General features: G+C 35.7%; 4 protein-coding genes and 2 pseudogenes across 4 annotated transcripts; 3 read left to right on the forward strand and 3 right to left on the reverse strand.

Moving 5' to 3' along the window:
- Window positions 1–40845: 40845 nt before the first annotated feature.
- Window positions 40846–44320, reverse strand: LOC145008718 (F-box/FBD/LRR-repeat protein At1g13570-like). Its single transcript, XM_078967320.1, has 4 exons — window positions 44242–44320; window positions 41491–42323; window positions 41219–41410; window positions 40846–41121 (listed from the first exon to the last, which is right to left on the reverse strand). The coding sequence occupies exons 1-4, from the start codon at window positions 44318–44320 to the stop codon at window positions 40846–40848; spliced, it is 1380 nt and encodes a 459-aa protein (XP_078823446.1).
- Window positions 44321–56207: 11887 nt separating this feature from the next.
- Window positions 56208–57701, reverse strand: LOC145008726 (F-box/FBD/LRR-repeat protein At1g13570-like). The gene is made up of 3 exons (XM_078967331.1): window positions 56868–57701; window positions 56596–56769; window positions 56208–56498 (listed from the first exon to the last, which is right to left on the reverse strand). Exons 1-3 carry the CDS (start codon window positions 57699–57701, stop codon window positions 56208–56210), a joined length of 1299 nt encoding a protein of 432 aa, XP_078823457.1.
- Window positions 57702–61779: 4078 nt separating this feature from the next.
- LOC145008734 (F-box protein SKIP2 pseudogene) lies at window positions 61780–63972 on the reverse strand (annotated as a pseudogene).
- A 12443-nt stretch (window positions 63973–76415) lies between these two features.
- On the forward strand, window positions 76416–78711 carry LOC145008742 (F-box/FBD/LRR-repeat protein At1g13570-like). Its single transcript, XM_078967355.1, has 3 exons — window positions 76416–77252; window positions 78185–78349; window positions 78421–78711. The coding sequence occupies exons 1-3, from the start codon at window positions 76416–76418 to the stop codon at window positions 78709–78711; spliced, it is 1293 nt and encodes a 430-aa protein (XP_078823481.1).
- Window positions 78712–85007: 6296 nt separating this feature from the next.
- On the forward strand, window positions 85008–87879 carry LOC144999706 (F-box/FBD/LRR-repeat protein At1g13570-like). The gene is made up of 4 exons (XM_078958853.1): window positions 85008–85068; window positions 85427–86256; window positions 87206–87370; window positions 87445–87879. The coding sequence occupies exons 2-4, from the start codon at window positions 85582–85584 to the stop codon at window positions 87733–87735; spliced, it is 1131 nt and encodes a 376-aa protein (XP_078814979.1). The 5' UTR covers window positions 85008–85068; window positions 85427–85581; the 3' UTR covers window positions 87736–87879.
- A 13504-nt stretch (window positions 87880–101383) lies between these two features.
- On the forward strand, window positions 101384–102112 carry LOC145008750 (secreted RxLR effector protein 161 pseudogene; annotated as a pseudogene).
- The last annotated feature ends 42067 nt before the right edge of the window (window positions 102113–144179 follow it).

A 144179-nucleotide genomic window follows, 5' to 3' on the forward strand; every position in this document is an offset into this window, starting at 1 on the left:
CATGATCTTGGTCCCATTATGGCTAGATAGACTTTTGGGCTTGACTAGTGGGCCAAATATTTTGATTTTGGGCCCTTAGTTGAATCGTGTCATAAATTTAATTATGGAGGGCATCATGGAGATCATGGAGGAATGACTCAGGTCTTTTGGAGCCGAGATTATTGTTGGCTAGGTGAAGGCCTGAACTCCTTGTTTCGTGAGTTCAAGGTGTGTGGTGCGCCCGAGTTCTTTGGGGTCAGGGATCCCATCACTAGTTGATGCTGGGTGGCAGACATGGAGAATGCCTAGCACATGAGCTTTTTCCCCAAGGTGGCAAAGGTGGGATTCAGATCCTCTATGTTGAGGGACCGAGCATGTGACTGGTGGGAGGAGGTGACCCAAAAGGTGGGATCATCAAGAGTAACTGAGATGACTTAGGAGGAGTATTTTATTTGTAGTTTGTACTATCCATTAAAGTGCAATGATTGGTGAGAGAGTTCCAATATTTGGAGCTGACTACCGAAACTGTGGTGGAGATCACTACCAAGTTTTGGGAACCAACACTATTGGTTCAGCAGCATGTTGTGGATGAGGAGATGAAGTGGGCAGGGTATCATTCCATGCTGAGAGATGACATTCATGAGTTTTGTGACCTTTTCGGGGTGCAAGAGACCCTGAATGACATGGTGGGGAAGGCCCGGGAACAGGAATTTGAGTTGGATCTCCAGAACAAGCAAAAGCCGGAGCAGGTTTAGGTAGCACTGGGTCAGGCCAAGAAGCCTAAGACCTCTAATCTTGCCATTAGGGTCGTGGCTGATGTGCCAAGTACGGTAAGCTACACAGCGTTGCTTGCCGAGTGACTGGTGCGGTATGTTTTACATGTGGTCAGCCGGGCCACGTGAGCAGGGATTTCCCCAGGAAGGGCTTGATTTGTTTCCACTACAACCATGTCGGTCATAAAAAGGCAGACTATCCGCAATTGGCTAGAGGAGGAGGAGTAGTGGGGGCATCAACTCCCGCCACAATGAGGATTAATGATTGCTGACCGATTAAGGTGGAAGCCCCTATGGTAAAAAGCCACATTTCAGTTGACTACAGAGGAGGCCTGAACAACACCAGACTTCATGACTGGTACGTGATCTAGTTATGTCTTGTTATTTTATTGTTATGCTTATGGTATAATGATTTAATATTGGGACCTTCTTGGTTAATGGCTTTTTGGCTCACGTTCTTTTTGATTCGGGGGCTACCCAATCATTTGTATCCCTTGCGCCCAACAAGAAGTTTCAGGATGCTCCGAGGACCATGGATTCCTCACTTAAGGTGGAGATTGTGGATGACTGCACCGTGAGTGTTGCAAGGGTATTTTAGAGGAGTGTTCTGAATGTACTCAGGGAGAGGTTTTTTGTTGATTTGCTCCCGATTCCTTTGCGGGGGTTGAAGGTGATCATCAGAATGGATTGTTTGGGGCACAATAGGGCTATGATAGACTACGAGCATCAGCTGGTGAGAGTTCGAACCCCAAGTAGGGGAGAACTGGCTATTCATGGGGAGAGAGCCTCACATGGATCGGCTCTTTGTACTGTTACGAGGGCTAGGAGGCTCCTTCAGTAGGGTTGTTCTGGGTTCTTGGCTTATGTTTCAGACTCGAGGGTAGGAGCAGTGCCAGAGTTGAGCAGTGATCTGATTGTGCAAGATTTCCCTGACATATTTCCGGAGGAGTTGCCAGGGATGCCTCCGGAGAGGCAAGTGGAGTTCCGTATTGATTTAGTTCCTGGAGTGGCTCTGATAACCAAGGCACTGTATCGGCTACCTCCGCCTAAGATGCAGGAGTTGGCTATGCATCTTCAAGAGCTGCTGGACCGAGGATTCATTCGTCCGAGTAGTTCTCCATCGGGAGCACCGATCCTGTTTGTGAAAAAGAAGGAAGGGTCACACAGGATGTGTAATGATTATCAGGATCTGAACAAGATAACAGTGAACAAAACATTATCCACTTCTACGGATTGATGAATTGTTTGACCAAATTTAGGATGCATCTTGGTTTTCCAAGATTAATCTTTGGTCGGGGTATCATCAGATGAGGATTAGAGATGAGGATACACCTAAGACTGCTTTCAGGTCTCATTACGGTCACTATGAGTTTCTGGTGATGCCATTTGGGCTCACCAATGCTCCAGCGGCATTCATGGATCCCATGAACCGAGTTTGTAGACCGATGTTGGATCAGCTGTGATCATTTTCATTGATGATATTTTGGTTTATTCGAAGACTAAGGAGCATCACGAAAAACATTTGATGGAAGTGTTGGAAATCTTGAGGATGGAGAGGCTTTATGCCAAATTCTCCAAATGTGATTTTTGGTTGTGTGAGGTCCAGTTTTTTGGGCGCATCATCAATCAAGAGGGTATTTTGGTTGATCAAGCCAAAATTGAGGTTGTGAGGCATTGGGAGGTTCCGAAGAACACGTTCGAGATTCGAAGTTTCTTGGGTTTAGTAGGGTATTATCGGAGATTTATTCAGGATTTCTCCAAGATCGCGATACCTTTGACCCGGTTGACCAAGAAGAGTGCGATTTTTACGTGGTGCCCCGATCACTAGTTGGTTTTCGAGACTTTCAGACAAAAATTATGCGAGGCCCCGATTCTAGCGCTACTCGAGGGATTGGATGAATTACTAGTGTATTGTGATGCTTCTATTTTGGGATTTGGATTTGTTCTTGTTGGATTAGTGTCTATGTCCATAACTATAATTGGTATGTACTTGACCCGACTCGACATTGTCCATTTGGGTTGCATGACATCAGAACATTTGGATAGACCGTTTGTGAGAAAAAGACATTTGTGACATATTAATATATTATAAGTTCTAATATATTAATATGAAATCATGTTATTTAAATAGTATTGATCAAGAATTAATTTTGACTTAATTTAGTGATCAAAAGAAACTAATTAAATATATGGGGATTGATTGTGTAAATCATTCATTCTTATATATGCGGGCTTATGATCCATGATTCCTTATGTTGGGTTTAACCTATTTGGTGACTCACGGATACTCCATGGTGGTTAAAACCCATAGAGCATAAGGAATGGGAAAAGTTATGGGTTACATGGTGTAACCCTAATGTGCACACTATATAAGGACCCTTTAGCTCAAGAAATTGGCACTAGTAATACATATATGAGGGTTAGCCGATTTGAGCATGTAGTATCTTCTTTTCATGGTTATTCCAAATGTTGATGATGTTGTGTGAACCATTTGAGGTGTCACACTTGGGGCACTAGGTTCTCGAGCTTCATGGAGTCAAGCTACATCAAGAGGTATGTATTCTATCTATTTTATTACCCAAGTATCAAAGTTTGTATGCTAGTTAGGGTAATACCTTGGAATATTCATATTTGCATGTATAATAGAAAAAATATAGATCCAAGGTATTTAGGGTCGCATGTACACAATAGGAGTGTTAGAATGCTCAAAACCCAATAATGGTTTTAAGGCCATGGGTTGTTTTCTGTTATATTGATGCAAATGTTTTATTTTCAAAGTTGAAAAAAAAGGAAAAAAAACATGACGTTTGTAAAATTTTAAGATAATTACTTGTTTTTGTGGAAAACTAATTATTTGTAAAATTTGAATCATATGCTATATGAGTTGAATTAAGTCAAATTTAGTAAAAGATAAAATGATATGATTATTTTATTAGTTTTAGAAGTTTGATCTTAAGTTTTTTTTTTGAAACCTCCATAAGTTATGGATATGAAAAGGTTTTAAAAAAATGATTCAAAGTTTTTTATGAAGTTACAAACTTTGGTGTTAATGTTTTAAAGAATTCTATAACTTATTCTTAAATTATGGAACATGAAAAGTTTCATCATAAAACAAGTATTTAACTCCATAAGTTATGGATTACCAAAAGTTTTATGTTTCCTTGATTTACGAGTTAGTTTAGATTAATGGAAAAAAAATGTGTTTTAGTTGTTTTCAATCCTAATTAATCTAGAGGTAGTTCATAAAATGTGTTTTTGTAACTTATCCTCAAGTTACATAAAAGGTCAGATTTTGAATCTTAAAGCTTATAAAAGTGTCATATGTCATATAAAAAATGAAGAGTCTTTTTCATTAAATAGTATTATGACTCCATAACTTGTCCTCAAGTTATGGATGTTTAAGAGTTACTTCTTTAAAGGTGTTATTAAAGAATAAGAGGTTACATAAAAAATGAAGGCCCTTCATTTTAATGAACTATTAAACTCATAAGTTATGAAATGAAAAGTTTTGATTAGTTTCGAAAACTTGCCCTCAAGTTTTGGAATTTGTAAAATTTTCTAATGAATACTTTAATTCCAAGTTAAGCCCTTAGAATTCTAAAAGTTAAAATTCAACACTTATACTTTATAATCTTATAAGTTAATAATATTTATATATAGGTATAAGAACAAGTCGTCTTACCATTAGTAGGCCTCATTCACGAAGTCGGTCTATAAGGGGGGGGGGGGGTACAAGGTTACTGCCTATAAAATGGCAGTTTAATGGGTGTCCACTCTCACCCACCGCTTCCTTGACTGGTGGAGGGTCATTAACCAAACGAGTAGGACAAAGACTATTATTCTCCCTTCATTAAAAGTATTAATGATAAACATAAAGTAAATAAATGTGTTTTATAATTCCTAATCTTAGTTACTTTAGGAAAATGTGAATAAGGTGCTAATCCATGAAATTACACTTTGTACTTTGTTTAAGTCAGTTAGTGGAGCGTGTGTGGTTAACCATCACACTAACTCGTATTTAACATGGTAGGAAAAGGGTAACTTAATGTTTATCATAGTATCGATGCAGCGTGTGTGGTTAACTGGCACATCGATTGAGGGGTAAACACTTAAGAGTACGAAGTAATTTTCATGGTTACTTCACACCTTGTTTTGTGATCCTCGGCATCCCAGTCACAAAACTTGAAGCACACACTCGAGATTGAAACATGCCATTGAACATTTCAATGAATCTCAAAAGATCTAGGAGTTTTCAAATAAAAACATAATAAATTAATTCGTTTTTCATGGTGGCAATTGGTGAATCGTCATTCACCTACCTTCAAATATTTTATAGCTTGGATTACGGCATCCCTCTTCCAAGTTATAAAATATTGTGTTATGTCCTAGCCTTAATATTTCATATTGGGTGTTATATTAAGGACTTCTTATTAACTATCTTGAATATCTCCCAAAAGATGTCTAATTCAGACATCTATGATCTTCCCAAATCTCTTGGAACTTCACTTTCTCTATCTCCTCCAATTATTCTCCCTAACCCACAAGTTCAAGGTCACTCAAGCCCTATTGGCAAGAAAAGTCTATTTGTGCTCACATTTTGAAGATAAAGTCACATATTGACAAGCTGAGAGAGTTAGGGGTCAAAGTCTTGAGAAAGTTGGATGTTCAATCACTTTCTATGTCACATAGTGAGTTCCTTTGGGATTACTATGGAACAGACTATGACATGACCCTTAATGATCTTATATATTTGATTGGTGCTTCTAAATCAGCAATTATTAGGAGGACTAGTAAAGAAAATATGATTAGAAGATTAACTTCCCAAACTTCCATGGACATTGACAATGGTACATGGTAAGGGAATTGGTTATGAAGCTGCCAAATTTACCTGAAAGATCTTCAGGTAAAGTCCACTATTAAACTCTATTAAGTTTCTTTTATGAGATTCTCATTAGATGATGTGACTGGGTCACATATAGATTGTAATATCCCAAGTTCAGGAGTACAAGTTCGGGGCTCAAACTGTAAATGTGAAAGAGAAACTCGACGAGCGCATGGGTGGACTCGGCGAGTAGGGTCGCGATTCTGGTCGCGTGTTAAGTGGCCAACTTGGCGAGTCGGCTGCTGGACTCGGCGAGTTGGTTCTGTGTGGAGAGAACCCTAATTTCGGAGGATGAGCACTATATAAAGGACATTATACCCTCTCCCCAGCCTCTTTACCCTCTCTTGAAATCCAGAAAACCCTAATGCGCGTTTGTGAGTGATTTGAGAGCATTTGAACATTGGAGAAGAGATTTTGGAAGAGATCTTGGAGAGTTAAGAGGCTTGGAGCAAGGGGATTTACTAGGATTCAGATTTCTCTTCTGTTGGAGCTTCCTTTTGAGGTATTATTTTCGTTGCGTGGGCTGTTATTCATCTAGATTCATCATTTTGTAGTATTTGGAAAGTATAGCTTATGATATTTCGAGTTTGGAGGTTAGATCTGGGGTTGCTACCTCAGATATGGAATGGAGAAGGTCTTGAGTACATTAAAGTCCCTGTTCTTGAGTGATTGGTGAAGCCATCTTGTCCCAAACCGTAACCCTAGAGTGTTATATGCTTAGATCTCCTTGGTTTCACGTAAAATTTGACACTTTACATGATGGATGGGTTGTAGAAGGGTACATCTATAGTTTGGATCATCTGCATGGCCTGGAAAGCTTCTGTATGGATTAAGATCTAGGGGTACTCAACGAGTCACAAGGGTGTACTCGGCAAGTTGCTTGAAGGTGGGCAGGAACTCGATGAGTTGGAAGAACAACTCAGCGAGTTGGTTGAAGATAGCTTTGGACTCGACAAGTCTGTTCTTGGACTCAGCGAGTCTGGTCGTGAGGTCCTAACCTTCTTCTGGTTGAGCCGTGAATTGATGAGCCAGGGGAGGACTCGGTGAGTTGAGTGCGAGGGGACTCAGAGTTGTTGGACTCGACGAGTCTTGGGGTGACTCGGCGAGTTGATTCACGGATTGGGGGAGTTCTGAGCTTGGGGACTCGACGAGTCATCGGGTTGACTCGACGAGTAGAGTTAGTGAGGAGGTTGACTTTGACTTTGACTTTGACCGAGGGTTGACCAGTTGACTTCCAGGGGCTTTTTTGTAATTGTTGGCATTTGTTTTTACTTTAGTGTTGGTGTTGGCTAATGGTGGAGATCGTGTTAGTGGTTGGAGCATCTCGATCTTATCTTTTTAGTCGGCAGTTGCAAGGTGAGTTATCCTCACTATATCAATAGGGTTTAAGGCACCAAGGCCGACCCTTTATCGGATTGTAATCTGGGTATCCTTGTTATGTTGTTGCTTTGCTATGTTGCATCCTGGTAGTTAGGATGGTATATGTTAGAGACCTGGTTAAGGTCGGTATCCTGGTATATAGGATGATGCTATGCTAGTGACCTGTTAGGTCGGTATCCTGTTTAGAGTATGTTATGATATGTGATCTGCTAGATCGGTGTGATTGGATGTGAATTGTTATATGATTGTATGGTTATGTGCACATGGTTGTTGGACTGGGGTTGGGTTGAGGCGGGTCCTGCTTTGTGTTGTAGGCCAACATACCCAGGGCGGACCGGTTATCCCGAAGGCCCAACGAGCGGTCAGGATAGGTTGTAGGTTCCGCGAGGGCGGACCAGACATGCCGAAGCTCGGAGAGTGGACCAGGCCGACTGAAGGCCCAGTGCGGGTGGACCAGTCATACTGTAGACTCAGAGAGTGGACCAGGTGGATTTAAGGCCCGGTGCGGGCGGACCAATCACACTGTAGACTCGATGTATATGGCTAGACTCGGAGGGTGGACCAGGTGGACTGAAGGCCAGTGCGGCGGAGCAGTCACACAGTAGACCCGAAGTGCATGGCTGTTCTGTGTTATGTTATGATATGGCATGTTATGCGTGTATGGTATATGTGGTTGGTATTTTGGGGGTATCTCACTAAGCTTTCGGGCTTACAGTTGTGGTTTAATGTTTTTCCGGTTCTTCAGGAGACCGTGGCAAGGCAAAGGCGTGATCGTACCGCTCCTTATGATTATGTTTTATGATGTGGTTCTGGGAAGACTCTGATAATAATTGTATTGAAAACCTTTTTGTAATAACTTTATTAAACCGGGTTGTTTTTGAAAAGTTTAAATTGTGTGAAATTTTTAGAGTGTTACAAGTTGGTATCAGAGCCTTGGTTTGAGTGAATTGGAGGAACATTCGTGTGAATCCAGTCTCAAATCAAGAGAGTTTTCAAAAAGAGAATTTAAAACGGTTTTCAAAATGAGTAAAGGAGGATGTGGAGGTACGATCAGTCGGAGCCAGAAAGTAACCCCAAAATACCATACATGATATATATATATATATATATATATATATATATATATTAGTTATGATAGAATAGCATGCTAGTACTAGGATAGGGATCTTCAGTATTTCATGATAATGTTGGCTGATTTATGATGCCTACTAGCCTAGGGTTTCTTCTGTGGGAGATTTCCAGTGTTCCTCTAGGAGTGAGGGTTGAGTGCTTGTTATGTATGTTCTTCACTAGGGTGTTGTGGTGATAATTGATATAAATATGGGTACGTGTGGAAGGTAGTATTGGCCCGTACTACTGAAAGCACAGGACCCATACGCGTATCAAATAAGCCACAACCTCTAGGGTTGGGTTGGGTGTTGGTTCGCAGGATAGTGGGAAGTATATGAGATCTTGGGATGTTTTTCAGTATGGTGGTTACGAGGCATGCTGGGAGTGGATCCGAGTCAGGATCGGGATTAGGAGAGGGCGGTCAGGGCGGGTCAACACCGCCCGAGGTTATTGGTCAGATGAGCACAGGCGAGTTGGATGCTAGGATTCATGAGATCCTGCATGATGAGGTTGCTGCGTTGTTCTGGGTTGAGTTGTCGGACTGTTTGGGTCGATCAAGACTGCCATGGTTGAGTATTTTGATGAGCGCTATGCGGCTCTCACAGAGACGGCTTCCGTGGCAGCTACAACGACTGTAGCAGCAGAAGGGGAAGGAGCCGGTAGAGGTTTTCAGTATCGGGACTTCGATAATACGAAGCCCCCTACCTTTGATGGAGTTCAGGACCCGATTGTTACTATGAGATGGTTGTCTGATGCGGATGGGTGTTTCTTCACGTGTTCATGCCCTGCTGATCAGAGGGTGAGGTGTGCTGTGAACCTGTTGAAGCTTGGGGCGAAGGATTGGTGGAAATTAACCACGGGGTCATATTCGGATGCGCAGAGGGCTGCGGTTTCTTGGGATCAGTTCTGGGAGATGTTTAGCACTCATTATGTTCCGCGGGTTGAGAGAAAGAGGTTGGCTCAGGAGTTCCTGGAGCTGAAGCAGGATTTGGAGTCGGTGACGGAGATCACCAGGATGTTCATTGAGAGGGCAATGTTTTGCCCTGAGTTCGCTTCGGAGCAGGCTCAAATGTCCCGATATCTGAGTATGCTCAAGAGGGATATTAGGCAGTTTGTGTCTACGCAGAGGTGTGAGACCTTGTTAGAGTTGCAAGTGGCTGCCAGGCGGCGTGAGTTGGAGATTGAGTTGCAGTTGAGAGAGCAGAGGCAGGCCCCGACACAGTCGTAGCCGGCACTGAAATGGTCCAAGACCGTTGATTCTGGATTGGGAGATCAGAGCATCCGCACTTGTGGAAGGTGTGGGAAGGGTCACACCGGAGTTTGTAGGTCCGGTGGTGCATGCCGCAAGTGCGGAAAGGAGGGGCACTATGCGAGGGATTGTCGACAGACTGCACCGGTTCGGGATTTGAGGATTTGTTATCATTGTCATCAGGTTGGACACTTGAGGGTCAACTGTCCACAACTTGCTGCAGGACCGGTGCAGGCTCTAGCACCGGCCACCTTGAGGATTACAGGTGGAGGTCAGGGTAGAGCAGAGCCCCCAAGGGCTCAGGGTCGTGCTTTTCAGCTTACAGTAGAGGAGGTCAGGGCAGTGCCGGATACAGCTACGGGTATGTTTCTTTCTTGATGTCTTGTTATATTTTTTTGATTATTATGGAATATTGTTTATTTGCTAGTCTCGTTGTGTGATTTTTGGTGTTTTTTTCATTGTTCCTTGAGGGTTGTGGTATGGTTATGGGTGTGGTGTTGGGAATTTCGTTGGTTATTATCCATGAGGATTATTAGTAGGAAATCTGGATTTTGGTCTGAATATTGGGTAGCATATGCAGTCTGAGGAGTGGTTAGCAGAAGGTCGGGTTTCTTTCGAGCCCGAGATGATCAGTGTTGTTATGTAATTTTGGGAAGGGTGCTCGTTCTAGTGGGAATCAGTTCACGTGTAAGGGTTTGTGTTGTGTAGGGTTGTCAAGGGAGGCCGGTGATGGCGACCGGTGGTTGATAGTCAGTGCTCTAAGTGGGGGAGAATTGGAAAATTCTCCGGAAGATTGATAAGCATGAGAGGGTGTTTAGATGTTGGGATTCAACAGTGGTTCTGTTAGCCGAGCGTAGGCTGGTATGAGCAAGTGTCAGACAGATGGGGCGTGATGCAGACCAAGGGTGATTGATTGTGGAAGGCCTGAGATCAGGCCGGGATTGAGTATGTAGGATGGAGATAGAGTTCGGAACCCCTAGAGGGCTAGAACAGTATGCATGGGAGAGTTTTCCTGGAGGGATAATGAGGGATGATGAATGCTAGTTGAGCGGTTCGGATAGACTGAAGGCCAGTGGGCGTACCAGTCAGGCCGAAGGCTCGAAGAACGGTCCAGTCAGGCTGAAGTCCCTGGAGGGCGGTCCAGACCTGCTAAAGGTTCTGAGAGTGGTCCAGTTGGGTTGAAGGTCGGGTAAGGTGGTCCAGTCATGCTGAAGACTCTGCATGTGTTGATAGATCGGTATGAGGGAATGGAATGGGTGTGTCGCGATGTGATAGCATCAGAAGGTCTGGCCCTGGGTATTAATCGTGATTAGTAGAAGGTAGTGCATGGACTCGAGAGTCCCTGCGAGCGGATTCAGAGCATGTGTGGTGCATGAGATACCGGATATGCTATAAGAGAATGGTGCAGTAATGAGTGAGCACCGTAGCACTTGTGGTAGTGTCAAGGCAGCCAAGTGGATCTCCTTGGTAAGGAAAGGGAAAGGAATGTAGCTCTGAGAGGGAATGTAAGTTCACGGAAGTGAAATAAGTAGTGCGGAGTTATGATTGGGGTGTTCCAATTATGTTTATTGCACAGTGTGTGCGATGGTGGTATGGAATCACATCCGGGTTGGATGTCTGCTGAGGTCGCGGAAGGAATTCCGCAGGTATAGGGCCACGAGGCTCGGAAGGGATGCAGGGATGGAATCTTTGACTTCCAGTTTGATTTTGATCAAGGAATTATGTATGTTGTGGAAATTCATCCTGGGGGATGTTTGGAGGTGTCGTCAGTGTATCTGGTTTTCCCAACCCGAGGATGCTAGAGCCAGTTCAACATGGGTATGAGATTGCGAAAGAGAACTCATGGGAGTTACTCTGAGACTGAGGCATGTGTCATCCTGTCAGCATGGAGTGGATAAAGTTGGACTCAGATCAGGATTCCGATGGTTCAGGGTTATTTCTAGCTCGTATGACTCAAGTGATTGTTGTGATTTGGAGCGAGTGAAGTATCATGGAGTGGTACTCGGTTGACAAGTGTGGTTATTAGAGGAAGGCTAGTGGCCGGTTTGAAGTGGTGGCCAGGACACCATAAGAGGGATGGTTGGGTTTTAGGTTTCGATGGTTGTTTTTTGTGGAACCTGGTCTGGTTAATGCCAGGAGGTGCATTGCGAGAGTAGTTCTGGAGTTGTGTTGTCGCAGGCTTCGAGGATGAAGCCTAATTTAAGTGGGGGAGAATTGTAACATCCCGAGTTGAGGAGTGCAAGTTCGGGGTTCAAAGTGTAAATGTGAAAGATCAACTCGGCGAGTCCATGGGTGGACTCGGCGAGTAGGGTCGTGATTTTGGTCGCATGTTAAGTGGCCAACTCGGCGAGTCAGCGGCTGGACTCGGTGAGTTGGTGCTGTGTGGAGAAAACCCTAATTTCGGAGGATGAGCCCTATATAAAGGACACTATACCCTCTCCGCAGCCTCTTTAGACTCTCTTGAAGTCCAGAAAACCCTAATGCGCGTTTGTGAGTGATTTGAGAGCATTTGAACCTTGGAGAAGAGATTTTGGAAGAGATCTTGGAGAGTTAAGAGGCTTGGAGCAAGGGGATTTACTAGGATTCAGATTTCTCTTCTGTTGGAGCTTCCTTTTGAGGTATTATTTTCGTTGCTTGGGCTGTCATTCATCTAGATTCATCATTTTGGAGTATTTGGAAAGTATAGCTTGTGATATTTCGAGTTTGGAGGTTAGATCTGGGGTTGCTACCTCAGATCTAGAATGGAGAAGGTCTTGAGTGCATTAATGTCCCTGTTATTGAGTGATTGGTGAAGCCATCTTGTCCCAAACCCTAACCCTAGAGTGTTATATGCTTAGAACTCCTTGGATTCACGTAAAGTTTGCCACTTTACGTAATCGATGGGTTGTAGAAGGGTAGATCTATGGTTTGGATGATCTGCATGGCCTGGAAAGCTTCTGTATGGATTAAGATCTAGGGTTACTCGGCGAGTCACAAGGGTGTACTCGGCAAGTTGCTTGAAGGAGGGCAAGAACTCGACGAGTTGGAAGAACAACTCGGCGAGTTGGTTGAAGATAGCCTTGGACTTGGTGAGTCTGTTCTTGGACTCGGCGAGTCTGGTCGTGAGGTCCTAACCTTCTTCTGGTTGAGCCGTGAATCGATGAGCCAGGGGAGGACCCGGTGAGTTGAGTGCGAGGGGACTCAGAGTTGTTGGATTCAGCGAGTCTCGGGGTGACTTGGCAAGTTGAGTCACGGATTGGGGGAGTTCTGAGCTTGGGGCTCGACGAGTCATCAGGTTGACTCGGCGAGTAGAGTCAATCAGGAGGTTGACTTTGACTTTGACCGAGGGTTGACCAGTTGACTTCCAGGGGCATTTTTGTAATTGTTGGCATTTGTTTTGAGTTCAGTGTTGGTGTTGGCCGGTGGTGGAGATCATGTTAGTGGTCGGAGCATCTCGGTCTTATATTTTCAGTCGGCAGTGGTGAGGTGACTTATCCTCTTTATATCAACAGGGTCTAAGGCACCAAGGCCGTCCCTTTATCGGATTGTAATCCGGGTATCGTTTTTATGTTGTTGCTTTGCTATGTTGTAATCCCAGTGCGGGCGGACCAGTCATACTGTAGACTCAGAGAGTGGACCAGGTGGATTGAAGGCCCGATGCGGGCGGACCAATCACACTGTAGACTCGATGTATATGTCTAGACTCAGAGGGTGGAACAGGTGGATTAAAGGCCGATGCAACGGACCAGTCACACAGTAGAGCCGAAGTGCATGGGTGTTCTGTGTTCTGTTATGATATGGCATGTTATGCGTGTATGGTATATGTGGTTGGTATTTTGGAGGTATCTCACTAAGCTTTCGGGCTTATAGTTGTGGTTTAATGTTTTTCAGGTTCTTCAGGAGACCGTGGCAAGGGAAATGCGTGATCGTACCGCTCCTCATGATTATGTTTTATGATGTCGTTGTGGGAAGACTCTGATAATAATTGTATTGAAAACCTTTTTGTAATAACTTTATGAAACCGGGTTGTTTTTGAAAAGTTTAAATTGTGTGAAATTTTTAGTGTGTTACATAGATGTTTTAAGAATCAAAGAAAAAGTGAAGAAGGAAGTAAATGCTGATTATGATCGTGAAGATGGATTTCGATCGCATGGTTCGGTGATCAGAATTTTGAGCTGTTACTTAGGAGTTATGTAATATTGCTTAGGAATAGATAACAACAAGTTTTTCATATGGTTTTGCATTGTAAGGATAAGTTTTCCGCAAAGTTTTAAAATAAAATTTTTGGTTTTATTTATTCTAAGTATCCTTACAATGGCATTTTTGAAAAAATTTTGTTTATATGATTCCATTGATAGCAATATTGGAAAGTGGATTTGATTCTTTCATTTGTGGTAGTGTCTAAATTTACCAAACATGGAAAAATTCTTATCATACAAGTTTCAGTTGGATAGAAACTTGGAATCATGCAAGTTGTATGATAAATGAGAATTTTCATCTTTGGAAAATTAATACTAATTCCGTGTTCACATTTTTAAGTGAATCAAGTGAAGGAATAAGGGATCAAGTACACATTCTTGTGCACTAGTCAAAGTCCACCACAAAAGGATCGATAAGACTATTCATCATGATTTACTAATGTTTAGTAAATATGGTTATACTTACAAGCTTAAGTATAATTTTGAGATATTGGAAAAGTTCCAAATGTAAGGCAGAGCGAATAAGAAGAATCAAATTAGGCAGAAGGATTAAAGTTTCTCAAATCTGAAAAGATGGGAGAGTACTATAGTATCATGTTAGATGGTCATCTAAATTATTAAGATGCCTTATCACAATTCATCATGTAAGTACATTCTGATACTTAAGAAGAGGAGCTATGAATTGTTGAAGTGGTCAAATCTAGAAGATGATTCATACTTCGTTCCAAAACAATTCTTAGAGTCATACTCCAAGATTGTAACTTGAGTGACATATCTTAAAGAAAGGTTTATTAACACTAGTCAAATATCAGAATAAAAGTATCCTACACTTGTACATTTGTAATTAGTATGTTTTGATGTTTTGGATAAAACAAAGACCAACTAAGAAGAATTGTGTGAAGTGTTTGTCTTGATAAAGAATCCAAATTATCTCTTGAATGTTTGGCAAGATAGTCTTATATGTTAAGAGGACAATTGGATTCTTAAAGATCTTGGAAGAATTCCAAGCTCTAATCAAGAATAAAAACCTATAGTTTAACACTAGCACACGACATGAGGTTTATAACCTACCGTGTTGACATATTTCTATTTCTGTGCCTATTCCAGTTAAAATTGGCTTTGCATATGAGTTCTTAGATTTCTCAATTGGTTGCATAACAACTTGGAAGCGATGGAAAGCCCTTGTGCGGCCAGGTGGCAAGAAATTAAGATTGAGTTCAGTCCATATGAGTTTGGATTTGTCATTATCCTTGTCTTGTGATTATAGTTTTGACAAATTCATGTGGATAAGAACACATACACCATAAAATATAAGGGTCATAAGGTTTCTCTCCGATTCATGAAAATGATGGTGAGGAAACACTTCCACCAAGTAGATTTGAAGCAGATAAAAAAGATCTAAAAAACTGAGACTATGATTACGGCATCCATTTTCATAGTTCTAAAATTTTTTAGACACATCTATGAGCTATCTAAGATAACGTGTATGATTTTGATGTCTTATCAATGCAATCTCGTATCAGAAATCTGAACTTTGGTAAGAAAGTTAGTAAAGTATTGACTTCTGTAAGTCCCGTTTATTTATGAGTACATGTCAAAGCTAGTGGGAACATAAGTGTTATGCTAATAATCATCATGTTAGTGGGAGCATGATAATTATGATAAAGGTTGCAAGTTAGCAATGTTAATTATAGAAAATAAAAGTTCAGTTCGTGGAGTTGTAGGGGTTGAAAAGTTGTTTTGCTATAATTAAGGGAGAGGAAATTATACTTTATTTCAATTCTAAAAGCTTATATTGAGGTTTTAATCATCTTTAGTCAATGATATATATGGATTTTGTGTTGGAATGGCTCAACATAAGTAAATTCTATATATGGTTACATATTTTCATTTTAAAATTCGATTATGATTACGGTATCCCTTTTCATAATCTGAATTATGAGAACTTAGCAAATAGAAATATTGTAGCAAAAGGCCTGGTCTAGTATCATGTCTATATGTGATACATCATGAATTGTGTCCCATATGCTTCAGATATAGGATTGATTGCATGTGTTATAATAATCATCCTTTCTAAAATTTTCCAAATGTCTGGGGCATTTAGTAGGGAAAAGGTCTAGAATTGGATATGACTAAAATGATTGAGCAATTGTCGAGGACAATATAAGGTTTACTAAAGATTGGTTGCTTAGGGACAGTTGGAAGTATAGTGTTAATTTTTGGAAGGACCTTATTGATATATTCTAAAAAAGACAACTCTTGTTCAGAAGTGATAGTCAAAATGGGAATATGGAAATGATTCCATAGGTGGAAGTTGTACAATTTGTGTAAGATTAGGAAAACTTAATGCAAGAAGGATGTTTCCATGGAGTTGATCTCCATTGGAACACTTTTTAATGTCTGTTGACAAGTCTTTGTGACTTTGTGCATAATCATTACAAGAGGATCAATGCATATAAGTTTAAAATCTAACAGATTCCGATAAATGATAGGAATTTGGAATTCTTACATTTTCGATAAGGATTTGGGAGTGTGAAAAGAGAATCATTGAATTTATGTTCAATCGATCTAGTTCACAAAGTAAGGATCATAGACGAACAAAGAGTGCATACTTGGTGTATGGCAAAGCTATTGTTTAGAAAAACATAGTGTACATTCTTGGTGCATGGGACAACTAGTGTTTTTAATTCAAGTATAAAGTTGATAGTTTGAAATAGTATACAATGAATAATGTGTAATCAATATGGTGATAAATAAAAGGTTTTTTTTATTTATGTTCATAAGTTCTGAGACCATATGGGATTCGATTATTATTGTGTTTCATTTTGCATGCTTTGACTTCCAGAATAAACAAGATCATTATTCCCGAATGACTAAGTTATTCAAACCATCCACAGTCGGTCATATGTTGGAAGTAGTTACGATTCAAGACTGTCATGGGTTGGCTTGTAGAGGTCTAAGATGTTGAACAAAGTGGTGCTACAACACTCATGTGATCTTATAAGTTACGAGTATTGATTCAACCCACGCTCATTTATATCACTTCATTGATTTTATCACGAGTGATCATGAGACAATAATATTGTATATTCTTCAAACCTAGATATATGAGTTGTTACTATGAGTTGGTTATACATTGATTGCATGAAAACGCATTGGTAACTCGATATGTTATAAAACGTGCTTTTGTGTATGATTCAACAAGTAGTAGAACAAGACATATGAGTCGAAGTTTATCCATTCCTTTTACCTTCGGGTTAAAAGCGATATCTTTGGGCCCCTCGATGGTTTAATGATGATACATGTGAGTGCTTGGCCAAGCAGGACTGATTTGATATGTTCAATCAGTCAGTCATCATTAATTGAAAATAGGGAAACAACAAATAGACAGAGAGAATGATTTATATTCCATGTCTTAGTCCATATGATATCTAGAATGGAGGAATATATGATCCCTTATCTATTGGATAAGTCATCAACAAAGTCAGAGTTCGACAACGGCTTTTGAGAGCTACGATTTCCAGTTGGTTCTTGAAGTCATACTCAATAATAGTTTTAGACTTATCCAAGTGGGAGACTATTGGATTTGTGTCTAAGTCCATAACTATAATTGGTATGTACTTGACCCGACTCGACATGGTCCATTTGGGTTGCATGGCATCGAAACATTTGGATAGACCGTTTGGGAGAAAAAGACATTTGTGACATATTAATATATTATAAGTTCTAATGTATTAATACGAAATCATGTTATTTAATTAGTATTGATCAAGAATTAATTTGGACTTAATTTAATGATCAAATGAAACTAATTAAATATATGGGGATTGATTGTGTAAATCATTCATTCTTATATATGTGGGCTTATGATCCATGATTCCTTATGTTGGGTTTAACCTATTTGGTGACCCATGGATACTCCATGGAGGTTAAAACCCATGAAGCATAAGGAATGGGAAAAGTCATGGGTTACATGGTGTAACCCTAATGTGCACATTATATAAGGACCCCTTTAGCTCAAGAAATTGGCACTAGTAATACATATATGAGGGCTAGCCGATTTGAGCATGTAGTGTCTTGTTTTCATGGTTATTCCAAATGTTGATGATGTTGTGTGAACCATTTGAGGTATCACACGTAGGGAACTAGGCTCTCGAGCTTCATGGAGTCAAGCTACATCAAGAGGTATGTATTCTATCTATTTTATTACCCAAGTATCAAAGATTGTATGCTTGTTAGGGTAATACCTTTGAATATTCATATTTGCATGTATAATAAAGAAAATATAGATCCAAGGTATTTAGGGTTGGATGTACACAATTGGAGTGTTAGAATGCTCATAACCCAACAGTCTGATGTAGAGGGGGCATGTGATTGCTTATGCTTAGAGGAAGTTGAAGACTCATGAGGTGAATTATCCAAATCATGACTTGGAATTGGGAGCGGTGGTATTTGCCCTCAAAATTTAGAGACATTATCTATATGTAGTCCGTTGCACCATTTTCACTGACCATAAGAGTTTGAAGTATTTGATGGCTCAGTAGAATCTAAATATGCAAAAGAGGAGATGGCTTGATGTGGTAAAAGATTATGACTGCGAGTTTTTGTACCATCCCGGGAAGGCCAATGTGGTGGCTGATGCCTTGAGTTGTAAGGCTGCAAGTGCTCCAATCCGAGATGTTTGCTTGAGGATGACGGTGATTTCACCTTTATTGGATATGATCAAAGGGGATCAGGTGTAAGGATTAAAAAAGGAGAACTAGAAGGTTGAGTGGATTCAAGGGTCGATTCCACTATTTTGTTTGAGATAGTCATGGCTTGTTAAGTAAGTGCGACAAAATTTGGGTTCCGACATTTGGAGGAGTGAGACAGAAGATCTTGGAGGAGGCACACAAGTCCAAGTTTTCTATCCATCCAGGAGAGAAAAAGATGTCTCGAGACCTGAGATTGAGTTACTGGTGGGCATGCATGAAGCGAGAGGTTGCATGGTTTGTTGAGTGGTGTTTGACCTATAGGAAGGTCGAAGACGAACATCAGAGGCCCCACATCAAGGATCAACCGCCACCTATCCCCATGTGGAAATGGTAAGAGGTTACTATGGGTTTTATCACGAAATTTCCTAGGATGGTGCGGGGTGTGGATTCTATTTGGGTTATTGTGGACAAATTGACCAAGAGTGCACATTTTATTCCGATTTCCAAGAGTATCTCAGCTGAGAAATTGGCAGATATTTATGTGCAAGAGGTGGTGGTTTGACACGCTATGCTAGTGTCTGTGGTCTGGGACTGTGATGTTCGTTTTACCTCCAGGTTATGGAGGACGTTTCATGAGGAGTTGGGAACTCAATTGCATTCTAGCACTGCTTACCACCCGCAGACTGATGGACAGAGTGAGTGGACGATTCAGATGCTCGAGGATATGCTTTGGGACTATGTATTATATTTTGGAGGGAGTTGGGATACTTACCTACCATTGGAAGAGTTCTCATACAACAATAGTTATCATGCTAGTAGTCACCGACCCCTGTTTCAGATGTTGTATCATCGCAGATGTAGGACACCAGTTTGTTGGGGGGAGGTTTAGCACCAAGTTATGGGAAGCACCGAGGTGGTGCATAAGACCATCGAGTTGATTCAGAAGGTTCCCAACAGACAGTAAGTCATGCAGAGTCTTTAGAAAAGCTATACTGACCGGCATCGATTGGATCTCCAGTTTCAGGTGGGAGACTTTCTTTTTGTTGAAGCTGTCACCTTGGAAGGGTGTCATTCGGTTTTGGAAGAGGGGTAAGCTAGGGCCCTGATTTATTGGTCCGTTCAAGATTTCTGCTCGGGTAGGTAGAGTTGCTTACCGATTTGATCTTCCAGATGAGTTGGGTCAGATACATAACACCTTCCATTTGTATCAGCTTCGGAAGTGTGTTTCATATGAGGCTGCAATTATTTCTTTGGAGGACATTCAGGTGGATGAGAGTCTAAATTATGTTGAGAAACCTATTGGAGTTTTGGACAGGCAGACTAAGGCTCTTCTTAACAAAGAGGTGAAGCTAGTAAAGATGCAATGGTAGCACTGAAAGGGTTCGGAATGGACATGGTAGTTGGAGGATGAGATTCGAGAGCATTATCCAGATCTACTTATGTCAGCAGACTTCAAGGACAATGTCTAGTTCAAGTGGGGGAGACTTGTAACACCCAAATCTAGGTTATCGCCTTTCGTTCCCTTAAATCAATTTATTTTGAAAAAATGGTCCCTTTTTGTATGTTGGGAATACATAATTTTACGCTTAGCATACTATTAAGGAAGAATCGCAAAGGAGCATTGCGTACGTGGGGCGTGTGTGAAGGTACGCTGGGCTTACGTGGCTGATGGCCGAACCCTAAATTTCGGACTTGTGACCTATTTAAGGACTCTGAAGCCATTTGGACATCACCATAACCAGCCTCCATCATACTCTAATGTCCCTAATACCCTAGAATCAGTAGTGTGTGTTTATTGAACTTGTGAGTGCCTCAAACATCATATTCTTTGTGTGTTAGCTAAAGGGAACAAGTGGGAGCTAGCTTGATCGAGGAAAATGCTAATGGGCCTTGCATTATGAATAGCCTAAGAAGCTTGTGAAGGTAAAAAGCTTTCTCCTTGGTTTTCATTGTTATTTATAGAGCTAGGATTTTCTATGTAGTCCCCTTTTGAGTTCATGAATCATTTCTTGTGAGTTTGAGCAACTCCAGGGATTAGGAATGGTAGATATAAAGTCCTTTAGCTCGTTCATGTCATAAAAATGTAGACTTGTTGGTTATTTTGCCTCCATGCATGAACTAAAACCCTTGAAAAGGACTTAATGGGTTAGAAAGGGTTGTTGGAGCATATGGGACATGTAAAGGCATGAAGTTGCAAACTTTATGCCTCATGACTCTTTTAATAACCTATATTTGAGTTTCGAACGTAAGGACTTCACGCGTCAAGTACTTAATGGAGACTGTGCTTATGTTGTTTATATGATGGGCGTACCAATCTATACATCACACGTATAGTGAAAAGAACTAGTACGCTTAGTGTACTTCTATTAAACATTGGGCGTATGCTCAGCTGGGTTAGTTGGGACTTGGTGGACTTTGCGGACCATGTGGATTTCTCTGAGCCTTGGGTCTAGGTTGTTAGGTTAGTGTTGGGCCTTGGGAATTTCTTTAGATTTTTGGTGTGTTGATTGGGCCTTATTGTACCATGTGGCCCATTATATTTTGGACTTGATCTTGGGCCCATTATGGCCAGATAGACTTTTGGGCTTGACTATTAGGACAATGATTTTGATGTTGGGCCCTTATCTGATTACGTCATAAATCTAATTAGGTTAATTGGTATAGTCATAATGTTAGAGACTTGGTGTAGTAATTGCGCAACTATCGTGTTTAGTAGACTAAGGTGAGCCTCCTCACCATATTTATGGGTCGAAGGCACAAAGGTTGGCCCATGTTATTTAGCTATAGCAGTTATTTCTGAATGTGCTTTCAATGTGTTATGTATTATTATGAAGACCATGTGGGAGGTTCCCACTGCAGATAATCAAGACCATGTGGGGATTCCCCTGGCAGTAACTCAAGACCATGTGGGGGATCCCATGGCATTTGGTGTAAGACCATGGAGGGTTTCCATGGCATCTTTATATGTTTGTATGCATGACTTATGTGTGGTTTATATGGGTTAAAGTAGTATATGTTATGGGGAGCTCACTAGGCATTAGCTTAGAGTTTGTTTATTGTCACAGATACTTCTGGATTAAAGGGTAAGTGCTCGGCATGATGGTGCAGCGTGCACTCTCCAACATTTTGTCATGGACACTCTGATCTTTTGAATAATTATTCGATGTATTGGATTTTTAGGAAAAAATTTATGTTGAAATTTATAATTAATGAGCATGAGTTTGAATAATTAAATGAAAAAATTTTTATTCAAAAGTTGGGTTGTTACGCAACTAGATCTTATTTTTCATAAATAAAAGATTTGTTAATGTTGTCATACTTGATTTTGTGATAGTTTTATGTTTTCCAACATGGTATCAAAAACATTGTTGGCTATCTAGGGTTGTGTTCTTGCTCTCGTTGTATCTCCTAACTGCTCTCGTGTTTATTATCTAGATTATCACTTAATCATTTTCATTCCTCTTAGTAGTAGACAATTGGTTAAGAGTAAACAGTAGGGCTAACTTTTGGTTATCTTTCTAGTGGCCAACATTAACTCAGTTGGTCAATTCTAAGGGTTGTGCAAATGGTGGTTAGGTATGTGTGGAGGTACTGGCAATTGAATGCCTTTTCTATGTTAGGGTCAGACTCTATCTTTGTTGATAGATCTAACGGTTAACTATATGGCTGCTTTACATAGCATTTTTTGAGGAAGTTTGTAAGTTTTGCACACTCAATTTTCTTTGTTTGCCAGGTTGTATTTCTTGGAAACTTTTGTTTTTTATTTGGTATTATGTTATCTTTTTTTATTATCTATTTGATTTCTACAATTTATTGATAATTGAGGAATGGTGGTCTTGTGTTTGTACTAGCTTGTCTTGACCTAGAAAGTGGTTTAGAGTATGGTCTAGTATGAACACCGGTTTAGCCAAGAGAACACAGTCTATTTGTCATATAGATTGTACTAATCATGGTTGGAAAAACTCCTTCTAGACTTGGAACTAAAAATTTAGATCACTATGATTTTGATGATTTTTTTTCTCTTACATCATTCTGATAATGGTGTGGTTTCTATTATTAGTTTTAAATTGTTTGGAATTGGGAATTTTAGGATCTAGTGAAGTTCTATGGTTAGATATTTGAAATGTAGAAATAAGCTAGGGTTTGTAGGCAAAACCTATACTAAACCCACTCAGGATGATGTTAAAATCCGAAAGTGAGAACGTGTTAATGATGTTGTATGTTCGTGGATTCTAGGATCTAATGTTGAGTCAATGTATGGTAATCACACATGTTCTGAAATTACTTCTGAAATATGGTCTAAATTGTATGATACATATCCCAAAGCTGATGGGTAAGCATGATACCTGGTCTAATGGTTTGAAATTGCTTCTGAAATCTGGGTCTGTTGTTTTTAATGTTCACCAAAAGAACAATTTTCTTACTAAAAAATGGTTCACCTGTTTCTTAGTATTTTAGTAAGCTTGTTTCATTGTGGAAGGAGTTTGATGGGCTTCTTAATTTGGCTGAATGTATTTATGAAGCTGATACTCAATTTGAGATTCACTCAAAATCAATGAAGCTTATGCAGTTTTTATAGGGTTTAGATGATACATTTAGCCAAGTTAAAAGTCACATTTTGCTTATGGAACCACTTCCAGATGTTAAAGTTGTTTCTTCTGTTGTATCGTGTGAGGAATCACATCAAAAAGGTGGTTTCTTTACTCAGACTTCCATAAAGTCTCAAGCTACTACTTTTTTTTTAGTAAATTTAATGATCAGAAAAGAAATAAAACATGTGGTAATACAAATTTGCAATTTAAACATTGTGGTTTGAAGGGACATGTCATTAAGAGATGTTTTAAACGCAATGGGTACCCTAAGGATTTTAAGTTTACAAATAAAGCTTAATGTTTTTGTAAATCAATTTCTTGGAATAATACTATTACTTATGATGCTGATTCTTCTGTTAATGATGTAAAGTCTAAAAATGCTTTTGATAAGTTTTTTCTTACAAGTGAACAATATTCAATGATTTTGAGAATCTTAAATGAGAAACTAGGTACAAGTGAGGTGTCAACAGATATGGAAAATATTTGTTGAAACTCATCTATATCTAACAAATGGTGGGTTATAGATTTAGGGGAAAATCATTATCTGACTAAAAATGAATAACGTTTAATTAATGTTATTGATGTTTCAAAACTTGATCTAAAGGGTAGATCACCTTATGGTTCTTCTGTAAAAAGTGATAAAATTAGGAACATAAATTTGTCTGAATTTGAAACCTTGTTTGATGTCTTTGTTGTACCAATTTTTAATGTGAATTTACTATCTGCTCATAAATTGTGTAAAGACAATAAATTTCAAGTTGTTTTTGATGAATCTAACTGTGTTGTTCGGGCTTCACAGTCCAAGGGGACTATGGGGACTAATAATGAGTCAGAAGGGTTATATTACCTTGAAGGTTCCTATACTTCAGGTAATACACCTTCTTTAAATAGGAATTCTTGTTGTGTATCTCAATTTACTTGGCATATTAGACTGGGATATCAACCTATTTAATCTTTAAATGTTCTTAAGGACTTCATTTCCTTTAGTTCTGAGTCTCTTCCTCTTTGTGATGTTTTTTATAAAGCTAAGCAGTCAATGGACTCCTTTAAGTTGAGTAGACATAAGCATGTGATAACTGACAACAACAAAATTTACAAAGACAGAGTTTACCAATACCACTTGAATGAACAAAAGAAAGCATAAAAACATAATTCAAAAAAACCTAAGTAAATCGAGAGAAGAGTAAAAGTATACCATATAGAATGTAATTTCTAAAACTAAGTTGCAATTTCCACTACTACAAAATCAAAAGTAAAATACGGACACTAAATTGTATTCTAATAGTATGTGTTATATTTGAAGAAGCAATAAATTATGGTTGTAGAATCGTATTCTATTTAGAAGATATAGTATGGTAAACTACACATATAGTACATTTGTAGAACCATAATCTATATGAAGATACACTATGGTAATCTAAGTAACAAAATACAATTGTAGAACCGTAATACATAAGAAGATATTATATGCCAATCTATGGAATATAATACGGTTGTATAAGAACCATAATGTATGCATCTATTAATTAAAAAATCAAATATAAACCATTCTGGAAAACGATTACGCTAGACTTTCAATTGATACATGGATATACGTGTTTATAGAGTTTGGAAATTTAGTCATGTGAAATTATAAAATTGAAAATTACAATAAAGAATAAACATAAAATATCAGCTTTTATGAACGATAAAAGCTAGTCATTCTTAATAATAGAAAGTAACAATTACAAAATAGCAGTTAAATATAAAGTACTAAGATACAATCATGCTAGACTGAAATGACAAAAAAGATCATTATTTTCATTACAAAGAGAAATGGGTATAGGGATAGGTATAGTGGGGATTGTGCCCGTAACCGAATTCTCGTACCCATCCGCATACCTGACCCATCCTCGTCAGTGATTAAAAATCCATCCCCATACCCATGCCTAATCGGGAACGAGGATCCCCAACAGGTAATCGGGGATTTACCCCATTACAAGGTTTTCGAACTTCAATAAGAAATAACTAATAGTTGTATATTAACAAATAAAAGAAAAGGTTATGAAATAATATAAAGTACTTCAATCACTGAATGCCATCAAACACGAACAATAACATTCAAGTTTACAAATTAAACCACTTTTTTGAAAGAAAAAAAACATAAGCATAGTCTTCCAAAAAATTGCCAAACATCATCTATCATCGAATCAATAACTATCAAGTTCACCAAATTTCAATTCCAACTTTTGCATCGAACCATAAAGTATCACCTATTCACGTACCAACAGAACAAAGACAAAGTAAAAGAAATGCATAAAAACTATAATTCTGTCGATTATAATCATGAAAAAAATGTTTTCATAGTCAGCATCAAGTTTCATTTTCACTATCTGTGTCTTAATCATAAAAAATAGTTGTGTGGTTATCTGAGGTAAATTGCACACCTTCATCTAAATAGAATAAAAAAAGTTAATAGTAATTAGTAAATTAGAAACAAATAGAAATAATAGTAAAATAGATTATTACCTTTGTTAACAATTTCCCACAACCAACTTTGTGCGCACATTAGAGCTTCGGTTGTGTTTTATTTAAATCGACTTCAATGTGGGCTTATCAATCTTCCACTAGTACTAAATGTGGATTCAGAGACAATGGTAGAGATGGGATTAACCAGTATATCTCTAGCCATTTCTTAAAATATAAGATATTTCATTGCCCTTAATTTCCATCACATCAAAACATCAAAGTCTTGAGATTGAGGCTCAATCCCTTCTTCTAAATAACGATCAAACTCAGTTTTCAAAATTGATAGAGGAACTCTATTCTTGGACTTCACATACTTATCCCATGCCGAACATTTTTCATCACCATCCGTTTCATGTGTGAAAGTAGACCACATATAATCACCACTCCTATGTGAACTTTCCATACGTTTTTCTTTATATTCCTTAAGCAAATCATCACAAAATTTTTTGACTCTACTAACTTGATTTGCTTAATCTTTCGTGTAGAGTAGTTGGAAATAAAATTCTATCATTTTCGTATTATAATGTGGATAAAAAACAACAACAACACCAATTAACTCATGAATAGTACCCCAATAATGATTGAACTTCACAATCATTTGCGTGCATTTTTTGCACAATTATATTAGAACAAGAATTCCATTTACATACTTCAAGTCTAATCTCACATATTTTAGGAAAATATAAGTTGGTTATGGGGCACTTTGTTCCTAGAAAAGATTGAAGTGACATTATAAATACAATTCCAATCTTCCACATATTTCTTGTGCATTCTTCCAATCTAATGAACTAGGCAATGTTTTGTATTGACTATCACATTATTTTAAACACCCAAAAACGTCTTTATACATTAATGCTATTTTCAACATAAAGTTAGTTGAATTCCATCTTGTGGGTAAACCTAACTTCTTCGACTAAGGTATTTTGAGCTGTCGACACGAGTTCTCAAATGCATCAACTCTTTTAGGGGTCGTTGTCCAATAAGCTACACTTTCACATACACTTTCAATTTCTCCTTTAATAACCCCTAACCCAATTTTGACAACAAGATTAAGAATATCGGTTGTACATCTCATGTGAATGGCGTGCCATCATTTATCAACTTGTTTACTTGCAAGTTTTCTTTAATCTTACCGATTAATGCATCATTCATAGTACAATTGTTTATTGTGATAGTAGACAATTTGATGTCTGCATTCCACTCCATCAATGCATCGATCTGTGATAACTTCACTCGTGTGTGGGCAAGGCACATAAATAAAATTGTCAAAAATAATAATCAGTTAAGAAAAAAAATAGAAATTCATATAACATACAAAAAATTGAAAAAAAGTAGTACTTTAATATTTTATTCTGAAGACACCAATCATTAATATAATGACATGTTTGTTTTATTGGTCGAAGTCCACATATCAATTGTAATGGCAATTCTACCTTGCAATTTTTCAATATTTTGAATAAACTTACTTTTCTCCATCACATACACATTTTTAATGTCACTTTTCAATGTATTCCAACAAAGGGATTTGAATAAAGGTTGAACGGTCCTTGTAAATTTCTTAAAACCAATACGCTCAACAATAGAAAGAGGATACTCGTGTAATATGACCATTTTATCCAATGCATCTCTACTATCTTTTTCATTGTAGACATATGTAGAGAATTCAGTTTTCAAGTTCGATACCAAACATATTTTCTGAATATCGGTTTGGCCCTTAGCTAAGCATTTCTCCATATGAACTAACAAATGTGTGGTTCCATTTTTTTGATTTTGCTCCTAATAACGCGTTACAAGTTTTATATTGTGCCTTCGGTTTCCCGTTAATAGTAATTTTGACAAATTGTTCCCAGGCAATGCTTTTTTGTCTTTTGTTTGGAGGTTTTGCCACATTTGATTAAAATCTCTCTTCAACGGAAGGAACATGTGGACTTGTATTATTGTGTTCAACGTCAACATTTGTAGAACCAATTAGTGTTGAAGGATGTTGTTTTTCACTCGCCGAGGCAATCTCTTCCATTTTTCTACCCAAAACAAATTAATCTCACAACAATTCAACATATAAACATTCACCACAAAAATTAATTTAAAATTTGACTTGACAAATGGTTAATTCAAACTCATTCCATGTCGTCTGCCAGTGTTGCTCATATTCTTACAGAAGCCTTTTTAAAGGTGCATTATTTATTATTATTATTATTATTGTTATTATTATTATTATTATTATTATTATTATTATTATTATTATTATTATTATATAAGTTTGGCATGTGGATGTTTATTGTGTGTTCAATTCGGAGATTATTAGCTGCACTTCATGTTGTATATGTGGATTCTCAAAAGGAAGAAGGCCCTGCTCCTTTGTTATGGAGATTTTCAAAAAATTTTAAATGGACTGATACACTCATACACACAATACAAATTTATTATTCGATGAAATCGACTGAACAGGGGTAGGGATGCAACAACATCGACCAGACTCGAGTAAGTAATAAGTACAAACGGACAAACCTGGATCGACAAATGGCTTCGATTGACCACCGATGTCATCGATTGACCCATCATCTGATCACTAATGATTAATAATCCCTAAATTAAGAGAGAGCGAGCGAGCGAGCGAGCGAGCGAGAGAGAGAGAGAGAGAGAGAGAGAGAGAGAGAGAGAGAGAGAGATTACATCAGCAATCGTCCATTTCATTGTATTTGATGTTTCGAAATATTCATTAAACAACTCAACAACCCTAAAACAAAAATAAGTAAGATTGTTATAATTTATAGAAAGAAACGATCATCCAAACACACACAATCACACACACACACACATATATATATATATATATACACGCACACACACACTTTTCGACATGTTTTATGACTTTGTAGGAATCAGTTGGATTTCCTAACTTCTTGGTTGAATAAAATATGTAACTAGTGTATTGATAAGGGAAAATCACAAGCAACAACCAATGTCAACTAGAATGTTTAAAGTTCTAAGGATAAAAGTTAGTGAGCCAAAAAACATATAACAATGAATATAGTAGAACATGGTACCTTTGCCAATTTGGCACAAGAAAAACAATCTTTTTTTCTTGATGGAACATTGTTTCAGTGATCTCAGTTGCAACACAATTGTTGTGTTGGTTCGTCTTGTCTTGCTCGTCATGGTTACATTCTATTTCAGTGATCGACGATGGGTTTATAAAAGCGCATCCATTAACCCAATCTGTTGCAAGAATCAAATGTAGAACCCTGAACAAAATAGAATATATTATAAAATTAAATATTGTAAAAGTGTAATACAATGAAAATTAATATACTTACATTTGATACCAAAGTATACAGCTAATTTCAAGCTCTTTACAATTGAACATCTCTAAAATCACATCATGCCTAATGTACCACGTTCTTATTCAACATGAAATTCTTCAACAAATTTGTGGCTTGTAAAACTACTATACCATGATTGGATGATCGGTCTACCTTGTAGTTTATTTGGAACATAATTTTTTGTGACGTCTTCTTCGCAATTGTTGCCAACTGCTCGATTACTTGCTTTTTCTGGTATTATTGGACCATCATTAAAATTAACAAACGATTTCACTGTTACATAAGCTTCAAGATTTTCAAGGGAATAATAGTAGTTTTGAGCGATTACTTGGTCATCCAAAACATGGACAACTTGTTTGATGGGAGGACTTGTATCTTTTTCCATAGATTAAGGCGAGTGAGAGGTCTAGTGGATAGTCAAAGAAAGTGATTAAGATAATTAGGGATGTAATACTATAATATTAGAAAGAAATAAAGGATATGGATCTATAGCTTAGTAAGAAGAATAAGATGTCTTGGCCACTGAATAAAAATATAAAGCGCTTGCCCTAGATTATCAACATCATTGGTCGGTACAGGAGTATGGAAAATGATAATCACCACAGATTATATCTAGCGATGACATCATGTGATCTTTTTTCAAAGGTATCGAATGTACTATCAAATTTCCAAATGGATGGACGCGTCCCTTCATACATCTTCTTTTCACCATGTCGTAAGGTAGCAGCAACTCACACTCTGTAGGAACCTGAACATACATCATGTAGTATGTAGTTAATGCCTTTCTATAAGTAATTATGTATGTTATACATTGGTTAGAAAATATGTAATGATATTTTATCTAATGCATCCAGTACTGGTGCTGATTCAAGACTAATTAATTTTTCTCACCATTGGGCTTGTAACAGTGTCATCTTTATTCTTAATAACCTCACATCGTAATGTAGTGATCTCATCTTCCATGTTAGCAATCGATTTGTCATGTTTCTTTTGCTTAACCTTCATCACTTTCAAATCTAATATATCATGTTTTTTTTTCTTCATATTTTTCTCTTTAATCTAAAGTATATATTGTTTCAAGCCAACATTGTACCCAATTTCCCTCATATGACCAGGATGCTATGGTCCTAAAACCTCAACAAATACATAAGTTCTAGGTCTAATCTCAATGTCTCCTTGAGATATTGGCTTTTCTTTCTCTTCATGTATATGTAAAAAACATAATCTTGAGGGCAAATATATCATAACAAACTTTTAGTTGAAATCATAGTAACAATAAAATCAATGGATTATCATTGTACAATATTATCCTCTAAGGCTTCCATATCTGTTGTTACACTCAATTCCCTTGAGGAATCATGTTTTAACCAAGAAAATATGTAATTCCTTGCACGTTCTTTTGATATATGGTGGTCTTTTGTTAATATAATAGACTCCATCTCTTTCTCCCATCGAGGTATCATACCACGATACCCTTGTGGGCCTAACATGGGCGTGTTCTTGTTCATCAACACACTTGTTGTTGCTTTCACTCTTATTTCCTCCATATATGTGGAACGCAATTACAAACATTATAACATAAATAACATCACCAATAACAAACTGAATGTAGCACTTTTTCTGAGCTAATGGAGATAATTTAGTAAATAGTTATCAAGAGTTTCATACCTTAAATTTGGGCTTGGACTTTTGCTTTATGAAATCATTCCACGTGTCTTTGTCTAGGTAGGGGTACATTCTAACGGATCAATGCGTTTCTCCTGAACTTAACAAGCTTGGACTTGTAGCTCCTCCATTGTTGATCGCAATCTTCATGATTGCAATGTTCAAGTATCTGAGCTTTGTAACCATCATTTGGTATGTTCCATCGTTTAGTTTTCTAGTAATGTTCAACAATAATCCTATCAAAATTTCACAAACATTTTTCACTATATGCATAGGATCAATACAATGTCGAGCATCTAACTTTACTCAATATGCTAATTCCCAAAAAATTGACCTCATTTTCCAATAATCTAGACAATTGTTTTCAACGCCTTTTCCAAACACAATGTTCAGATTTTGAACCCAAGAAAACATAGTTCTTTCGTTGAGTCATTTTACCATTCTCTTCTTTACCATCAAACAAATTTCTTTATTTATGATATTCGTGATCCATTTAAAGTGATCGTTGGTGTCTCATGTATACATTTTTCTTACAAATTTCCAATTATAATGAGTGTGTATTATTTTCACAAATTGAACATGCTTTTTTTTGCTTTCGTTGTATAACCTGAAAATTTTGCGTAAGCTGGAAAATCACTTATAGTAAAAAAAAAATCATTGCTCGTAGTTGGAAATAGTCCTTCTTATACACATCATACAGTTCAACACTTAAATTCCACAGTTTTTTCATGTCTTCAACTACCGGAGACAACACATCAGTGTCTTTACAACTACTAGAAAACAGACCTTTAATGACACGAAATTTATGACACACCAGGATTTATAATACACAAAAGTTTGTGACGTAAAAATATTGTCATCTCTCATAAAATTTAAAGGATTTAGGACACGTATTTTTGCGTGTCCTAAAATTTAATACCTAATAAAAAAGCATCAAGGGCACCTTAAATAAAATGTGTGTCATGTAACCATGTCGTTTTATAAATTTTAATGAAACGTGCGTTTCATCCCAAGGGGGGAAATGAAATCCCAAAAATTAAAAACACCGATTTGTTTCAACCGGCTAAAAACCTTAGCTCGTCCCCGCCGAAAACCCCCTTTCTTTCTTTCTTCTCTCTCGATTCTCAAACCTCCACCACTTCACTTCTCCATATCTGCTCTCCAACTATGTATCTCTAGTGCGATCCTCCCACAGCTTCTCATCTTCGTCGCTTGTTCCGATAACTTCTCCACATCTGCTCTCCAACTTCTGCTCAGCTTTCTCTGTATGTCCGACTCTTTTTTGAAGACCGGAGATTGAGACACTGTTGGTAGACCGAGCAAGGATATCCACCATTGGGTAGATCCTCACACAAACCCACCTCGGACCACAAATCCTTCTTCTATTCTTTATGTCCTCTATGATGAACCTCCCCAACCTGCAATGTGGGAGAAATGGTGGGTACTAAATCGACATGGTCACAATCGAGAAGCAAACTCGGAACAGCGTTGCTGGTGGCTACCAGATCGACCATGGTCAATCAGCCCAGTCTATGTCTAAGGTTCGTATTCTTTTTTTAGGTTACTCTTGACCTTTCTTTTTAGTTTATTACATCTAAACCATCGGTTCATCTGGAATCAAAAACCATCGTCAATCTAGTATGGTTTCGTTCAATTTTTGCAGAAGGTTTTGGAGATGCTGGTGTGTGGCGGTGGTTCCTTTGTCCAATAATACTAGATAAGAACCCTAATTCTATTTCTTAATGAGCTATATATATATATATATATATATATATATATATATATATATATATATATATATATATATATATAATTGCTTCACAAAAACACTCTTTAACATGGTTTTTGTTCTTCATTATATTTCTTATGTTCTTATTGTTTTTTATTTTCTTATTATTAGGTGCATAAATTTCGAAAAAAAGAGGATGAAGACTTGAGGGAAAGATGCTTGTCATTTCTTATAGAGCAATTAAAGGCTGAAGACTATTGGGATCTGACTTACCTGTTGAAAGCGATGAATGAATGCGGTTTGCTTAGTCTAATGGCATCCTGTTATAGGTAAAAACAATTACTACTAAACCTTAAGCCCTAAAGAATATTTTATCCATTTCCTTGATTTTTCTAGATTTTATAACCAACTTTGTGAGTTTGATACAAGCTTCGAAGAATGGATCTTGGGTTTTGCCGGATGAACTCGTATCTCGCTCCTCAATCTGTTCTAGAGGTTTGACTTCGACTTATATCCTATTAAATTTCCTGTTGAGTTTTAAAATTTTCTAATATCTATACTAACATATTTGTTGAAATAGGGTTTGAATGATATTTTAGATCACCGAGCAGAAGTTTTTATACCCTTCATCTTTCATAGTTTATGCTTGTTGTTGGCCCCACAATTGAGTTTATAGAACTTTGAGAATAAAGTAGACATAGAACAACAAGAACTAACTGCGAGACCTGATTTATCACATGACATGAACCCTGAGATGTATTTTGAAGCTTGTTCCAAACTTGAGGACTTAAAATTGGAGGCCAGAAAAACTTCTCTTCACAAGGTAAAAGAGAATCTTGATGGAGACTCTTTTAGAAGGTATTGTATATATGAGATATCTTGTGTATACATTCTCTTCCTCATAATGTGATGGGAAGTAGAAAAGTTTTCAACTTTCTTATGAAGTGAATAAGTTGACATCTGATGAATGTTTTGCAGGCAGGATGATATCCATGTGTGTATTCATGAAGTGATATTTTCAGCTGTTGATAAGGTACTTTTGTTTTCTTGGCACTGTTGAATTAATTTGGTTTCACTGGTTTGTCTGTCAATTCCCTAATTACATTGGCACATATACAATAGAATCTAAGGGGCATTTTGGTTTGCTGGATTCCTTAGGAATCAACAAGGATTGGAATGTTGTTCCATTCCATTCTATTATGGAATTGGGCTGGAAATGACGAATGAGTTTAAGTCCATCTAAATTCATAAAATCCAACAACTGAATGCAACTTGCCTTCTATAAACTCATGGAATTTAATTCCATTCCTTCTAATTTGTATAAATAGTTGAAATACCAATTCTAAACCCTATTATTAACATTGTAGTATGTTGATTTCTTTATTTTATGATTAATTTTTGTATTATATTGTTTAATATTAGACTTTTTTTTTCATGTGACGATAAGTTCATGTTGATAATATGCATAAATAATATTCTAGATAGAAATAGTTTTAATTTTTTCATGAACAAGAAATCAACAAAGGGCAATTATGTTATTGCCATTATTTTCATTCCAAATCCTTTAACAGGTTTACAAACCAAACAAATATATACAATCGAATGGAATTGAATTTCATTCCATTTCCAGTTAATATCTTCAAATTCCAATTCCAGTTAATGATCACCTAAGAACCTTAAACAATTAAAAGAATAAATAACAACCATATATTTTTTTGATATGATGTTAGTAATTTGCAGTATTTTTTTATTTTTTTGTTTTTATTTATTATTAGTTTTTTGCCAAAGGTCGCCATCTTTGCAGTGTGTTTGTGAAATATGATTGTTTTCAATTTACTGGAATTTTGCAATTGATAGACTCAAATGGTCATTTTGTTTCAAAATTTGGTCATTTTGTGATCATCCCATATTTTGTTCATTACGTAATACAAATTTACTTTTAACTTAAACAAAAATCATGCAACATGCACCTGAGATGCACAAGATGAGGAAAAGGCAAGGTGAAGTTGGTCTAGTTGAGCCGATATTGGCTAGAGAATCGTGTGCCTCTTCTTCAATTGTTAAGGTTATTATGATAATAATTTATTTATTTATTGTTTTCATTATATACTTCTATATGTACAAGTTTGCTTAATTATTGCACATTAATTCATTTCTCTAAGTTTTGACCATTATATATAAATGTGTCTGTTGTGTGTTGTGTGTTGTGTGTTGTAGGGCACTTATGATTTAAAGTGTGAGTTACTTGGGGGCGTAATTCTTAGAAGGCAGCTGTAACCCAGTGTCCACTTCACAAGAAACACTGCATTTTAATGTAGGGGAACTTTTGTACATGATTTTCACATCTTGCTATCAAAATTTGGTAAGCATAGCAAATAATATGCACCTAAATATTTAACATAAAATCAATCTTCAACAAGCTAAAATTATATCACTTGATTTTGTATTTAGTTCTTACAGTGGCTTTTAGTAGCTCCAATGGATAATATGGACACACCTACATGTATTGCCAGCCCATCAAATGTTGAGTAAGAATACAATTTTTTTTGTGGTTTTTAATATCTTTTTTACAATGGTTCTCTGTTCATTGTATTTTTATCTTACCTTTTCTAGCTTTCTCCCTTAAGGGGACGAAAAGCACCATGGTAAACATACTTCTAATAATGGAAAGGAAAACCATTTTTAATTTCTATAAATTATGTTATAGAAATATACCATGAATTTAAGCACCAAAAAGCACATGTAATATGTGTATTACACCCATCCTATGTGACTAAAATAATAAAGCATAGAGTAAAATTACTACTAGTTCTTGGGGTCTTATATGGTATGCTTACATTTTTTTTCTAAAACAAGTTGGTTTGTTATACAAATTCAGGACAATATATTACTGCAGTGGCTTTTATGAATTTGAATCCATCTCCTAATTTCCCTCCATTGAAAGATTGTTTCCACACAATTTCTAGTTTAGTTTACTTTAGTAAGTCAATCTTTCAAACATATTTTATATATTATAATATCGTTTTTTTTTTTTTTTTTTTTTTTTTTTTTTTTTTTTTTTTTTTGCTTTCAAAAATATGATTCAGCTAGCATATTTCTTACCTTCCGTATATCAGATTGCAATGTTATTGGGACTTCATCACTGATTTCACTTGACTTTGCCCCATTAGGTAAGTTAGATGCCCCCACTTTCTTTTTCTTACTTATCTTTGTTAATTTGGTTGTTAGTAAAGTTTCATGATTATGTAGAAATTTAATATAAAGATAAGGAACAAAGTTTTTTGTAGTATAATAATTGAAAAAGAAAAAAAATATTAGTGTCTTTGGAAACTTGGAATACATAGTCATAGTTTGACTTAATTAGTTGCTTATTTAGTTTATTAGTTGCTTGTTTTCTAGTTTATTATAGTCACTGGTTGGTTTCCAGTTATGCTTAAATATTAACAGCTATCATGGCAACCTTCAATAGTAGTTTTGGATCGACACCTTCTAGCAAAAGATATCGTGTACATGTTCTTGTGTTGCTATTATGGATTCGGGAACATCCTTGATTATTGGTCCAACTATATGTATCTCATGTGAAGCTTCTATTAGAACTATTAATCTCAGGGATTTCAAGTTTTTCATATTTCTTGTATCTAATTAGTTTGTAAATTTCTATTACAACTTCTATTGATTTGTTTTATCTTTCCATGGAACAATTATTTGTATGACATTAAATTTTATGCAATGGATTGTATTTATTGTATATGATATTTTATTTTCTATTATGAGACATTAAATGCAAATTTAATTTGGAAATTAGTAAATCTATAAATAATATATTTTTTTAAACATTTAAAATTACGATATGCAAAAATGTATGTCATCTTCATTTATGACATGACCTTTCTTGATAGGGGCTTTAATGATACGCAATGTGAGTCGTAAATGCGCGTCGTAAGGTTACGACACACAAATACGTGTTGTCTTCCTTTATGACGGGGCCTTCCTTGACACGCCTTGCGTGTCGTATATGAGTGTCATAAACGTGTGTCCTAAATAGGCAACGCACAAAAGCGTGTCACCTTTCGTTATGGCAGGGCTTTCCATGACACGCATTTGTGTGACGGTTGAGCGTTTTACGACGCGCATAGCGGGTCGTAAAAGCTGTTTTTCTTGTAGTGTATCGGCTTGTTTTCGAACCTTGAATTAGCAATGACATCATGATGTATTTTCACTTCATGCATAGCCATGGTGGAAGATTGTGTATACATAGTAGCACCAGCCATGCTACGTTGACTAGTTATGTTTCCGAATGGATTAATACCATTTGTACTAAGTCTGAATCGAATATTTCTAATCTCAACAGCAAATTCCTTAAACTCATAATCAATATTTCTCTATTGAGGAGAATTAGCCACATGTCTCTCCTTTTTTTTTTTTTTTTTTTTTTTTTTTTTTTTTTTTTTGCTTCTCAAAATGCCAACGCAACAGCTTTGCATCTTTAGCGTTTGCAAATAATCATTTTAGTCTTTATATGATGAGAAAATATCACAATACTTTAGTAGTGGGTGCATGCTTTTTCACATTGTCGTCTTCTTCCATATTATTTGTTTGTTTATACTGCGATTTACCACATGTTATATATTTATCTAAATATGCATATTGATCTTTATAAATCATGCAATCATTTAGCCATGAATGAATTCTCTCGATTTCCAAACGCATTGAACACATCAACTTTTTTCGCTTGATATAGTGAACCATGTAGCTCATTATCTTTGGGAAGCATTTCATGCAAAATCTCTAGCAAATTTGTGAAAATTTTATCACTCCAATCATTATTCGCTTTTAAGTTAAATAATTTTAGCATAGTAGAAAGTTTGGTAAATTTTGTGCAACGAACATATAACGGTTTTTCTACATCGACAAACAGTTGTTGAAATTTTTTGAAATCTTTGTCAGGAGTATCATCTTGAATATCATGTAACACATCATCTATTTGATCATAATTGTCATCAAGCCATCGGTCTCATCGTCATTAGATTCGGTATTAATAATATTACAATTAATAACTCACCATGTTGTGACCAACGAGTATACCCATTCATAAACCCATGACATATAAGGTGTTCTTCTATTAACTTTGAATCCGGAAACATTTTACCAATTTGACACTTTTTAAAAAGACATTAAATTTGACTTTCTCGTTTATTTACTCAATTATCCTCATCAACTTTAATAAAATCTTTCAACCTAATTAAGTACTATTTGTCATGACATTGTAATCCATATATCGAAGTATCACGATCCATCTATAATTCAAGAAATTTAGTTATTAGTAGGATACATGCACTATAAATATACATCAAATTTGGTAGTAAGTTATCACTCCAAATCACTTTTTAAATAACTTGTCTCATATTTAAACATTTATTAACAAATTAAGTATTTAAGCTAAACAACCAATATTTCTTTAACCATTTAGAAGTAACTATACCTTATAGTTGGACAAACGAACTTGAACAAGATCGTTTTAAAGTTTGTTGACGGCTAACTACCCTATAAAATTAAAAAAAAAAAAAAACAAGAATAAATTATAACCAAATTCAATTAACAAAGCTAAGAACATATATACAATTTAATCTATAATTAAAAAAAATGGCACAATATTAGGTGTATTTTGTAGGATTTTTAACATAAAATATTGCATCCAATTTTTTAAATTATATTAATAATAATTATTATTATTTATATAAATAAATTTACAATTCTAACAAAATAGATAAATAATGATTTTACATATAAATATGTTTAACGAAATGCTCCAATGATATGCGGTGTTGTCATTCTCCTTGAAATCGAGGGTTCAAGTCCTGTTGTATCAACATACAGGTGGATTTAAAGGTAGTTTAAAAGTATAATAGATTTGCTGTTAAAAAAATATAATAAACAAATAAGTTTGTTAATTATTAATGATGAGTGTTGATTTGTACACAATAATTTTTCTTCATACACAACAGTTGATACTTTAAAATGGTGTATTGTAAAAATTCTATAATGCATAAATTATCACTTATGCATGATGTGGAAAATATTAAAACAACTAAATGAGTTTTATTAGAGAAAACAAACACTAAATATAATAAAAAACTAATAATGGTCCAATTCTACATTTCTTTTGTGCATGGTTTATCAACAACATAGGAGTCAGAGAGGAGAAAGGCAGTTTGATGGATCGAGACAATTAGAGAAAGTAAAAAAGACGTCCGTGTAGCAGAGACGACATCAAGAAGGCAATGTCAAACCTTACTTCTGGTGTGATTTCTTGTTGTGATCTTTTACAGAAACCTGAATTAAATCTTGATGTTTACCCAACGATCGGGGTTGAAGAGTATATTGTTAACGCTTGGATGTAGAAGATCGAACAACAACCAAGAGTCAATGTCCATGATTAACAGTGGAAGATGTTCAATCCAAATTGAGGTAGAGTTTACGGTTGGATTTCAGGGGAAATTGAAATCGCAGATGAAGCTTAGTAATTGGGGATGCGGGGAATGGGTGGGAATGATAGTGAATTATGGGTGGTTTTGGTTGTAGTGCAACTAGAGAATACTAGAACCGAGAACAAGGAAGAAGCTGAAATGAAAATAGAGTTGATGGAATCATGATTTGGGGGTTTGTTTTTTTCAATATTAATATCGTTCTAGAAAAATTATAACCTGTTTTGATCAAATTGAATCTATCAAACTAATTTATAATTACAAAATCATATGGTTAGAAATTGATTTAACATATGGCAGATGGCAGAAAGTAAGAAGAGTATAGTTGCTAAAAACATAGCTGGTACCAAGGTTGGAAAAAACCGGACAACTTGTCTTCAGATGTAGATCATCACCATGTATGGTTCGGAAATTGGAATGAATACCACCATCTCCAAAACACCTCAAAGCAGAGATATGAAAAACATAGGCCAAATTTTCTTATGATTTTTTGAAAGAAAGATGGATATTGGCATCGAGGTGGATATGAATTTATCTACAAGACATATAGAATACGGTTGTGGACCCACTATAACGGTGCCTAATTTTTAGGTATTAGGGTTTTAAATATAAAATGTTTTGGGCACATTCCGCAAAAATAGCTAGTAGCAGGTAGCTTCTAGCTTGTAGGATTTTGTTAACGCTACATGAAGTAGCATTTGGATTTAGAGCGTTTTGTTTAAACTAAACGCTAGAAGCTTTTAGTGTCGAACACGCCGGAAGCTAGAAGCTCTCTAACGCTCCCAAACGCTCCATGCCAAACACGCATTTTATCAAGTTATGTATAAAACACAACTGTAAATGAGAAAACGTATTCTAGCGTATTCTTTTCTCCCTTTCATGCATTATACCAAATAGCGTACGACTATTTTTTTTTTTTCATAAAAGCATATACTAACATTATATAATATGAATTACTCTAAAAGTCATATTATATATGCTGTAATCTATATGTGATTCTGTAGTAGTGGTGTTCATATATGAAAAAATGAGAAATTTTTCCATGAACAAAAAAGTTAAACCAGTCTTATATTTGGCAATCAACAATAAAACTATATTCGGTTTGATTAAATTGAAAAAGTATGTCTGACTCATTTACAAGTACTAACACACACTCCACATCGTGGATTATGAGATGTTTCGAGCTAGCATCGGGCCTCAAAGTTAATCTTAGGAAAAGTAAAGTGTTTGGTATTGGGGTGGTTCTTGTGATATAAGATCCCTTCCTTTTAATTAGCTTGGGATCCCAATGGATGCAAGGTAAGAAGAGTTTCTCATTGTCTACCTTTGATCAAAAAGTTCAAAAGCAAACTCTTGGGGGCGGAGAGTTAGGAATTTGTTGTTTGGAGGAAGGCTCACATTATGCAAAGCGGTTCTCGGGAGCCTTGGTTCACCTTGGTTCATTTTTTTCCTGTTGTTAAACGCCCCTAGTAAGGTGATAAAAATTTTAGAAGGAATTGGAAATAAATTCTTTTGGGATGGTAACCGGAGAAAAATAAAATTACTTGGGTTGAATGGTATAAGGTTAGGAGACCTAAAGAAAGCAGCGGTCTCGGTATTGGTAGTACTCTAAAATCCTTCAATCTCATTCTTCTTGGGAAGTAGTGGTGGAGGTTTAGAACACACTGTGATGAGATGGAAAGACATAATAGTTGTGAATTATAGCACGTTGGAAATCTTGAGTCTAACGGAATCGGAATTGGAAACATTAGAGGGGGTGGGGGCTATTAAGGGGTTGAATTGGACGTGTTGAAAATTCATTTTCTCACTAAAAGACCATCTTGAGATATCAATTCCACCATCAAACCGATTAAAGTTTTGGACAGACATCTGGTGTATTAGCAGTCCGGTTAAGGAAAAGTCTTGTCCAATTCTTGTTTTGGAAATTCAGATGCATTATTTTATTTGGCTTAATAGCCGCTCAAACATTGCTGCCCAATGTAACTAGGAGAACTGGCTAATTAGCCCAATGTTGTAACCTCCTTTTGCCTAGCCTCTCGCTAGGTTCTTTTTGAATATCAATCTCGCCGTTCAAAAAGAAAACACACACACTACACAAAGGAAAAAAAAACAAATACATACTTATAAAGATGAAAATATAAAGCAAAATAATCCATCGTACTTGCCATTGTTATCAAAATCAGCCACATTAAACAAGACAAGTGGAATAAAAACATAAACTTATTAACTAAATATACGGAATTATAGAGCTAAATCGCAATGTAGTTGAAGGTTTTCACAAAGTTATGTCTTTGGGTTCTAGTATATTATTTTTGCTTCGGGTGAAGCTCGAGGGAACCACATTATATACTTTGCAATATCAAGTCTTTTTTTAGCATCAACAGCTCCACTTTGTTTAATGGTAAACTTCTCGAGAGCAGGGGAATGAGCAAGTAGAATCTTTATAAAAAGTAGTTCCGGTTTCGATCCATGTAAAGATATTATCTCAACATTTTGCAACCGATTCAATGTACAATCCAAACAGTTTGGGGATTCCAAATGATTTATAGCTGGCCTCATATCCACTCGAAGCTCCTGAAACAACGTAAAATGCAACCACAGTTTAGCTCCCAACTCTTGTATCATATATATAATCAAATTAATTATATAATTTTAGCACTCCAGCACATACATATGAAGGCTTTACCACCTGCACATCCAGCATATACATATGAAGGCATTCAAGATTCGGTGAGTTTCGAAGCAAACAAAGAGCACCATGAAGTAGATCCAAATCACCAAGTTGAAAATCCAGCAGCCGCAGATGCTTTAAACTACCAATCGCAAATGGAAGAAATTTTGGAAACTTTTCTGCAGCCAAAAACTGTGAAATGAAAGTTAGATTTTAACTTACGCAAAAAAAACATGAGAATTACATACCCCCCAAGAGCATAAAAAGCTTACCTTAAGAAAATGACTGTTGATATAGAAGTATTCAATTCTGGGCGAGTTACTAAACATTGTGGCCAAACTAATTTTTTTCACTCGTACAAAATTTGTTACGGGTCTCTCGAAAGTAATCCAAGCCACAAAAAGACATGGACTGTCCAATAACTGAAGCAACATGGCATCAGGACAAGCAACAACAGTCAAATCCTGCAGTTTTGTAGCCTTGATGTTGAAATTGTAAACATTTGTGCACCTAAGCAGGAACAACTTCTTAAGCCGTGGTAGGTTGATCTTAGTTCCACACAATCTAGCCCCAAAATCAATATCTTCCAGAAGAAGTTCTTCAAGGTTGAGAAATCCTTCAAACTCAAGTGGTTGCTTAAAGAAACAGTTTTGTAGTTCCAACTTTGTCAACTCTAGACAAGAAAACAAATGAGAAGGAAGTCTATAAAATTGATTTGAATTGGTAAGGTGGAGTTCCCTGACACCGCTTCTTGATAAGAGTACGATGAATTGATCGACTTCTTGGAAGCTATCAAGAGATATGTTTGGTATATGGAGATGAAATTTCAAGATAGGACCTTTGTGAAGGATCAAGACTGTGTTTATGATCCTTATAAACCCATTACAACCTAAAGATCCATTTGTTGCAAATTTAGTGGAGAAATACTTATCAAAAACCAGTGTCCTTATTGTGGTCCATCTGTGCCTCCACTTTTTCGATAAAACGCTTAGCCTTGCAGCAAATTCAGTCCGGAAGCGCTCTAAGATCGAGTCTATCAAGTGATCTGGCAAGTTACTGATTCTATCTTCCTCACCACAACTGAGAACCCCCCTTTTATTAATCTCTGTTATCATATTCAGAAGAAAAAAAAATGGGAACAAGTTACATCAATACAAAATGGAACGCAATAAGAAACATTAAGCAACTTGACCTTTCTAACAATCTCCTTAATATCCTAGATGGGTTCACCTACTCTCTATTTGTTAATTGCATTTTACAGGGATACAAAATCTTTTTGGTTCAATTTTAGCCTAATGGCTTCCCCTGGCAAAACCTAACTTAAAACAACTTAGATGACCATATAATAATATAGTATACCCTTCATACTTCCTGCCTTCCATAATTAACAACTAGCTATTTATTTATCTTCACAAAATCCGTTTCTTGATTTTTGTTTTCCAGTGAATATATACGTGATGATTGATGACTACACAAAACAGTGTTTACGTTTCGTACTGAAAGGAGCAAACGAATCCTAAACAGTATAACTCAACTCAAACAAAATATCTTTCACACACGACTTTCAATGAATCAAAAACATGGAGGTTTATGAAGTAGAAAGTTACCCATCATACCAATCGGACCGACCACGTAGCTTATCTGTCGGAGTAAAAAGTCGATGAATTGGGAACTTGTTAGGGTTTACTGACCCCCGCCTTAAGTAATTTGTAAAAAACTAAAAATAATACTAAAAGATCGTAGTTTGTGAATTGTGATTTGATTTCCTTTTGTTTTTTATTATCTAAAGAATCCTTTCTCTTATAAATTTTGATTTTTGAAATTTCTATTTTGGACTCATCCGTAATATCCGTATCAGATTTCATCACCGTGAGAAAAAAAATGTTAAGTTTTGATAAAATTACTTTTTATTAATGAAAATTAAAAAAGTAGATAAAAAAATGAAAATAAAAATAAAAACTGGAATCATAACAGTAATAATTGTAGTAGTATATAACAGTAATATTTAGTTACTAAATTATTTTTATAAGTGATTTATTAAATTTTATTTAAAAATTAAAAAAAAAAAAAAAAAACAAGGTATGTAGTAGTATATAATCCTAGTAATTGTAGCAGTATGTATGGTTGATGTCATTTTAACCATATAATTTTTTTAATTTGTTTTAAAGTGTTGTAAAAATCTTGATTAGATCCCGATTAATTTTCGATAACTCCTAGGTGCTACCAACTGACTACAAGGCGCCTAGCGATTGATGTCTACAAAATGAGCAAAGTAGTAAGAAATGATGAAATTTGAACACTTTAAAAGAACTTCATCTCAATAGACACTATTTATTTGAATGATGAGTAAATTACACGAATGGTCCGTATGGTTTAGAGTAATTTGCGCGTTTGGTCCCTAACTTATTTTTTTAACTCGGAAGGTTCCTACTGTTTGTTTTTGTTACATGCTTGGTCCCTATCTTACCTAAAAAAACTATTTTGCCCTTGATCTTTTAAAATATTTAAATACACAACCCAACCCCAACCCCCCTCATTTTACCCTACATATCCTACAATATTTTCCTATTTAAATAATAGTTTTTTTTTTAGATATGACAGGAACCAATCGCGTAACAAAAATAAGCAGTAGGAACCAAGCACATAATAAAAACAAATATTAGAGACTTTCCGAGTTCAAAAAAAATAAGTTACGGACCAGGCGCGCAAATTACCCCAAGCCTTAGGGACCATTCGTGTAATTTACTCTTGAATGATTAGTGTTGTATTAATTACATTAACCTATTTTGTTATCATATTAGTAGTATTTAGGAACTTTGTTATAATATTATATATATTTTTAAAAAAATTAACGAACTAGCAATTTAGGGTTCCCTCTTAATCCCCCACTTAATCACCACATATTCAATTAATCCCTTAACCCAAATCCACCGACTAGTTAACGCCGAATGTTTTTTGCAACCTCAGTTTTAAAATATCACTTATCTTTTATTTTTATTTTGGTGTATAAAGTCAATGTTTACCTGTTAAATTAGTCATTTTACCCGTTATAATACCACCAACTCCTCTTCCCTCCTCCATTCTCACCACCACCTCCACCATTTATATCCTCTCATCGAAAACAATGGAATTGAAATAGTCTCTTTATTCCTCAATGCATTCCTTTCAAGTAAATCAACCTTGTAATCCCTATAATCGACTTGTTCTTCATCATTAAGCATAACAACCTTTGGGTTAACTTAAACCATTTCATGTCGGAATCTCAGTTAAGGATGGGTCGCTGATGATATTCAACTTCTTCGGAGTCTCACTTCCATCATTTTATGTTGCAATGGGTTCTTGACTGCATTGCCCATATCACTTTCAAATCTTACACTTGTTAGAATCTATTGATGTGAGCCAGAATTACTTCATTGATTTGCTCCCTGAAGTTTTGTTGATATCATAATATGAGTCGGAATTACTTCATTGATTTGTGCCCTAAAGATTTTAGGAATTGCGATCGAAATTCCAGCAACAATTTCCGAGGCATTGACATTACTCAATGCCTCTAGTTACACCGGTCAAATTCCAAACAACATTTCATTGTCAACTTCCCTTTCCTTCATTGATAGGGTTAGTTTGAGAAAGAATGAAGATGTGGAAAAGGTAGATGAAATATGAGAGAGAATCCATAAGCTTGATATGAGTTACTCTGAGAAAGAATGAAGATGTCGAAAAGGTAGATGCAATATGAGAGAGAAGCCATGAGCTTGATATAACTGGATTCTTCTTGAATGTTAGTTTAATTTCAAACATTTATTTCATGGATATATAATTATTTATAGTTTCAATTTAGTTTTTTGGTTTTCATGATTTATCTTCCATGATCAATTGATCACTTTCTAAAAAGGCCGAGTTTTTATTATTTTGAAGGGTATTAAGGGTTAAATGAGTTGACGACTTTTGAATTTGATATGATTTCAAGAACTTTTTTATAGGTGTTGTTCTTTATTCTATTTTATGGACTATAAGATGTAATTTAATATGAGTATCAAGATTCGGTGTATGATATTGTTTTTTTTTTACTAAAGACAATGTGAAATAGCATTTATGCTTACGTTGCTCAAGTAGTTTTGAAGCCTGATTTGGCCCAGCTGCATCAGTACAAAAGCTATTACATTTGTGTGCTCAAGATCCTAAAATCCCATCTATTAAGGCAAGACATGTTGTTAGAAATGATTACGTAAAAACTTTGAAGAGATGTCGCTTCAATTGCACATGTACATAATTCTAATACAATTGTTAAACCATATTATACTTCAGTTTTAATTATTTAATTATTTGGTATTTTGAAAAGCCTCATATATAATTTTCCTAGGGCCTCAAATCACCTTAGACCAAGTTGTTAAAGTGAAAAAAGTATGATTTGTACATTTTATGAAAAATGAACATTTATTTCCTCTACCATACATGCAAAACAATAATAACTAAGGAAGAGGTCAGTGCGTTGAACAGGTCGGATATTTTTTTTGTTGATGTTTGGTGGGTCACGAAAGTAGGACGCAATAGTTGGTTGGCTCTCAAAGTAGGATGCTTAAAAATGAATTATGGTTGAAGTAGTCGTTGCAATTATTAGTAGTTTATTTTAGGTGCGAAAAAATAAAAATACAATGCCATCATGGACGATACATCCCTATTTTCGGTAAAAAAAAGTACAACTATGTTGCTATTACATGTTTCTACACCAACAGTAGTTCCAAAAATATCCATATGGTTTCCATTTACAGGAGCTTTCAGAATTGTGCCCGATAAAGGTAAAATCGAAAAACAATAATTTTATAACTCTAACTTATTTTTACGGTAATGCATTAAAATGTACATGGAATTTTTTTGCAAATAGAAAACGATGATGTTGAGTTTCAAAATAAGATAAAAAAAATAAACCAACAAAGCTAGGCACCCATAAAATTAAGAAAGAAATCAGAAATGGTGTTAAAACTTAAATTGAAAGCAGATAGGACTCCGAAAGATGGCACCAGAGCAAGTGACTTGCTCAGACAAACTTGTTATGATAGACTAGTTGAAATTATGTTTTATTTGTTATGGACATGTTTTATGAAGTGTTTTTATTATTATTAATATTTTTATGAATACTGGTTTTTAAATAGTATATTAATATAATTTAGATATATTCTATTTTCAGTTTCCAATATCCAGTGACTCGAAAAATTAGGATGTGTTGCCTATGGAGTATGCTATACCACGTCTTGAAGATGAGCAACAACGTCCTATTGATACGACTGCATTAGAAATTATTCGTGATTATCAACATGCTAAACAACGAACGATAATACTGGAAATCTCATTGCCGCCTCCACAGAGGACCGGAGAAAAGTAACATTATCTAAGATGAAAATTATCCTTTTTCATTAACATTATTGCAAAAAGAGTTATTTAATCTATTACATACTTAGATTGGTTTCCACAAATCAGGAAATTTTAAGGGATACATGTCACACCCCCAAACCAGAACGGCGGAAACATTCAGGGGTGGGCGACTTCATGTATAATAACAATAGAAGATAATAGTGAAGAAAGTAAACACAACCATCATAGATATAATTTAGAAGGTTACATCATTGCATGTATTACATGTTTCCAATCAAATTACATTATGTTGACAAAATGAGTTTTGAACTAACGTCTTAGCGTTTTGTCTTCAAAAGCTGTTGATTACCGATCTGTTGATTACCTGAGAATACAAGTAATTTTGGAAAAAAAAATATCAACAGTTAAGTTGGTGAGTTCATAAGATTTTTATTTGAGAAAAATGTTGATTTTCTTTGTAAAAGTAATAAAGTGTGATTCCAAAAAATCCAATATTTTATGTTATAATGTACTGTAGTCTTAAATACCCTAAGACTAATATGTATGGAATGTTCTACTTGAAAATAGTATATTGTAGTTTTTTTATAAATAAAACCCTTTTTATGTGATTGTTACTTTCCGTAAACAGAATGTACTCTTAATAACCCACGTGAGCTATTATAACCATGCGATGACCTAGTTAGCCTGTCACTACGTTCTTCAGACGTCAGAATGTTATGACATTTATCACCCAGACCTGCCGGTCTAACTATAGTTAATCGTTTAGGTGTGGGATTGTCATTCTTGTATAGATCTATACACAAATACCACACTCTCCCTACAAGAGATTTTAGTTACAATTACAGGACTTTAAATGTAGTACTTAAAAAGTACCGTGAAGTTGAATTTCTCACAAATTGATTCCTTAACAGGTTTACATAAAGTGAAATGAAAAGCCTTTTTGTCATAAGTATAAGTATTACCCTTTTCATTGTGTGTGTAAAATATATAAAAATAATCCTATTTTTATATAATCGTTTACTTGTCCTGAAAGGGTAAAACAACGTGAATGTTTCCCAAACTATTTCTATAAAAGTTTAATATGTATGTTTCGTTGAAATGAACACTTTTATATTTTTGATAACATTGCATGTAAATGTTTATAACTTTAGTAGTAATGCTATTTTTTAAAATACATATAACTTGTAAGATAGCATAAATTATGGTTGTTATATTTTCACAAGTTTCCTTGTGTTTTACTTGTATTCCCCCCTTAAAATATAGCAAAATCATTGAAAAGTATAAGGGTATGAACTCACTTATAAAGTGGTGATTCGGACAACACTTCACTACTAAAACTGATTTTCCTTGACGAAATCGTGAGTTTCTGCTAAAAAATGGGTTATGCGAGGGAAGAGCTTCAAACAAAAAAGACTATTTTCTCGGGGAATTCGGGTGCTCCATCGCTTTCTTCTAGTGTTAGGGAGGTTCCCTATGCTTCGGAGGGTTTTAGAGTGGCTTGAGAGGGTATAGAGAGTGAAAGAGATTGTAAATTAGCAACCATTCCCGGGCGGTCTCACATGGTATTTGTAGTTGAGGCCTAATCTTCAGTACGCTGGGCGTACCTGCAAGGACATGGCGCATTCCGTTACGCTAGGCGTGCCCTCGTACGCGGGGCGTTTAGAGATACATGGCATTGGTTCGGTTTCCGGGCTTCGAACGTGTCTATCGTGCGAATATGTGTCTACTGCATGAAGGAAGAGGGTGATGTGGCCAACTCCAGACCACGTTTCCGAGTACGCGGGGTGTATGCCTTTAGACACACCTCGAAATTTGTGCCTCGAACTTCCAAAATTCATAACTTTTGCATACGAGCTTCATTTCATTCTTTATATCCACACGTAGGTGAGACCGTACTCTACAACTTTAGTTTAGACTCGGTCGGCCAATTTTTGAATTTATTTTTAAAGTTATATTTTAATAGGCAAGGACAGGAAAAGTCTGTTAAAAATTTATAACTTCTTCATCCGACATCCATTTTCGTATGTTTTTTTTACCGTTGAACTACTATTGACGAAATCTTCGATTGTCGTTCAGGTTGTGTCGGCTAAAAATCGCTTGATCTATATTTGAATTTCGGGTTGTACACTGTTATGTCGAATCTTAGAAAAATCATAATTTCCTCCTATGAAGTCAGATTTGAACGTTATGTTTATGCACACTCTCAGTTTAACATATACTATGAATTTCATTTAGATAACTAAGGCTAAAAAGCATTTTATTGTAAACTCACTTTTTCCGACACACAACATCGTGCCGCTTCTGTTGCGAAACTTCGATGAGTTATAACTTCTTCATTATAACTCGAATTTCAGTGTTATTTATATTTCTGGAATCCTTGTCACGACCACTACCTTTTTATACATAAATATCGGGCTTATCTAACATTTTATTTTTGACACTTATTTTCATCTTAGTTTATTATATATGTATTATTTCAAAAACGAGTTACAATAGTTGATCTAGACTATTACATTGATTTACAATAACGTATTATTACAACTAGCCACCGGTGGCGAAACCAATATACGACTTCACCGTCCTAATCTAGTATTAGTATTACCATTCTTATCCAGAAAATGAATAACCTACGCAAAACAATCCTCTCGACACGAAGCATCCGAACTTCAAGAGAATCTAAATTCCAGCTGAAGACCTTTGAGTTTCCGTATTACAGGTACTTACCTTGGACCGGCGATTCTCTACCCTAACTTCTCGTCCTCGAATGCATGTTTGGATCCTAATAATCTACCATCCCTGATAATAAATTCTCCTAACACCTCCTATGTCCTAATGACTCATGAAAAGGCAAACGAAAGCTCATAATACAATCATAAACAATAAGATAGGAAAAAATATACATACCAGTCGTCACATCAGGTACTATCCTGGCCTCCATAACAGCAAGATGAAAAGCCAATCCTAGAGCCCTCAGGGGCTCTGTCCTACCCTGGCTCCCGTTCGTGATCCTGAAGGTAGTCGGTGCTGGAGCCTACGCCGGCTGGGCAACTAGCAGGGGACACTTGGCCTTTATATGGCCCACATGCTCACAAGGATAACAAAGTCAGATGCTAGAAGCTGAAGTCTGATGCCTACAATCCCTCACGATGTGGCCCTTTTTGCCATACTTGTGGCATCCTGAAGAAGCTCGACAACTCCCATCATGCACCGTGTCGCACATTCCGTAAGTGCGACCCCTTCGACTCCTCTGCATGTAATTAGTGGCCCTATACCGTTTTGGCGCAGACTGGGACTGCACCGGGGACTACCTCTGCTCCTTCAACTGAAGCTCGATCTCCAAGTCGGACTGCCTGGCGGCCTCCTATAACTCTAGTAAGGTATCACATCTCTACGTGGACATGAACTATTGAATGTCCATCTTGAGCACGCTCGGATATCGGGTCATCTAAGCCTGCTCAGAAGCAAACTCAAAGCAAAACATCGCCCTTTCGGTAAACATCCTGGTGATCTCCATCACCGACTCTGAAACTTGTCTCAAATCCAGAAAATCTCGTGCCAGCCACTCCCGCTCAACCCATAGGATGTAGAGAGTGTGGAACATCTCCCTGAACTGATCCCATGTCACTGCAACTCTCTGCTTGTCAGACTACGATCGCGTAATCAACCTCCACTAATCCTTTGCTCCAGACCTCAGCAGGTTCAGAGCACACCTGATATTCTGGTCAACAGGGCAGGAATAAGTGAAAAAACATCCCTCTACATCAGACAGCCACCTCATGGCTACAATCGGGTCCTGAACTCCCTCGAAATTCAAGGGCTTCGTGTTATCGAAGTCCCGATACTAAAACACCTACGCTAGCCCAACACCCGTAGCCGCTACAGCTGCGGATGCTGCAACAACAGTAGTCTCAGCAATGGCTGTGTATCCGCCATCAAAATACTCCATCGTTGCGGTTTTGATAGACCCAAACATCTCCGATAACTTTGCCCAGAATAGAGCAACTACCTCATCTTGTAGGATCTCCTGAATCCTAGCATCTATCTCCTCACGGATGACTCCTCTAACATGGTCCTCTGTCAATGTTGGCTTATCCTGGCTGCCAGCTCCCGGCCCTGATCCGGATCTGGTCTGAAGTCGCCTCGTAGTCACCATTCTGAAAATACACCGAATGACCCCGCACAAGACCCAAGGGGTTACCATTCAGATAATCCGCATAACCACAACGAACCAACTACAAACAAGACCCAAGGGGTTTGTGACTTCCTTGCTACGCGTATGTATCCTGTGATTTCAGTGGTACGGTCCCATACTACTTTCCACACCTACCCATATTTGTCTCAAAGATCATCACAATGCCCTAACAATATATACAACATAAGCAAGCACTCAATCCTCGCTCCTAGAATAAGGCTAAATGTCTCACAACTGGCCGGATGACCCCGCACAACTCATCCTATCACCATTACTACACGACCCTCCATTGGTGCCAGATAACTATTACATGAATACAATCACATGTCTTACAGCTTAACCAATCTTAGAATAAGAGATTTAATCCTACAACTATTGGAATTAGACAAGAGCTACGCAGCATGACCAAATCCGTCATCCTAAGATCATTTAACCCATGTAGCATGTGACTTAGTGCATTCACTCAATAACTAATTCACAAGTGAAAGAGTCACATAACCGCCAAATAAGGAAACTCTATAGGAACTAAGGCATCACATAATCAGGAAATTCTATCAAGCAACTCCTGAAGATCCCTACCCTATCACTAGCATGTTGTTCTAACAAATCACGATATCAGATAACTGTATGATATTTTGGGTTCTACTTACTAGCTCCGGCTGATCGTACACTTCGCATCCTCTTTTATTTTGAAAACTATCAAAAAATCATTTTGAAAATCTTGTAAAAATCCTTTTCCTTAGTTTAAGATCGGATTCACATGAATGTTCCTCCAATTCAATCAAACCAAGGCTCTGATACCAACTTGGAACATCCATAAAAAAATTCATAAAAATTTTGAACTTTTCAAAATCATCCCAAGCTCATAAAGTGTTTGAAAAATCTTCCAAAATCGGTACTATTTACAAATTGTTTTCAAAATAAATCAATATTAGAATTTTCCCTGAAATCACAATCATAAATCGAGGAAGTATGTACGGTCACGCCTTCGCCTTCCTGCGGTCATCCCCTTTACCTGTACCTGAAACAATAATCGATAAATGTGAGCTCGAAGGCTTAGTGAGTTACCCCCAAAATACTAACACAAACAACAATGCACATATCATAACAAACATCATACTATGGTTCCAATCAACCGTCGGGTTGGAATACCCCAGGCCCTTAACCATCGGGTTTGAATGCCAACATACTATGGGTCTAGTCAAACATCGGGTTGGAATACCCCAGGCCCTCAACTATCAGGTTGGAATGCCAGCATACTATGAGTCCAATCATCCTTAGGATGGAGTACTCTCGTCCCACAACCATTGGGTAGGAATGCCCACATACTATGAGTACAATCATCATCGGGATGGAATACTCTCGGCCTACAACCATCGGGTTGGAATGCCCACATACTATGAGTCCAATCATCCTCGGGATGGAATACTCTTAGCCCACAACCATCGGGTTGGAATGCCCACAACCAATCAAACATGTGCACCTATATCAGATAATCATATAACGGTCTATAGAGACAACATACTAGGGTCCAATCATCTTCGGGATGGAATACCCTCAACTACCAATCAAACGTGTGCACATATAAAAGGTAATCACCTAACAGTATACAGAAAATTAGACCAAGCTACATGTCACTAAGCATAGCGTCATCCTATCTACCAGGATATCGATCTAACATATCACACAATATATAACCTTCCTATCTACTAGGATGCCTATCTAACATGTCATAGTACCAAAAAATCCGAATAATAATTCAAAGGGTCGGCCTTGGTGCCTTAGACCCTATGGTATAGTGAGGAGAGCTCACCTCACAACGTCGAACTATAGTGATAAGATCAAACTCCTGGATCACAGCCATGAACTCCACCACCTATAACCATCATAGGACCAAGTTCATCAAAATCCCATATTACCAGAATACCCTCAGAAGTCAAACTTGGTAAACCCTTGGTCAAAGTCAAAGTCAATGGTCAAGGTCAACAGTCCATGTTGACCCAACTTGTCGACTCCAACTACTTACTCGTTGAGTTCCTCCAAAACTCAGAAAACAGCAAACCTGAGTCAACTCGCCGAGTTGCCAGGCAACTCGTTGAGTCCATGAAATGTCCAGATTATCGGGGGAAAATCCTAACCACTCATCGAGTCACTTTATTGACTCATCGAGTTCATGCAGAATCCAGAAAACGGGAAAACCCGTCTCAACTCATCGAGTTGGCTATCTAACTCGTCGAGTTCCTTAAGTCCATTTCTCATTCAGACGCTACTAAGCAACACCAAAGCTCCAAACTATAGATCTAACCCCCTAGGGTGTAGTTACCACGTAAAGTTGCCAGCTTTACGTGTATGCAAGGCCTTAAAAGGCTTAAAGCACCAAAACTAAGTCTAAGATGAGGTTTGGGGCATGGAGAAGGGACATAGCTTGCTAAAGTCGGGAACTTTATGTCCATAAGGGTCTAGAGCAGTCTAGATCTGAACTCCACACTTCCTAATGTGTTCAAAACCAGAAATGACACAAGATTAGGGTAAAAATGATCCTAAACTCTCGTATGAAGAGATCTAACAAGAAGGTGGTCAAGGTAACGACTTTTTACCTTCAAATGGATGCTAACCCGAAGTAGATACCGGATCTACTAGCTTCTTCTCACTCCAAGCTCCTAATTCTTCAAGTTTCTTCAACTAGAGGCACCAAAGAACATCTCCAAGCTCACACACTCACACAATGTGGAGATTAGGGTTTCCTCCAAGCTCAGACACTCACAGCGCCAACTCATCGAGTTGGGTCCTCCAATTCGTTGAGTACGTCGTAAAATGCACGCGGGCTGACTAGTTCGTAAACTACGAGTTGGGGCCTCCAACTCATCAAGTAGGCTTCCTTAATTGCATAAAATCCCCTAGTTCTCATTCCTGGAAATCGGGATGTTACAAAAAAAGGTTATAGGTGTTGTTCTTTATTCTATTTTGTGGACTATAAGTTAGAATTCAATTTAAGTATCCAAAATTGGTTGTATCATTTTGTTTTTTGTTTTACTAAAGACATCGTGAAATGGTGTTTATGATTAGGTTGCTCAAGTTTTTCGAAATCTTGATTTGGCCACAACTGCATGGGTAAAAAAGTTATTACGTTTGTGTGCTAAGATCCTAAAATGCAATCTAATGCGGTGAGGCATGTTCTTGGAAATGACTAAGGTAAAAACATTAGAGATATGTCACATCAATTACACATGTACATTATTTTAATACAATTGATAAACCATATTATACTTTTGGTTTTAATTATTTGATTATTTGGTATTTTGAACACCCTCATATATAGTTTGACTTAGGCCTTAAATCGGGTCGGACCAAGCTCTTGAAGTGAAAAAGTATGATCTATATATTTTATGAAAACTCAACATTCATTTCCACTGCTATACAAGGAAAATAATAATAATAACAATAAACTTTTAGCGTTTTTTAAAATACCATTACCACCTGGCTATCTGTATGGTCTTCGTGACAAGTATAATAAAGCTAATAAAAAATATCATGTTAGATCATTTAGCAACTAGGGGTGTCGAACGGGTAAAATTCTCGGGTTTCGGGTAGAACGGGTCGGGTAGATCGGGTATTTCCTTAAGAAAATAATACCCGATATTCGACCTATATTGTAATTTGGGTTTTCGGGTTTCGGGTATTCGGGTTTGAGGTCGGGTCGGGTAGTTATCGGGTATACCCGAAAATTTCTTAATGACACTTATTGATAATTTTTTTTCTTTATTTTTTTATTTTTACATGTTGGTTGATTTAATAAAGAATCGGGTAGGAAAATACTCAATAAAATTAACAAGTACATATATAATAACAATACAAATCATTATAATATGTTATGTACTTTTTTAATTCCATTATGTGCGATAGTGAGAAACTGAGAATTGTGATGATGGTTTGTGACTTCAGTTTCAACGTCGTATTCCATTTGCAAGTTTGTGCCGACTGTCGAGTCGTCGTTTTTAAGAAGGAAACGAAGGGTTTTGTTTTATTTGAAGTGTGCGTACGTGACTGCATTGTATATTTGGTATTATTTAAAAAACGAATTCGGGTATTCGGGTATACCCGAAAATAAATATTCATACCTAAAACCCGACCTATATTATTATCGGGGTAACCTATTACCCGAATGTTCATACCCGTTACCCGTTCTACCCGACCCATTCTACCCAAATTCGGAACGGGTCGGGTGGGTAGAACGGGTTTCGGGTTTTTTCGACTGGCCTATTAGCAAACCACACTTTAACCACAAAATGAGGATTTTTTTTATAACACATTCAATATTTGCAAAGTAAGAATGTTAAATTAAGATTTTAAATTAGGATTATATTCAAGAAGCAACAAATTACTTTCATACGTTCATTATAACCAAGTATTTTCATTCCATCCTATTACAACATTGTATTTGAAAAAAGAAAAACTATACAATTATCTAATATTATAAGTTTATTGTTTTTCTTATTAAGACATCTTCTTCTTCTTACTATAATAAATGAAGATAATTCTGCCACATGTCAATTTCTAATGAGTTTTGACATTTGTCATTTTCTGATATTTTTAAATAAATAATATGCATCTTTCAATTTATGGTTTTCCTTTTCAATTTTTAAAATTAAAAAACCACATAATACTTATACTTATATATGTAAACTATCAAATGTAATAAATATTATACTGAATTGCAATTAATATGTTTCTTATTTCAAAATTTCATTTCTTATTTCAAAGTTTTATTTTAAAAAATGCTTATTATTTACATTTTAATATTTTATTTTTTTTAATCAACACGTATAATACACGAGTTTTACACCTAGTTATACATTAAAAATCTACTAAGTTATAACTTATAACATAGGAAATTAGTTTGTATTTGAATGACACTGAAGATGAGACTCGATGCTATCATGACCCAGTAAAACGGTGTTTGACATTAATTTTTCAACTACTTATAGGAGTTTGAGGGATGATGATAACTATTTTCCGATCTTAACCGAGTATCATTACTCAATCAGAATAGTTGATACCAATAGCTTTTCTCCTAGATGCCATATTTTGTGGATAACCAAATGAAACACCTCTTAGTCAACTTTTACCGGGAGGTTATAAATTGTAAGCCTTACCTTTCATTCAAAATCCGAAATCATCAATCTCTTCTTTAACTATTTACAAGTATCAACACACACCAAAGAGAAGCAAAATTCAAGTACGAGTAGGTACATACTTATAGAGACGAAAGTATAAAACAAAATAATCCAACGAACTTGCCATTGTCATCAAAATCACTCCTTGGGAAAACAGACAAGGGGAATAAAAGAAATAGAAGATAATTTAAGTACACTTATCAATACAGAATTATAGAGCTAAATTGCAATGTAGTTAAACATTCTTACAAAATTATGTCTCCGGGTTCAAGTAGATCACTTCTGCTTTTGGTGATGCTCGAGGGAAGCGCATAACATCCTTTGAGATGGCAAGTATTTTTTTAGCATCAAGATCTCCACTTGTTGTGATGGTAAGCTTCTCGAGAGAAGGGGAATGAGCAAGAAGAAGCTTTATAAAAAGCAGTTCTGGTTTTGATCCTTCTAAATATGTTATCTCTACAGTTTGCAACTGATCCAATGTACAATCCAAGCAGTTTGGGGATTCCAAATGATTTGAAGCAGGTCCCACATCTACTCGGGGATCCTGAAACAACACCATAATGCAACAGCAGTTTAGCTCCCAACTCTTGTATCATGTAAGCAAAATAATTATATAATTTTAGCACTTGCTACTTTACCACCTGCATGCCCAGCATATACATATGCAGACTTTCCAGATTGGGTGAGTTTCGAAGCAAACAAAGAGCAGCATGAAGTAGATCCAAATCACCAAGTTGAAAAAACAGCAACCAGAGACATTTTAAACTACTAATCGGATGTGGAAGCAATTTAGGAATCTTTTCTGCAGCCAAAAACTGTGAAATGAAAGTTAGATTTTAAATTATCTGATAAACATGAGAATTACATACCCCTCTGAGCAAAATTCAATTGAGGAAGAGCATAAAAAGTTTACCTTAACAAAATAACTGTCGATACCAAAGGTTCTAACTGTGGGCAAGTTACTAAAAATTGTGGCCAAATTAGTTTTTTCAGCTTGTTCATAATCTTGTATGCGGTTCTGCAAAATAATCACAACCTCAAAAAGGCATGGACTGCCTAATAACTGGATCAACATAGCATCAGGGCAAGTTAGGACTTCCAAATACTGCAGTTTTGTAGCCTTAATATTGAAATTGTAAACATTTGTGCACCAATACAGGGACAACTTCTTAAGCTGTGGTAGGTTGACCTTAGCTCCACTCAAGCTAGCCCCAAAATCGATATCCTTGAGAAAAAGTTCTTCAAGATTGAGAAATCCTTCAAACGCAAGTGGCTTATAGAAACAGTTTTGCAGTTCCAACTTTCTCAATTCTAGAAAACAAAACAGATAAGAAGGAAGTTCATAACGTTGATTTAAATTAGTAAGGACAAGTTCAGTAACACCCTGTCTAGATAAGAATGACATCCATTGATCAACTTCCAGGAAGCTATCAAGAACCATGTTTGGTATGTTGAGATGAAATTTCAAGATAGGACCCTTGTGAAGGAACAAGACTTGGTTGATGATCCTGACAAACCCATTACGACCAAAAGCTCCATTTTTTGCAAATTTATTCGAGAAATCTTTATCAAAAACCACAGCCTTCAATTTGGTCCATCTGTACCTCCAACTTTTTGATATAATGCTTGTCCTTACAGTGTCTTGAACTGGGATCCGTTCTAAGATTGAATCTATCAAGTGTTCTGGCAGGTTACTGATTCTATCTTCTCCAACACAACTGACAACCTTCCCGTTACTCTCTGTCATCAGATTCATAGAAGAAGAAAAAAAGGAGTAAGTTATTTCAAAGAAAGGGAAGGAAACAGTTAACACTGAACATATTCACATTTCTAATAGACTAATACTCTTATTAATTTCCTTTTAATTCCAACGGAGGTTTTGGGCGTGGTACCATAAACTCATGATAAAAAAAAAAAAAAAATTATCTGCAATACTTATGATTTAACGGTTGTAAGCATTTTTTAGGAAATTTGATTCGCATATTAAATACTGTAACACAAATAGATAATAATCCAAGTGATTTCAACAACATAATGGCTTAAAGAGGGCCATAGAATATCAAAGGGAAAATCTAAGGACGTGAATTCAGCTGCTATAAAAAGAGGTTATTCCGTAATTATAAGAGCAATATCAGCTATACAAAAGCAAAGGTAGAAACTTGTCGTATGAGGTTGAAGAATGAAGGGCCTTTTCTGTCAATGGGTCAATGAAAACAGTTAAAAGGATGTATGGGAATTTAATAGATACTTTTGATGCCACGAAACTCTAGAGGTGTTCACCTATCTATTTTTTTATTTTTATTTTTACAGGCATACAATTTCTTTTGGGTTCAATTTTGGTCTATACTCAAGCTTCTACTTGCATCAATGGCTTCCACTGGTAAAACCCAACTTAAAACAAATTACATAACTACAAAATATACATTCTACTTGCAAAAACTAGATTTTACCCTTCGTTCTACCTTACATAATTAGCTACTATTCAATTATCTTTAAACGCATCTAATAAATCTTCTGGAAATCGGTTTCCTGATTTCTGTTTTCCGGTGGATATAATGATTGATAATGACTACCCAAAAACAAAGTCTATGTTTTCAACTGGAATGAAGAAAAGAAACCCTAAACAACAGAATCGAGACTAAATCTCTTTCCCAAACGACTTTCAAAGAAATAAAAAGATGAAGTTTTATGAAGTAGAAACTTACCCATCTTACAGTCTCACGAGCCAGGGTCAAATATCGAACGATTGGGAATTCAGTTTAATATCCACCAGCCCCTAAATTAGATATACAGTGTAAAAACTATGTTAACATTATGTTCCAAATTTAATAAAGGAAAGAAAGTCTTGATTATAAAGATTACGTAATCTTTTTTTTTTTATATCAACGTAAGAGTGAAATCTGTTAATGGTAAATTCTTATTTTAGTTTTGGATTACTAAATTAACTATACAGTTAAACTACCAGCAAAAATCTCTTGGTTTGTGAATATGATTTCGTTTTTTATGGGCAAATGGCATAAATGTTGGTTTTCCAAAAAAATATTGGTTTTATCTTTGAACGTGTTTCGGGATAATAAAATCTGGCATTTTCAATATTTGGTTCGTTTATTGGGTTTGAACATGTAAACAAGTGGTAACCGGTTACCCATAACTACGTGGTCTTTTATGAATAAGTTGGCAAACAATGTTAATGAACGTTACGTCCGCTTATAGGAGAAGCAAACATATCACTCTACCATCACCTTTTGCACATAAACGTATACAGGGCTGGATCGTTGGTTTTAAGGACCCTGTGTTAAAAAGAAAAATGGGGACCTAAATACCATTTTTAATATATATATATATATATATATATATATATATATATATATATATATATATATATATATATAGAGAGAGAGAGAGAGAGAGTCAAGATCAAATAAGAAGGAAATTTTTGGTAGGAAGGTAAGAATTTTTTTTTCTATATATTTTTTTCGCGAACAAAAAAAATAAATTATTAGATGATTCATTTGTAAGATGATTCACAAGAAAAAATTCTCAAAAAAACATCTCGATGATTCATTTATATAATGATTTTGTTGTTATTCACTAAAATTGTCATAAAAGTGAATTTTTCCTTAATTTACTTAAAAATGAATCATATAGATGTTTTTTTGAGAATTTTTTCTTGTGAATCATCTTACAAATGAATCATCTAGTGATTCATTTTTTTGTTCGTTAAAAAAATATGTAGAAAAAAAACTTCTTACCTTCCTACCAAAAAAAATTTCTTACCGGATCTATATCCTATATATATATATATATATATATATATATATATATATATATATATATATATATATATATACATATATATATATATATATAGGATATAGATCCGGTAAGAAATTTTTTTGATAATTTTTTCTTGTGAATCATCTTACAAATGAATCATCTAATAATTCATTTTGTTTGTTCGCGAAAAAAATATATAGAAAAAAAACTTCTTACCTTCCCACCAAAAATTTCCTTCTTATTTGATCTTGACTCTATATATATATATATATATATATATATATATATATATATATATATATATATATATATATATATATATATATATATATTTAATTTCATAATTATTTAAATATTATCATGTATTAATCTAAGTATTAATTTAGAAATTACAATGTTATATTATTATTTATGTTTTAAGAAAATACAACCCTAATTCCTATTTTTTTTCTTGGCACCGACAACACATGTTATTCCATAATCACTTTAAAATTAAATATTTTTAATATTATTTGAACAATTTCTTTGTATTTGTGAATTATGATTGTACTTTTTTCATAATTTGAATTTTTATTTAAGTTTGAAACTAATTAAAATAGTGTAATCTTTAGTTAATTTATTTACTTTTTTAAAAATTCTAAAAGGTTTAACCTATTTGTTTAATAAGTTGGGTTGAGAACTACATAAATATATCTAACTGGTGACAACCTAATTATTTTAAATGTTAGGTTGAGTTGTAAATATCAAGTTATTTTAACAAACATGTTGGTTTGAGTTGAAATAGTCAACCCAATTATTTGATGATTTGAACCCAAACACAACCCAAATCGATCAATTGTCAGCTCTACAAAGTTAGCCATCTAAAAAACTAACTACCCTCTCTTTTATCTACGTAACCTAGTTAAATCCAAAATATCACCACCTTAACAATCCACTACCAATCATTTTTAATAAAAAAACATAAGAATTTATTCCGTTTTCAAAAAAGTTAAATTTTTTATTATTTTTATTCTAACTCCCAAAAAAAAAAATTATATAAAACTGTATTAATACTGATCTCAATTTGTAGAAAAAACTAATCCATTGTTTGTCTTTTTTTTTAATAGACAAAATTACATAAATGGTCCTCATGGTTGACAAAATCGACCAATTATGGTCCTTATGACGAATTCTTTACACAGATGGTCCTTGTGGTTTCAAAATCGTGCAAAGACGGTCCTTTTGACTAACGGTGTTAACTTTTTCAGTTAAGTCCTATGTGAAATGACTTATTTGCCCTTCATGCATAAGGATGTTTTATGTAATATGTTTCTACCACATGGACCATTTATGTAATTTTCACTATTATTTATTATTTTTTTATTTATTTTAATTATATATTTAAGTATTTAGATTTGTTTAAATTTATTGTTTAATATATATATATATATATATATATATATATATATATATATATATATATATATATATATAACATTTTTTAACGTTTTGTTCAAATTATTTTTTCTAATCTTTTTGGTATTTTCTTCAAGTAATTTATTAATGTTTTTTATGTGGATGTTTTATTCGAATATTATTTATGTATTTATTTATTTATTTGACTTTATGTTCGAATACATTTTTCAACATATAGTATGTTTATATTTGTTAAAGGATTTTACGGCTATTGTAACTATAATTCGTAACTTAATTCACTTTCAATTATGTTTTCATTTTTTTTCTTTTATCAGGTTATATAATTATTACTTTTTAATTCAAATATTTAACTATATAAGATTGTATAATTATTATTTTTGTAAACTAATTTATTAACATTTGTTATTAAAAAGTGTAAAATGTTTGTTAAACGTGAATATAATTAATATAGATTAGGTAGACATAGGCTACGTTGAGACCGCCTCATAACGTTGCCGAGAACGACTTGATCATTTCACATTGGATCTAAATGTAATTATTTCGAGTTATTTTATTTTTTTTGGTTTTTAGCAGTGTTGTAAAAAATCACAATTAGGTCCCGTATAATCTCAGATTAATCCCTTAGCGCTACCTTACTGATTAAAGACCCTTGCGTTCTGATTTTTTACAACACTGCTAAAAACAAAAAAAAAAAAAAAAAAAAAAAACTCGAAATAATTACATTTAAATCTAATGTGAAATGACTTGGTCGTTCTCGGCAACGTTGTGAGGCGGTCTCAGCTTAGCCTATGTCTACCTAATCTATATTAATCATATTCACGTTTAACATACATTTTACACTTTTTTATAAAAATATGTTAATAAATTAGTTTACAAAAATAATAATTATACAACCTTATATAGTTGAAAAATGTATTCGAACATAACGTCAAAATAAATAAATAAATAAATAAATAATATTCGAATGAAATGTCAAAATAAAAAACATTAATAAATTTACTTGAAGAAAATGTCAAAAAGATTAGAAAAAATAATTTGAGCAAAACATTAAAAAATATTAGCATATATATATATATATATATATATATATATATATATATATATATATATATATATATATATATATATATATATATAAAACAATAAATTTAAACAAATCTAAAATCCTTAAATATATAATTAAAATAAATAAAAAAATAATAAATAATAGAGAAAATTACATAAATGGTCCCTATGGTAGAAACATATTACATAAAGCGTCCTTATGCATGAAGGGCAAATATGTCATTTCACATAGGTCATAACTGAAAAAGTTAACACCGTTAGTCAAAAGGACCGTCTTTGCAAGATTTTGAAACCACAAGGACCATCTGTGTAAAGAATTCGTCATAAGGACCATAATTGGTCAATTTTGTCAACCATGAGGACCATTTATGTAATTTTGTCTTTTTAATAATTATAATGTATATTTTAGACAAAACTTCAAAAATGGTCCCTGTGGTTTCAAAACTTTTAACAAATGGTCCTTTTGGCTAACATCGTTAACATTTAACCGTTAAGTGAAGGGCATTTCAGTCATTTTACCACCACAGGGACCATTTATGAAGTTTGCCTTAATTTTTTTTTTAAAAAAGAAAAAAAAAATATTTAATATTAAAGGGCCCCACCCCCCCTCTCTTTCTCTCTCTCTCTCTCTCTCTCTCTCTCTCTCTCTCTCGTAAACATTGCATCTACAGCTTCAGTTTCAACTTTACACACATCCAAATTCACCACCAATGATCCTCTTCTAGCTCGTAGCCAATCTCCAACTTCACTAGTCACATTCTTGCACTTCTTTACCTTGATCTTCACCAAATTAGGACAACCCCAAGCAAAAGCTTCGATTCCTTCATCTGATACTGGACACCCTTTTATACAGAGCTTCTTCAAAGCAACACATTTTCATGCTATGCCTGAAATTTCCCCATTAGTTATTGTTTTGCTTCCACATAGAGCTAATCTTTCTAGTTTTTGATAGTTTGTAGCGATTGCTTCTAGGCTTGCTGAGTTAGGGTTGACCCCAATTAGATCAAGTTCTTGAAGGTTTGCACTGTGTTTAGCAATCGCTGTCAAACCCTCGTTTCCTATCCTGTTTGTTCTCCATCCATCGATGTGAAGCTTTCTTAAGTACTTACAGTGCTTAGCAATGGCGACAACCCCAGTATTTGTGCATTCTGGTGTCTTGACGATGTGTAGAATTTCCAATTTGGAGCAATTAGAGAGGGATGAAAGCCCAACATCGGTTACCTGTAGTCTCTCCAGATGAACTTCAACCAAACAACTATCTGCAGTCGCTATCGTCTCCAATAACCTATCCCAATCGCCTAAGCATCGGAGCAATTTCAACGTCTTCAGTTTTTTTGCACCGCTAATTAAAGGTCCGAAGAAATGGCCGTTGTATAGCTCCTTAAGACATATACTTTTGAGCGAGGAAGCCGCCGCCCCTGGCCCAATCGACTTCGCTGCTCCTCCGCCGTTGATGCCTCTTAATCGTTTAACAGACAGCTCCTCGAGATAAGAACAACTATCGAGGAGGGCGTTTATGCCTTTAGCACAGTACATACAAGATCCACAAGAGAATTTCTTCAAACCCTTGCAGTTTTTCGCTAAGCCGGCCATACCTACATCAGTTGCAGGTAAAAAATGGGAAGAAGATGATAGGGTAGGTGGGTTTTTTGATCTTGCGAGAGAGAGAGAGAGAGAGAGAGAGAGAGAAGGGTGGAGCCCTTTAATATTAAATAATTTTTTTTCTTTTTTTTTAAAAAAAAAATTAAGGCAAACTTCATAAATGGTCCCTATGGTGGTAAAATGACTGAAATGTCCTTCACTTAACGGTTAAATGTTAACGGTGTTAGCCAAAAGGACCATTTGTTAAAAGTTTTGAAACCACAGGGACCATCTGTGAGGTTTTTTGAACTTAGGAACTAAACTTGATATTTTTGAAAACCACAGGGACCATTTTTGAAGTTTTGTCTATATTTTATAACAAAATGAGTGTTATAAAACGATTACGTTTCTAATTAAAGAAGGCCATGGAAAAGGTTTTATATTTTTTTATCTTTTAAGTTAGTTAATATTAACTTTTAAATAGATAATAATTACTATAAAAAACTAATTAGAAAATTATGGACCCGTTCGACAAAACCAACTGGCAGCGGGTAGCACGTAGCTTGTAACTTGTAGCTTTTTGCTAAACGCTACACGAAATAGTATTTTGATTTGTAATGTTTTGTTTAAACTAAATGCTAGAAACTTGTAGTGTCAAACGAAACTTTCTGTTAAAAATGCATTGTTTTGCCAAATCTCTAGAAGGTAGAAGTTTTCAAACGTTCTGTGTTAAACACGCCCTATATATATATATATATATATATATATATATATATATATATATATATATATATATATATATATATATATATATATATATATATATATATATATTGCAATGTGTTGCCATGTATTCACATATCTATAAAAAAGTTTACAACTTGTGGTTGCTGGCTCAAACCTATTGGTATGTTTTGATATTTTTTATTTTTATTTTATATTCTTGTCGACGGACACATCATTCTGTTACGGATGGAGATAATCTAAGGGTCAATTTATAAAGTTCAACAAACTTATCTAAACAACATTTTAATGGATTGATAAGATTAAAGACCCTCCAAATATTTATTTCATTAATACAAGCAAACTTCGGGATCTTTTTTTTTTTTTTTTTTTAAAGAAGATTATTAATGTAATAATATAATTTTTGCTAGATTTATCTAAGAAATTATTTTAAACAAAAACATTAGAACTTACTATTATTTGTAATTAATCTAATCCAACCACTTCCAAAACATGAATATAATCACCCATTTTTACCTCTTACATAATCTTATCAGATTTAACTTTTATGTTAAATAAGGGTAAAATATTATTATAAAACACATATAAATAAATCACACAACTTTGTTGGTCATGAAAAAAGAAAACATACAGCCAAAAAACAAAGTTGCCTAATCTTATCAATTTTAACTTTTATGTTAAATAGAGGTAAAATATGATTACAAAACAAATATAAACAGATCACAGAACTTTGTTGGTCATAAAAAAAGAATAAATACAAGAAATTAAAAAGAAAGTTGCGAAGAGTGAGATACTTATTGCAAACATATATGAGTATTGATTTTCCCGGTTCTCATTCACATGCAGAAACAAACCTATATTTATAGTGGTGAAGTTATATGGGGCCGTGGAGTACTATAACATCTCAAAAAAAAAATTGTGTTTTTATATATAAAAACATTATTTATAAACATGTTCTATGTTATTCTATCCTCATGTAAAGAATGATACCATGTTTTTAATATACGGGATATGATAACTATATAAAATAAATCTTTTACGGTTACTACAAGGGTAGAAAGAGCTTTTCGGAATATGTCAAAAATATGTTACAGAATAGCATGGAATATCAACATGTAAACGATTGTTTAGTCACTTTTTTTTTCAAAGGATGTGTTTTTACAAAATCTTGATAATAATGGTATTGACTGATTTCAATACATGACTAGACAGATTCAACTGTAACCATTGCTTAAATTATATATATATATATATATATATATATATATATATATATATATATATATATATATATATATATATTCGATTTACCACTATAAATGTTAAGAAACTCTTTGAACTAATTATTTTGAATCTGGAAAAAGTTTATACCCTGTATCAAAATTCTTAGCTCCACCATCGTTACCTATGCCTTCTAGTTGCCACTTTTATGATTTTTGTGTATCATATAAATTCTGCTCACTTTGATATAACTTTTTGTTTGATATGTTTAAGCATTGAAACAATCATAAACATGCACACATAATTATAAACATGAAAATATAAAATATATCTTACCATTATAAGCACAAAAATTTTAAATTACTAAATATTTCTATATATGTTGCAAGAAAAACCATATGAAGCACGAACTACAAGCCGAAACAACGGTGACGGGATGTAGTGAGTTGCTGGTCGTGGTGGCATTTAGGCCTTCTAAGAGAAAGAAAGAGATGGCAATTATGGAAAGGGTAAACTGTGATGCTGCTCTGGTGGTGGCAGACGTAAACCATGGTGGTAAGTGGTTTGTGTCTAGGATTTTTTTAGCGAGGGAAGGAAAGAGTCTTCCAAGAACCAAGTACATCCATATGTTTTTTCATTCCTTTCTACACCCTAATCACCGAAAACATTAAAAGATGGAGGCAGTTTTACCCGAATCTCCCTTTTCTTCTTCAAAGTTGTTCATCATATGGTTCTATAGAAGCTTATGTAAGAATCGGAAGCGATAATGGACAATTTTCGGGCAGATTAGTCTATTAGTTGTTCCTTATATAAGGAGAGGGCGCCAAGTGATGAGTGAGTGGTGAATGAAGTGATGGTGGTGGTGATTGGTTTCTCAGGTAAACATGTGAATGAACTAAGATAGGTTAGGACATATAAAGTAGATTTGTGACCGAGGGTTTTCATGAGGGATGAGATAAGGCATCGATTCAAATTCTGAGAGGAACGGAAGTCTGTTTAAATGATATGTACCAAATATTACAATGACATAAAAGAATTAAAGGGGGTGGAGTCAAATATATGCATCGATAAATTGTACATAGAATATAACAACCAAAAAAATATAACATGATTACATGATAAAGTATACGAAACTTACAAACCATGAGTAACTTAGTAGGCCAATTTTGGATACATATCACAAAAGTAGTAGTGATAAGGAAACTCCATAAAAGTCTCTATATTTTGAATAACTATTATAGAAGTTACTATATTTTATATTATCAGTTTTGATATTCAAAATATGATATTACCAAATAGAGTCACGTAATCATGCGTTCACATGTCAACATGGTTGACCGGCTAAATGGTAAAAATTCAAACAAATAGGTAAATGGAATCTCGGATTTGAGACAAAGAATAACGCAATATTAAAATTTAATTTAGTGAAAACGTAGTCTTTTTTTATGTTATTTGTCCATATAAAAATATGCATTGATATTCTGGTATTATACAAAATAACAACCCTAAAAATAAGGGTAACACATTAAAATTTCAACTTTGTATATGGGTTGGATATAGATCGTTTATGCATCGATGCTTATCAAGTTTGACGGAAAATTGAGATATTTTTTTATAGGTGGAGATCGTTTGTGGGGTATTTGAGTTTTAATTCAGAATCAATGGGTCAATTGTTTCAGATGGCATGTTGCTCCAATTATTACACAGTCCATACATTATTAATCTTGATATATATTATTCATTCCAATTCCAGGCATCCATAAAGGGTTTGGTACCAGTTGAATGAATAAATCTGGCGAGCATGTTAAATAACTTGACCAAAATTGAATTTCTTTCTATCGATGGTGAATCTCTTGAGGTATGATAGAAAAGTAAAATTTAAATGTTTAACCTTTGCTCTTGCTCCTAATTTTCTTGTCTGATATGATACTCATTTTTTAGTAAGCTAAAATCTCACTTGCATCTGGCAGGATGTTATCGAAGAAAATATGCCAAAGTGGCTTCCATATCCAGTTAAGATTTTAAAGTGTTTGAATGTGGAAAGTCTATGTTTTCTTTGGAACTCGCCAAATGTGGAAAGTCTTTGGATGTAACTTTGGGAGTGGGTAAATTAATGAGTGCCTAAAATATATTTATTTTCCTTATATTGTATGAGTTGGATGCTAAGCAGCTGTTGAATTTATTATGTTTTCATCAGAGCCCAGAACTTGATGAGGGTCCAGCTTTGAATCATTTGGAAACTCCATACTGCTTGGACTGTACGTTGAATCAGTTGCTAACTGTGAAGATGACAGTTTTTGAAGGATCAAGAACTGAAATACTTTTTTTAAAGCTTCTACTGTCTGATTCCCCTTCTATTAAGAAGTTTACAATCACACCGTGTGGAGCTTGTGGTGTTGACATCGGTAAGGATGTTATACAGTTCCCTGAGCCTCACTAAAAGCAGAAATAATCTACTTGAATCCCACATCGTAATCTTGTAAGAATGTTCAATGACATTGCAGTTTAGCTCTACATATTCATCCTTGTAGGCATATTAAGATTACATTTACTTTCTGGATTTTTTTCATGGATAATATGTTTAAGAAATGCCCATTACGATTAACTTTTTCGGCATTCATATTACTACAATATGTCCAAAATCACCATCCTTGCAAACTAAGTATTTTTTGTCCTTTTCACAAGAATGATGGCATTCTCTAGTTCCAAAAAAGCCCTTCTCTACACTTCTATGGAACAAATGGTTTATTTTTTTTGTTAAAATCACATGATCAACAACATTTTAAAACTAAGTGAACAACATTGATATACAAGAATTTGGCCAGGCAATTACAGCGAGGCCATGACTTTCTTGGTGCAATTTTTGAACATGTATACATACTGAAAGAGACTATGTTTCCAGCTTAATATCCTTTACACAAGAATGATGGCATTCTCTAGTACCAAAAAAGCCCTTCTCTACACTTCTATGGAACAAATGGTTTATTTTTTTTGTTAAAATCACCTCATCAACAACATTTTAAAACTAAGTGAACAACAATGATTTACAAGAATTTGGCCAGGTAATTACAGCGAGGCCATGACTTTCTTGATTCAAATTTTTAACATGTATACATACTGAAAGAGACTATGTTTCCAGATTAATACTAGAAAATGTGAGATCTCTCTGTTGAATCTCTCCTTTAAATACCCTCTTATTTCACCTACATGCATTGAGACACTTGCATTTTTGTACATTATAATTAACTGTTGCTTCTGTGCAGTTTGTATCTTATAAATAGTTGTATAAATTCGTTAATCCTTATGTTAAGTATCAACCTACTGCCATCATGGCGGCCTAGTGGTGTTCACTGTGTTCACTATGTATGAAATCCTCACTATCTTCTCCCTCCAAATTCAAGAAGCTTATCATAGTTTATGGATTATGTATCATTTTCCAACTTATTTTTACCACACACAACGCAAAATTGCACGATAAACAATTAGGATCCAACAACTAAATAACAACATAAGAAATATGTTCCATAATTTTGTTAATATAAATTAAAGGCGAGAAAAATACCTAGTTAATCTACACTAAAAATTGAGAACATTGGATTCGAAAGATGAATGTGCCAAATTAAACAGAGAGATTGATTCCAAACTTAATCAGATGCAAGAATTGACATAAGTTACTTCAAGTTTCCATGTCATAAAATAAGGTTAAGGAAGTTCCGTATAACACAGATTCTTGTGCAAACAAGAAATGATAAGACAACACCAAATGAACAACGCTAAAATAGATGACTAAGCTAACAGGAATTGTAAAAAAAAAAAAAAGGAACAAAAGAAAAAGAGTTTTCTGGAAATCAAATTACATGATGACCAATAAAAAAAGGTGCGTTCTGAAGTACGAAATGTAAAAAACTATCAACTCTTTACAAGATTCATAGCTACAAGTTGAAAATAAATGAACAAATATTTACTCATCGAAGACAGAAGACAATTGCAACCAAAAATAATACTCTGTTGATGTAAGTTTTAATATGTATATTAAGTAAAAGAGAAATTATGTTGACAGCTTTATACGAAAAACCGGCTTATTTTACCTATTTTCTTTGCTACCCTTACAATATTGTTCTTATTTGTACTTAATTTTTGCTTTCATGTGGTACATGTGTTAATATTTCTAAATAGTTGTACAAGAAATCTTATTAGTCTGCATGTTATATCAATGAACCAAAGATTATTTAAACAAAATCAAACCTTCATCGATGACTCTCATCTAGTCGGAACGGAAGTATCGAGACAAGGGATTTAAGAAAAGTAATTCAAAAGTACTTCTAATAGAACAATTAAAAAAGTACTTCTAATAGTACAATTAAACATTAACATAAACCCAAGTATTTCAAGCTTCACTAAAACCTTACTAAACCAAAATCCTTGACAATACCCACAAACCCGAACATTGAACAAGAAAAGCTTGATTAATTCTTCGGTTCTATGCTAGGAGGAAGTTGTTGTAAGCTTCCAGGGACATTCATGGAATGCAGTAGTCCTGGAATGGATTCTATTTCCCTTGAACATATCTATGTATCAACTCACCTAAAGAATAGGCATTCACTACCCTATATTGATGTACACAGTTAGTGAGGAAGTAACCAAGTAAGTAGACTAAAAATCTTTGACAATTATCACTTGGGAAGAGGAGTATAATCGTCGCTCATGGTTGTTGGATGCTCAGGATATTCGAATCGATGTTTTACTAAAATGATATGCATGAGAGGAAACATCACATTAAAGGTTATATAACTAATTAGTAGACGAGTATCTTGAGGAGAACGATTATAAGTACAATTAAGAAGTTTATTATCTAATTTAGAAAAAAAATAAAAGCTAGTAATGAATTTCACAGGAGATTCTCTATTCTCTGAAGATTATGTTTCCAAATTTGTTTCCGGAATTGACGGGAAATTGTGAATACCTTGTTAAGAATGATTCAAAATTATTGTTTTATGTACGTTTTTATTAGCTTTAGAATAAATCAAAGTAGCCAGTGAAGTGGTCCATAGTCTACATCATCTAGTCAAATTTGTTTCCTAGTTTTTAGTTAAGCTCTAGATTATATACACACGCAAATGTACATTGTTAGTTACTCCCAACTTTATTTGTTTTGTTCAGTGAATAAAGAACACTTTGCCTCAATTATCCCCTGTGCCTACTACTTCTTCACTGTATCTTCTTTGTTCACTGTGCAGCTTTCTTTAAAACTATATATTCCAGTTTTACCCTTCCTTGTCTTTTATCAATTTCTGTCCCCTATGCAGTTTCCTTTGTTGTGTTTTGTTTCCTATTTTGGTAATAAAAGTCTTTATTACCGCTGCAATAAACCAACATTTGGTATCAAAGCAAACCTGGGGCATGCCCAAATATCAATCTCGTGAAGAGATGACATGAAACAATGGAAGTGGTGAAAAGGATGGAATGGTCACTCTGCATTATCCAATGTTGTCAAGGTCAAACTATGCTGCCTGGGCAATCAAAATGAGGGCATTTATGCAGGCTCAAGGTGTTTGGGAAGCTGTTGAACCTAGAACAGCAAATACAGCGGTAGAAGTGAAGAAGGATAAATTGGCTTTGGCAGCCATTTATCAAGGAATACTTGAGGACTTGTTGCTGTCATTGGCTGAGAAGAAAACAGCCAAAGCAACTCCAAGTACAGCCTCTAGCTCTAATGGTGGTGGTTCCCCAAAACGATACCGCCTACTCTCCGAATTATATGAAAACACCGATGAAATTGAACTGCCACCAGACGAACTCATGTTGATGAGCAGTGAAGAAGAACTTGCAAGCTATAGTGAAGCAAGCCGAAAGAAGGAATGGATACAGGCTATGAACGATGAGATAGCTTCAATTGAAAGAAAAAAAAGAACACCTGGAGCTTAGTCCAACTCCCAAGAGGAAGGAAGCCAATTGGATTAAAATGGGTCTTCAAGGTGAAACGTGACCCAAGTGGAAGGATTGCGAAGCACAAAGAAAGGATCGTTGCAATGGGTTACGTTAAAAAACAGGGCATTGATTATTAAGAAGTTTTTCCTCCAGTGGCAACAATAGAAACAGTTCGAGTCATCTTGTCTCTTGCAGGCTCGATTGGGTGGCGTATGCATCACCTGGACGTGAAGTCGGTGTTCTTGAATGGCCATTTAAATGAAGAGGTATATGTTTCACAACCCCAAGGTTTTGATAAGAAGGATGAACCTGGAAAAGTGTATAAACCCACTAAAGCCCTATACGGCTTAAAACAAGCTCCCAGAGCTTGGAATTCATGTCTAGAAAAATATCTAAAGAATTTGGGTTTCAAAAGATGTGCCCAGGAGTACTCTGTGTATACAAGAACAAAGAGTGGAAGCGGTCTGATTGTTGGAGTGTATGTAGATGATCTACTTGTGACAAGTAGCAATCCAGAAAACATAAAGGAGTTCAAGAAGGATATGAAGGCCAGATTTGAATTGAGTCATCTTGGTTTACTATCATACTACCTGGGAATTGAAGTAATCTAACAAGACAAAGGAATCACATTAAAGCAGGAAGGTTATGCCAAGAACATTCTAGTCAAAACTCGCATGTTAGACTGCAATCCCACCAAAAGTCCAATGGAGCATAAACTCTCTTTGACCAAGGATGGAGATAAGGAGCTGGTAAACCCGACTGAGTATAGAAGCATTGTTGGCTGCCTAAGGTATCTCAGTCACACTAGACCTGATATAACCTTTGATATGTAAAAGGAACCTTAAGCCATGGTTTAGTCTATTCTAAAGGAGGAGAAAAGATCAATATTTCAGGCTATACTAATAGTGACTTGGCCAAAGATGTAAATGACAGAAGAATCACAAGGGGAATGGCGTTTTATGTAAATGGAAACTTGGTCACATGGGCATCTCAAAAGCAAATGGTAGTGGCACTTTCAACTTGTGAAGATGACTTTATTGTTGCCACTATGGCAGCTTGTCAGGGCATATGGCTGAGGAGACTTCTTGCAGAAATCACAGGTCAAAGAGTACCACCTGTGACACTGTTTGTAGACAACCAATCAGCTCTTGATCTGATGAAAAACCCTGTATTTCATGGTTGGAGCAAACATATTGACATCAAGTATCATTTTATCAGGGAGTGTGTTGAAAATGGAGAAATTATAGTGACTCATGTGTGTGGGAAGAGCCAGAAAGCAACAAAGTCCCTAGCAAGAGTGAAGCATGAAGAGATGAAGGACTTAATTGGAGTGAAGGAAATTCAGAATTAATGGGGAAAATGTTAAGAATAATTCATAATTATTATTTTATGCACATTTTTATTAGCTTTAGAATAAATCAAAGAAGCCAGTGAAGTGGTCCCTGGTCTACAACATCTAGTCAAATTTGTTTCCTAGTTTTTAGCTAAGCTCTAGTTTAAATACACAGGAAAATGTACGTTGTTAGTTACTCCTAACTTTATTTGTTTTGTTCAGTGAATAAAGAACACTTTGCCTTAATTATCCCATGTGCCTACTACTTCTTCACTATATCTTCTCTGTTTAATGTGCAGCTTTCTTTAAAAATGTTTATTCCAGTTTTATCCTTTCTTTAAAACTGTTTATTCCAGTTTGCTGTGTTTTGTTTCATATATTGGTAATAAAAGTCTTTATTACCCCTGCAATAAACCAACATACCTATATATATTTGATATGCATACCAAACTTCACCAGCATCCCTATGTTCATGAAAATTTGTCAATTCATCTGCATATGTTACATCCCAGTAACTTTGATACCCCAACCTAGATGTAATTGTTTCAGCATTAGGTTCTTCCTTGTCAGAGCTTTGAATACATTCCATAGAAAAAAAGTATTAGCGTTTTGCAGCATATGTGTTTAAGCAGATTCTATCTCAGAAGAAACTAACATATAAGCTACCACATTATTGAAGGTGATTTAATGTTAACGAGTTATATTAATAGTTAAAGTTCTGGTGATACAACATTTTAATTGAAGTTTCTTCTGTTCAGAGATCGCAATAATCAGATAAGTGTTCATCAAAATTGGGGAATAATTCTTGTTTTTAATGTCTATAATGAATGTTAGGTATTTAGCTTGTGTGATTCGGTAGCAGAGATAGATATTATCATATTATAGAATATAGACAATACCAATAGTTATCAACTAATCATGATCTTCTCTGGATTAATAAACACTTCACCTGGGTTAATCTACCCCAATTTCTACCGATGACGGAGTCTAAGAAGCCAAGGAAGGCTCACCGGGAACCGATAATTACCTCCTCCTCCTAATGAATAAATCAATCGTTCTGATCTACCGGTCGCTACTTGTCCTGATCCATCGGACTACTTGAGTCCCCTGAACAGCCAAGGAGACTGCCAGAGCGGCCCCCTAGTTGCGACAGACAAGAGAAGCGTCACTGCTTCTCCATTCTCCTTTCGTCAAATCGATCCCGCACCAGAGGTGCTTCCCCTTTCTCGATTGATTACAATCATTGAGCCACCATGGTTGCTTGCGTTCCCATCTTCGTTGCTCGACAGATGAACCACGACCACCAGACCAAAACTCCTGCTAGTTGCTGAAGAGCTCGTTTGTAAAATTATAAAGCGACATTTCTAGACGACATGCCTTTAACAAGCACCCTCTGCGTTTTTTTTGTTAGACACTAATTTTAGGGCATGTAAAAATGCGCGTCCTAAATACTTCAAATTTCTAAAGATCTAACATTATTTTTAGGGCACACCCTCTTGCGTATCATTAACCAGTGTGTGTCGTAAAAAGCATGTCATTAAAGGTCTGTTTTCTAGTAGTGATTATGAAGATATTAATCATGCACTCTATGTTTCAAGTCACAAATGTAGAGTTATGTTGATGTTATACTTTCCATTATATTAAACATAAATCCAATCCTAAGTCATGATGTCATACTTTCCATTATATTCCAAATACAATTGTAGAGTTATGTTGATGCCATTCTGTCATCCTTTAGTAAATCAAAATCATTTTAGCTTTATATTGAATGAATATTTTGAATTCATAATCCATGTTTTAATACTTGACTTTATTTCTAAATCATTTTCATTCGATTCCAATGGTAAATCATCACTGGAATCACTAAGTTCAATACAATAACAATGAAAATGATGGAATAATGACTAAGAAAAACATATAGATATACATATAGTTCAAATAATTTAGATTTTAATCTTTTACCATTGCTAGAAGCTAATATACAACCCAATCGTGAAGTTATAGTTGCAAAAACTCCAATTCCATCGTTGAAGTTGGAATTTGACCGTTCATTGCTTAAATGGAAACCTCATTATGTTCTAGAGTACATTTCCAACATCAAAATAAACTCATAATCATTAATGACCTATGAAATTCAAATTTGGTGGTGAGACTAAACCCTAGGTTAAAATTAAAGGAGAGTATTAATAGATTATACCTTCAATGTTATAGTGAGTGATTCCAAGATTTTAAATCTTCACTTGAGCTTCAAACCCTAGTTCTCGATCTTTATCTGAAGTTAGAATTCGCCATGGAGAGTCTCCCTTAAATCTTAAATCTATGTCTAACTCAAATGAAGTTGCTTGGAGCAACAAATTTAGATCGTAAGATGTTTAAATCTATAAATATTTAGGATTTATGTAATGAGAAATTGTTTGGCTTTTAAGAGTTGTAAATTCAAAAGTTGTTAAAATTTTTGAATCTTTAGGATATATGAACTAAAAGAACAAATAATCTAATTAAATAGATTTTTTTAGCATGAAACTTTCCCGTTAAGCATATATATGGTACTATACATGGTGGACATTCATGTTCAAGTTTTAAATCAAGTTCTAAATTCAATTCTAAATCAAGTTCAAGGATGGAGGTAGTGAGAGATGGACGGGTGGTGTTGGGAGGTGTATGATGATCGTGCTAGTTAGAGATAGACTTGGTGAAATATGTTCTTTGTAGGTTGGATTTGCCGTTCAAAACAATAATAATAATAATAATAATAATAATAATAATAATAATAAACCAAGGTTCTAAGATTTTTGGAAGTATATACTATATATTTAAATTGGAAATATCATGTGGATGCCATGTTGACCCTTTCTATTGAAGTTAGCACTACATGAACCCCCACCTCACCGATATTACCCGGAGACACTTTTTGCCGAAACAAAAAAATGTTAAAACATATAGACAAAAAATTTGTAATTACGTCGATATTTAATTTAGGGACCGGTAGGCGGGCAACATACCCTAAATTGTAAATTCCCAATTGTTTGACATTCTAATTTGGTCTCTCCGATCGTATCTCCATTGTGAATGGGTAAGTTTCTACTTCATAAACCTTCACGTATTTAGTTCTCGTACAACAAATGTCGATATCCTTTTGCTGTTGAGTCGATTTATTTGTGAGATTTTGGTCGAATTATGCTCTTTATGCTTAAATTTCATTGTCAATTATCACGTATAATTGGAAAACATAAATCAAGAAAACCGATTTGAGAAGATCTATTACATACGATTTGAAACATAATCGGATAGTTGTTAATTATGCAACTCAGCGAGTATTAAAGGGTTTAAGCTAGGTTTTTCCTGTATATTATTTGGTCATGCAATTTCATTAGATTTATATCCCATTTCAATATAATGACAGGGAAACATAAAAGGAGGTATGTAACTCGTGTTGTAGAAGACAGACTCAGTAACTTGCCAGGGCACTTAATAGACTCAATCTTAGAGCGGGTCCCATTTGAAGATGCTGTAAAAACAAGCATCATATCAAAAAATTGGAGGTACAAATGGACCTCAATCAAGGTCTTGACTTTTGATAACGACTTCAATGTAAAAATTGCAAAAAATGGAGCTATTGATTACAATGAATATATAAGCACCATAAATCAAGTGTTAAACCTTCACAAGGGTCCAATCTCAAAATTTGTAATCTATATACCACCTATGTTTTTTGATAGCTTCGAAGAAATTGATGAATGGATGATGTTCTTATCAAGAAACAATGTGACAAAACTCGCTCTTTATAATTCAAATCGACGCTATGAGCTTCCTTCTCATGTGTTTTCATGTTTAGGATTAAGAATGTTGATATTGGAGAATTGTTTTTTCAATCCACCACTTCAGTTTGAAGGATTTCATAATCTTGAAGATGTTTTTCTTCAGCATATTGATTTTGGGAAGAATTTAAGTGGAAATCAGATGAACTTACCACAACTTAAGAATCTGAATTTTCTTGAGTGTACGAATGTTCACAATTTCAACATCAAGGCTACAAAGATGAAGAATTTGGTTCTTGTCGCGTGTCCAGATGCTAATTTGCTCCAATTGTTGGAAAATCCATCTCTTATTGTGTTTGGTGTATCTTTTCGGTCAATCGAAGATTTTGTTAGAGTTGAAAAGATAAATTCCATCAGCTTTTTAAGTAGCTTAACAAGAATTGAAGACTTCTTTATCGAGGGTAATTTTCTTAAGGTATTATACGAAAGTAAACTTTAAATGCTTTCCATTTAATCTTCATATAACATTTATCAAAACGTTATACATTTTTGGTAAGGTTAATTCAAGGCATAGGGTTTTTTTAGTGAATTGCATTTTTGGTCCCTGTAGTATAAAATGACACAAATGGTCCCTGTGATTTTTTTACAAAAATGGTCCTGTGTTTGAATTACAAAATGACAGAAATGGTCCCTGTGTGAGAAAGTATACAGATATGGTCCCTCTGTTACAAAATTACAGAAATGGTCCCTTTGTAGGAAATATACAAAATTTCATAAAACATCCCTGTGTAAGATAAAGCCACAGAAATGATCCCTCTGTCAGAAAATTACATAAACGATACCCATCTAAGACAAATTTACAGAAATGGTCTCTGTAGGAAATAGACAAAATTTCATAAATCATCCATGTGTAAGATAACGCTACAGAAATGGTCCCTCTGTGAGAAAATTACATAAACGATACCCATCTAAGACAAATTTACAGAAATGGTCTCTCTGTAGGAAATAGACAAAATTTCAGAAATCATCCATGTGTAAGATAAAGCTACAGAAATGGTCCCTCTGTGAGAAAATTACAGAAACGATCTCTGTCTAAGACAAAATTACAGAAATGGTCCTTCTGTAGGAAATAGACAAAATTATAGTAATGATCCCTGTGTAAAATAAAGCTACAGAAATGGTCCCTCTGTGACACAATTACAGAAACGATAAGTTATCTAAATGGTGCCTATATATATGACAAAATTACAGAAATGGTCCGTGTGTGTAAGACAAATGAAAGAAATTATCCATGTTTAAAAAAATTACAAAAATGGTCCCTCTCATTGCAACACACCGTCTTAAAACCCTCGTTAGATGTAATTCTCACGTTTTTATGCAAGTTAAAATCTCACTTTCATCTCACAGTTTTTGTCTGCAGAAGAGGTTCCAAAGTGGCTTCCATTATCGATGAACAGCTTAAAACATTTAGTGTTGCAAGATTTTCAAGTTGGTGATTTGGATCAACTTAATGTTGCTCTTTGTTTGCTTCGAAACTCACCAAATCTAGACACATTACGTGTGCACTTTGAGGTTGTTAACTAAAAAATCCTAAAAATATATTTTATTTTATATGTCACAAGAGTTGAATTTTTTTTTTTCAGGAGCCTCGACATTTTGTGGGCCTAGCTTTAGATCATTTGGAAGCTCCAAACTGCTTGGACTATACATTGAAACAGTTAAGGACTGTGGAGATAACATGCTTAGAAGGATTAGAAGTGGAACTGCTTTTTATAAAGCTTCTACTTGCTCATTCACCTAATCTTGAGAAGATCTCCATTACACCAATTGGAGCTTTGAATATTCGAAAAAGATTTGGAATTGCTAAAGATGTTATGAGGTTTCCTCGAGCATCACCAAAAGCAGAAATGATCTACTTGAATCCCGAGAAATAGTTTTATAAGAATATGTTCAACTTGAAATTGTTGTTTAGCTTTATGCTTTTAATTGTTGTAAACATAGTGGAATTGGTTGTTTTTCTTTTTATTCCCCTTGATTTGTTGTTTGACATGGGGTGATTTTCGATAGACTTGTCAAGTATGATGGATTTTTTTTAGTTTACATTACTTCAAATGGTTTATTGTTGTCTCAAGATCATAGGATCAACTGCAATAATCTCTAAAAAAAAACTGTGATTTTTTTTTCAAAATTTTAAGTACAATGCTATAATTGTGTATTTTTTTGAATTGCAATGTTATAATAAGAAAACTTGAAAACAAATGGCTATAATTAATAAACAAAACATTGAAAGTAGGTTGATATTTCTGTCTTTTAACTGTAAATAAAAATCTCACATTTGCTTCAGAGTCTTGTTCTTGAATGCACGAAAGAGCCCTTCACATGCTTCTCAATATTATAGAGACTTTGTGGTTAAATTATCAACATGACAATTTTAGCACCTTCATGGTAAAGATTATATGATACTTGTGAAAAATTTTAAGATGTTATCCATTGCTTTTTAAAGATGATGACTTTAATGTAAAATAATAATAATAATAATAATAATAATAATAATAATAATAATAATAATAATAATAAAATAATTCAATGGTTTTTAAAGGTAAAATTGATAAAACACAATTGGGGAAAACGGCGGGTTTTGTAATAAAAATACAAACATTCTAAATTTGGGAAAATTTCAATGCTTAATATGTATCAAATACATGCATTATAAATTTAGTATAAAGAATAAGTCACAAAAAATCATTGTAGGTGTAGTTTCCTTGCAACTATCATATCAAACCATAAAACTCATTAAGTATTAACAAACTACAAACTATTTGATAATTCTTTAGTTCTAACAATCCACAAAAGTTGATAAATCCATTTGTGTCACTTCCTTGCAAATTGTAATTAATCATTTAAATTAACCAAAAAAATACATTAAGTATTAACCAAGTTATAAAACATTGATAATTCTTTAGTTCTTGCGATCCTCAAAATTAGATTAACCAAAAAAATCCATTAAGTATTAACCAAGTAAAATCTATTTGTGTCGCTTCCTTGCAAATTGCAATTAATCACTTGGAATGTTAACTCCAAATAACGGTAACATCTTAACTTGTTCCAGAACTTTAACCGGGTATTGGGGCGGGGAAAAAGGGGGTTAGTTATTTTCTACGGAATAGTTTTCTATCAGCAATTACTTATCTTTGGTAAATGTGTACCCAGGCAAAGGGACGATGACGAATGGTTCCTTTCAAAAAAACAGTTTTCTATCGAAAACATATGATTTTGTGTACAAACAACGTAATATACTCACATCATTGAAAACAAAGACTTATCTTTTAACTAATACTTCATGAGGGCGTAACATGTAAAGTTGTCTAGGTAATATGCTTCTAGACAATGACACATAACTTTGCGTGATTGATCCAATCACAATGGTATACTTGATGCTTAACAATAATTTTAATTGGACTTATTGGTCTTAACTCTTAATGCAAACATCTAGTTAACTTACTTGTTTGAAGACTTAACCGTTACAGTTTATATAAATAACGATATAATGATTTATTTTCAAAATATGATAAGGTTAAGACTATCGCATTCTCAACCAAAACTAGAGCCGACAAAAATTGACCCAACACACCAACCCAACCCAAACCCCATCAAAATTAGCAGGTTGGGTTGAGATTTTCATCCCATTTAAGTTAATTGAGTGAAACCACTAATCCATTTAATTGAATAGGTTGGGTTGGGTAAAAATTATCAACCCATTTTCAATCCATCAACCCATTTAACTTTAACGTTAATATATATATATATATATATATATATATATATATATATATATATATATATATATATATATATATATATATAATTTCATAATTATTTAAATATTATCATGTATTAATCTAAGTATTAATTTAGAAATTACAATGTTATATTATTATTTATGTTTTAAGAAAATACAACCCTAATTCCTATCTTTTTTCTTGGCACCGACGACACCGATTATTCCATAATCACTTTAAAATTAAATATTTTTAATATCATTTGAACAATTTCTTTGTATTTGTGAATTATGATTTTACTTTTTTCATAATTTGAATTTTTATTTAAGTTTGAAACTAATTAAAATAGTGTAATCTTTAGTTAATTTATTTACTTTTTTAAAATTTTTAAAAGGTTTAACCAATTTATTTAATAAGTTGGGTTGAGAACTACATAAATATATCTAACCGGTGACAACCTAATTATTTTAAATGTTAGGCTGAGTTGTAAATATCAAGTTATTTTAACAAACATGTTGGTTTGAGTTGAAATATTCAATCCAATTATTTGATGATTTGAACCCAAACGCAAACCCAAATCGACCAATTGTCAGCTCTACAAAGTTAGCCAACTAACTTCCCTCTCTTTTATCTGCATAACCTAGTTAAACCCAAAATCTCACCACCTTAACAATCCACTACCAATCATTTTGAATAAAAAAAACATAAGAATTTATTCCGTTTTCAAAAAAGTTAAAATTTTTATTATTTTTATTCTAACTTCCAAAAAAAATAAATTATATAAAACTTTATTAACACTGATCTCAATTTGTAGAAAAAACTAATCCATTGTTTGTATTTTTTTTAATAATTATAATGTATATTTGATAACAAAATGAGTGTTATAAAAAAATTACGTTTCTAATTAAAGAAGGCCATGGAAAAGGTTTTATATTTTATATTTTTTAAGTTAGTTAATATTAACTTTAAAATAGATAATAATTACTATAAGAAACTAATTAGAAAATTATGGACCCATTCGACAAACTAGCTGGCAGCGGGTAGCACGTAGCTTGTAACTTGTAGCTTTTTTGCTAAATGCTACACGAAATAGTATTTTGATTTGTAATGTTTTGTTTAAACAAAATGCTAGAAACTTGTAGTGTCAAACAAAACTTTCTGTTCAAAATGCATCGTTTTGCCAAACTCTAGAAGGTAGAAGTTTTCAAACGTTATGTGTTAAACACGCCCTATATATATATATATATATATATATATATATATATATATATATATATATATATATATATATATATATATATATATATATATATATATATATATTGCAATGTGCTGCCGTGTATTCACCTATCTATAAAAAAGTTTACAACTTGTGGTTGTTGGCTCAAACCTATTGGTATGTTTTGATATTTTTTATTTTTATTTTATATTTTTGTCGACGGACACATCATTCTGTTACGGACGGAGATAATCTAAGGGTCAATTTATAAAGTTCAACAAACTTATCTAAAAAACATTTTAATAGATTGGTAGGATTAAAGACCCTCCAAATATTTATTTCATTAATACAAGCAAACTTCAGGATCTTTTTTTTTTTAAAGAAGATTATTAATGTAATAATATAATTTTTGTTAGATTTATCTAAGAATTTATTTTAAACTAAAACATTAGAACTTACTATTATTTGTAATTTATCTAATCCAACCACTTCTAAAACATGCATATAATCACCCATTTTTACCTGTGACATAATCTTATCAGATTTAACTTTTATGTTAAATAAGCGTAAAATATTATTATAAAACAGATATAAATAAATCACACAACATTGTTGGTCATGAAAAAAGAAAACATACAACCAAAAAACAAAGTTGCCTAATCTTATTAATTTTAACTTTTATGTTAAATAGAGGTAAAATATGATTACAAAACAAATATAAACAAATCACAGAACTTTGTTGGTCATAAAAAAAGAATAAATACAAAAAATTAAAAAGAAAGTTGCGAAGAGAGAGATACTTATTGCAAACATATATGAGTATTGATTTTGCCGGTTCTCATGCACATGCTGAAACAAACATATATTTATAGTGGTGAAATTATATGGGAAAAGTTTATACCCTGTATCAAAATTCTTAGCTCCACCACCGTTACCTATGCCTTCTAGTTGCCACTTTAATGACTTTTGTATATCATATAAATTCTGCTCACTTTGATATAACTTTTTGTTTGATATGTTTAAGCATTGAAACAATCATAAACATGCACACATAATTATAAACGTGAAAATATAAAATATATCTTACCATTATAAGCACAAAAATTTTAAATTACTAAATATTTCTATATATGTTGCAAGAAAAACCATCTGAAGAACGAACTACAAGCCGAAACAACGGTGACGGGATGTAGTGAGTTGCTGGTTGTGGTGGCATTTAGGCCTTCTAAGAGAAAGAAAGAGATGCCAATAATGGAAAGGGTAAATTGTGATGCTGCTCTGGTGGTGGCAGACGTAAACCATGGTGGTGACAGACGTAAACCATGGTGGTAAGTGGTTTGTGTCTAGGATTTTTTTAGCGAGGGAATGAAAGAGTCTTCCAAGAACCAAGTACATCCATATGTTTTTTCATTCCTTTCTACACCGTAATCACCGAAAACATTAAAAGATGGAGGCAGTTTTACCCAAATCTCCCTTTTCTTCTTCAAAGTTGTTCATCATATGGTTCTATAGAAGCTTATGTAAGAATCGGAAGCGATAATAGACAATTTTCGGGCAGATTAGTCTATTAGTTGTTCATTATATAAGGAGAGGGCGCCAAGTGATGAGTGAGTGGTGAATGAAGTGATGGTGGTGGTGATTGGTTTCTCAGGTAAACAGGTGAATGAACTAAGATAGGTTAGGACATATAAAGTAGATATGTGACCGAGGGTTTTCACGAGGGATGAGATAAGGCATCGATTCAAATTCCGAGAGGAACGGAAGTCTGTTCAAATGATCTGTACCAAATATTACAATGACATAACAGAATTAAAGGGGGTGGAGTCAAAGATATGCATCGATAAATTGTACATAGAATATAACAACCAAAAAAATATACCATGATTACATGATAAAGTATATGAAACTTACAAACCTCATAACTTAGTAGGCCAATTTTGGATACATATCACAAAAGTAGTAGTGATAAGGAAACTTCATAAAAGTCTCTATATTTTGAATAACTATTATAGAAGTTACTATATTTTATATTATCAGTTTTGATATTCAAAATATGATATTACCAAATAGAGTCACGTAATCATGCATTCACATGTCAACATGGTTGACCGGCTAAATGGTAAAAATTCAAACAAATAGGTAAATGGAATCTCGGATTTGAGACAAAGAATAACGCAATATTAAAATTTAATTTAGTGAAAACCTAGTCTTTTTTATGGAATTTGTCCATATAAAAATACGCATTGATATTCCCGTATTATACAAAAAAACAACCCTAAAAATAAGGGTAACACATTAAAATTTCAACTTTGTATATGGGTTGGATATAGATCGTTTATGCATCGATGCTTATCAAGTTTGACGGAAAATTGAGATATTTTTTTATAGGTGGAGATCGTTTGTGGGGTATTTGAGTTTTAATTCAGAATCAATGGGTTAAAATAGATGTTAGTAATTACAATGACGATGCACATGAATGGTGGGATTATCGAAACAATCTCCTTACTTTTTTTTTTTTTTTTTTTGTTTTTTAAATACGATTGAGTATGTCGTTCCGCCACATTGTTCTCTCTTTTTTTTTATTTTAAATACGATTGAGTATGTCGTTCCGCCACATTGTTCTCATGAAGTATTTTCATTTTGTTCAGATTTTGAGATAGTGACTATGCCAAATCAAAATATATTTTAATCGTCAACTCATGTTTTATTTTGTTTAATGATATTTATTTTTTATGTTATTTTATATTATTTTTTTATTTGTCGGCTTTTTATAACTTTATATGAATTTTTTATATATTACCCGCGTTTAACGCGGATCTAGTATATAATTAAAACTGAAATATCATGTAGGTGCCACGTTCACTATTGATGCTAGCATTACATGAACCGCCACCTCACTTTACTCGGAAACATTTTCACATTTTCCAAAATAACATCTTTGACATCTATTTTAAATTTTGATCATGCAAATGCCAATAAAAACATGGATGACCAAATAAGATCAAACAAAGTAGTTTGTTGGCCAATTTATTATTTTCTAGAAAATAGCTAAGTAGGTAGATTTAACAATTTATGGACCAAAATCTATTTAAAATCTTGCAATAGGACAAAATTTATACATAAAATTTTACTAGACCTAAACAAAAAAATGTTAAAAACATATAGACCAAATTTGTAATTACGTCCATATTTAATTTCGGGGATGGTTGGTGGGCAACATACCCTAAATTGTAAATTCCCAATTGTTTGACATTCTAATTTGGTCTCTCCGATCGTATCTCCATTCTCGATGGGTAAGTTTCTACTTCATAAACCTTCACGTATTTAGTTCTCGTACAACAAATGTCGATATCCTTTTACTGTTGTGTCGATTTATTTGTGAGATTTTGGTCGAATTATGCTTTCTTTTCCTCAATCCAGTTGAATTCGCAAACTCTGCTTTTGTAAAATTCATTGTCAATTATCACGTATCCATTGGAAAACATAAATCAAGAAACCGATTTGAGAAGATCTATTACATACGATTTGAAACATAATCGGATAGTTGCTAATTATGCATGTCAGCAAGTATAAAAGGGTTTAAGCTAGGTTTTTCCTGTATATTATTTAGTCATGTAATTTCATTAGATTTGTATCCCATTTTTATCACAGGGAAACGTAAAAGGAGATCTGTAACTTTTAATGGAGAAGATAGAATCAGTAAGTTGCCAGAGCACTTAATAGACTCAATCTTAGAGCGGATCCCATTTGAAGATGCTATAAAAACAAGCATCATATCAAAAAAATAGAGGTACAAATGGACTTCAATGAAGGTGTTGACTTTTGATGACGACTTCAATGAAAAAATTGCAAAAAATGGAGCTTTTGATTACAATGAATATATAAGCACCATAAACCAAGTGTTAAACCTTCACAAGGGTCCTATCTCAAAATTTGTTATCTATATACCACCTATGATTCTTGATAGCTTCGAAGAAATTGATGAATGGATGATGTTGTTATCAAGAAACAATGTGACAAAACTCGTTCTTACTAATGCAAATCGACGTTATGAGCTTCCTTCTCATGTGTTTTCATGTTTAGGATTAACAGAGTTGATATTGGAAAATTGTTACTTCAATCCACCACTTCAGTTTGAAGGATTTCGTAATCTTGAAGAACTTTTTCTTGAGCATATTGATTTTGGGGAGAATTTAAGTGGAAATCAGATCAACTTACCACAACTTAAGAATCTGAATTTTCTCGAGTGTACGAATGTTCACAATTTCAACATCAAGGCTACAAAGATGAAGAGTTTGATTCTAGTCACGTGTCCTGATGCTAATTTGCTACAATTGTTGGAAAATCCTTCAATTGTTGTGTTTGGTGTATCTTTTCTGACTTTTGAAGATTTTGATAGAGTTGAGATGATAAATTCCATCAGCTTTTTAAGTAGCTTAACAAAAATTGAAGACTTCTTAATCGAGGGTAATTTTCTTAAGGTATGATACGAAAGTAAGCTTTAAATGCTTTCCATTTACTCTTCCTTAATTACCAATATATAATAGACGCGAATACGCGATTGAGTATTGATAAGGTTAATTCAAACTATAGGGTTTTTTTAGTGAATTGTTTTTTTGGTCCCTGCAGAATTCAAATAGATGAAATGACAGAAATGGTCGCTGTAACGTTTTTACAAAAATGGTCTTCGGTTTGAAAAACAAAATGACAGAAATGGTCCCTGTTTGAGATTTTTTTTACAGAAATGGTCCTTCTGTAAGAAAATTATAGAAACGATCCCCGTCTAAGACAAAATTACAGAAGTGGTCCCTCTGTAGGAATAGAAGAAATTGCAGAAATGAACCCTGCGTAAGATAAAGCTACAGAAATGGTCCCTCTGTGAAAAAGTTACAGAAGCAATCTCCGTCTAAGACGTTTACAAAAATGGTCCGTTTGTAGGAAATAGAACAAATTACAGAAATGATACATGTGTAATATAAAGCTACATAAATGGTCCCTCTGTGACAAAATTACAGAAACGATCCCCATCTAAGACAAATTTACAGAAATGGTCCCTCCGTAGTATGTAGGAAATAGACAAAATTATAGAAATGATCCCTGTGAAAGCTAATGCTACAGATATGGTTCCTCTGTGACAAAATTACAGAAACAACCCCTGTCTATGACAAATATACAGAAATGGTCCCTCTGTAGGAAATAGACAAAATTACAGAATTGATCCCTGTGTAACGAAGTTATTCAGGTAGTGCCTATATATATGAAAAAGTTACAGAATTGGTCCCTGTGTGTAAAAACAAAGTTAAAGAAATTATGCATGTTTAACGAAATTACAGAAATGGTCCCTCTCGTTGCAACAAACTGTCTTAAAACCCTCGTTAGTTGTAATTCTCACGTTTTTATGCAACTTAAAATCTCACTTTCACCTCATAGTTTTTGTCTGCAGCAGTGATTCCAAAGTGGTTTCCATTATCAATGAACAGCTTGAAGTGTTTAGTGTTGCAAGATTTTGAAGTTGGTGATTTGGATCAACTTGATGTTGCTCTTTGTTTGCTTCGAAACTCACCAAATCTAGACACATTACGTGTGCACTTTGAGGTTGTTAACTAAAAAAATACTAAAATTATATTTTATTTATATGTCACAAGACTTGAATTTTTATGTTTTTTCAGGAGCCTCGAGATCTTGTGGTCCTAGCTTTAGATCATTTGGAATATCCAAACTGCTTGGACTATACATTGAAACAGTTAAGGACTGTGGAGATATCATGTTTAGAAGGATTAAAAGTTGAATTGCTTTTTATAAAGCTTCTACTTGCTCATTCACCTAATCTTGAGAAGATCTCCATTAAACCAATTCGAGGTCTGAATATTCGAAGAAGATTTGCGATTGCTAAAAAAGTTATGAGGTTCCCTCGAGCCTCACCAAAAGCAGAAATGATCTACTTGAATCCCGAGAAATAGTTTTATAAGAATATGTTCAACTTGAAATTGTTGTTTAGCTTTTATGCTTTTCGTTGTTGTAAACATAGTGGAATTGGTTGTTTTTCTTTTTATTCACCTTGATTTGTTGTTTGACATGGGTGATTTTCGATAGAAGTGTCAAGTATGATGGATTTTTTTTAGTTTACATTACTTCAAATGGTTTATTGTTGTCTCGAAATCAGAGGATCAACTGCAATCTCTATAAAAAAAACTGTGATTTTTTTTTCAAAATATTAATTACAATGTTATAATTGTGTGATTATTTTTTTAGTGCAATGTTATAATAAGAAAAACTTGAAAACAAATTGCTATAATTAATAAACAAAACAAGGAAAGTAGGTTGATATCTCTTGCTTTTAACTGTAAATAAAAATCTCACTTTTGCTTCAGAGTCTAGTTCTTTAATGTAAAAAATAAAACAAAATAAATAATTCAATGGTTTTTGAAGGTAAACATGATAAAACACAATCGGGGAAAACGGTGGGTTTTGTAACAAAAATACAAACATTCTAAATTTGGGAAAATTTCAATGTTAAATATGTATCAAATACACGCATTCTAAATTTGGTATAAAGAACAAACCACAAACAAAACATTGTAGGAATAGTTTCCTTGCAACTATCGTTCAAACCATAAAGCTCATTAAGTATTAACCAAGTTATAAAATATTGATAATTCTTTAGTTATTACAATCCTCAAAAGTTGATAAATCCATTTGTGTGCCTTCCTTGCAAATTGTAATTAATCAATTAAATTAACCAAAAAAAAACCATTAAGTATTAACCAAGTTATAAAATATTGATAATTCTTTAGTTCTTACAATTCTCAAAAGTTGATAAATCCATTTGTGTCGCTTTTTTTTTTTTTCGGAAATTAAAATTAATCACTTAGAATGTTAACTCCAGATTACGATAACATCTTAACTTGTTCTGGTCTTTGACTGAGTATTGGGGCGAGGGAAGAGGGGGTTAGTTATTTTCTAGGGAATAGTTTTTTTTATCAATAGTTACTTATCTTGTATAAATGTGTACCCATGAAAAGGGACGATGACGAATGGTTCCTTTCAAAAAAATAGTTTTCTATCGAAAACATATGATTTTGTGTGTAAACGTCATATTATACTCACGTCATTGAAAACAAAGGCGTATCTTTTAACTGATACTTCCATGAGGACGTAAGATGTAAAGTTGTCCATGTAATATGCTTCTAAACAATGACATATAAAGTTGACATGCTTTGCATGATCGATCTAATCACAATGGTATATTTGATGCTTAACGATAGTTTTAATTGAACTTATTGATCTTAACTCTTAATGCAAATGTCGAGTTAACTTACTTGCTTGAAGACTTAACCATTAACGTTTATATAAATAATGATATAATGATTTATTTTCAAAATATGATAAGGTTAAGACTATCTTATTCACAACCAAAACCATAGAGCTGACAAAAATCGACCTAACAAACAAACCCAACCCGAACCCTATTTATTTTTATTTTATTTTATTTTATATTCTAGTCGACATACACATAAGGATCAATTTATAAATTTCAACAAATTTATCTAAACAAAATTTTAATGGATTGAGAGGATTAAAGACAATCCAAATATTTATTTCTTTAATACAAGCAAACTTCCGGATGTTTTTTATTATTGTTTTTAAATAATATTATTAATGTAGTAACATACTTTTTTTCAGATTTATCCAAGCAATTATTTTACACAAAACCATCACAACTTACTATTATTTGTAATTAATATAATCCAACCACTTCAAAAACGTGCATAAAATCACCCATTTTTACCTGTTACATAATCTTATCAATTTTAACTTTTATGTTAAATAAGGGTAAAATATTATTACAAAACAGATACAAATAAATCACACAACTTTGTTGGGAATGATAAAAGAAAAAATACAACCAAAAAAGAAAGTTGTCTAACCTTATCAATTTTAATTTTTATGTTAAATAAGGATAAAATATGATTACAAAACAAATATAAATAAATCACAGAACTTTTTTGGTCACAATATATATATATATATATATATATATATATATATATATATATATAACAAATTAAAAACAAAGTTGAGAAGAGAGAGATATTTATGGCAAACATATCTAAGTATTGAATCTGTTGTCATGCACATGCTCAAACAAACCTATTATCTATCAGTGGTGGAGTTATATGGGATGGTGGAGTACTATAACATCCCCAAAAAATTGATTTTTATATTTAAAAACATTATTCGTAAACATGTTTTATGTTATTATATCTCCAAATAAAAAATTATACCATGTTTTTAATACACGGGATATGATAAGTATACAAAATATATCATTTACGGTTACTACAACAATGGTAGAAATAGCTTTTCGGAATGATGCATGTAAAATTAAGTTACAGAATAGCATCGATGATTAAGTTGTAAACGATTGTTTATTCAATTTTTTTAAAAAGATGTGTTTTTACAAGTTTTTGATAATAATAGTATCGACCGATTTCAAGACATGACTAGATAGATTCAATTGTAACTTTTGCTTAAATTAATATATTATATATATATATATATATATATATATATATATATATATATATATATATATATATATATATATTTCGATTTAACACTATAAATGTTAAGAAACTCTTTGAACAGATAATTTTGAATCTAGAAAAAGATTATACCCCGTATTGAAATTCCTAGCTCCGTCACTGTTACCTTTGCCTTCTAGTTGCAACTTTAATGACTTTTGTATACCATATAGATCCTACTCACTTTCATCTAACTTTTTGTTTGATATGTTTAAGCATTGAAATTGTCATACACATGCACACATAATTATAAACACCAAAATATAAAATATATCTTACCATTATAAGCACCAAAAATATTCAAATTACTAAATATTTCTATATATGTTGCAAGAAAAACCATCTCAAGAACGTGCTACAAGCCGGAACAACGGTGACGGGATTTAGTGAGTTGGTCGTCGTGGTGGCATTTAGGGCTTTTATAGAAAGAAAGCGATGCCAACAATGGAAAGGATAAACTGTGATGGTGCTCTGGTGGTGGCACGGTGGTAAGTGGTTTGTGTCTAGGGTTTTTTTTAGCGAGCGAGGGAGAGAGTCTTCCAAGAACCAAGCACATCTATAGCTTTTTCATTCCTTTCTACACCCCAATCACGGAAAACATGAAAAGATGGAGGCAGTTTTACCTAAATCTCCTTTTTTTCTTCTTCAAAGTTGTTAATATACAGTTCTATAGAAGCTTATGTAAGAATCGGAAGCGATAATGGACAATTTTCGGGCAGATTAGTCTATTAGTTATTCATTATATAAGGAGAGGGCGGTAAGAGATGAGTGGTGAAATATGTGATGGTAGTGGTGATTGGTTTCTCAGGTAAGCTTGTGAATGAACTAAGATAGGTTAGGACATATAAAGTAGATATGTGACAGTGGGTTTTCACGAGGGATGAGATAAGGGATCAATTCAAATTCTGAATGGAATGGAAGTCAAATGATTAGCACACGATATTATAATGATGAAACAGAAGTAAAGGGGACCGAGTCAAAGATATGCATCGGTAAATTGTACATACAATATAACAACCAGAAAAAATATACCATGATTACATGATCAAGTATAAGAAACTTACAAACCATGAGTCACTTGGTAGGCCAATTTTGGATACATATCACAAAGTAATAGTGATAAGGAAACTTCATAAAAATCACTATATTTTGAATAACTATTATAAAAGTTACTATATTTTATATTTATCAGTTTTGATACTCAAAATATAATGTCACTGAATAGAGTCACGTAATCATGCCCTATCAGCACGACGCATTATCAAAATTCACATGTCAACCAAGTTGAGTGGTTAAACGGTAAAAATTATAACAAATTAGTAAAAGGAATGTCAGATTTGAGACAAAGAATAACACAATATTAAAATTTAATTTTTGTGAAAACCTAGTGTTTTTTATGGAATTTTTCCATATAAAAATATACATTGATATTCTCGTATTATACAAGATAACAACCCTAAAAATATGGGTAACGCATTCAAATTTAACCTTTGTATATGTGTTCGATATAGATCGCATTCAAATTTCAAATTTGTATACGGGTTGGATATAGATCATTAGATTGGTTGGCAAGTATTTGTTAGTTGTTACAAACCTTCTCGTCTACACGTAAAAAATTAATATCGCTAGAGTACTTTTCATCTAAAATTTTTGACATTCCCTTTGATGGTATCTTCAAGTGATGATGCGTAAGTTTCTACTTCACAAGCCTCTATGTATTTGATTCATTGAAAGTCGTATGTGAAATCTCAATATCGTGTCCCAGTAATTAATATCAATTTGTTTGAAGTCTAATCTTTATGATCTCATTCCAGTTGAATAAACCGATCACTTTGAGAAGATTATGTAGTACTTAGATGCCGGTTAACTTTGCAAGGCAGGGATTAAGCTAGGCTTTGCCAGTATAATTCCATTAGTTTAAGTGATTATAAGTTAGGTTTTGCTAGGGGAAACCATTGATTCAGTTATAAGCTTGAGGATAAGTCAAATAAATTGTAGACATGGGAAAATACAATGAATAACATAGAGAGAGGTGAACCCTTTCTAGGGCTTTGTTAATATTTAAAGCATAATGATCAACTCACATATACTGCAAATAAAACAATTCTGTTATCTTACTATACCGAAAAGATGACAATCATTAACTCATAAATAGTGCAAATAAATCAATTCTTTTCTCAGTCTATTATAGTGTTTTTTAGAACATGACAGTTATAATGTGTAATTAATTTATTTAATTTCTAGTAACATTTTATGTTATGAAAACTTGTCAAAATTAAAGTGAAAAAGAGGAATCCTTGTAAGCATGTTTGTAAGAAATGAAACGTAAAATGGAAATTTGTGGATAATATCAATGGACTTTTCTCTCAATACTAATATGAGCAACACACTTTATTGCTCCATGTTTTTTTATTCCTTCCATTTTTTCGAAATAACTTGTATTTTTTAATCCAATAATAGGGACATATAAGAGGAGGTCTTTAACTTGTGTTAAAGAAGATAGAACCAGTAACTTACCAGAGCACTTGATAGACTCAATCTTAGAGAGGCTCCGAATTAAAGATATTGTAAGGACCAACATTATATCAAAATACTGGAGGTACAGATGGACCAAAATTAAGGTGTTGATTCTTGATAAGCAGTTCTCTATAAAATTTGCACAAAATGGAGCTTTTGATCGTAATGGGTTTATAAATACAATAAACCATGTCTTGACCTCTCACAATGGTCCTATCTTGAAATTTCATCTCCATATACCAAACATGTTTCTTGATAGTTACCAAGCAGTTGGTAAATGGATGCTACTCTTATCAAGAAAAAGTGTTAGGGAACTCGGGTTTACTACTTCAAATCGACATTATGAACTTCCCTCTAATGTGTTTTCTTGTCTAAAATTGACAAAACTTGATTTGAAGAACTGTTTTTTTAATCAACCACTTGAGCTTGAACGATTTATCAATCTTGAAACTCTTTTTCTCCTGAATATTGATTTTGGAGCTAACTTTCGCAAAACTGAGATTAGCTTACCCAAGCTTAAGACGTTGTCCCTTAGTAGCTGTACAAATGTTTATAGTTTCAACATCAAGGTTACAAACCTGCAGATGCTATTTATCTATGGTTGTCATGATGCCATGTTGCTCCGGTTATTGCATACTCCATGCCTTTGCATTACTGATGTTAGTATAGTATTTATGAAACCCATACATGATTTTGTTCGAGCCAAAATATTGACATTGGCTACAATGTTATCTAACTTGCCCAAAGTTAGATCTCTAGTTATTGATGGTCATTTCCTTAAGGTATGCTACAAAGTAATTTTTTTAATGTTAAACCTTTACTCTTCCTCAAATGGAGTTTGCATAAACGGGTCCCACCTTTCCCATATATCTAATCTCATTTTTTTTCTGATAAGTTAGAATCTGATTTCCTCCTCATAGTTTTTGAGTGCAGAAAAGAATCTGAATTGGCTTCCACATGCGGTTAATGGTCTTCACAATTTGTTGTTAACAGATTTTGAAGTTGGTGATTTGGATCAACTTCATAGTGCTCTTTATTTGCTTCAAAACTCACCGAATCTAGGAAATCTGGGTATAGTGCTGTCACACCCCGAAAACCAAAGGTGGAAACATTTTCGGGGCGGACTCCACGTTAGGTATCAAATCCAATGCACATAGTAAGTAAAGTAAACAACCATTACATTACATATAAAAATTTACATTTGTTTCAAAAGTAAATTGTACAAGTGTTATACATATATCATATGAACAAAAGTTGAGACGAGTCTTTTGAGCTCTCCGTCTTCACCAAAAGATATCGCTGGGTACGTGTCTAACTTGGACCTGAGAATACAAGCGGTTTGAAAATCAGCATAAAGCTGGTGAGTTCATAAGATGTTTGTTTCTTGAAAATGTACTAGTTTCCTTTAGTTTACCAAGGAGGTTGTTGTCCAAGAAAATCCCATATTTTCTTATGTAAAGTTGGTTTAGTTATCACTTGTTACCAATTCGTTTATGTGTTGTATTTTACCCCAGGAAAATCCCGTATTTTCCTAAATGTAAGATCGGTTGTATATTACGGAGTATAGTTTAATACATAAAACTATATATTGAGGATCATGGGATTACTATCCCGAACTAGATATGAATTAGTTTGAAATGTGCAATCTATAGATGGAAAGTAGTTTGAAAACCATGGGACTCACATCCCGTACTATGTACAAGACAGTTTGATATACATGAAAATATAGATTGAAAACCATGGGACTACCATCCCGTACTAGATACAATATAGTTTAGTATTCATGGAAATATAGATTGGAAACCATGGGACTACTGTCCCGTACTAGATATAGATTCAAAACCATGAGATTATCATCTCGTATTAGATATAGTTTCAAAACCTTGGGACTACCATCCCGTATAAGATGTAGGTTGAAATCATGGGATTACTATCCCGTACTAGATATGAGTTAAAGACCCTGGGACTACCATCCCACATTAGATCTAAGATCAATAGACTGAAAATCATGGGATTATCATCCCGTACTAGATATGGAAACTATAGATAGAAGGTAGATATGGAATCGAAACATAGTCAAACCGAACCCAAAGCGATACTGTGAATAAGCTTATATTAATACGTATTGTGAGTCGGGTAACCATGCTGATACAACAAAGAGACCTCCTTAACGCTTGTCAGGCGTCAAATGATATCCAAGAATTTGTCACCCCAAGCGTGCCCGCCTAACTGTAGCTAGCAGTTAAGGTGTGGGATTGTCAGTCCCGAATAGATCTATTCACAAATTCCTCGCTCTCCTTCCAGGAGACTCTGGTTGCACTTCCGGGGAGGATTTACTGATCATCCATAAAGGGTAGTGACGAACTCACGAACTAGTACTAAACTATTCGCAGGGTTCTCATATGATATCAAACATACATAAGATTATGAAACATCATACAGTGAATACAGCTATATACAATGAAATCATCTGGCAATACACTCAAAATGAAACGGAGATAAACTGAACCGGACATAGTTTATCTAATAACTTTGTATACATATTGGTACGTGATGAAACAAGAACTAAAGAACCCCAAATTATTCCCATAATAATTTGATTAGTTTGGTTATTTCCTTAACTGAAATTCTTATAGTTGTAGTTGATAAATCATCCCTTATGCTCAGCATAATACATAAGGGGTAAAGGTATTTATAGTTTTCCAGATGTTATTTGAAATAAATCAATGTTATGTATTGAAAACATTTGTAGTTTTCTTGTATTCCCCCCCTGAAAACATTGAAAAACCATTGAAAAAGGGTAGGGGTATGAACTCACCGGACGAGAAATGTGACGATTTCGGATGCTATACGTTGGTTCGGGGCTTGCAAACGTACGAGATTCCTATGTATAATGAAAAGATACACATTTGTATCTAATTAGGACGTAGATTATTTAATTGTTAGGGACAAACACTTTTAGTCGCGGAAACACCCCATTTCAAGTGTTTGGAAGGACCCGAGTGACATCTACGGACGTGTAATGGCACTAGGGACTTGGAATTTGAGTTTACTCCCCAAGAGTAAACTCATACAAGAGTTTTCGGCCCATAACACCCATTCCCCATGAGTTTACGGCCGTAAACTCATGGTGGGGTGGTTTATGGTGCAAAATGGCTTCAAACACTTAGGGATAAATGCTAGACTTTGGTTTTTGACTTTGGATTGGATTATAACTCACATAGGGACCATTTATTGGAGTTTACGGCCGCAAACATGGAGTTTACAGCCATAAACGACCCCATACATAGAATCCTTAATGTTTTTGGTCCTTAATCAATCACATGTGATTCTAAAAATCCCTACAAGCCTTGAAGTGAATTTGGGGCACCAATTGATATATTTTTAGGAGTTTACAGCCATGGGACACATGTTATGGCCGTAAACTCTCAAATGATGGGTTTGGATGAGTTTAAGGCCCCAAAACTATTTTTGGTTGGATCTATGATTTATTCTAAGGACTTTGGTGGTGTTGGATGGCTTTCTAACACATTGGAAATGAGTTGACACCCATGTTTGAGGAGTTTACGGCCCAAGCACATGCCTTGTCTGTAAACTCATACAAATCCCTCAAAATTCATGTTTGAAGTGTTCTAAGTCCATTCCATGAAGTCATTTAGCCATATCTAAGTCTCAAAATTGTTTAGGAGGGGTTTAAAGGCATAAAAAACCCCTTACTATGTGTTTACGGCCCAAGCTCCTTCCAGGGCTGTAAACTCATATACAAGACCTTAATTCATGTTTTAATCCCAAATTTGAAGGCCAAATATGCTATACAATGAGTTTAGGAAGGTACCTTAGAGATTTGAGGCCTTAAATTTGAGTTTTGGACCCTTGAACTTAGATTTAGGAGATAGGTTAGAGAGAGAGTAGAGAGAGGAAGCAAAAGCTTCAAATGAAAGGTTTAACACGTTTATATAGGTTACAAAACTTGGACACGGTGGAATTTTACCCGATACCGGCATTAAACGGGGCTTTAGGTTGCACCCGATTAAGTTTCCGTAACCCGACGGGACGTTTCTAATATTTTTGAAATAAACATTTTGGGCTAAGTTCATGAGTTCCTAAGAGGTTTGGACACTCATTAGCATCAATTAAACATACAATTTTAAATAATTTAACCCAAAACAAAACAGAACGAATTGACAAACGGCAAATTTTTACGGGTAGAATGGGTTTTTCGACGATGGAAAACTTCGGGTTCTTACATTATCCCCCCGTTAGAGGGAATTTCGTCCCGAAATTCAAAGATTAAGATATAGATCATGAATTGGAATGAGATATGGATAGAATTGTTGCCTCGGATCTTCACGTTCTCAAGTGGAATCGGGTCTCCGTTGGGCGCTCCAGGGAACCCTCACTATCGGGACGTGTCTTTGTTTCGTACATTAACTCTCTCAATCCATAATCTCAATTGGTTTTCCCATGGAGGTTCCAACCCTTGATGACTTTGATCTCCTCAAAGAAATCACTAGGGTTTCGTCGGGTAGGTACTTCTAAGGATTCGAGACGTGAAGTACTGGGTGTATGTTACTAAGTTCTACGGGTAGCCGAAGTTTGAAGATTGCGGAATTGATTCTACGAGGATCACGAAGGGTCTGATGGTTCTAGAAGAAATTTATGGATATGCAGGCGATAATAATCGATGGGACCCAATCGCCTTAGTTTGTTGGAAAGGTTCACGAGTATGTCTGCTTTACTTAGTTATATGATCAAGGAGAATGATTTGACTGAAAGGGTACCACTACTAACCCGTAGTGATCATATCAATTCTTGGTCACCGTCTTGGATAGATCATTCTTACTGAGGTTCGGTCACGAGGTAGTTCCAGAGATTAGGCCGGTGTGAGACTTGGCTATACGTTCGGAAGGAATTCTCGGAATCCTTCAGGAAAGACATTTAGGAAAAAGAGCCGCAGACTTCTCGTTTCACGATGATCACAGGAACGAGGGATACGTGTCGATTCTTATCAGGAAAACTTTTCAAGCTTTAAAGTATGAAGTGATACGAAGGTTTGATGCCGAAGATCACGAGAGTCGGTTCGGGGAAAGATCTAGACAGGCGACCCTTTCGAATTCAAGGATAACAACATGAATTCAAGGATGGCCCTTTTTGCCACAGTTGTCACAGATCCTTTCCCAACATGGACCAGGGATACGGTGATGGTAGTTGCACTTACCACACCAAGGAAGGGTATCGGTGTATCCACTGGTAGGAGTTTGGGTCGTGGATCCAACAGCTGAGACAGCAACAGGGGCAGTAGCAGCATGGACTGCTACCGTTTCCTATTTCTTAGAGGAACCTTGCGTACTATGGGCCTTCCGTTTGTTTCAGAATTTCTTTTTACTTCCACATCCACTTTTAACTTACTCAGGAGTGGTGTCCTCCTCATCAGAGTTGTATTCGTGATCGATTAGGATTTGCACAAGACACTTAGCGCTGTAGTAGGTGTCTGGCTTCGCAGCCAAGACATTCCCTTTTGTTGCCTGGGTCAATCCCCAGATGAATCTCTCAATCTTTTTACTCTCCGGGGTAACCATTCCCGGACAGAGTAATGCCAGGTCATCGAATCTTGAAGTGTAAGTGGCTATGTCAGAACCCTTCATCTTAAGGTTCCAGAGTTCATGTTCTAGCTTCTGTATTTCTCCCCAAGAGCAATACTCTGCAAGCAGAAGCTCCTTCATAGCTTCCCAACCCATAGCATTTGCTACAGGTAGAGTTAAGGACTTGGTCACCAAATTGTTTTCTGCCAGGTTGCGTCATCAATTTTGATAAGGACTTGACTCAAAAATGAGGCTGCTTATGAGGGTACAAAGGTCACAAAATTGTCTCTACAAGATAGAGCTAAGAGAAGTCAATTCAAAGTGCCTAACTGTCAAAATTGATGACGCAACCTGGCTTTGGAATACAAGGCTAGGTCACGTAAACTTCACTGCTTTGAAGTCCATGTCAGATAAGGGAATAATTGAAGGAATACCAAAGATGGTCATACCATCCAAACTGTGTGAAGGCTGCCTGGCTGGAAAGCAATCAAGAAATACGTTCCCAGCAAGCATAAATTTCAGGGCTAAGAAGAAATTGGAACAAGTCCATGGCGACCTATATGGACCAGTCTCACCTCCAACACATGCAGGCAACAAATATTTTATGCTGTTAGTTGATGATTACAACAGGGTGATGTGGGTGTTCTTAATAAAGATAAAATATGAAGCCTTCCATACCTTCAAGAATTTCCAAAGCAAAGTGGAGAAAGAAACTAGGAAAAACTAAAAGTGTTAAGAACAGACCGTGGAGGTGAGTTCCTGTCGAAGCAGTTTGTGGAGTACTGCAATGAAGCTCGATTGGAACATCAATACACCGCACTCTACTCCCCACAGCAAAATGGGGTAGTAGATAGGAGAAACCGGACGGTGCTAGAGATGGCCAGGAGTTGTCTAAAGGAAATCGCGGTACCTGATATATTATGGGGGCGAGGCAGTGAGTCACGCGATGTATGTATTAAACCACCTAAGCACCAAAGCTCTAGATGGGACTACACCATATGAACTATGGACTGGATGAAAGCCACATGTAGGTCACCTGAGAGTCTTTTGCTGTGTTGATCATATGAAAATAGTAAAGAATCACCACAAGAAATTGGATGATCGGAGTAAGAAAGTAGTATATCTAGGCACTGAGAAAGGCTCAAAGGCTCACAGGTTACTAGACCCTAATACTGGTGTGATATATGTGAGCAGGGATGTTATTTTTGAGGAAAATCGAAGATGGGAATGGCAGATTTCGTTGAAGATCAAATCATCACTAGACATATCCTTCACCGTCGAAGTCTTCGTGTTTAGTGAAGAGTATTACAGCAACAATGGAGAATGGGTATCGGACACTTCTGAGCACGTAAGCGGGTCAGATACAGCTGGGAATTAAATTGGGGCACCCAATAATAATGAAGTCTGGGCCGAATCAATTCAGTCCACTAATTCAACAGCCAACCCAATCACCCACTTTACACACGGTAACACGCCACCGGGTACACCTGTTTCCTCTGTTACACCAAATCCCTCAACTCACGTAGCAACTCCAAGTACCACCTCAAGCTCTACTGGTGGTGGTGCCCCAAAATGATACCGCGTACTCTCCGACTTATATGAAAACACCGATGAAATTGAACTATCACCAGAAGAACTCATGTTGATGAGCAGTGAAGAAGAACCTGAAAGCTATAGTGAAGCCAGCTGAAAGAAGGAATGGATACAGGCTATGAACGATGAGATAGCTTCAATTGAAAAAAACAACACTTGGAGCTTAGTCGCACTCCCAAGAGGAAGGAAGCCAATTGGATTGAAATGGGTCTTAAAAGTGAAACGTGACCCAACTAGAAGGATTGTGAAGCACAAAGCAAGGATTGTGGCAGGGGGTTACGTTCAAAAGTAGGGCATTGATTATGAAGAAGTTTTTCCTCTAGTGGCAAGAATAGAAACAGTTCGAGTCATCTTGTCTCTTGTAGGCTCGAATGGGTGGCGTGTGCATCACCTGGATGTGAAGTTGGTATTCTTGAATAGGCATTTAAATGATGAGGTATATGTTTCACAATCCCAAGGTTTCGAGAAGAAGGATGAACCTGGAAAAGTGTATAAACTCACTAAAGCCCTGTATGGCTTAAAACAAGCTCTCAGAGCTTGAAATTCATATCTAGACAAATATCTGAATAATTTGGGTTTCAAAAGATGTGCCCAACAGTACTCTGTGTAGACAATAACAAAGAATGGAAGCAGTCTGATTGTTGGAGTGTATGTAGATGATATACTTGTGACAGGTAGCAATCCAGAAAACATAAAGGAGTTCAAGAAGGAGATGAAGGCCAAATTTGAATTGAGTGATCTTGGCTTAATGTCATACTACCTGGGAATTTAAGTAAACCAACAAGACAAAGGAATCACATTAAATAAGGAAGGTTATGCCAAGAACATTCTGGTCAAAACTCGCATCACATGGACGTGAAGTTGGTATTCTTGAATAGGTATTTAAATGAAGAGGTATATGTTTCACAATCCCAAGGTTTCGAGAAGAAGGATGAACCTGGAAAAGTGTATAAACTCACTAAAGCCCTGTATGGCTTAAAACAAGCTCCTAGAGCTTGGAATTCATATCTAGACAAATATCTGAAGAATTTGGGTTTCAAAAGATGTGCCCAAGAGTACTCTGTGTATAAAAGAACAAAGAATGGTAGCAGTCTGATTGTTGGAGTGTATGTAGATGATCTACTTGTGACAGGTAGCAATCCAGAAAACATAAAGGAGTTCAAGAAGGAGATGAAGGCCAAATTTGAATTGAGTGATCTTGGTTTACTGTCATACTACCTGGGAAATGAAGTAAACCAACAAGACAAAAGATCACATTAAAGCAGGAAGGTGATACTAAGAACATTCTGGTCAAAACTCGCATGTTAGACTGCAATCCCACCAAAAGTTTAATGGAGCATAAACTCTCTTTGACCAAGGATGGAGATGCAGAGCTGGTAAATCCAGCTGAGTACAGAAGCATTGTTGGCTGCCTAAGGAATCTCACTTACACTAGACCTGATATAACCTTTGTTGTTGGTGTAGTTAGTGGATTTATGGAGAAGCCCACCATAAAACACCTCCAAGCTGTAAAAGGAATCCTTAGATATGTTAAAGGAACCTTAAGCCATGGTTTAGTCTATTCTAAAGGAGGAGAAAATGTCAAAATTCTAGGCTATACTGATAGTGACTTGGCCAAAGATGTAAATGACAGAACAAGCACACGAGGAATGGCGTTTTATGTAAATGGAAACTTGGACACATGGGCATCTCAAAAGCAAAGGGTAGTGGCACTTTCATCTTGTGAAGCTGAGTTTATTGCTGCCACTATGGCAGCTTGTCAGGGCATATTGCTAAGGAGACTTTTTGCAGAAATCACAGGTCAAAGAGTACCACATGTGACACTGTTTGTAGACAACCAATCAGCTCTTGATGTGATGAAAAACCTTGTATTTCATGGTCGGAGCAAACATATTGACATCAGGAATCATTTTATCAGAGGGTGTGTTGAAAATGGAGAAATTATAGTGACTCATGAGTGTGGGAAGAGCCAAAAAGCAGACATTCTCACAAAGTCCCTAGCAAGAGTGAAGCATGAAGAGATGAGGGACTTAATTGGGGTCAAGGAAATTCAGAATTAATGGGGAAAATGTTAAGAATAATTCAGAATTATTGTTTTATGCATTTTTTTATTAGCTTTAGAATAAATCAAAGTAGCTAGTGAAGTGGTCCCTGGTCTACAACATCTAGTCAAATTTGTTTCCTAGTCTTTAGTTAAGCTCTAGTTTAAATACATAGGGAAATGTACGTTGTTAGTTACTCCCAACTTTATTTGTTTTGTTCAGTGAATAAAAAACACGTTGCCTCAATTATCCCCTGTGCCTACTACTTCTTCACTGTATCTTCTGTGTTCACTATACAACTTTTTTTAAAACTATTTATTCCAGTTTTACCCTTTCTTTAAAACTGTTTAGTCCACTTCGCTGTTTTTTGTTTCCTATCTTGGTAATAAAAGTATTTATTACCCCTGCAATAAACCAACATACCTATATATATTTGATGTAGGCGTTGTAGGGCAGCAAACCGAACGTCCCCAATTCTTTGACAGTTTATCGATGAAAGATAAAAAACCGATGGCGGGTAAGTTTGTACTTCGCAAACCTCTGTACTATTTTATTCTTTGAAAATCATATGAGAGACTTTGTTTAAGGTATGCTGCTTATGATTTCTTCTTTTCATTCTAGTTGAAATCGCAAACTCTTTTTTTTTGGAATCGTTGCCAATTGTTATGTATCTATAGAAACAGAATCAAGAATCTGATTTAGCCATGTCATTGATTACTTTTAAGTTGAAAGTTATGCTGTTTATGATTTCTTCTTTTCATTGCAGTTGAAATCGCAAACTCTTTTTTCTGGATCATTGCCAATTTTCATGTATCTATAGGAAACAAAATTAAGAATCTGATTTAGCCATGTAATTCATTGCTTATAAGTTGAAAGTTATACTGTTTATGATTTCTTCTTTTCATTCCAGTTGAAATCAAAAACTCTTTTTTATGGAATCGTTGCCAATTGTCATGTATCTATAGGAAACAAAATCAAGAATCTGATGTAGCCATGTAATTCATTACTTTTAAGTTGATTTAAGCTAGGTTTTGCCTTATTGCTACAATAAAACCATTTATTTACTTATTACTTATGTTACCACACCCGAAACCAAAAAACTCTATAATACAAGGAAATTAGGAGAGTATCAGTAACGTCAAGTTGTTCTATGTTTTTTTTTTTATTTTTTTTTTCCTTCATTTGTCCTTTGCAATTACTTCTTATATATATATATATATATATATATATATATATATATATATATATATATATATATATATATATATATATATATATATATATATATATATATATATATATATATATATATATATATATATATATATATATATAACGACAGAGATATATAAGAGGAGGGGGTTTGTAACTTGTGCTGAAGAAGATAAAATCAGTAACTTGCCATAACACTTGATAGACTCGATCTTAGAGTGGCTCCCATTTGATGATGTTGTAAGGACGAGCATTATATCAAAAAATGGGAGATACAGATGGACTACAATGAAAGAACTGGCTTTTAAAGAGCAGAATTGTAGACCCTTAACTACTACCGATTTGAAATTTGAAATCTTGAATTGGTCAATCTCCATGACAGACTGCCCATACAGAACCAATGCCAATTCCACTTCAATTATCCATCAAATTATCTATTCAACTTCTTATTGCCTGAGGTTCTTACTAGAGAACCGAATTTGAAATCTTGAATTGGTCAATCTCCATGACAGACTGCCCATACAGAACCAATGCCAATTCCACTTCAATTATCCATCAAATTATCTACTCAACTTCTTATTGCCTGAGGTTCTTACTAGAGAATAGAATTGTAGACCCTTAACTACTACCGATTTCATGAACACAATGGAAAACAAGATACTGATTTCCTTAACTGTCAGGTTGATACATTGATGCTATAGTTTTAAAACCCCATAACTTGCACGACCTTCACATCGATAGAGGCATTCCAAATCACAACCACATAAGGCTTTTTTCATCATTATTGAAAACATCCCCTTATACCCTGAACCCTCCAAATGATGCCCTGGGCATACAGGTTCTTTATCCCATATCTCACTAAAATACAAGCCTGGAACGAATAAACACATGATTCCCAATGCAAGTTCCACCAAAAGTCAACTAAAAAATGGCCACTCATAAAATTTCTCGTAAATTCTTCCTTAAGGTTGAAGGACGTCAATCCATGAATCTACCCCCAGTCCCTAATTGGAGACACCACCAAAACATGCAGAAAAGTTCCTCAAAACATTTCGATTGCGAATTGTCCACCAATTCGAAATCCAGAATATGAACCAAAAGCCTTTAATAACCCTTCACTTCCTGACTAGCCATTTCTAACCACTGCTCCTATGAGCAAAGATGAGAAATCAAAGAATTTTTCACATTTGCCTCCAATCCTTATCAACTCAAGTGTACCACTACCTGGCAAATCACTCGGGACATTCACCAAGAACTATATGATTCGAGACTTCCTAATTGATACCCAATCTTGATAATCGGAACCCTAATAATAGCTTACGAACAATGAGATTTACAACACTAACCTTCTGCAGTGACTTTTCGATGCATGAATGATACTCCAACAAACATTATATGTCCTCTTTATCTAAAGTTGATTTGTGAGCCTCCTGATTTCTATCAACGCGCCAATACCGATAGTACCACAAACAGAAGTAATGATCAATCATGTTCACTAGGCCCACAGCCTATGACTGGAATAACTAGTAGAGTGTTAATTTCGCAGAGCCAAATGATAAGATTTGAATCTTCGGGGGGTTAAAGTGTAATTGCGGGTTTAATTTGTAAAGATTTTTAGAAGTCAGGGGGTGTTAGGTAAGTATTGGACTTATATTCAATAGACTCTTGGCGGCAAGGACTGAAAGGTAAATTCTGGAACTTAGTTGAGAAGGTTTTGTAGAGGAGGGGCCATTTGGTAACATTTGGACTTAAGTTGAAAGAAAAGAAGAGAATGAGGGACTATTTTGTGTCATTATGGGATGATTTTTATGTGAGTTGGGAATATAACGGGAAACTCATCACCCTCTCAACCCTAACCCTAACCCTACTTCTAAACACCGGCCGCTACCTCCTTTCTCCATTGTCCATCCGTCACCACCCGACTCCCTTGTTGTTCTGATCAACCAAGACCACTAATGACATCTACCATGACCAGAGATACTGAAGACCAATAGGGGATAACGGGCGATCTTCGGGTGCTGTCGGGTTCTCACCTCCAACTGCCATTGTGTCGTTGCTGTTGAAGACGGAGCTATCAATTGCGACCACGACAAGTTCCTCTCCGTTGTTGCTGCTGCTACAGTACTCAGTGGGTTCGAAACACCTTCTCCTCTCTTCATTTCTCTCCTGGTGGCTGCATCATCGATGCCATCTGGAGGCTGGTCAACACCGCTGACACCCTCCGTCGGCCGCATGCCACCGTGGAATGGTGGTTAGGTTCGTCGAATCGCAAAGTGGGTACATGTGTGTTGCTGTAACAGGATAAAACTATGTCTTTTCTGATGAGCGCAAGTTGTGAAGAATTGTCATGCTAGCCAATCATGGTTGTTGTCGCCATTAACACCGTCTTTAGCCACCTTCTTATGTCACTTTCGCCCTCGTACACCACCAGGTTGGTGGTTGGGTTTATTTCACAAACAGAAATCATATGTGTGTCGTTAATTAACTAGAAATCACAAAAGAGCCACGACAACCACCATGAGGTGGTGGCTAGCATCTCCGACCACATCCTGGCACCACAACGGAGGCTATGTGTGTGTATAATTTATTATTAGTATTTTGGATATTGTTGTATGTATGTTGTATCATTGTATTGTGGATGGAATACTCAAGGAAAAATCCATCACCACCACCGTGAGGTGGTGGCTGCCGCCACCAGCCGTCGTGTTGGGTCGCGGTGTGCATTGTGTGTTTGGATTGTTAATTTAGATGCTTGGACATAATTAGCCTAAATTCATTACCACCACCACAAGGTGGTGGCCGCTGCCGTGGCCGCCATTGACCACGACTAGCCGAGGTGGTAGTGGGTCGTGTCCAACTTAATTAACAATTAATTAACGTAAAAGCTTAATAAATGGTCTAATTTGTGTGTTTTGGGTTGGAAACCCTGATTAGGGTTTAGAACATCCTAATCTTTGAGATTTTAATTTGGACTTATTGGAACCCATGTTTTAGTCCATTGGAATTGGATTACACACGATCACACTGTATGATTTATATAGTAAAGTGATGGAATTAATGGATTAAGTCCTTAATGGGTTAAGTAAGAAACACATAATCCTAATCGTCATTGTATGTGAAAACCCTAATTTTGCTTGGTCCTTGAGTTGGGCCTTTCTTTTGGGATTTGGTGATTGGGCTATTGATGAGCCATCCAAGAACAAGTATATGGACTAAAATAGTTAGATGGGCTTTAGGGTAAAGACCATTTGAGGGGCTTGGGCCTAATTTGGAAAATTAGGCCATAGATGGGCCATAAGTGGGCCTTAATGATTTTAAGATATTGGACCATCGGAATGCCAAGTTTTGGACTAGAATAAATTGTTGGGCCTTAAGATGAGACCATGAAGAGGTTTGGGCCTAATTTGGAAAATTGTGCCATATATTGGGCTTTGGTCCATTGGGTGACTTTTGGGCCTTTGGAGTGTGAGTTTGTCCCTTGGGCTTGAATCAATATAAGTTCGGAGTAAAGTAGTATTTTACCCCAAGCATGAACTTATGGTTATGTATTGGAACCCAATTAGCAGTTGTTTGATGTTAATAGTTCGGGAATCTATCATCCAATAGCTAGGGTTTTCCCCACGGGACTTCAACACTATGAGGTGAGTTCTCGTCACTATATCAACAGGGTATAAGGCACCAAGGTCGGCCCTTTCGATTGTTATCCTAATTATAGTATGCTTGTATGTTGTTATGATTTGTTAGATCGGTATCCTGGTAGATAGGATATTGTTATGATATTATGATATGTTAGATCGGTATCCTGGTAGATAGGATGATGTTATGCTTAGTGATCTATATGATCTGTGCCAATTTATGGATTGTTTATGTGTTATGTGTATGTCGATATATATATGTGTGTTTGGTTGAGGCGGTCCTACTGTGAGCTAAAGGCCAACAGGCCAGGGGCGGTCCGGATAGACTGAAGTCCCTTCAAGGTGGTCCAGACATGCTGAAATCCCGATGAGTGGTCCAGATAGGTTGTAGGCCCTACGATACAGTCCAGAAATGTTGTTGGCTCGGGAGCAATCGAGATAGACTGTAGGTCCTGGGAGGTGGTCTAGTCAGGATGAATGCTCATTATACATACTGTTTGATATGATATTGTTTTGGTTTGTATGGTGTTGCTATTTTGGGGGTAACTCACTAAGCCTTCAGGCTTACATTTATCGATTATTATTTCAGGTTCTTCTGCTGATCGCAGAAAGGTGAAGGCATGATGTACACTTCCTCATATCTCACCTAGATTTCTGGGATACTCTGATATGAAACTATTTTGAAAACATAACTGTAATAAATAATGGTTTTTGAATATCAAAAAGTTTTAAATTTTTTTTTTTGTGAATTTTGAATTTTTTGGATGTTGGTATCAGAGTCTTGGTTTGAGGGAACTGGAGGAACATTCCTGTGAATCTAATCTCAAACTAAGGGAAAAGGATTTTCAAAATGGTTTTCAAAATACTAAAGGAGGATGTGAAGTCTACGATCAGCCAGAGCCATTAAGCAGACCCCAAAACAGTTTGATATGATATTGTTTTGGTTTGTATGGTGTTGCTATTTTGGGGGTAACTCACTAAGCCTTTACGCTTACATTTATCGATTATTATTTCAGGTTCTTCTGATGAGCGCAGAAAGGTGAAGGCATGATGTACACTTCCTCATATTTCACCTAGATTTCTGGGATACTCTGATATGAAACTATTTTGAAAACGTAACTGTAATAAATAATGGTTTTTGAATATCAAAAAGTTTTAAAATTTATTTTGTGAATTTTTTGGATGTTGGTATCAGAGCCTTGGTTTGAGGGAACTGGAGGAACATTCATGTGAATCTAATCTCAAACTAAGGGAAAAGGGTTTTCAAAATGGTTTTCAAAATACTAAAGGAGGATGTGAAGTGTACGATCAGCCAGAGCCATTAAGCAGACCCCAAAACACCGTACAATTATTTGATATGTTAGAATAGTATGCTAGTGCTAGGCTAGGGATCTTTAGGAATTTCATGATAGAATTGTTTGATTATATAATGTTTGATAGCCTAGGATTTTCCTTATATGAAATTAACATCATTACTATAGTTGGTTAGTGTATGCATCATAGTTGTACATAACTAAGATTCTATGGCTTGAGAATATTTGGTTTGATTTTATTTCCTGTTCCATGTCTGGTTGTGGGCTTTGAGTAGGATCGGTTATTTGACTGTCTATAGGATCCAATGTTATGTATGACTATAGTATATGAGTGTTTTAGGGTTTGTGGAAGTCTTATGAGCGGGTGCAGTGTATAGAAGGTCAGCGTGAGAATTGATTAGCCATACTGGGGAGAGTATGGGTAAGGCGAAGTTGCACGCAAGGTGTTGGATGTCTGAAATCGAGGATTTCGCACAAGGATATGTATGATGTTATTGCATTTAGTGTAGTTGTTTTGCTATTGAGCAAGCTTCAAGAGTATTTTATGACTAGGACTTAGAGGATCCGATATGATTCCTATGACAATCCAAAATATTTGGATCAAGCGAGGTCTAAAGTGTAACCCTATTATAACAAAAGCCTTGAGAACTAAAAGGGCATAGTTGCTTATACATGGAAGTATACACAATAGAAATCACATATAAGGTAACCTCTTGAAAATAAACTAGTTTATCAACGCAAACTAGACAAATGAATTTGAATAAGAATCTTGGATTAAAAGATTGTCTATTAGTATTTAGCCTAGTTTCCCACACACCATAGAACATGGAAGGCCATAGGAACAAGGACTTAAGCTAACATATATGGATATAAATATATTTAATAAGCTTTATGGAACCATGATTGAATGCACTCTTGTCAAAGTCAACAATATAGCACCCATAAGCATTTACTTAATGAATTTGGCCCTAGAACTCCACCTATGACGAAAACCACCATAATGGGCCATGAATAGGGAGTAAAAACTTTAAGGAATCCATGCTAGGGCGTAAACACTTAAGGAAACTCACTTTAGGGCATAAACACCCTTGGTGGACCACCTAGTGGGCGAAAACTCAAGTGAAAACCATCCTAGGGTGTAAACACCCTTGGTGGACCACCTATAATTCGAAAACAACTTCATATCTTAAGGGGTTTACGAATTAGGGAAGGAAAAAGACAATTATATTTGACTTTAAGGTGTGACATTTCACCCCTTTCCATGGCAAGCACAGTTAAACTCATATTAACCATCAAATAACTAAGCGTAATCCTCTAGTAACCTAAGGAAGCATCGTATCCACTTTTACCCTGTTATTAAGAAACAAAATCCCCTCCTTCCATCTCAGACTTATCATATCCCATTACCGAGAAATCTAAAATTTTCTCTCTGAGAGTCAAGTGTCAAGTTCTTAGGATACTAAATTCTTCAAGAAATTTCCTAAATCCTAGTAAGTACTTCGAATTTGTATAGTGATCGTACACCTTATCATGTTAATTTCCTTCCATTTACACATACCATTATGTATTAAAAACCTTTACGATATCATTACTCTCAAGGAAGATCATCAACTCCATCTAAGTGTTTAGGCTTGGAAACTGCTCAACATCTCTTCATATCAACCCACAAATCCAAACCAAAGTGAGTTCATACCCCCATATTTTGAATGTTTTTCAATGTTTTCGGGGGGAATACAAGTTAAACTATGTTTATCCCACAAATAACTACAAATTTGTCATCTTTAAGCTAAGGTTAAATTATTATTTGTACAAATTAAAGCATACTGTAGTTTGGTATAAATATTTGTGATATATATATATATATATATATATATATATATATATATATATATTAACAAAATTAATATGATCAATGTTATAAAATCATAAGAAAAGTTAAGATCTGCAAACTACAAGGCTTTTGGGAACCTTTATTAAAAAGATAACTTTACTAGCAAAATTTGGTTCATCATAGTCATCTAGTGCGTTTTAATACCTAAATACTATTTTTTTATATCATATTTTCATGTTGAAATACATCTTTATATTTTTATAAACGATTGCATCAATAGTTTCAAACCTACGAGATAAACTATAATTGGTATAGTTTGGAAGTCACAAATCACACTTTTCATAAATATGTATAAGTACTTCACGGTATAACTATCCTGTTTTCAAGTAAAAGAGTTATAGTTCTCGTGAATCTGTTAAGGCTCTTGTGAAATTTTCCTTCATTGTACCTACCTAGCGTACACCGGAAGTACTATAGTTATAACCAGAGTCTCTTGGAGGTAGAGCGGGAATTTTTGTATAGATCTATACGGGGTTGACACCCCACACCTGAGCTGTTTGGTACAGCTAGACTGGGCTAGCCTAGGGTGACAAATATGTTATTAGAAACTGACGCCTGAAGAACGTTAAGACAGGAGAATTAGTCATATTAGTAGGATTATATTAACTTGGGGTTTACAAGGAATATACTCCCTACTAGTTTTTCTTATAAAACACCAAAGTATCTTTCATTTACATTGTAAACTGAATTCACCTCTCTGGTCTTAGGGTCTTAAGACCACAACTCTTTTATATACAGAAAATATAGGTTTTCTGGGATCACAACTGTTTTATATAAAGAAAATATAGGTTTTATGAGAACACAACTCTTTTATATACAGAAAATATAGGATTTTCTGGGAACACACTCTTTCCAAGTGTATGAAAAGGAAACAAAGAACATGCATGCAATTATGCATGGTTTTTTAAATGAGACTCATAACTATGTTTTATGAAAATATTGGATTTTCTGGGAACACACTCTTTCCAAGTGTAACAAAAGGAAACAAGGAACATGCATGCAATTATGCACGGTTTTTGGAATGAGACTCACAACTACATTTTATGAAAGTGATGGATTTTCTGGGAACACACTCTTTCCAAGTGTAACAAAAGGAAACAAGGAACATGCATGCAATTATGCACGGTTTTTGGAACGAGACTCACAACTACGTTTTATGAAAGTGTTGGATTTTCTGGGAACACACTCTTTCTAATATAAACAAAGGAAATCAAAGAACATTCATGCAAATATACATGGTTTTGGAACGAGACATACAACTACGTTTTATAGAAAATATTGGATTTTTTGGAGTTTTATAACTTATTATAAACAAAGATATTACAAAATGTTCCCTGCAATTATGCTTATGAACTCACCAATATTCTTTGTTGATGCTTTTCAAAATAACTTGTATTCTTAGGGATGTAGTAGGCAGGTACTCAACCCTTATCGAGAGTCTGCATCGTTATTACATGGTTTTCCTACTCTTCAGTTATTTGTATTCGACTTGTGAACAATTGTGTTTGTAAACAATGTAATACTTGATATCTAAATGTATGAATGTTTGTGTTGCTATGTTTCATTATTATTCAATAGTTATGATACTGTACATGACATCCTCCGCCCCAAACATTTTCGCTGTTCCGGTTTGGGGTATGACAGATTGGTATCAAAGCATTGTTTATAGTGATCTAGTATATCAAACCTTACAAGATATACAACTGTAAACACAATGGGACTAAAACACTCTGACTAAAAGTATACTTTAAAAATATAAGTATTCTATAAAAGTATACATATATGTATTAGAATAGTTTCATAATATGAATAAATCTAAAATATTTAAGATGTTGGACACTACGGTCAAACCTAGACAATTATGTAATCATATTTGGGATAAATATAGCTTGATCAACTTTATTTATTTGATATACGACCAACATGTGTTTGGGAGTGATTGTGGCGTTGCAGCAAGTCTAATACTTACCAACTTTACATGCAAAGGAACATTGGAATCAAACATAAAGTTCAAAAATACTATAGGAGTATTTTAGGATACCATATGAACCTCACAACTAAAACTTTTACATACATCTCATTCCTCTATTTTCACTGGGACAACATGATTGAATTTCACCACAAGGACCCCCACGACCCTGCAGTAGTAGCTAATGAATGGATCAAGGAGGATCCAAAAGAGGCTCATGAGGAAAATCCAGAAGTGCATCCTGAAGAATACCAAGAGATGGACTATGAGGGGTGTGGGAAATACCAGACCAGCACACAAAGCAGGAGGACCTTACCAACCATCTACGCTCCTTAATGGAGGAAGTGGCCACCGTAAGACAACAGATCATGGAGAATGAGGCTAGGGTAGCCTTAGCAGAGAAGAGAGAAGAAGAGGCCACTCATGAAATGAGTGAAATGGCTGAGCACCTTGTGAGTGTCATTATACTACTCGCACTGGATTCTAGGTTTATTATGTACTTCGTTACTACTAATAGTAGTAATTCAAGAGAGGTACGCCCTCCAAGAACCCTTGGAATATAAATCCATTAATTGGGTTGATAGCTATATTCTCTTTGGATAAACAGAACATACGTACAATGCCTATTTCTACTCTGTACCATAATTACATCTTAGGGATGTAGGTCGAAACCTTGAGAATCGCATAGCAACACGTGAAATTTATATGTAAATATAAATGGATGGATACAACTAGAAATGACCATAGTTACTTACGAGCTTGCTTCTCCTCATGCAACAAAATCATGTCTCCCACGGAAATAACCAACACACCGGTGAGACACCAATTCTTCAGATAGACTCTACGACATTCCAAGCCGTTGTAATAGCTGTCATGGTGCAAATCAATGCTAACTACACAAACGAAAACAGAAACGGTGTCCACAATTCCAACAGTAGTAACGACCAAGGAAACCCACGAGTGCCTACCTACAAGGATACCCCAAATCAAAAACCCAAGAACATGAAGCAAAAGCATGGGAGAAAGAAAAAGAGACAAAAAACTCAAGAGCCCTCGAAGAAACAATAGATTATTGTTATTCATGATATCCCAGCACCTGCTACAGTAGCACCAGTGAGACCATATGCTAGGAGTCGCCCAAGATGCAACAAGTGTAGCTTCCATCATAATGGAGCCTGTCAGGAGTTGCATTGCAATAGGTTCAATAAGAAGGGGCACACCGCCCGTTTCTGTAGGACCCCGGCCCAATGCATCACTCCAAACCCCAAGGCTGGAATGAGTCCAATATGCCACAAGTGCGGTGAAACAGGACATTTTAAAAGAGATTGTTCAACAGAGAGGAATAACGAGGAGCAAGAGGATTTTAACAACTGGACATGAAGAAGAAACAAGGAACTCTACCGGGATTTTTGGTATGTCTCCAAAACAACAATATCTAAGCATCAAATTTTTCACAAAAATCTTTGTCATATAAATTAAAATTCATAAATTTTTTCCTCAACCAAATAAAAACACAACATATAAAAACTAAGGGTCCTTACAGATGAGATATGATGGCTTAGTGTACACATTACGGTCATACATAGTTAAGATTCTGTGGCCTTAGAGTGAGTGATTCTGCCTTATTTCTTGTTTCTTGTTTGATTGTTGATTTAGGGAAGAGTTAGTCAGTCAAGTGTCTTCTAAATCTTAATTATACATGACTTGTATACACAGAGTGTGTGACAACCCGAATATTTTGTATATATAATTTTAGCAGTCTATAACTTCATTTAAAAATCAAATTCATTTCCGCCACCTTTTAGCCTAAATTAAAGTCTGTATTAGTATTTCGAACCGAATACACTTAAGGATCAAGTGTTAGAAAACCGCCACTAAAGAGGCCTAACATCAAAAACCATGCCATAAACTCCATAAGATGGAGTTTACGGCCGTAAACATGGAGTTTACAAAAACCATGCCATAAACTCCATAAGATGGAGTTTACGGCCGTAAACATGGAGTTTACGGCGGTAAACTCCGGCGGTAAACTCCAAGAGGTAAACACACTTGGGTAGTAAACTCACCCTATATAAGGGATGAGCGGTCCTCCATTTCACCCTTTTCTAGCTCTTAGAAGTCTCTCTCTACTGTCTCTCTCTCTCTCTCTCTCTATAACTCAGATTTGATCAAGAATCATCCATTTCAAGCTCCTAGATTGTATGTATTCCTATACTAACTCATTGTACACTAAGATTAACACGTTTTGGACTTAGAAAACACTATGAATCAAGGATGAAAGAGAGTTTACAGCCTATGAATGTTCTTGGGCCGTGAACTCCCTTTAAGGGTGCAAAGTTGCCCTTTCTTCCTTCCTTATGCCTAGAACTCGACATAAAATCAACCACTATCGAAGTAGGGACCTTAATCATCAATGAAACCAAGTCCTGATAGAGTTTATGGCCGTAAACCCTCAAGGAATTGGTCCTTTGGCCGTAAACTCCCTAAAGGAGTCATATGGTGCCCTTAAACACCTCCTATAGCTTGGATTTTCCATATATTGTGAAACTCATTATAAAATTTTATATTTTATATTTCACAAAGGATTCATGCCAATCATAAAATGGGATTTTCCATATTATTACTTGTAAATTCGTTATTCTAAAGACCGGAGACTGTCCTTGGTAACACTTCCCTAGATTTGAGAGTGTAGGACTAACCCTGTAACCAGAATCTCCTGGAGGGAGAACGTGACTTGTGTGTATAGATCTATACGGGACTGACTCTCCCGCACCTTGCTGCTAGCTACAGTAGGACCGGCAGGTCTACAGGTGACAAAGTCATAAAATGATACTAGCCCCCGTTACGAGCCGTATCCAGTTTATTGTATGGTTATAGAACTCGCAACTTAGATAATGGAGATTTACTTTTAGTAATAATGAACCTAGTGAACTAACCTCATAGTAATAAAGGTTTTGATTACTAGAGGGTATCAGTGATCCCCTTAGGAATTAGTTCACTACCTACTTATTAGTTTTATATATGTGTTAAAACTAATTTACTTTATCATGATTAACCCGACTTTCAAGGAAACTTTGCCTAGCTAAACAAGTATGGTAGATACTTGTACACTTCATTCCGGATCGATAACCAATCATTAACTTTTAAGGAAAATAAGGGTTTTTCCTGGGATAACATAACTTTTCATAAACAGGTTGTTTAACAAATGGATAACTAAACTTCATTCATAAGAAAATATGGGATTTTCTTGGGAAACTACTTTTCATGAAATCAAAGGAACATTTTCTTTTACCAGAACTCAACCGCTTATGAACTCACCAGCTTTATGCTGATATTTCTAAAACTGCTTGTATTCTCAGGTTCATGTTAAACAGGTATCTCGCTTACTTTTGGAGAAGACGGTGCATATAGAAGTCTCGTCTATACTTTTGTTATACTAATGTATATATAAAATATGTATTTCTCCACTTTCAAACAAATGTAAATATTCATATGTAATGTAATGGTTGTGTTTACTATGCTTACTATGTACAATGGTTGTGATACTACGCATGACATCCTCTGCCCCGGAATGTTTCCGCCATCGGTTTTGGGGTGTGACAGATTGGTATCAGAGCTTTTGTTTATACTGAACTAAGTATACCGAACCTTACATGGTATACAACTATAAACACTAAGGGGCCGAAGCACTTTGAACTAAAAGTATACTTTAAAATATAAGTATTTTTACAAAAAGTATACAAGAATACCTAAATATTAAAAACAGTAACCACGATTAGAACAAAACAAAAGTAATTGGGTGTTGGGCACTGCGGTTAAATCTGGGGAGTTATGTAGTCGTGTCTATGGTCAATATAGCCTGATCAACTATATTCATTCAAGACACAGCCAACATGTTCTTGGGGGTGACTGTGGTGTATAGCAGGCTGAAAACTTACTAAATATCCAAAAAACAAGTCATCATCGCAACAAACTATAAAATACTATAGGAGTATTTTAGTCAGAGCTGAATACATTGTAGAATGTCATTCCAAGTGTTTCGACTCATTCTTTCCTTAGTGATAGTTTACTTGCTTTAGTAACTTTTTCCTGTCATATCGCTTTGTAGAACACTTTAACTACGATAATGAGATATCTCTTGTTTCATATCTCTTGATTCTATCCAGAGGACTTACCATCCTCTCTTTCCTGATCATTTTATATCAAGATGCCTCCAAAGAAAAGACCCAGCTCGAAGAACAACAATCCTCCTCTACCACCTCTTCCATTTGATCCCACCATGTTCCAAGCAATCGTTATTGCTGTTGTGGCTGCTGCAATGTCACAAGTGAACCCCGGTGACTCTGGCGGGCTAGGAGGTGGTACTCAGCCCCAAAACCAGGAAGGTGGTCAGGGACACCAGAAGGAGTGTTCCTATAAGGACTTCATGAATGCGAAACCCACATATTTCAATGGCACTGGAGGTGTTATTGCCCTGACTCAATGGATTGAGAAAATTGAGTCCATTTTTGAAATTTGTTCCTGTTCTGAAGTCAACAAAGTAAAATTCGCCGCTTGCAATATCTCCAACAGGGCACTGACCTGGTGGAATGGTCGGGTCAAATCCCTAACCCTACCAATGGCAAACACTACGGGTTGGGAGAGCTTGAAGGAGCTCATGCTTGCTGAGTACTGCCCTCGGGGTGAATTGCAGAAACTGCAGCACGAACTCTGGAACTTAAAGATGAAGGGTTCTGATGTTGGCGCCTACACTTCTAGGTTTGAAGACCTAGCACTCTTTTGTCTGGGAATGGTCACCCCGAAAGCAAAAAGATTGAAAGATTCATGTGGGGGATGACCCAACCAACCAAAGGAAATGTCTTGGCGGCTAGGCCAAACACCTTTGACAACACTAAGTGTCTGGCGCAGACTCTGATCAATCATGGAGTCGATCTCGATGAAGTGACCACCACTCCTGAACCGACTAAAGGGAGTGGTGAGAATAAAAAGAAATTATGGAACAAGCGAAAGGGTCAGAGTTCGCAAGGATCTTCCAAGAAGCAACAAACTGTGGCAGTCCACACTGCTACTACTCCTATCTCCACTCCTACAGCTCAAGCACCTACCAGTAGGTATGCTAGTAACCACCCTAGGTGCGACAAGTGAAACTACCATCATCTCACTTCCAACCCATGACATGAGATGCTCTGCAACAACTGTGGCAAAAAGGGCCACATTGCTCGAAACTACAAAACACCAGCCCAACCAACCAATCAAGCTTCCGGAGCAGGTGTCGGTCAAGCTTCTTATGGTTGTGGTGAGGTCGGGCATTACAAGCGAAACTGCCCCAAAGCAACAACAACCAACAACACCGCGAGAGTACTAACTATGGGGGCAAGAGGAGGCAATCGCTGATCCCACCGTTTTCACGGGTACGTTCCTTCTCGACAACTCTTATGCACGCATCCTTTTCGATTCTGGTGCTGAAAGAAGTTTTGTTCGCCATTCATTCAAAAATCTTCGTAAACATATTCCTCAACCATTAACTGAAACGTTTACCGTCGAGATGGCTAACAGCGAGAAAGAGAACGCTAACGATGTATTCATAGGCTGCACCCTTATCCTGAACGATCATTCCTTTCCCATCGACCTTATGCCAGTTTCATAAAGATCTTTGATGTTATTATTGGCATGGATTGTTTGAGCCCCAATCATGCTGATATTCTTTGTTACGAAAAAGCTATCCGTCTCAATCTTCCCTCTCGCCAGACCCTCATGATCTACGGCGATAAACTTAGTTCCAATCTTCACATCATTTCATGCATCAAAGCCCAAAAACTCCTGCGAAAGGAATGCCATGAATTCCTAGCTCATGTAATTAACAAGAAACACGAAGTTAAAGACCTTGAGAGCATCCCCAAAGTCTCCAACTTTCCCGATGTCTTTCCTGAAGAGCTCCTGGGAATTCCTCCCGAAGGCTAAGTCGAGTTTCACATCGACCTAATTCCTGGAGCTTCCCCCGTAGCCAAGTCTCCATATCGCTTAACGCCAGCATAAATGCAGGAGTTATCTAGTCAGCTTAATGAACTACTTAGCAAAGGGTTCATCAGACCGAGTTCCTCACCCTGGGGAGCCCCTATGTTATTTTTGAAGGAGAAAGATGGATCTTTTCGGATGTGTATAGACTACCGTGAACTAAACAAGTTGACCGTCAAAAACCGTTATCCTCTTCCTCAAATAGATGACCTTTTCGATCAACTTCAAGGAGCTAGTTATTTCTTGAAAATAGACGTTAGATCAGGGTACCATCAGCTACAAGTTCATGAGAGTGATGTTTCCAAGACAACATTCAGGACTTGATATGGACACTACGAGTTTGTAGTGATGCCCTTTGGTCTAACCAATGCACCGGAAGTGTTCATGGACCTGATGAATCGGGTGTGTCGCCCTTTTCTTGACAATTTTGTTATTGTGTTCATTGACGATATACTCGTTTATTCCAGAAGCGAGGAAGATCACAAACAACACTTGATATTAGTGTTGGAAACACTTAGATCACAGAAGTTGTACGCAAAATTATCCAAGTGCGAACTCTGGATTCGGAAGGTAACTTTCTCAGGCCACGTGGTAAGCGAGGAAGGCATACACGTGGACCCTTCCAAAATCAAGGCGATAGAGAATTGGTTGGCACCAAAGACGCCCACAGAAATCCGTCAGTTCTTGGGTCTCTCCGGCTATTATCGGAGATTCATCAAAAAAATTTCTAGAATTGCCAAACCTTTAACTACTCTGACACAGAAAGGTGTACCCTTTTGTTGGAGTGAAAATCAGGACGCTACATTCCAAATGTTAAGCGAGCCTTGTGTAGTGCACCTATCATGTCCCTGCCCGAAGGGTCGGAGGACTTCGTTGTCTACTACGACGCATCCAACCAGGGCTTAGGCTGTGTGCTTATGCAGCCGGGAAAGGTTATAGCTTATGCCTCGAGACAGCTGAAAGTACATGAAGTCAACTATACAACTTATGACCTGGAATTAGGAGCAGTGGTCTTCACACTGAATATTTGGAGACATTATCTCTACGAAATCAAGTGCACGATCTTCACTGACCATAAAATCCTACAACACATCTTTGATCAGAAGGACTTAAATATGAGACAACGATGATGGGTAGAGCTGCTCAGTGATTATGAGTGTGAAATCCGCTACCATCCCGGCAAGGCCAATGTGGTGGTAGATGCCCTTAGCCGAAAGGAAAGCTCAGACAACAAGGCGAAGACACTGACAATGACCATCCATTCCCACTTATCCGCACAAATCCGAGAGGCTTATTTGGAAGCCCTAAAACCAAAGAACGTGTTGAATGAAGCCTTAAGGGGAATGTATAAGAATCTTGAGATTAGAGGTGATGGATTCTATTGTTTCATGGATCGAATTTGGACACCAAAGTTCGGAGGTTTCAGGGAGGTTGTCATGAATGAAGCTCACAAGAATAGATACTCCATTCACCCAGGTTCAGATAAGATGTACCTAGACCTCAAGAAACTATACTGGTGGCTAAACATGAAAGCCGAAATCGCTACCTTCGTGGGCAAGTGTCTGACTTGCACCAAGGTGAAGGTCGAATATCAGAAACCCTCGGGCCTACTCAAACAGCCCGAGATACCTAAGTGGAAGTGGGAGATGATTTTTATGGATTTCATTACCAAATTACCCAAATCTCCGAGTGGGAACGATACCATTTGGGTAATTGTCGATCGATTGACAAAATCCGCTCACTTCCTACCGATTAAAGAAACATTCATGATGGAAAGACTCACGCGAATCTACATTCAAGATATAGTCCGACTGCACGGTGTGCGTGTGTCCATTATCTCCGATCGAGATAGTAGGTTTACCTCAAGATTTTGGCAGTCCCTTCAGAAAGCTCTTGGAACTAAGCTAGACATGAGCACAACTTATCATCCTCAGATAGACGGACAGAGTGAGAGAACTATCCAGACCTTGGAAGACATGTTGAGAGCATGTGTCATCGATTTCGGAAAGTCGTGGGACACTCATTTTCCCTTGGTTGAATTCTCTTATAACAACAGCTACCACACCAGTATCAAGGCTGCCCCATTCAATGCCCTCTACGGTCGTAAGTGCAGATCCCCTCTGTGCTGGGCCGAGGTAGGGGAAACGCAGCTAGCCAAGGGACGAGTCCCCGACAGTACTTTCACTGGTCCTAAAATCATCCGCGAAACCACCAAAAAGATCATCTAAATCCGAGAACGATTGAAGGCTTCTAGAGACAGACAAAAGAGTTACGCCGATAAATGACAAAAACCCTTGGAATTCCAGGTTGGAGATCATGTCCTGTTGAAGGTCTCGCCCTAGAAAGGCATGATACGCTTTGGAAAGTGCAGGAAATTGAATCCAAGGTACATAGGACCTTTCGAGATCCTTGCTAGGATCGGTCCTGTGGCCTACAAACTCCGATTACCTCAAGAACTTAGCAACATTCACCTTGTTTTCCACGTCTCTAATCTTAAGAAGTGCCTATCCGATGAAACCCTTGTGATCCCTCTTGATAAGATCGAAATCAACGAAAATCTGAACTTCATGGAAGAACCAATCGAAATCATGGATCGTGTGATCAAACGAAGGAAACAAAGCCGCATCCCGATAGTGAAGGTTCGCTGGAACGTCAAACGAGGACCGGAGTTCACTTGGGAGGGCGAGGATCAAATGAAACTTAAATACCCTCGTCCCTATGCTTAATTATTGTATAAATAACTTAGTTGTTTGAACTCTAATTTTGGGACGAAATTCCCTCTAACGGGGGGATGATGTGACAACCCGAATATTCCGTATATATAATTTCAGTAGTCTATAACATCATTTGAAAATGAAATTCATTTCCGCCACCTTTTAGCCCAAATTAAAGTCCGTATTAGTATTCCGAGCTGACTACACTTAAGGATCAAGTGTTAGAAAACCGCCACTAAAGTCCGAACATCAAAAACCATGCCATAAACTCCATAAGATGGAGTTTACAACTGTATACATGGAGTTTACGGCGGTAAACTCCGGGCGGAAAACACACTTGGGCAGTATACTCACCCTATATAAGGGATGAGTGGTCCTCCATTTCACCCTTTTCCAGCACTTAGAAGTCTCTCTCTCTCTCTCTCTACTCTCTCTCTCTACAACTCGGATTTGATCAAGAATCATCCATTTCAAGCTCCTAGATTGTAAGTATTCCTATCCTAACTCATTGTACACTAAGATTAACATGTTTTGGACTTAGAAGGCACCATGAATCAAGGATGAATGAGAGTTTACGGCCTATGAATGTTCTTGGGCCGTGAACTCCCTTTAAGGGTGCAAAGTTGCCCTTTCTTCCTTCTTTATGCCTAGAACTCGACATAGAATCAACCACCATTGAAGTAGGGACCTTAATCATCAAATAAACAAAGTCATCATAGATTTTATAGCCATAAACCCCCAAGGAATTGGTCCTTTGGCTGTAAACTCCCTAAAGGAGTCATATGGTGCCCTTAAACACCTCCTATAGCTTGGATTAATATCTAGAACCTTGTATTCCTTCATATGAAGCACCAAACTATGCAAAAATGAGCCAAACATGAGTTTACTGCTGTAAAATCATGTCTTTACGGCACCAAGGGTCATTCATAAACCGTAAACTCCATTTCTAAGGTCATTTCAAGTTCCAACCACTTCCTAAGCCTTTGATTTAACCCTAGAACCTTCCCTTGTGCAATATGAGACCTTTGAACACCCAAAAACACCCCACCCATCAGTTCACGGCCGTAAACTCATGGGGATATGGTCTTTGGGCCGTAAACACCCCTAAGGGCTTACACTTGAAGAGTAAACTCCTTAACGAAGCCATACACTCCTTAAATGCAACCCGTATCATTCATAACACTTGAAGTAAAGTGTTTCCACGCACTAGAGTGTATTTACTTGCTTATTTAGTGATTAAATAGCTAATTAGATACAATTTTGTATCACTTCATGTTACATAGGACCCTCGTGTGTGTTCAAGTCCTAAATTGACACACACCCACGTCGGGTGGGTTCATACCCCTACCTTTTCCCGAGTTTTTCATGTTTTTGGTGGGGGGGGGGGGGGGGGGGGAATACAAACAAAAGTACAATCGAACTTGTACTCAAAACCTATTATTATTTCATATAAAATACTTATATGTTCTATAAGCTTTTAACACAGAATACCGTTTTTACCAACTGATTAAGAGATTAACTTGTAGAGTTAATTTTCAAACTAATTGTGAAACTCATTATAAAATGTTATATTTTATATTTCACAAAGGATTCATGCCAATCATAAAACAGGATTTTCCATATTATTACTTGTAAATTCATTATTCTAAAGATTGGAGATTGTCCTTGGTAACACTTCCCCGGATTCGAGAGTGTAGGTCTAACCCTGTAAGAAGAATCTCCTGGAGGGAGAACGTGACTTGTGTGTATAGATCTATACGGGACTGACTATCCCGGCTTTCAAGGAAACTTTGTCTAACTAAACAAGTATGGTAGATACTTGTACACTTCATTCCGGATCGATACCCAATCATTAACTTTTAAGTAAAGTAAGGTTTTTTCCTAGGATAACCTAAATTTTCATAAACATGCTGTTTAACAAATGGACAACTAAACTTCTTTCATAAGAAAATATGGGATTTTCTTGGGAAACTACTTTTCATGAAATCAAAGGAACGTTTTCTTTTACCAGAACTCAACTGCTTATGAACTCACCAGCTTTATGCTGATATTTCTAAAACTTCTTGTATCTCAGGTTCACGTTAGACAGGTATCTTGCTTACTTTTGGAGAATGAATTTACAAGTGGAGAAATACATAGCTTTATGTTGATATTTCTAAAACTTCTTGTATTCTCGTCTATACTTTTGTTATACTGATGTATATATAAACTATGTATTTCTCCACTTTCAAACAAATGTAAATATTCATATGTAATGTAATGGTTGTGTTTACTATGCTTATTATGTACAATGGTTGTGATACTACGCATGACGTCCTCCGCCTCGGAACGTTTCCACCATCGGTTTTTGGGGTGTGACAGAGGGATTATAGAGGGATCTTGTAGGGATTCCATTATGAAATGTTCGCATTAATAATAACAAATATAAAACTGGAAACATCACAGATATCTATGTAGATTACGTTGTTGCTCTAAACAATCACTCCTTCCAAATTGACTTAACACCCTTTATGACAAGAATTTCCAACATTACCGTTAGAAATGGATTGGTTTAGTCCTCACCACTACAAATTTCAAGTGTTGCAAAGAGACCTTTCGCCTTAACCAACCAATTAACGAAACCCTTTCAACCTATAATGAAAATCCTCTGTACCATGTCTTATGTATGGGTTCATAACTACCTATGTAAAAGGGTACAATGCTCTTTCCTAACCCACAATCGAAATAGGAAACGAGAAGCAAAATATATCAAAGGAATGCCAGAGGTTTATAACCTCCCCCAGGTATTCCCAAAACTCTTTTGGGAAATACCACCCATGTGCCGAGTTGAGTTCGGAATCAACTCGACTCTTAGAACCATCCCAGTAACCAAACCGCAATACCACATAGCACCAACGCAAAAATAGATATTATGCGATCAATAGAATGACCTAATAAGTAAGGAAACTATCAGACCAAGCCTTTAACCTATGAAAGTCCCCAACCGACTCATAAGGAGAAATGGTGAATTTCCTGTAGAACCGTGAACTACTAAGAGTCAAACAAAACCCATCCTCAAGGATTGATATCCCTTATAGAAGACTTATTCAACCTACTTTAAGGAAACAAGAAAAGGCTGATACACCATTAGCTCAAGATTCTGCAGAAAGAAAACTTCCAAGATAACCTAAAATTCATAAGGCTAGCTGCATCACACACAACCTTAACCAGAGAAACAATAGCATCCGCCTTAAGATCTAGGAACACTACCTATAGAACATCAGGAACACAACTTTTAATATGCCATTCGAGTTCCTCGCTAGGATAAGTCCGATAACTTATAGACTACGGTTACCACAAGAACTCAGCATTATATATTTTACCTTTCCTTGAACCCAACCCTAATAAGTGTTTGACCGCCAAAGCTTTGGTTGTCCCACTCAAAGAAATTAAGGGAAACAAGAACCTACACCTTGAAGAGGAACATGTGGGAATCATGAGCAGGAAACCACAAGAGAAAGGATCCAAATTCCCCTAGGAACGAAGAGACCATATGAAACAGAGATACTCACAACTTTCTCCTAGTTGCAAGGGCCATCCAAGAAACGGATTTCTGGATGAAATTCCCTCTAACATGGGGATGATGTGACAATCCGAAATATTTGGATCAAGAAAGGTTTAAAGTGTAACCCTATGATAATGAACGCCTAGAGAACTAAAAGGGCATAGGTGCTTGTAAATGGAAGTATACACCTTAGAAATCACATATAAGGTAACCTCTTCAAAGTAAACAAGTTTATCAAGGAAAACTAGACAATTGAATTTGAATAAGAATCTTGGGTTAAAAGATGGTGTATTTGTATTTAGCCTAGTCTCCCACTCACCTTAGAACATGGAAGGCCATAGGAGCAAGGACTTAAGCTAACATATACAGATATAAATATGTGTAATGCTCTTTTTGAAACAATGATTGAATGCACTATTTTCAAATTAAAAAATATAGCACACAATAAGCATTTACCTAATGGATTTGGGCTAGAAATCCATCTAGGACGAAAACCACCATAATGGGCCATGGATAGGGCATAAACACTTTAAGGAATCCATACTAGGGCGTAAACACTTAACGAAACTCACTTTAGGTTGTAAACACCCTTGGTGGACCACCTAGTGGGCGAAAACTCAAGTGAAAACCATCCTAGGGTGTAAACACCCTTGGTGGACCACCTATAATTCGAAAACAACTTCATATCTTAAGGGGTTTACGAATTAGGGAACGAAAAAAGACAATTATATTTGACTTTAAGGTGTGACATTTCATCCCTTTCCATGGCAAGCACGGTTAAACTCATATTAACCATCAAATAACTAAGCATAATCCTCTAGTAACCCAAGGAACCATCGTCTCCACTTTTACCCTGTTATTAAGAAAAAAAAACCCCTCCTTCCATATCACACTTCTCATATCCCATTACTGAGAAATCTAAAATTTTCTCTCTGAGAGTCAAGCGTCAAGTTCTTAGGATACTAAATTCTTCAAGAAATTTCCTAAATCCTAGTAAGTACTTCGAATTTGTATAGTGATCCTACACCTTATCATGTTAATTTCCTTCCATTTACACATACCATTATGTATTAAAAACCTTTAGGATATCATTACTCTCAAGGAAGATCATCAACTCCATCTAAGTGTTTAGGCTTGGAAACTGCTCAACATCTCTTCATATCAACCCACAAATCCAAACCAAAGTGAGTTCATACCCCCCATATTTTCAATATTTTTCTATGTGTTAAGGGGGATACAATTAAAACTATGTTTATCCCACAAATAACTACAAGTTTGTCATCTTTAAGCTAAGGCTAAATTATTGTTTTTACCAATTATGGCATACTTAAATTTGGTGTAAAGATTTGTGATATATATATATAAGTAAAATTAATATGATCAATGGTATAAAATCATAGGTAGTTTTAAGATCTTCAAACTACAAGGCTTTTAGGAATCGTTTAAAAAAATATAACTTTACTAGGAAACTTTGCTTCAACATAGTCATCTAGTGGGTTTTAATACCTAAATACTATTTTTTTTATATCATATTTTCATGTTGAAATATGTCTTTATATTTTTATAAACGATGGCATCAATAGCTTCAAACCAACAAGATAAACTATAATTGGTATAGTTTGGAAGTCACAAATCACACTTTTCGTAGATATGTAAAATTACTTAACGGGATAACTATCTTGTTTTCAAGTAAAAGGAGTTATAGTTCTTGTGAGTCTGTTAAGGCTCTTGTGAGATTTTTCTTCGTCGTACCTACCTAGCATACACGGGAAGTACTATATTTATAACCAGATTCTCCTAGATGTAGAGCGAGAATTTTTGTATAGATCTATACGGGGTTGACACCACACACCTGAGCTCTTCGCTACAGGTAGACAGGGTCAGTCTAGGGTGACAAATATGTTATTAGAAACTGACGAGTGAAGAACGTCAAGGCAAGAAAATTAGTCATATTAGTACGGTTGTAACGGCTCACATTGAGTAGGATTATATTAACTTGGGGTTTACGAGGAATATACACCCTACTAGTTTTTTTTATAAAACACCAAAGTATCTTTCATTTAAATTGTAAACTGAATTCACCTCTCTGGTCTTAGGGTCTTAAGACCACAACTAGGGCTGTAAATGTACCAAACGAACACGAACAAAGGCTTGTTTGTGTTCGTTTATTTAACTTTAACCGAACAACAAACAAATACGAACAACTAAACGAACTAACTTTTTATGTTTGTGTTCGTTTGTTAAGCAACTTATTGTGTTCTTGTTCGTTTATGTTCTTTTGTTTAGTTGATAAACGAACACAAATGAACACAAACGAACATAAACGAACACAAACAAACATAAACAAACACAAAGTCAAACAAACTTAAACGAACATATATGAACGAACGCAAACAAACTTAAACAAACATAAATAAACAACCATGAACATGAATAAAAACAAACACGTTTTCAACATTTTGACACAATAATAACATTCTACTTTATTGTTCGACAAAAACATAACACTATAATGAAGTTTTACTTAGTTGTTTGTCATTCCATACAAAAATAACCAAATAATTCTTCAAAAAGACAAAAATTGTTTCCCTTCTAGCCGATCCTTCAATCTTACATCCATTCTTTCAATTCAAGAACCATTCTACTACCAAAAAAATAAAACATATCAAAATTATTGAAGTTATATCAAAAATCAATAAGAATTAAAGTATACACAATTTATTTACCTTTACTATAAAGAACATCAATTATCATCTTCATAACTAGAAATACAATATTCTCTAATTGTTGTAGGTGATATCTTTTTAAACGCAGGATTAGCTTCTTTCATTACTACATTAAACAGATCGTACTTAACAAAATTAAAAGGAAACTCGTGAACCATAAGCATATGAGAAATAACCTCTCTCATCCTAGCATTACCAAATTTACAAGTCTTAACCATTAACGAAGCATCTAACTTTCCTAGAAACATCTTTAAATTTAACTAACCTTATACTTCTCGTTTTCGTTTTAAAATCGGGCAATCTTTTGCAACATGCCTAAGAATGGTGTGGTTGTTCCTTTTGTACATTTCTTTACTTTTTCCTTACAGTAGATACATTCACACATTTTTGTTCCATCCGTCACCTTAATAACACGAAAATGTTCCCACACTTATGAAGTATTTTTCTGTTTTATTTTAGTTAATGCAAATTGTTCTTTTTTGTTAGCTGCATTTGCTTGTTCTTTACCACCACCAAGGTCATCCGTTGCTACAGCTGTATCGACATCTCCATCATCAGCTGTAATAACAATAACATTAGGGCAAGGAGTCTCTTCCATCACTGGAGTGTTTGTACTTGATTCAAATTCTGTTGATTCGAATGGTGAGTGTGAGTCTAAATATTGATCATCATCAAAAAGAGGCGGTCGGTTACAAGAAACAGCGGACATCTACCATGAAATAATATTAGGGCAAGGAGTCTCTCATGACGAAGTTCTATCGTTTGAGGTGAGACGACTTGAACACAAATTCGATTTTCTCGTCTGAGGTGGAGATGGCGTAAGGAAGCAAACCCTAACTAATTGGTCAACGACAAAAAAAGAGTAATAAATATTTTGAATATTTTGACCTGATAAATTGGCCAAGTTACGTTTAAAAACTTGTAACCAATGGTCCCATAACTTAGACACTTTTACAAAAAAAATCAATTTTCTTTTTTAAACCTAATCACTAATTCACTTATGCTGGAGTGCTTTATTGCATATACATAAATCTACGTATATCAATATTTTGATACGATATATATATATATATATATATATATATATATATATATATATATATATATATATATATATATATATATATATATATAGGTAGAATTTCATTTGAGACCACCTATATTTTGTGAAACATGGGGACCAAATATGAGCCATTGATCAAAACTGATCTTGTGGCTCATAAGAAAACGTGATTAACACTAATTAATCTAAAAGATTAATTAATTAGGGGTTGATTAGTCACTAGGTTAAATTTTAGATCATCATATCTTTTACCTTCATGTTATCACAAAACCCAGCTGCTTAGATTCTTTCTACCAATTCACACTAATCGATCAACATTCCTTAATCTTCGATTCATGCTAATCAATCTTCTATTTGCTTTGATTTGAGTGATTTAGGTTTATGTTCATCTATCGACATCAACAATTCATTACAAGAGTTTTATCGATTTTAGCTCTGTGATCATCGATTTCATCCAAAATAGAAGTTCAAGTGTTCAGTTGATTTCTGCTAATCTTCATCTTCAACAATTGATAACGATCTTTTAAGTTTTGTTTTTTACTCTACATCATGATTTCCTCAATTGATCAAGGTTTGAGTTTTCTTCCCCTGAGTTTTCATCGGTTTCAGATCAATGAGTTTTAGCCATTCATCAACATTGGTAATCAGTCATTAACTGATATCGATTTCCATCAGATTGATGCTTCGAGTTTACTCTCAAATAAGGTGTTTTATCAATTTAACTTCATCTTAAATCTATTATCATTTCAAGTATTTGATTTCATCCATCGATTATCAGTTTCAAGCTTTTGGTTTTTTCTGTGCATTCAAGCACATATTAAATGAAGATATGCAAGCAAAAACAATGTATCTTCGTGTTATTTTGTGCTCATTCTATACAATCAACCTGGTATGTACATAACTATTAGTGTTCTTGAGCCAATTCTCTTACATTATACATGCACTCTACCTGTTTGATGAATGTCTGGAATGAATAAAGAGTTTGATGTAGAGTCTGATATATCATTCCTTCATTCCCACCCTTAAACTTTGTTACTATTTGATGACATTGACCCCACATTCCAAGCTAATTTTTCTTAACTTAGTGATGACTGATATACTTTTTTTCAGTGATTGAAGGACGTACAACTGTCATCTATGCAAATGTTCAGTGCATATGTTGGAAGAAGCATATCATCCCTATATTGCCACCATTAATTAATGATGAGAGCATATTGACATGTTGGTTATAGTGGTGCTTGGTCCATGCTAAGAAGTTGAAGGATGATAAGGACTTGGTTCATCTTTAGAATCGAAATCTGTAATGAGGATCTTGGTTTAATTTACTCCCTGCACTCTCTTTATTTCTTTCTTGATGAAATTGTTCTATATATTTGTGCAACTTTAAGCATTACTATTGCAGTAGATATGTATCCTAATACCCATCAAACCCCTCTCATCCCTTTTATAGTGTAAAGTGGTACATACAGTTATGAAATTAGCTAAAACTTTAATGTTTTCTATCATTATAACTTTTTAGGTAAGTCTTGAATGGAACTATAGAGAATGTGGCTCGAAGTAGCACTTCATTTCTTTCAAATAAAAGTTTGCATGAAGTTTGAGGCATTGGCGAAGGCGGTTACTTGGTGGTGAACAATAGAGCCTAGACATATGAGTTTGATTTTCATAATTGACTTAATTTTACTTCATTAATTTTTATTTTCGGTTTGTTATTTGCATTTGTTCCAGCTTTATTCTTCCAAAGTTAGTGTGCTCATGAGATATGCTAACCAGATTGTGAAGAAGTCCAAAAGTATCATATCAATTGTGAAGAAGTCCAAAAGTAACATCTCTATTGAAGATGATGTCATGGCTAGTTACATAGTTTTCTTTGCAGACATTGAGCAATTATTGTTTTTTCATTATGTTAGTTTGCTTTATTGACGTCAAACAATTTTGTGAATATAATATTTGGTTGGATGACTTAATAGTTTTATTTAGAATTTAGGTAATATTTATTTTTGTTTATTGCATTTTCATATTGTTATTTTTTTAGAAAATTGTTTTAGAAAATATTTTGTATGTATTTTGCTATGAAATTTATCTTGCTACCAATTTTTTCTACCATGTTGTAGTGTAGCTAAATCACTATGGGTTTTCTTATGGAATCTATTCCATCATGTTTTATGCTATGGAATATTTACTACGAAACCAGACATATGAGATTTATTAAAATTTTAGTCTCTAGTTATTTCGCTATGGAATATTTACTACAGAGTTAGTGCGTAGTGAATTTGCTGTGGATTTGCCACTGGTTAATTCATAGTGAATTTGCTACGACTAGCTATGACATAATTGTGTAGCTAATTTGTTACGGATTAGCTATGTATTTAGTTTGTGGCTAATTTTCTACGGAATAAGTGTATAGCAAAATTAGTAACAAAGGTGCAACGGATTCCGTAACGACCATTTAGTAATGAAGAATTTTGCCACGGAATGGTTATCTATCAAATTTTGTCTCTATTCATGTTTAGCTATGGAATATCATGTTTTAGCTACGGAATTTTTCTGTAGTTATTTCATCTTTTTTCTTGTAGTGAAACTCAGTGATTTTATACCAAACTTACAAATTTTATACATAAACGCTTATTAACTCACAAACTTAATTGTTGACACTCTTTCAAAACTACTTGTATTTCTAAGGGATTCAGTAATATAGGTAAACCCCAGGTTTTGGAGAAGGGATGCTAAGGCGTTAGTTTAAAACTCATTTTTGTCATAATATTGTAATTTATTTTGAACAAGTATCATTCAACAATGTAACTTTTAAATTATATATATGATGCTTGTTTTACTTTCTTTACTATGTATTCAACTGTTACGATACTAAATGAAGCCATCCGCCCTCGAACGATTCCGCCATTCTGGTTTGGGTGTGTGACAGATTGGTATCAGAGCATTGTTTATAGTGAACTAAGTATATCGAACCACATAAGATATACAAACTATAAATGCATAGGGCCTAAAACTCTCTGACAAAACATTTTTACACCTAAACCGCATTTCATTTAGCTTAAGTTATTTGGGTCGTAAAAGCACAAATACATGCATACAACGAGTTATTTTCATAGTTAGAACTATACAAGAAGTATCAAGACAAGTTGGACACGACGACTAGGCCTGGGAATATGTAATCGGATTTGGGACAAATATAGCTTGATCAACTATATTTATCCGAGATCGAACTAATGTTGGAGGAAGGGGATGACTCTGGTACAGACTCAGAAACAGAAGTAATCGACCCACCAGTCACCCAATCTCTCGCAGTTAGGAGGAACTTTCAGGGACCAACTCCCATTTTGGGAAGTCACCTTCACCATTAGAGCCAACAGCAAGGAGTACGTCCTCTCTACGGTATGTGTCGGGACTTCTACGACGTCGGGGATGGAGGTTCAGTCGGCCGAGCACTCCCAGTCATGGTAGGCAAACTAGCCAACCAGTCCTATCAATCCGGGGTCCAAGCAAACCGGATTCGTGAAGTCAACGTGGAAGTACAAGTTGACACTTCCGACATCCTTCGATTGGGCGGGTTGCAGGATGATGCCCAGCTCCACACAACACATTCCAATCACAACTTATTGCAGCCCTCTCTGAGATAAGGGAACAGCAAGCCGCCTTCGATAGGCGCCTTATGGAAGCAAAACAATCAGACACGGAGTCGAGCTCCAAGCGCAACCTACGTCGCAAGTAGAACTTGCCCAAATCCCAAAATTTTGTTATACAAAAGGAACTCAGGTAAAAGTCTTACTTTTCTTTAACTTCTGTATCGGAGATCCTTAGAAGGGTCAAAATTTTCCTAACTTCAAATGTAACTCAATGTACGTTTAATATATATATATATATATATATATATATATATATATATATATATATATGAAGAAATTCCTTTGTGTGTTAATTCTTTGAATACCACTCAGATTCATAAGTTTATCTATCACTATGCAAACTTTTGTTATGAGTCAACCTCTAAAACCTTGGGTAGGACAGTCGAATTTATAAATTGATAACATAGCAAATTTACTAACACACAACTTCCAATCATTAAAAACTTACGTTCTTCATTCTATTTCTTTAGCAGAACGATGTTTCCCTGTAGATCTACACGCCATGTCAACAACACAACACCTCCACCACCACCACCTCCATCAATGGATAATGCTACCTTGATAGCTACTGTAATAGCTGCAGTGACAGCAACAATGGCACATATGAGTAATAATGGGTACGGAAGTGGAGTAAATAGCTCTACGAATGGCCAACACCAGGGTTGTTCAGGGGATTGCACTTTCAAGGACTTCACCAATAGCAAGCCCATAACTTTTAATGGATCCGGAGGCATAATGGCTCTATCAAAATGGATAGAGAAAACAGAAGCGGTTTTCGAGATCTGTGCATGTCTGGAAGTGAGCAAGGTAAAATTTGATGCTTGTACATTCTCCAAGAAAGTTCTGACGTGGTGGAATGTCCATGTCGAGTCACTAACTCTGATAGTGGCAAATTCTATGGACTGGGAGAATCTATTGCAAATGTTAATGCAAGAGAACTGTCCAAGGGGCGAAGTACAAAAACTAGAGCAGGAACTTTGGGGCCTAACTATGGTAGGCTCGGACATCACAACTTATACCAATAGGTTTAGTGATTTGGCAATCCTTTGCCCAGACATGGTTTCTCTAGAGAGCAAGAAGATCGAAAGATACATCTAGTGTAACAACCCGAAATTTCGTTTCATTTCTTGTACCCCTTTTCGCGACTTGTTTCGATCATCCAATCGCCGTTTCCGATTTCGTTTCCGATTTCCATCAATTAATTAAGTCATCAATGTGGATTTTATTTTATGACTTAATGAGTGTCGTAATACCCTTAGAACTCATTCTAACACCTCGTATTAGTGATTGGAACATTTCTAGAATCAACCATATCGGGTAAGGGCAACTTAATCGGGTGCGACCAAAAGCCCCGTTTAACGTCGGTATCGGGTAGAATTCCACCGTGTCCCGAACTTAGGACCTACTTAAACATGTTCAAGCTATCATTTGAAGCTTTTTCTTTCTCTCACTACTCTCTCTCTAACCTCTCTCCTAAATCCAAGTTTAAAGGTCCAAATCTAGAGTTTAAGGTCTCAAATCTTCAAGGTACCTTCCTATACTCATTTTGTATCATATTGGACCTTCAAATTCGATATTTATTAATGATTTAGGGTCTTGTATATGAGTTTATGGCCCAGAATAGTGATTAGGCCATAAACCCATATTTAAGGGGGTTTTAAGCCCTTAAACCCTTCCATGACTCAATCAAGACTTAGACATGACATTTAGAATATTGGAAATGGACCTAGAACACCTTAGACATGATTTTTGAGGGGTTTGTGTGAGTTTACGGCCAAGGCATGTGGTTGGGCCGTAAACTCCTTAAAAATGGGTGTAAATTCAATTTCAAGGTGTTAGAAAGCCATCCAACACCACCAAAAGCCTTGGAATAAATTGTAGGACCAACCAAAAATAGTTTAAGGACCTTAAACACATCAAAACCCCACATTTGAGAGTTCACGGTCATAGAACATGCCCCATGGCCGTAAACTCCTAAAAGTGTGTCAAATGGTGCCCAAAATTCATTTCTAGGCTTGTGGGAATTTCTAGAATCACATTTGATTAATTTTAAGACCTTAAAAACACTTATTCAAGAGGATATGAGAGTTTATGGCCATAGACCCCATGCTTAGGCCTTAAACTCCCTTAAGTGTTGTATTTGGTGATTTTAATTAAATCCAAGCCTTAGGTAAAATTATTCCAAGCATTTCCAAGTGTCCATATCCATTTGTGACCCATTAAACACCATAAACCACCCCACCATGAGTTTACGGCCGTAAACTCATGGGGAATGGGTGTTTAGGTCGTAAACATCATTAGGGAGTTTACTCTTGGGGAGTAAACTCAATTCCCAAGTCCCTCGCTTCAATTCCCGTCCGTAGATGTCACCCGGGTCACTCCAAACACCCGTTTTGAGGTGTTTTCGTTCGTTGGAGTGTGACTTCATGTCTAATTAAAGTTTATGAATTTAATTAGATATATTTGTATATCATTGCGTATTACATAGGAACCTCACGTGTTATGAAGCCTTAAATCGACACTTAGCATCCGGAACGTAGCATTTCTCAACCGGTGAGTTCATACCCCTACTCTTTTTCAACTGTTTTCACTGTTTTCAGGGGGGAATACAAGCAATAGTACAAGGAAATCTTGTACTCCAATTTATCATTTTATGTTCAATTGATTTCATTCTGTATGTTCTAATATCAATAACTGTGTTTATCAAATAGTTTGAATTACAAAGTTAGCTTTCAAATCAATCATAGAATCTTGATAAAATGTTGCAATCTAAATTATGCTTCATAATCTACAAATAATTCATACTAATCATCAAACAGAATGAATACGAAACTATAATTAGGAACAGAACGAATAACGAAACTACAACTAGAAACAGAACAGATAACGAATCTATAACTAGGAACAGAACGGATAACGAAACTATAACTAGGAACAGAACGAATAACGAAACTATAACTAGGAACAGAATGAATACGACTACGACTACGAATACGAATACGACTACAAATACGAATACGAATACGACTGCGAATACGAATCGAATATGAATAGTAGTAGGAGTAGGAATAGGGAAACGAATACGACTACGAATACGAATGCGAACACGAATAAGTACAAGAATATGTTTAAGAATAAGAACACGAATATGAAGATATGTATCTAAGTATATTTCATGATAATACCATTAGATATCATAATACCTAGTTAATACAATAGGTACGAAAGGAAATAAATCAGTATATCGAAGTTCAATAACAAAAATTACTTTTAGGAAAGTACGGGACTTTCCTGGGGAAACGTTACATAACTAAAAAGGAGTAATAAACTAGATAACTATATATCTTTCACAATTAGTAATATACAATCAGGAAAGTATGGGACTTTCCTGGGATCATAGTTAAACATAACCAGAATCGTGTAACCTAACAATCAACCAACCTTCTCTTTTAAGAAAATATGGGATTTTCTTGGATAACAACTTTTGGGTAAACTAAAGGAAACTCGTGCATTTTCACAAAGCAAACATCTTATGAACTCACCAGCTTTATGCTGATTTTCAAACTGCTTGTATTCTCAGGTTAACATTAGACAGGTACCTAGCGATCCTTTTGGAGAAGACGGAGCGTACAGAAGACTCGTCTCTACTTTTGTTCATATATACTATGTATTACGAATGTACAACTTTACTTTTGAACAAATGTAAACTTTGATATGTAATGTAATGGTTGTTTACTTTACTTACTATGCGCATTGGATTTGATACTCAACTTGGAGTCAACCTCGGAAACGTTTCCGCCTTTGGTTTTCAGGGTGTGACAGATTGGTATCATAGCCCTTGTTTATAGTGAATGGGGTATAGCAAACGTTACATGGTATAAAAATATAAACATTAAAGGGCCTAAGTGCTCTGAACTAAAAGTATACCTCAAATATAAGTATTTTCAATAGTATAAAAGTATACCCGACCGTCGAAATCCATAACTACATGTAGAACAAAACATAAGTAAATGGGTGTAGTACGTTATGATTAAACCTTGGCAGTTATGTAGTCGTGTCTAGGATCAATATAGCCTGGCCAACTATATTCAATCGAGACACGTCCAACATGTGCTTGGGGGTGACTGTGATATACGGCATGCCTAAAACTTACCCAATACCCAAACAATGAGCCGTCGCTGCAGCGAACCATGAAATACTGTGGGAGTATTTCTCGAGCCAAATCCATTATAGAATTCCTCATCCCAGCGTTGCTCCTCAATCATTCTTTTAAGCAATAATTTATCTGTTTTGATGACTCCTTCCTGCTTTATCGCTTAATAGAATTCTATGTATGTCATAAAGAGATATCCTTTGTATCATATCTCTTGATTCGATTCGGAGGACTTACCATCCTCTCTTTCCTGATCTTATTAGATCAAGATGCCTCCAAGAAAGAGAACCAGCTTAAAAACCAACAACAATCCTCCACCTTCTTTTCAAATCGACCTGGCAACCCTTCAGTCAGTTTTAACTGCAGCATTTTCAGCAGCCATGTCGCAAACGAACCCAGGTAGTTCAGGAGGTGGACCCCAGCCTCAAAGCCAGGGAGGTAGCCAGGAACACCGAAAGGAGTGTTCCTCTAAAGACTTTATGAACGCAAAACCCACATTATTCGATGGCACTGGAGGTGTCATTTCTCTAACACGGTGGTTAGAGAAGATCGAATCTATCTTCGAGATCTGTGCTTGTTCAGAATCCGACAAGGTGAAGTTTGCCGCCTGCATTCTCACCAATAAAGCTTTGACTTGGTGGAACGGCCGAGTCTAATCTCTAACTCTACCTGTAGCCAATGCTATGTGTTGGGAAGTTATGAAGGAACTTCTGCACGCTGAGTATTTCCCTCGGGGTGAAATTCAGAAGCTGGAACATGAACTCTGGAACCTGAAGATGAAAGGTTCCGATATCGCTGCCTACACATCCAGATTTGATGACTTAGCGCTTCTTTGTCCAGGGATGGTTACCCCGGAAAGTAAGAAGATAGAGAGGTTTATCTGGGGATTAACCTAGCCAACCAAAGGGAACGTCTTAGCTGCGAAGCCGGATACATACAACAGCGCCAAATGCCTAGCGCAAATTTTGATCGACCATAGTGAGGACGTAGAGGAAGCAGCTACCACTCTTAATCCAACAGAAAGAAGCGGTGAGAAAAGAAAGTACTGGGAGGCGGGGGAGAAATGTCAGCCTTCACAGGAGTTCTCGAAGAAACAACAAATGGTGGCAGCCCACACTACCACTACCCCTACTACTGTTTCTGTCGTAGGTTTCCCAGCTCGAACACCTATCACCGGATATGCCGGTGTTCTTCCGTGGTGTAACCAGGGCAGTTACCACCATTACATCCCCGGTCCATGTCGTGTGAAATTTTGCAAAAATTGTGGCCAAGAGGGTCACCTTGCGCGGAGTTGCAGAACACCAACAAATCAAGCTCCCGGAGCGGGCATTAATCAGGCCTGTTATAGTTGCGGTAAAGTCGGGCATTATAAGAGGAACTGCCCCAATGTAGCAACAACTGGCAACACTGGAAGAGTCCTCGCTATAAGACAAGGGGAGACAGCCGCAGATCCTACAGTTGCCTCAGGTATATTCTTTTTTCAACAACCCTTCTGCTTGTAACCCTTTTTCAATTCTAGTTCTAAAAGATAAACTGTTAACTGTCCATTCGAATCTCTTCATAAACATAGTCCTCAATTAGTAATCAAAATATCCATCATCAAGGTAGCCAACAATGAGGAAGATGGTGTGTTACATTCTGAAACACGTATCCCAAGGAACATAGAACTTTTTTGAAATCCTCACTAGGATTGACTCCGTAGCCTACAAATTTCGATTACCCTCGGAATTTAGTAATATTCCTCTGGTATTTCACATCTCGGCCTTTAAGAAGTATCTACCCAACGAAACCTAGATGCTTCCCGATAGTGAGGGTTCACTGGAACATCAAGTAGAGACTCGATTCCACATGGAAGCGTGAAGACCCGAAGCAGTAGATTTATCCTCAAATATATTTTTGCTTCGCAATTTGTGTTCAAATCTTTGAATTTCGGGATGAAATTCCCTCTAACGGGGGGATAATGTAACAACCCAAAATTTCGTTTCATTTCTTGTACCCCTTTTTGCGACTCGTTTCGATCATCCAATCGCCGTTTCCGATTTCGTTTCCGATTTCCGTCAATTAATTAAGTCATTAATGTGGATTTTATTTTATGACTTAATGAGTGTCCTAATACCCTTAGAACTCATTCTAATACCTCGTATTAGTGATCGGAACATTTCTGGAATCAACCATATCGGGTAACGGCAACTTAATCGGGTGCGACCAAAAGCCCTGTTTAACGTCGGTATCGGGTAGAATTCCACTGTGTCCCGAACTTAGGACCTACTTAAACATGTTCAAGCTATCATTTGAAGCTTTTTCTTTCTCTCACTACTCTCTCTCTCTCTCTCTAACCTCTCTCTTAAATCCAAGTTTAAAGGTCCAAATCTAGAGTTTAAGGTCTCAAATCTTCAAGGTACCTTCCTATACTCATTTTGTATCATATTGGACCTTCAAATTCGAGATTTATTAATGATTTAGGGGCTTTTATATGAGTTTATGGCCCAGAATAGTGCTTAGGCCGTAAACCCATATTTAAGGGGGTTTTAAGCCCTTAAACCCTTCCATGACTCAATCAAGACTTAGACATGACATTTAGAATATTGGAAATGGACCTAGAACACCTTAGACATGATTTTTGAGGGGTTTGTGTGAGTTTACAGCCAAGGCATGTGCTTGGGACATAAACTCCTTAAAAATGGGTGTAAATTCAATTTCAAGGTGTTAGAAAGCCATCCAACACCACCAAAAGCCTTGGAATAAATTGTAGGACCAACCAAAAATAGTTTAAGGACCTTAAACACATCAAAACCCCACATTTGAGAGTTCACGGTCATAGAACATGCCCCATGGCCGTAAACTCCTAAAAGTGTGTCAAATGGTGCCCAAAATTCATTTCTAGGCTTGTGGGAATTTCTAGAATCACATGTGATTAATTTTAAGACCTTAAAAACACTTATTCAAGAGGATATGAGAGTTTATGGCCATAGACCCCATGCTTAGACCTTAAACTCCCTTAAGTGTTGTATTTGGTGATTTTAATTAAATCCAAGCCTTAGGTAAAATTATTCCAAGCATTTCCAAGTGTCCATATCCATTTGTGACCCATTAAACACCATAATCCACCCCACCATGAGTTTACGGCCGTAAACTCATGGGGAATGGGTGTTTAGGTCGTAAACATCATTAGGGAGTTTACTCTTGGGGAGTAAACTCAAATCCCAAGTCCCTCGCTTCAATTCCCGTCCGTAGATGTCACCCGGGTCACTCCAAACACCCGTTTTGAGGTGTTTCCGTTCGTTGGAGTGTGACTTCATGTCTAATTAAAGTTTATGAATTTAAATAGATATATTTTTATATCATTGTGTATTACATAGGAACCTCGCATGTTATCAAGCCTTAAATCGACACTTAGCATCCGGAACGTAGCATTTCTCAACCGGTGAGTTCATACCCCTACTCTTTTTCAACTGTTTTCACTGTTTTCAGGGGGGAATACAAGCAATAGTACAAGGAAATCTTGTACTCCAATTTATCATTTTCTGTTCAATTGATTTCATTCTGTATGTTCTAATATCAATAACTGTGTTTATCAAATAGTTTGAATTACGAAGTTAGCTTTCAAATCAATCATAGAATCTTGATAAAATGTCGCAATCTTAATTATGTTTCATAATCTACAAATAATTCATACTAATCATCAAACAGAACGAATACGAAACTATAATTAGGAACATAACGAATAATGAAACTACAACTAGAAACAGAACAAATAACGAACCTATAACTAGGAACAGAACGAATAACGAAACTATAACTAGGAACAGAACAAATAATGAAACTATAACTAGGAACAGAATGAATACGAATACGAATACGAATACGAATACGACTACAAATACGAATACGAATACGACTGCGAATACGAATCAAATATGAATAGTAATAGGAGTAGGAATAGGGAAACGAATACGACTACGAATACGAATGCGAACACAAATAAGTACAAGAATATGTTTAAGAATAAGAACACGAATATGAAGATATGTATCTAAGTATATTTCGAGATAATACCATTATGATATCATAATACCTAGTTAATACAATAGGTACGAATAGAAATAAATCAGTATATCGAAATTCAATAACAAAAATTACTTTTAGGAAAGTACAGGACTTTCCTGGGGAAACGTTACATAACTAAAAAGGAGTAATAAACTAGATAACTATATATGTTTCACAATTAGTAATATACAATCAGGAAAGTATGGGACTTTCTTGGGATCATAGTTAAACATAACCAGAATCGTGTAACCTAACAATCAACCAACCTTCTCACCAGCTTTATGCTGATTTTCAAACTGCTTGTATTCTCAGGTTAACATTAGACAGGTACCTAGCGATCCTTTTGGAGAAGACGGAGCGTACAGAAGACTCGTCTCTACTTTTGTTCATATATACTATGTATTACGAATGTACAAATTTACTTTTGAACAAATGTAAACTTTGATATGTAATGTAATGGTTGTTTACTTTACTTACTATGCGCATTGGATTTGATACTCAACTTGGAGTCAACCTCGGAAACGTTTCCACCTTTGGTTTTCAGGGTGTGACATCTGGGGACTGTCACCTCAAATTCGAGGAAGTGTACTAGTTTTTAAACCAGTCACTTTCGAGAGTGCCAAACAGTTGGCACAAGCCCTCGTTGACCATGGAATCTATGAAGGCTTCGCAACTGCTATCCTAGAGCAAACCATAGGAAACAACAACAACAACATCATCAGTACCAACAACAACAGCAAGAAGAAGTTTTGGAATAAGAGGAAGAGTCATTTTTCACAGGAACCTTCTAAGAAGCAAAAAACAGTAGCAGTCCATGCCGCTACTACCCCCACTGCTGCTCCTGTTACCTCTGCACCAGCAAGGCAATACGCTGGGAACCTACCGAAGTGCAGCAAATGCAATTTCCATAACAACGGAAATTGTCGGGAGATGCACTACAACAACTGCGACAAGAAAGGGCACACTGCCTGTTTCTGTAAGGCACCGGCACGACCAATCACCCAAGTCCCTAGAGTCGGTCTGGGTCAGGCATGTTATGGGTGTGGTGAGGCTAGACACTACAAGAGGGACTGCCCTATGGAAAGGAATGTTGGCTGCATAGGAAGAGTGCTGGCAATAGGGCAGAACGAAGCAATAGCTGATCCTACGGTGGTTACGGGTACGTTTCTCCTCAATAACGCTTATGCATGCATACTATTTGATTATGGTGCGGAGAGGAGTTTCGTGAGTCATAAACTCAAACACATACTAAAACAGAGTTTGCAATCACTCAATAAGATATTTATAGTCGAAATGGCAAACGGTAGAATAGAAAGCACAAACGATATGTACATAGGCTGCACGCTAACTCTAAACGAACATTCATTTCAAATCGATCTAATGCCGATCACTATAAAGAGCTTTGATGTCATCATCGGTATGGATTGGTTAAGCCTACACCATGCCAATATACTCTGTCACAAAAGGGCCATTCACCTAAATCTACCAAACGGCGAAACTCTTGTCATTTATGGTGACAAACCCGGTACCAATTTACAAATCATCTTTTGCATCAAAGCCTAAAAATACTTGCGTAAGGAGTAGCATTCCTTCTTAGCCCACGTAGTAGATAAGGAAAAAGAAGAGAAATACCTCAAAGACATTCCAAAGGTCTGCGATTTTCCCGATGTCTTCCCTGAAGATCTTCCAGGAGTCCCACCAGCACAACAAGTCGAGTTCAGAATCGATTTAATCCCTACCCCAGTAGCTAATTCATTGTATCGTCTAGCGCCAGATGAGATGCAAGAATTATCAAGCAAATTAAACGAACTACTCAACAAAGGATTCATCAGACCAAGCTTTTCAACCTGGAGAGCACCAGTTCTGTTCATAAAGAAGAAGGATGGATCTTTCCACATGTGCATCGATTACCGAGAACTCAACAAGCTTACTATCAAGTACCGATATCCCCTACCACGCATTGACGACTTGTTCGACCAACTCCAAGGAGCGAGTTATTTCTCAAATATCGATTTCATATCCGGGTATCATCAGCTACGAGTTTTGGAAGGAGATGTTCCCAAAACAGCCTTTCGAACTCGTTATGGTCACTGCGAGTTTGTAGTGATGCCCTTTAGATTAACAAATGCACCGGCGGTGTTCATGGACTTAATGAACCGAGTGTGTCGTTCATTCCTGGAAAAATTTGTGATCGTGTTCATAGACGATATACTCATTTATTCAAAGAGTAAAGAGGAACATGGTTAACACCTCCGACAAATCTTGGAAACTCTAAGAAAAGAGAAGTTATACGCAAAATTTTCAAAGTGCGAATTTTGGATACGGAAAGTAGATTTCCTAGGTCATGTGGTTAGAAAAGACAGGATACACGTGGACCCTTTCAAAATCAAGGCAATAGAGAACTGGTCAGCACCAACAACCCCAACGAAAATCCGACAATTCTTGGGCCTTGTTGGCTATTACCAAAGATTTATACAAAACTTCTCAAAGATTGCTAAACCACTTACCACCTTGACGCAGATGGGAGTAATTTTCAGTTGGGAAGAAAGACAAGACACTGCATTCCAAACACTAAAGCAGGCACTATGCAGCGCACCTATATTGTCCTTTCCATAAGGAACAGAAGACTTCGTGGTCTACTATGATGCATCTAATCAAGGTCTTGGATGTGTTCTGATGCAGCAAGGGAAGGTCATCGCCTACACCTCGAGACAACTCAAGACGCACGAGGTCAACTACACTACACACGACCTCGAACTGGGAGCAGTCGTTTTCGCCTTAAAGATTTGGACACACTATCTCTATGGCACAAAATGCACAATCTTTACTGATCACAAGAGCCTTCAACACATCCTCAATCAAAAGGAGCTCAACATCAGACAAAGACGATGGGTCGAACTGTTGAATGACTATGAATGTGAAATTCGTAATCATCCAAGAAAAGTGAATGTGGTGGCTGACGCTCTTAGTCGAAAGGAATACTCGGGCCGCTGAGTGAAATCCTTAACCATGACGATCCATTCACACCTGTCCATGCAAATCAAGGAAGCACAGATGGAAGCCTTGAAATCAGAGAATGTGACGAGTGAAGCCTTAAGGGGAATGGATAAGAATCTTGAGGCCAAGGCCGACAGAGTTCGTTACTTCGTAGACCGAAGCTGGACACCGAAGTTTGGTGGATTCAGAGACGTTGTCATGAACGAAGCTCATAAAACTCGATACTCAATGCATCCAGGTTCGGACAAGATGTATCTGGACCTCAAGAAACTGTATTGGTGGCTGAACATGAAAGCAAAAATCTACCTATGTGGGCAAGTGTCTGACTTGCGCCAAAGTCAAGGTAGAGTACCACAAGCCATCGGGAATACTACAACAACCAGAAATACCCGAGTAGAAGTGGGAGTGGATAACCATGGATTTCATAACCAAATTACCCAAAACAGCAGGTGGACTAGACACCATTTGGGTAATTATCGATAGATTAACAAAATCCACACACTTCCTACCCATAAAGGAAACCAACAAGATGGAGAAGCTAGCTCGAACATACATCCGAGAGATTATACGACTACAAGGTGTACCAATATCCATCATCTCCGATAGAGATAGTAGGTTCACCTCATGATTCTGGAAGTCGTTGGAAAAGTCTCTAGGAACGAGGCTAGACATGAGTACTGCTTATCATCCACAAACCGACGATCAAAGTGAGAGGACCAAACAAACCTTAGAAGATATGCTAAGAGCTTGTGTAATCAATTTTGGTAAAGCATGGGATACCCATTTACCACTAGTCAAATTCTCATACAATAATAGCTATCACTCCAGCATTAAAGTTGCTCCATTCGAAGCCCTTTATGGCCGTAAGTGCAGATCACCATTTTGTTGGGCTGAAGTGGGCGACATACAATTAGCCAAGGGACAAGTACCCGACAGCGCTCTCACAGGCCCGGAAATCATAAAAGAAACAACTAAGAAGATTGTTCATATTTGGGAATGACTAAAGTCTTCAAGAGACAGATAAAAAAGTTATGCGGACAAAAGACGGAAGCCCTTGGAATTTCAGGTCGGGGACCGAGTGCTATTAAAGGTCTCGCCCTGGAAAGGGTTAGTATGTTTTTGAAAACATGGGAAACTAAACCCAAGGTATATCAGACCATTC

This window comes from Lactuca saligna, chromosome 1 (genome assembly GCF_052625555.1).
Source record: "Lactuca saligna cultivar CGN05327 chromosome 1, ASM5262555v1, whole genome shotgun sequence".
In the NCBI taxonomy this organism is placed as follows: Eukaryota; Viridiplantae; Streptophyta; class Magnoliopsida; order Asterales; family Asteraceae; genus Lactuca; species Lactuca saligna.

What these genes read in the sequence shown, in the direction of transcription:
- LOC145008726 (XM_078967331.1), bottom strand. Translation starts at nt 57,701, where the DNA reads ATGACAGAGAGTAACGGGAAGGTTGTCAGTTGTGTTGGAGAAGATAGA. An exon ending in TCGACAGTTATTTTGTTAAG is followed by an intron (nt 56,770 to 56,867) that starts GTAAACTTTTTA and finishes TTCATTTCACAG; the next exon opens with TTTTTGGCTGCAGAAAAGAT. An exon ending in TGTATATGCTGGGCATGCAG is followed by an intron (nt 56,499 to 56,595) that starts GTGGTAAAGTAG and finishes GTGTTGTTTCAG; the next exon opens with GATCCCCGAGTAGATGTGGG.
- LOC145008718 (XM_078967320.1), bottom strand. Translation starts at nt 44,320, where the DNA reads ATGGTGGAGGTGGTGGTGAGAATGGAGGAGGGAAGAGGAGTTGGTGGT. An exon ending in TAAAATGACTAATTTAACAG is followed by an intron (nt 42,324 to 44,241) that starts GTAAACATTGAC and finishes ATATGATAACAG; the next exon opens with AGATTAATAAAAGGGGGGTT. An exon ending in AGGTGGTAAAGCCTTCATAT is followed by an intron (nt 41,122 to 41,218) that starts GTATGTGCTGGA and finishes ACGTTGTTTCAG; the next exon opens with GAGCTTCGAGTGGATATGAG.
- LOC144999706 (XM_078958853.1), top strand. Translation starts at nt 85,582, where the DNA reads ATGAAGGTGTTGACTTTTGATGACGACTTCAATGAAAAAATTGCAAAA. An exon ending in TCGAGGGTAATTTTCTTAAG is followed by an intron (nt 86,257 to 87,205) that starts GTATGATACGAA and finishes TTCACCTCATAG; the next exon opens with TTTTTGTCTGCAGCAGTGAT. An exon ending in CATTACGTGTGCACTTTGAG is followed by an intron (nt 87,371 to 87,444) that starts GTTGTTAACTAA and finishes ATGTTTTTTCAG; the next exon opens with GAGCCTCGAGATCTTGTGGT.
- LOC145008742 (XM_078967355.1), top strand. Translation starts at nt 76,416, where the DNA reads ATGACAGGGAAACATAAAAGGAGGTATGTAACTCGTGTTGTAGAAGAC. An exon ending in TCGAGGGTAATTTTCTTAAG is followed by an intron (nt 77,253 to 78,184) that starts GTATTATACGAA and finishes TTCATCTCACAG; the next exon opens with TTTTTGTCTGCAGAAGAGGT. An exon ending in CATTACGTGTGCACTTTGAG is followed by an intron (nt 78,350 to 78,420) that starts GTTGTTAACTAA and finishes TTTTTTTTTCAG; the next exon opens with GAGCCTCGACATTTTGTGGG.